The sequence below is a fragment of the Talpa occidentalis genome, unplaced genomic scaffold, assembly GCF_014898055.3.
Source record: "Talpa occidentalis isolate TD23 unplaced genomic scaffold, MPIMG_talOcc4v2.1 talOcc4.7, whole genome shotgun sequence".
Lineage (NCBI taxonomy): Eukaryota > Metazoa > Chordata > Mammalia > Eulipotyphla > Talpidae > Talpa > Talpa occidentalis.
Genome location: NW_023605083.1, coordinates 112,663,884 through 112,808,062, shown reverse-complemented (window position 1 = coordinate 112,808,062; position 144,179 = coordinate 112,663,884). Strand labels below are relative to the sequence as shown.

General features: G+C 37.2%; 1 long non-coding RNA gene across 3 annotated transcripts; it reads right to left on the bottom strand.

The window, feature by feature from the left end:
* Positions 1–26,186: 26,186 nt before the first annotated feature.
* Positions 26,187–110,952, bottom strand: LOC119232048 (uncharacterized). Of its 3 annotated transcripts, none has more exons than XR_008549463.1 (5): positions 110,907–110,952; positions 36,345–36,488; positions 34,069–34,275; positions 28,586–28,812; positions 26,187–26,309 (listed from the first exon to the last, which is right to left on the bottom strand). It is a non-coding gene; the product is annotated as an uncharacterized LOC119232048 (long non-coding RNA). The 3 variants fall into 3 exon arrangements; XR_008549462.1 differs by lacking the exon at positions 110,907–110,952 and adding an exon at positions 38,090–38,126; XR_005121995.2 differs by lacking the exon at positions 110,907–110,952 and adding an exon at positions 38,090–38,126 and having other exon boundaries at positions 28,586–28,741.
* Positions 110,953–144,179: the final 33,227 nt, after the last annotated feature.

Sequence of the window (144,179 nt, the reverse complement as noted above, 5' to 3'; positions counted from 1 at the left end):
TGCTTCAGATTATAAATTTTAGGTTGCTCATAAGTGTCATAGTTTCTGCCATAATTTTTCATATTTCAATGTTTGGGTCTATGTAATCAACTATATCCCAAATCACTGTATCCATTATCCTTCCCATAAATAATTTCAGAGATCTGTTTGTCTTTTTCAAAGGGGTGAATAACTGGGAGTGGTAAGCACAGCAAGTTTGAGATTAAAATCATTAAGAGGAAGAATTTTGGTTTACATCAATCACTTTCTAAAATTGATGCAAAAAAAAATTGATAGTATTTTCCCGAGGCTGTTGTCTGTTGTATGTAACATAAAGGAAGGGAAACAAAAAACAATCTTTTATACTGAAATAATGTTTCTAAAAGAAGCAAGTAATTTAATGGATTAAGAAAATCATATTGTGTGAAAACAAATGGTTTTCCAGCTGAATGCTTTATATTTTAATTGTTTGCTTTTGAATCATTAAATACATGCTGATTGACCATAACCATCAAATTAACAAAACAGTTGCAAATGTTTAGACTTATCTTTTAGCCTACTTAAATGCATACCTACTGGAGAACTGGAAGAACTTTTCACATCCTGTCAAGAAAAAAATAAATCTAACTTGGAGGATTATTGGATACTTGACTGAGACAAAGTTATTGCTATAGACCAGTAGTCAGGTTATCATGTAGACAGTGTCAGGTATGTAGAAAGCATGGCCAAAATTGTAGAATGCATTTATTTGGCCAACCTCAGTTACAGTCTGCTGCTAAGGCTTCCACTACAGATGTAAGAAAAAAGTTTCCTCACACTTTCTGTCTGTCTGAGGGTGCTAGCCTAAATTCAATAGGAGAATATAGAGAAAACCATGGTAACACATGGAAAATATGGAGAGTGAAATTTGCACTCAGAAATAGCCTTGTAAACAGCAAAGAGTCAGTTTTACTCCCCAAAAGATTTTAAATTTGAGTTAAAGAAACTATAGCCAAAAGAAAATCATAATGTTGTGTCAGTCCTCATTGCTGTCACAGAGCTCAGTTGCAGTGCTTACAGATGTGAGGGAGCTGCTGTCAGAGCGCCATTTCTTCTGTTGAATTCTTGACTTTCTCATTATGTGAAAGATGTGGATGGATTAGACAGACCATTTTGATGTAAGTTAATTTTTCACTAAATTTGAGGCATGGAAAAACATTGTGCTGTTGCCTTAAATTCTACTAGAATGTTTAAGAAAAACATTATGTAAAATGTAAAAACTCCATTTTCATACATTGCACTGTATCTCACAGTAATATGAGGACTTTGGCTAGTTTGGGTTTCCCCAAAATCAGACCCTCAGTGAAGCACTTTTTTTTATACAAAATATATAGTAAGGATGCAATCTCAAGGAAGCTGAAGTTGAGCATGGGTACAATATCAGAGGAAAGAAAGTAGCTTTAATCTCTTTTGCACAGAAATTTTAGAGGATAATTTATACCTCACCATTCTACTGACCTGAGAAAAGGGAGCTGAGCTTCCAAATGCCCACTGCATCTAGATGTTTGTGAGGCATCTCCTGGGAGACAGGTAACCCTGTCTCCTTCCATTTGTAGGCAAAATACCCATATGTTTCAGTAGCACAAGACAGTCCTATGCTTGCTGTGGGAAGCAAAGGCACACCGAGGCTGAGAGAGGGGAGGTGGGCAGGGATATATTAAATCAGTATTAAAAGAAGAAAAAGTGATACAAAGGCATGTGAACAACACACAAACATGGGATGGCCTGGTTTTATTATCTCATTTTCACAGTTGAGGAAACTGAGGTAGGAAAAGAAATGTGATTTATATACAGTCATACACAGATCAAGGTGTACAAACTCATTATATAAGAATCTGGTGGTAAATCCTGCTGTTTGTGCTGTTTCCCTTCCCCACCATGAAATCATATTACATGATAGTATTATTTGTTTTTATAGCTAACATGTAACCATAAAATGAAATATGGACTGATATTTTATAACACTCTACCCATTGCTGATTACTTTGAATATTTTATTGTTTTCTTCTGGTATGCAGTTTCATACCTAATTAAGCCAGAGGTCACAAACACAGGGTCTAACGGATAATGCAAATCAATGATTCTGGACAAATAAGAGAGAAAATAAAGACCCGTGTCTTCAGGAGCATTGTGGACTGTCTAAAGGTGGCCATTTCTCAGATCCAGATTATTTTTGCCATAAAATAATAACCAGTGTTGTCAGACCTTCCATTTATTTCCAAGCTCAGCCAGAATTCAGGATATCTCATGGAATCTAATGTTTGAATATTAGCAGCCAACTCTTCTTGCCTCAGGAGTCAATTTTGTATAAATCACAAAAACCTGTTCCTGTTGCAGGTGAGCTGCCACAGGTGTATGCCAGCAGGGATGGTACATCTGAAAATATGTGCATCTCTTAAGGTTATTCGGATTTACACAATTTTGAACCATGACACTGGCAAAACCAAAATATAAGCTGCTGAGTAACGATCTGGAATTTAGGATCCCTATATTAATCTAATATTTCCATAAACTACAAATAAGGTATTTTTTGTTTGTTTTTTGTTTTGTTTTGTTTTGTTTGAGTCTGGGAGCGAAACACAATGAAAATATAAAGAGAACTCAAAATCCCTTAACACTGCTAAACTTTGCACAGCATCCACTCTGATTAAAGCAGCGACTCAACCTCATGATACCCAATGTCCACTTTCATGACTTGGTCCAAACTATACACCAACACATACATGCTAGTAAATCCAAATAAAACCCTAACCACAACATAAAGGAGAGAAGAGAAAGCTAATATACAATTAACTCATGTTATTTCTATGTCTAAATGCCTGGGCATAAATTATATTGGAGGGGCCTCCCTGGTGGCCTGGAGGTTAAGTCTCAGCGCTATCACTGCTGTGGCCTAAGTTTGATCCCCAGCCACGGAGTTAACCTAAATATGATGCAGCAGACCTCTCCTGCCTTGCCTGCTGTAGTTTATTTCAGTCAATCTGCCTGATCTGCTCCCTACTCTGTCTATGGTGAAATCTCTCACCCTCTCTGCACCTCTGGCCTACACCCCAGTTCTATGCAAAAAAAAAAAAAAACAAAAAACAAAAAACACTATATTAGAAGTTTTGACTAGGTAGTTGAGGCTTCCTCTTACTTATAAAATGACCATTTATATGTAAGAAGTGATATATTGGTGATCTGAACTTAAAAAATACATTTTTCTCATGAAAATATTTTATAAAATAACAATTCTTAGTATAATTTGCCAAAAATGTAAAGTACATTCCTCCTTTATTTTCATACTTGTTAAATGTCTAAGAAATGAAATAGACATAAAAAGTCAGCAAAAATGTCTGGATTTATTTTTAAAGACAAGTTAGGTTTTGGGCACAGATAGTTAACTGAAATATTTTAATCTACATGGGCTACCAATGGGGCAATCAGAAATCATTCATAGCATGAGAACAGTCTTCATTATTTTTACTACCTCTTGCATTGAAGAGGGGTCTAGACTCCCTAGTCTACTATGATGACCTCTAATCTTCCAGAGAGAATAAAATAAGCAGTGCTTCCTTTTGATACCAACATTCTAAAGTCATCATGAAGATGAGTCAGGTGATTAAACTAACAAAAAATGTTAAATGAAGCAGATAATATAGATCTCACTTCTTTTAAATGATAGCCAGAGTGTACCTAGGAAAGAGCAGATATTTGAAATGGGCATCAGCCAAGGCTGGTCAGCCATAAGCAAAGAGCAAAATAATAATTTGTTATCCATAAAGTGCTCTATCAGTCATCTCAAGCTTACAAAGCAGTAAATGAAACAAACTTTGTGGTCATAGAGAGCAGGCATAATGGTTGGGATAAAAAGTTAAGATCAGTCATGTCAATGCTTTCTCCTATTCATTTCTTTCTTAGCTCTGTCATGTGCCAGAGATCACCAAATATTCTCTTTAAGCTGTGATGATGTAATGGTACAGGTAGATTTTAGAGAAATAATTCTTTGATTTTTAAAGATAAGGCAGTGGGTCTCCCCGGTGGCACAGCAGTTGAGCACTGGGTTGCGAAGCTGCCCACAGCCTCTGCAGCACCGGTTCGATCCCCGGTCCCCGGCAAGGGTCCCACATGGTGTATAGACCTCTCCTGCCGCCCGCTGCTCCCTTCAGCAATGTACTTCATCAGTCTGCCTGCTCTGCTCTCCCCACTGGCTCTGGTGAATTCTCTAACCCTCCTGTGCTTCTGACTGTACCCAGTGCTTGTATAAATAAATAAATATTTTAAAAAAAAAATAAAGATAAGGCAGTGATTCACCAGCCAGTGAAGAGATAGTCAGCGATAATTACATACCATCAATTTGTGTGTGGACACAGGACTGGAAATCCAAAAGGAACTCAGATTTTTTAAATAATTTATAGATCACAGGCTCTAACAAGTGTTTTAAGATCAATGGTAAATAGATATCTATTTAAGTTACGTTTTTCTAAAAGAATTTTGAACAAATAGCAATATATATATTATATATATATATATATGATGCAACATTGATAGGATCTGGAAAATTTAAAGTGAATCTGATAAAATACTGATAGGATTAAAATATTGATAAAATATTTTAATTAAAATATTGATAGAATTATTTTCATCAAAAGTCAATAAAAATAGGGCCTCCCCGGTGGCGCAGTGGTTGAGCGCTGGGTTGCGAACCTGCCCGCAGCCTCTGTAGTGCCGGTTCGATCCCTGGCTGCTCCCCAGCCACCCAAGGAGGGTCCCACATGGCGCGCAGATCTCTCCTGCCGCCCGCCGCTCCCCTCAGCAGTGTACTTCGGTCCTTCTGCCTGCTCTGCTCCCCGCTCTGGCTCTGGTGAATTCTCTCACCCTCCCGCGCTTCTGACTGTACCCAGTGCTTGTATAAATAAATAAATTAAATAAATCTTAAAAAAAAATGTCAATAAAAATACATGAAAGCTTTGAAGAAGGAAAAACTGTAGTCCTACTATAGGAAAAGACATGAAAGTATTCAAAAATCTAACATTATTGGATCAAAACCCAACATTATTGGATCAAGAAAACTATTAATAGCTAAAGGAGAGAGGAACTATCTAACCTAATTGTTTGACTAATAGAATTCAATAGTCACAGAACTTCAAAAATATGAATTTGAGCAAATGAATTGTAACCATTTGAAATGAGATTGGACTCCTCCTATCAAGAATTTACTGACGAAACAATTAGTTTTCCAATGAATCCAGCAATAGGATTTTCATTTTATTTTTCACTCCTCACAATATACTTCTTTGACAAGTTGGTAGGCTGGTGTTTCTTAGGAATTAAATGGCAAGTGGAAAAGTGCAGATTCTAATTCCTATTCAACCCCTCACACTTGCAAGTCATTTAATAATTCTAGTCACCACAGTGGATTTAATTATTTTAACCATCTTCAGCATATAACATTTTATATCATTTTCATAAAGATTACACAAGCAAAGCATCTGTAAACCTATTTGCTCTAATCCATCAGAAGACTATTGTCGTCCTTTTAAAAAAAACGTTACTTAAGGGTTTTTTGGGCTAAATTTTATATATAATGTCTAAGAACTAACAGTTAGGTATATAAAATTCTTAGTCCGTTTCTAGCAAGCTTTCCCCTAAAGTAAGTAGAGGTTCCCTTTATCATTGAAGTGACTTTCACTAAATTTGTCGAATGTGACTGGTACTTTACTGAACACTGGGAAAATATATTCAAGTTCATAAAGGAGCTTTAAGTTTTAGTAAATACTACATCATTGTATATGTACAAAAGGGAGAAAGCAAGGCTTTTTGTAGGTTAAATGCCATGAAAAAATATGTAAATGTGTATTAAGCGATATATTCTATTGAAGGGATTCTAGAAGGCTTTTTGGAAGATCTTAATCTTGGGGAATGGATATTTAGTCAGACAGAGTTTGTAGAAAATGGGAATGGAGAGAAATTATTACCTGATAGATGATATTCCTGGCAAAAGGAATAACTTTAGAAAAGGTGATATTTTTGTAAATAGCATAAATTTACAAATTTCCTTGAAGATGATATATGAAGGGAGATAACATGAGAGACTGATAAGATAGGTTGATAAAAATCAGTGGCAATAAGAAATGTGTGGAAACTTAAATGTGTGAGTGACACTAAGAATTTTATGAGTTTAACACTACTCTAAAACAATGTATTTGTTAAGGACTATGAGATCCTAATGGGGAAGAAGATAGGCATTTTGTGATAAGGTTGAAAAATGCAAAGTAATTTAATGATACATGCCTTTTTTATTCCCATTATGGAGGGTAACATCAGGGAAATATGAAAGTATGCAAGGTTGTAATTTAAATTTCAAACACTATGACTATGAGCTTTAAAGTTTACAAATCCTAGATGCCCTTCTTAATATACAAAACAGGAAAATAACACTGTCTTTCTCTAAAATCTCTAGCAATCTTCTTGGCCTCCATGGGCAGCCAAAAGCCTCCATCTATGTGTCTCATGCAAAAGATATATGATTTTCACATTTGTTTATCCAATTTTCCATGAGCTTAATCTGAATAGCTATCTAATTTATTCTCTGAGGGTAGAGTAAAACAGCTTGTCTCTTTTCAGAAAATATGTGGACTGAATTATTTATTTCTAACTTCTTAAGAAGCTTATAAAATGCAAGATGAAAGGTCAGGATTAATTAAGAAAAATGGTGTGAATTCCAACAGAAGAAAAGTATGTTAATTGGCAAAAAACTGCTATAACCATTACCCTATTGATATTCAGGAAAACTCAACTGTACTGAAAAAAGAATGCCTTAGTTTTAACAAGTTTTGTGTTGTGATAATGTTGATTTTAGTGTTGAAGTGCATGCAATTTGTGAATAATATTTCTCAAGAGTGTTTTCATTGACAGTTGTATTTCCTTTCATTATCAAAGGCAATGGAAAACCACTCAAGATGTTGGCAATGGACCATTAAGGCCAATAGACTAGGTTGTAAGGACAATGGAATGATTAGGAAAGTTGTAGCCTATACTTCATAACTCCCATGGTCTCTAAATAATGCAACTTTAATGATTATACCTTTTATGCTAATGAGAATTCAGCATAGCTTCCCATCCATTTAGAAGTAAGCATTTGTGCTGACTGTTGTTCATTGGGTTAATGCATGGTAAAGATAGAGTGCTGATCTGAGAATCAGAAAATATGGGCTCTGTCTCTTGATTTTAGTCTCCTTTCTCTTGTACATGTACAGAGGGCATTTTGACTTGGATGCATTACATCACTGTATCAAATAAGATTCCCCAAATGAATCTCCTATTCCCTTCTCAGCTGAATTTTATCTCTGATTTCCCAACCATTTATTTAATTTAATATATATATATATATATGAGACAGATATTGCCTCGATTTTGGAGTTATAAATACAAACAAGTAAGTAAACCGTCCTCAGGGGATCTTTGGAACCAAATAGAGGGAGACACACAAAATAGACTCAATATGATACAACTTTGTCTCTTGCATGCCAGGATAGAAATATATGACTCTTCTTGTCCTCCAACCCTTATATCCAATCTGTTTCTAAATTTTGTTAATTCTCCCTTCAAATATTATTCTCCTTCAAAGGAATGAACCTAAGTTCTAAGAGAGCATGAATGGTGCTTTAACATAGTGGATATTCAAAAAAATATTTAATAAACTTGCTGAATGCCTGGAATAATAATTAGAACACTGTAGGGTAATGAATAAATATTTGTGAAATAAATGAATTCTAAAATTTCAGTCAGCTCTGATGAAAATAAGTTACCACCTTTTGCTTGAACTACTGTAGAACACCCTTTAATCCCAATCTCTCCCCCTTTCAGCATCCAAGAATAAAATCACCAACAGCATTGCCTCTACCTCTAGCAAACCAAGACTAATACAGGGGTAGACGGCTTTATGATTTATAGTGTTTCTATATCTATTCAACTCTGTTACTACAAACGTAGCTATAACCATATGCAAAACAAAGAAGCAAGTTACCCTATGTTCTAATAAAACTATAAAAATAGGCAATAGGTCTAAATTGACTGTAGTTTGCTAACCTCTGATTTAATAGGTATCTGAAGTTCACAAAGCATTTCCATAAATGTAATTTTATTAGGCTCATATGACAACATTATAGTGGTTTTAGCTATTTGTTCAACAAATAGTAATTTCTTATGTTTAAGGAGTTGAATTATTTATTAGGAATAGAAGAGAAATAATACACAATTCCTGTTCTAGTAAAGATCTCATAGTTAAAACTGAAGACAAGCCTACACACTGAGATACGTACTAAGATACACAGAGAATCTTAGGAGACAGAGAGTAGGTGCTAATTATCTTGTTCTTATTTTGTGCTTGAGTACTCGTCAATAAACAGATCAATGAGTTTATTAGAATTATGTGATCAAATACATTAAACTTCAAATTCTGCTTCTCAAAAGGAATAAAATACCAATTTATAATCTCAGTTGTATTTCTGGTGCCGTATAATTCTTTCAACCTTGTAGTTTGTCGAAAAGCCTGCCCCCACCCAGTTTTACTTCAATCCCAGTGGGGTAAAACACCCACGTCTAATCCTTTGGCAGGAAGCATTCACCTTGCCCATGAAGAGCCAATTTAGCACCAAAAGTGTAGATTTTGTACCTATTTTTATTCCAATACCATATTGTTTTAATTACTATGGTTTATAATATAGTTTAAAATGAGGTAACATGATGACTTCCCCCGCCCCCAAAATTGCTTAAGCTATTCAGGGCCTTTTATGCTTGCATATAAACTTTAGCATCTTTTGTTCTATTTGTTTTGAAGAATTGAAGAATATTACTGGCATTTTAATGGAGATTTATTGTATTAATCCTATATATCACTTTTGGTAAAAAAGTCATTTTGACTATGATAATTCTCCTTAACAATGAACATGGATTATCTTTACATTTCTTTATCTTGTTCTATATCTTATAAAAGTGTCTTAAAGTTTTCGTTGTATAAGTCCTTAATCTCCTTAGTTAATTCCTGATATTGGCTCCTTTTGATGCAGTTGTAAATGAAATTATTTTCTTGATTTTTCTTCTCTCATTATTTGTATATTAAAATGCAACAGATTTGTACATGTTAATTCTCTAGCCAGCCACTGTATTTGTTGGTTGTTTCTAAGAGTTCTGGTAAGTCTTCAAGGCTTTCTATATATATATCAGATTGTCTGCAAGGAATAGTTCCACTTCTTTTTTCCAATCTGAAATCCTTACATTTCCTGTTGTCTGACTGCTCTAGTCTACTACTAGATGACATGGAAATTAGAATAGGAATGAATCCTTACCTTCATTTTAAAAGGGAAGCTTTCATTTTTCACCATTAAGTCCAATATCGGTTATAGATTTTTGATATATGGCCTTTGTTTTCTAACAAATAGTTATGACTTATTGCCTACCCCTGGTAATCAACACATACTTATAAATCATATTAATTTCATAGTATTTCAGCAGTAATGATCCTGTATGAGGAATATATATTACCTAGATATTATTCAATACCAAATACAAATTATTAGATGTTCAATCTAAAATAATAGAATTACTTTGATTATGGTACTGTTTTTAGCTGTGATATATGCTTCAGTGGAAAGAAAAAGCTCTGTATGAACTCATGTTAGATTGAACTCTAAGAAAGAAGCAGAACAAGATGTACAATTGAATCCAGTTATATACAGTGTACACATACACACGCACACACACACGGAAACACAAAATTGCCTGGAACTACATGGTTTTCACAAATGGTATTGGTTAACTAAAGTGTAAATTGTAAAGATGATATGGGAAAAAAAAGGAAATTTGAAGAGGTATACCAGCTCATAGAGAGCTTTATTAACATGCTAGAAAGTTTTAATTTTATCCTTTAGGCAAGACACATTGAAAAATTAATTCACTGCAATCATTTAAAATTGGGAGACTTCACACAAATGTCTGGCTTCTCTTGAAATATCAGACCATCTGGCTACACTGGCCCACATTCTGTATGTAATATGACAGTTGGCTGGAGCTGAGTAATTACTGCCCTCTCTAGGCGGAACCCGTGCTTTCGAGGTGACCGAAGTCAGCTTTCTGCTCATTTCATTAAATTCTTTACCCGCTGGCCTCTGTAGGCATTTGCTACTCTGATTTGTTAAATGCAAAATGTTTAAGTAAGGGAATTTATGATTAATATGCAGTTTAGAAAAATTACTGGAGGTAATATAGTAAATGGTCAAGAATGGAGCAGAAGGCTAGATAGTGATGCCATCAAAACAATAATGCCTAATGCCTTTAAGGAAGAAATGACATTGGGGGTGGAGAAAAATTGGTTAGACTTAAAAAAAATGAAAAAGGATTGACAATAATTGGGAAATAACTGGATAAGGGCTATGAAGGGAAGTAATAATAAATGCATCTATCACTTGCAGTATTTCAGCTTTGGTTTCCAAGAATAAGAAACCAAAATATATCAAGAATAATGGAGGAAAGGGATGTTTGTGCAAGTTTAGGTGTGAATGTGTTTAAAGTCAAGATTCCATCAGGTTTTCAGGTGAATGTTCCTTGGGTAGTTGAATGTCTTGGTAGAAGACTTGAGTCATTCATTTATTCGTGGTGTGACTAAATGATTAAATAGGAATGAAATGTGTTATTCTACTGTAGAATGTTACACTTAAAGGTAATCTATACCTTTCCAAAATAATTGAATAAATTGAGATAGAATGTTATAAGCAGAGCTGTTGGTACTTGTAGGGCAAGGGGAAGTATAAATTAAAGTGACCTGCAGACAGAGAGATTCAATAAAAGAGACTGTGCCCAAGTAAACTGCAAGCATCCACTGCTGGTATACAATTTTCCTAATGAGGAATTAAGTATATGCTATAATATTCTTTTCCATAGTTTCATAGAACATGAAATATGGTTTCCTAGTAAATATGAAAGAACCATGCAATTACACCATTTATCAAAATTGACTATTTTAAAACTCCTATATTTCCAAATTTATATTTATAGATTTAATGTCCCCACTAAATAAAATAATAATCATGTCACCTGGAAGTTTATGATTAACAGCAGAATAGTCGGACTGTTGGTCACAGTTTTTTGGCCTCTGATTATTAATCAGATCAAATATATTGTATTGTGCCACTGATCCAAAAATAATCTAAGAATTGCACGTTAGAGCTGCATTAATTCTACCATCATTACAGAGTGTAGACTACTGAAGACACAGATGACAGAATTTTAGAACCTAGAGTAGCCACAGAGGGTATACAGAACCTAGAGACCTTAAATTTATAGTTCCTCTAATGTGTACATATCAGAAATAGTTCTAGAAAGTGTATCTCCTGTCTTCAAGTAGCTGGTTATGTAATAGAAAATCATATTGTTGTTGAAATTCATAGCTATATCACTGGTCGATTCTTTAACTATATGATTAACAACTCCTCTGTTAACAATTGTGTTTTCCACCAAACAAGGTTTCCTTTATAATACTCTGACAATAATCTCTGATCATTTGATTATACTATACACGTATTTCAATTCTAAGGTCACATTTGTTTCCCATTTTTTGTCTTCTTTGATATATTAATGTTTTAATTAAGCCAGTATGCAAAAATGAAAGAATACATTTTTCCCAGTGATAGTTAGCCAGATACTAGAGAGTCTTTAAATAGCATAGATATAAGTAATGACTAAAATAGACACATAGTAGTACCCAAAATCCCCAATTTGGTCACTTGCAATCAGTATCTGAAACTAGTTCCATAGAATAGTATAAACAAACATTATCTAACAGTCTGGCCTGTATCTGATACTGTTGTGGTTATTGATCACCCAGATTACACAAACTAATCCATTTTTAAAGAGGGGATAGTAAGGTACTCAGGAAATTTAATCAGAGAGAATAAACTGTTGAAGACACTAGTAAGCCCAGGATACTGTAGTCACTAGGGTTTAAAAGTCCAAATTACGAAATTAAAAATGTGTTGAAATACAGGACTACCCAGATGCTTTCTATGCATTAAGAGACTCCAATTTTTAATGACTTGTAGAAAGTCCAACCAACACTCAACTACAAATTTAGTTACTGTCCAGCCTCCTTTTGTCTCCTATATGTGTTCTCCCACATCCCTTTGACAAGAGCCCCGATCTGTCTAAAGTAGAAAGTTAGGGGTTTCAGTGAAAACAAATTAGATAGGGAAGACACTCCCAAGGCACCTTGAGACCTAGACTCAGAATTAGCACAACATTGATTTTACATTCTGTAGGCCAACCAAGTCACAAATCCAATCCAGATTCAAGAGGAGAGAAAGAGATTCTACTCTCTGGGTAAAGCTATAAAGACACATTGCAAAGAGTGAATGTAGGGAGATCATCAACTCACACAATCCATAAAATAGACCTATACTGTTAGAGAATCTTGACTAACATTCTATTAGAAGGAATAAAAAATAGCCAACAAAGTCAAATGTCAACAGCTGGGCAGAAATGTAATGGAAACAGTACCTTTAATCATAAAATAGAGTTCTGCATAATTAATAACAATTTGCATGACTATGACTTGCAGGTATTGATGCTTGCATCCTGGTGAAGGTGGATCATTTTTAAAGGCATTGGGTTCAGGCAAATAATTATCTTGCAATACGTTTTTATTCCAGAAATTTCAGTCATTTTCACTTGGGGGTGATTCTGTTCCCCCTGCCAAGGCATGTTTGGCAGTGTCTGGGAACATTTGTATTTGCTACAACTGCGCAAGAATTGCTACTGGGATCAGTGTGTAGGAGCCTAGGGATGCTGCTCATGGTCCACAGTGCTCAAAACAGCTGCCTCCACAGAAGAAAAAAGCCTCTAATATCAGTAGTGCCAAGGTTGAAAAATCTTGTGCTGGACTGATCTTTCAACATGGAGGAATATTTTTAGTGCAGAGTGTTTCAGATTTTTCATGAAGATACAAAGATAGGAATTAAAGACATATATAGTCATGGTGAAAGTTTATGTATGAGCCTGAACTTAGCCAACATAAATTCAATAGCATAACTGTAAACTTAAAGGGAGGCAAATAGGAAGGGTTTCTGAGGAGCAAATTAGCATCAAGTCCACAAACTTTACTCTTCAAAACTTCTTGGAAATAAACTCAGATCTTCACTTAAGAAAATTAGAAAATTGGGTGATTGAATGGATATAGTAAGATAAACCAACAGCTGCAAAGGAATGTTATGAAAATACACTGAGATATTTGGTTAAAAGACAAAAATAACACTCAGTCATTCAGTAGCTCCTCAGAATAATACGTAGATGTGACATCATGTAAACTATTAATACATGATTTTCTCATACAGATGATTTATCTCTTTGAGTGTTATTTTAAAATTTGATCATTTTGTTTGAAGACATTCTGAAATATTTTTATGCTCTTGGGTGCTTTCTTTTTTTTCTTTTTTTCTTTTTTTAAAGATTTATTTATTTATACAAGCACTGGGAACAATTAGAAGCGCAGGACAGTGAGAGAATTCACCAGAGCCAGAACGGGGAACAGAACAGGCAGACTGACAAAATACACTGCTGAGGGGAGCAGCGGGCACAGCAGGAGAGGTCTGCGCGCCATGTGGGACCCTCACTGGTGGCCGGGGATCAAACTAGCACTGCAGAGGCTGTGGGCAGCTTCGTAGCCCAGCGCTCAACCACTGTGCCACCAGGAGGCCCTTTTGGGTGCTTTCTTAAATGAAATGTAGGGAAATAATTTAACTTCCTTTATATAGAAAAAAATATATCTGAATATGCACACATTCACAATTGCATATATATTGCACCTACATATATGACAAGGGTAGACTCTACTGGCCTGTATGTGTAACAAGGTTATTTAGTTAGTAATCATATGAATTCTCAGTACAGACATGTAATTTTGCTGGTGAAAATCTTTCAAAACACATATTCACATTGGAGCCACCAAAACCCCCAAATAGCCAGAGCTCTCCTGAAAAAAAAAAAAAAAAAAAAAGAAAAAGAAGGGAATGGAGGCATCACACTCCCAGATTTCAAAATATACTACAAAGCCATAATAATCAAAACTGCATGGTATTGGAACAAGAACAGACACATGGACCAATGGAACCAAACAGAAAATCCACTTTGGAAGACCTTAATTCACTTACACATTTGTCATAAATGTTCTAATATCTAATTGTTATAATTAGACGGCTGATTTGCTCAAAAATTTCTATGAGTAGCTTAGAGATGACAGTTCCTAACTTCAGTCCTTGAATATGGGCACTTGTTTTCCTTGGTAACTTTTAAGTAACATGTGAAAGAGAAGATTTAAACATATGTGCACATAAGGCCAGTTAGTCTTTGGTGGCAGTAAATGATGCAATTGAATAATCTTTATTAATGCCAATATTACTCAGCTTCTTCTCAATAATACTCTAATTACTGAAATTTGTTCAGAGAGGTTACTTCCAATTGTCCTGAATAGCACATTAGATCCCCTTCTAATCACTTTTTCTAGATATTCAAAAAAAGAGATTAATTATTCAGCAAATACAGACTGAATATACTTGAGCCAGGCAAGACACACATTTGAGTCTCACACTGAAAGAAAATACCAAACATCCTCTAAAGTATCTTTGCAAAATATGCAGAAGCAGGGAAAAAATGGAACACCCCCATAGCTCTCTCTCGAGCCCTTAAATTCATCTCAGCTGCACAGATATATGGGAGTGTGTACACACAAAAAGTTTCCACAGATCAGGACTTCTAGAGATTTCCCACGAACAAGAGACTCCTTATGCAGTTGCCTGCCAAGAACTCAAGCTCAGCACGTCAGGCTGTAATGATGAAGCTGTTCATTAGCTAGCAGGTGGCTAAGCTAATTGATTTGGGAAGCAGCGTGCTCTAGTCTGAGCAAAAGATCAAGCTTTGGAGTCAGACAGCTCTTCATGTGTAGCTAGCCTAAATACTAAATAAACTTATTTTACATCTTTGAACCTCATTTTTATCATCTTCAGACATCAGCTTAAGACTTGCTCCTTCTCAAAGTTATGAGTCAGTCTCTTCATGAGTCATTTTCATTTTTCCTATTCCATATTTGCTGTTATTGTTACAAAGGTTTGCTGACGCTCAGTGGTGAACTATCTCTTCAAAACTGTTTAGTGAAGTCACTCATAAAGAAAGTGGGCCATCATTAGTGAGCTCGTCTCATAAGCTTGACTATGGGCCTCAAGCCAGAGGAAACTGCAGTTGAGTGCAGAGCACCTCTGGTAGATTACTTGGGTAGATCTCCCCACAGGAAGAAGCACATAGTAGATTCCTGTCACCCTTTGGGAAAATCTGGATGATGACATTAGGCATTTTCCAGATTTGGGAGTCCTGATGGCCTAAGGAGATACCACTCAGATCAACGTATATTTTTGAAGATGTTGATCTAGTCTGGAGCTAGTAGAGTCTGTCCTCTAAAAGTTCACAGACGGACACATGCATACCAATAAATCCAGCACAACAGGGATCCCACTGGAACACCAAGGAGGGCAAGGGCCAGCCTGTATTAGCAAGACTCTTCTGGTAGATCAAGATGCAAGGAAGACCATAAAGAGATCAAACAGAGAAAACAGAAGGGCATCTCAGCAATGCACATAAGCAAAACAAAGTTCTTCCCAATGTCCAAATTTAGGTTGTAAATTTTTCAGAAGAAATTCACACAATAAATTTAGGAGTATTAGTAGATTAAATGATAATGCAGAGGAATTGTTCTATATTATTTCAGTTTCTTCCCCTCTCTCCTTCTCTTCCTGGAAATCTTACCCTTTACCCCTTCCTTCCCCTGGATACCCACCCCCTCATCTTTAGGTCTTGGGTTAAATGGCCAAATGGTCAAGTGGCCTTCTTAGAAGCATTTCCTGACCACTCAAGCCTGAAGCCCGAGCTGTGTGTTTTTATAACAGCATCTATTTCCCCCTCAGTGTTTATTGCAGTATGTTGTAATTGCCTCTACTTTTCTCATCATCCTCTTGCTTGTTATGTTCCATATAGACAGGACCTCTATCTTGCTTATCCTCACATTTTCTATACTTACCATACATAGTATCTAGTCAGTAAATATGCCAAGTGTTTATTGAACAATGCTATTTGATAAATCTGTGAATAGATGCATGGATGTGAAGTTGTAGGGATATGGTGTACACTTAAGTACCACCACTCCTCCCTCCACACTCACACATCTTTATTCCTTATATTTTTAGTATCTCTGGTGTTTCTGGAATATACTTAATGTACCAAATAGGAAATTGAGGTAGGCATAAAACAGGGACCACGAAACAGAAGCAATTACTGGCACTTTGAACTTGAAAAATTCCTGGTTACAAGGAACAAAACAAATGTCCATTTACTGAAACTGTAAGATCACTGTACTAGTAAAATGATTAAACTGGTGCAAAATTGGGGCTTTATACATTTTCTAATTGAGCTTTGTATGGCTCATAGAGCTGAAGTGGGGTTTTAAGAATCCTGATTACATCAGTTCGAATGACGAATCCAGATGTAGAGACTTGAGTATAGGAAATGTCTTCTTCTTTCCAGCACCACAGCATCATTGAACTTAAAACTACATTCACTGGAGAGACAATTACATTCTTCCTATTTTCCATTTCATTGCTTTTGTCTTGTCAGAAGATGTGGGTCTTGTCCTCATAAGCTCTACTACCTGAAGTATCTGGGGGAGAAATACCCATCTTGTAATACTGTAAAATTAGGGTGCCTTGTTAAATAAGTGTATCTTTTCATGGAAACTAAGAAACACCTTGGTTACCAGGCAACTGCCCATTTCTCATTAGCAACAAGGGTCATAGCACATGTCGTCAGCGGAGGACTTATCAACACACTGCTCTTGACAAGGATGAGGAAAAACTTGCAAGTGACAGTGGTAAAAGGTTGGCAATAAGGATAGGTGAGGGGAGCCAGAGGAAGGATAGGGAATAGTCCATCTGGCAGATGAGTGGAAGGATTGGTGGGGAATCCTCCCTCACTCTCACTGAAGACCTGTAAACTGTTTTGTGAACACACCTTAGAGCTCTGTGCTTCACTTGGCAGCAATGTCTGCTGCCAGTGGACGAGCAACAAACCACCAGGACAGCCATAAGGAATGTTCCCGTTAGCCTTAAATATGTGATTGGCACTGCTGACAAGTTTGCTGAGTAGTGGAGACCTCTGTGTAACTCTTACATTTGTCTAGGTGCTATGTTCTGTGTAGTTTATTATTAGAATACTGGTGGTGGGGGAGATATCAGAAGTTCCTCAGCTCAGAGGTAATGTTCTCTGCCTAAGGCTCTGCAGAGACTGTGTGAGTAGGTGCCAAAGAACTAATGGGCGAGCCTTACAAAATACAATAGGTCTCTAAAGTGGTAGGGAGGTCCTAGCAGATAGTGGGCACTATTTTGACGTGGATTTAATGTTTTTTCTACATTTCACCAAAAGAAGGGCAAGAATTCCCTATAAATGAGACAGCATGGGCATGGCAAAAGCAACTAGTTTGTGGGTCTCCTCCCTCTATGTTCTGATTCCAGTGATGATCATAGGGAATAACTGTCAACTCTCAGTTCCAGTTGCCCCATTTGTCAAGATAATGCCAAATTTCACTATCATTTAAGCCAGTTCAAGAGATACAGTAGATGTTCAACTTAACTGGAAGGGATCTAGTGAAAAACAGCTGGATAATAAAACTGACATTATTAATAATAAAAATAGAACATTTATTATATTCATTATTCTCAGGCACTATGATATACTTTAAGTATGTGATTTTATTTCTTCTTCATACAGCAATAAGGGGAGGGCTCCTCTGTTTTCCTTCTTGCTACACAACACTTACTGCCCTCTGCTCATTATGTGTGTGTGTGTGTGCTTTCCCTACATTAAACAGTACTCTGACACCAGCTGGGTGTCCTGCAATTTAAATCAAATCTGACACTGCCTACCTTGGGTTAGTATCAGACCCTATGGGAAAGATGTCAATCCCCCCAGCCTGCGCCCACTTCAGATACCAAGAGCAAATTCAGATTCTCACTTGTGTTTCTGATTGACCAGATGTTCCCACCACTCCCTTCTCGAGTATGATCATTTGCTAGAGAAGATCAGAGGATTCAGGAAATGATCTACTTACCAGATTTCCATTTTGTTACAAAGGCTACAACTCTGTCAGATGGAAGAGAGGCTTAGGGCAAGTAGAAGGAAAGGAACACATACCTCCATGCCTTCCCCAGCCATGCCACCCTCCCAGCACCCAGCTCACCAAACGCTCTCCAAACCCTGTACCTTGGGGAGTTTTTGGAGGTTTCACTGGATATGATTGATTAAATCATTAACTCTTAGTAACTAACATCTACTTCTTCTACCTACAAATCAGGGGTGGGTTCAAAGTTCTAACTTCCTAATGAAATGATGCTTTCCCTGAAAACCGTCAAGGGTTTTAGGAATTGTGTGTCAGGAACTCCAATATACATTTCTTCTAAGTCACAGTGTTACAACAGCCCTTAAGAGGTCTGTTAGTACTTGCTTGCAATATAAAGAAACAGAGAGGGTAATTACTCCTCCAAGGTCTGCATGTTAGTGAGTGGAAAAGATTTGAACCCAGATAATCTGACAGCAGAACTGACATATTTAACTGCCCTTTCGGAAGTATATAATTTTTCTTTTCAAACCCTCTTCCCACTTCAATTTTTTAAATTCATTTTTTAAATAAATACAATCACTTTTTTTGTCATAGAGTACTTGATTTTCTCTTGGCTGACAGAGTAATTATATAGTTTAAAAAATTACCTTGAAATAATAAGTTTACAGACAGTACGAAGACAATTCAGAGTTCCCATATTCCATTCACCAGTTTCCTTAATAACATCATATGTAATCATAGTACATTTGTCAGAACCAATAAATTAATGTGGTAGAGTAATATTAACTATGTACATACTTTTAAAAATATTCTTTGATCTGCCAACAGAGGAGAATTCAAGCAATTGCACTGATGCCAAAATAAGAACTTAGGAATATCTACATGGAAATTTGTCTCTGAATTGCAAATGTAGATCACTTTAGGAGCAGTACCTCACATTGATGAAATCTATGCTGATTGTCTTTAAATGTGGATTATTAATGATGAAAGTGTGGTATATTTTTGTGGCTCTTACAAGCATTCTTCTAGATGTATTCCTTGGACTTCATCAATTTGAGAATTGATTTGTGGATATACAGCTTTAAGTATATTGAACAATGATTCTATCAAACTTGTCACTTGAAAAATAGGTATGAACTGTGTATTATCTCTGTGACCCATCACCCAAAAGGAAGATAGCTCTCCAAGACATTCTGCACAATCTCCTTACTTTATAGGATTGTTGCACATATCAAATGTGATGTTTTAGGCAAATGCACTATGTCTGATTTTTTGGTAATTGCTCAGAAAATTGTTTAAATCTGCATTTAAAATGTCTAAGAGGAAAAGCTGCTGATCATATTAGAGTGCTTTACTTTTTAAAGTATATTCTAAGGACTAACCACCTCAGGGACACATGGGAGAGTATTCAAGTTGAAGAACCTCAGGCCTGCAGCAGATTTACTGCTGAATCAGAATCTGCATTTTAAGAAAATTCTCATTTGACTGTACACAAGGTTTGAGAAGCATTGATATAAATTACCTCTCACTTTCCACATGTGCTTTTATCTTTATTAACATGCTACCTTCACCCCAGCATATACCCCATCCCCTAGTTTCATAACTTCTGTAGACCATCCATGTTCAGCTGCACTGATAGGGTTAACTGCACTTTGGTCTCTAGTTGGAATTTGCCCATTGCAGAGGCCAGCAAGAAGTAAGAGGGCAGGCCTCCCTGATGGCACAGCGGTTGAGTGCTGGGTTGCAAAGCTGCCCACAGCCTCTGCAGTGCTGGTTCAATCCCCGGCTGCTCCCCGCCGCAGGGCGAGGGTCCCACATGGTGCACAGACCTCTCCTGCCTCTCTGCTCCCCGCTCTGGCTCTGGTGAATTCTCTCACCCTCCCGTGCTTCTGATTGTACCCAGTGCTTGTATAAATAAATAAATAAATAAATAAAAATAAATCTCTAGGAAAAAAAAAAAAAAAGAAGAGGGCAAGGAAGATAGTTCAAGATCTGCCCCCACATCTTCTTCCTACTCCAGCTAGAGCAGGGGTCTTGACAGTAGCTGCATCCTCAGACAACACTTTTCTCAGACAGACATAGCTCTGATGGGCTCAAATACATGACTTCTATCCTCTGAATCTTCCCATCCTGAATTACGACTGGTCCCATTCTTGATAGTGGCTGAGAGATTTCTTAACCCTTTTGCTCTACCTCTAGCTAACTCTGGATGTAGTTACTTCATTGATTTTTTTTTTTTTTGGTCATTTCTTTTGAGTGTGTGCTTCACATTTGCGTCCATATTCATATATATTCAGAACTGTTAACTTTGGACTCTTTAAACTTTGCTCTGGAAAAATTTCCTAAATTTTCTATTCTTTTAGATGAGCAAACTATATAAACAAATTTTCCATTGCCTTGAATTGTCAAGTAGAAATATGTACATAATTTTTTTTCAGAAAGCACACTGTCTTGGCAATAGCATGTCTAAGATTCCAGTTATCTCAATGGAAGGGAAAACTTAAAATTTCCTTCTCTTCTTTTGTATTATACAATAATTTTGTATAGAAAGCAGAAGACTCTTGTATCAAAAGCTTTAAAAGAGCTCATTCTAGAAACTTACTCTAAGGAAATAAAAATCTGCTCCCATATGAAAGGAAATTTTGCAACATTCTAAAAATAACTCAGTGTAGAAGGCCTTGTAAAAGGAAATAATCAGTGGATCTATACAGTGAAATATTAAGCAGTCATTAAAAATTTTCCCCAATCCTATTTAATACAGATGAAATTTGTATACATGCATACATACATGTATACATACATACATACACACACATACACTGGTAGATAGACAAAAGATCTCTTCCTCATCCCCCATGCTAGGGTGTGCATACATGTTGGGAGGATAGAAAAATAGATCCAGAAATAAACACAAAATGGATAATCATTTAGATACTCTTAGTAGTGTTTTAACTTTATATATGTGTGTGTATAGATAGTATATTTTATATTTTGATTTATAACATAATTAACAAAATCTGAACTCCAAAAATAGGAATTCCTCTTTTAAATATATAACACTAACAGCCCACATACTAATAGCCACCATGCTACCTGGAAGATAAAGTTCTAAATTGCACTTAGTTGGGCCATGTGAAATTGGGCACACAGAAAAATTTTGCATTGGAGAAATGGTATAAATGAAAAACTTGCAAATGGAAACAATATCATTTGTCCCCAAATTACCTCTCTATTTCATGTGATGACTAGACTTTTTGTGCATCTTTTGCTTGCTTCATGATCCAGCTGTTTTGCTCAAGGTTGATGCAGTATTCAGGTCAGATATGCATCAAATGGTCTGTTTTGTAGATTTCATGTTTTATTTATGGTTATTGTTTTAGATGTTATTTCCCCAATCTTCTGCTGAATCCCTGCCAGAATGACTCTTTAAAATAACAAAAATGGTGTGAACAATGGCAGTTGTTGCTAGAATATTTTCCTTGGTATAACTGACACTGCTGACAGGAAGTGAGAATTTTGGTTTGGCCTGAAGGCTTAATGTAAATAAAAATCTAAATGACTCAGTATTTTTTATTACTAAGTTCTGCTGGTAGTAGGATTCTCTATCATTTTAACCCCCACTGCATAGGAAATAACTAACATAGGTGCCAACCTGTGCCAGAAATTCAATTAACTAAATATGAAGGTGACCCTTTTGTCCAGTGGGTGCCAAGGCTAAAAGTTAAAAAAAAAAATCATTGTTTTTCTGGGTGAATGTGTGAGATAACCTTGACTGCCAACAAGTCCTTTCTGATTTTGTAATTTTTTGCAATTTTGCAGTGATAAATGTAATGACACATTTGCGTAAGACATTAGAGTTTCTAAAAGTCATTTTATGTATCTTATTTCTCAGAACAATCTATAGCACTTTAGGTAACATTATCTCCATTTTATATTTATTTATTTATTTTAAAGATTTATGTATACAAGTGCTGGCCAGATGTGCGGGAGGGTCAGAGGATTCACCAGAGACAGAGCAGGGAGCAGAACAGGCAGACTGAGGAAACACACTGCTGAGGGGAGCAGCGGGTGAGACAGGAGAGGTCTGCTTCGCTATGTGGGATTCTCACCTGCCGGCCAGGATTGAACCCACGCTGCAGAGGCTGTAGATTGCTTCACAGTGCGTTGTTCAACCACCTGCACCACCAGGGAGGCCTTCCATTTTATATTTAAGGAAACATTAAATTTAGTTGAAGGGCTTACCTAAAGTTCCTAGAAACCAGTGGAGATGGTATTCAAACTGTAGCCTTAACTCTTTAGGTCATGGACTAAAATTTTACTACTGCATGTTGCTATTTAGGTTAACATTTTGTAAATCCCTTTGGTTCACACCACTGTACAGTTACTAATTACTGAATCAGTAAGTGACAGTTTTCTTAGGTCACTACAAATTGAGATGCTGGTCAGTTCAAAGAGAAGAGAAAGAAGCTAAGAGAATATGAAAAGTTACTAAACCACCTTGAAATTTTATGATAGCAAAACTGTTTTTGGAACTTCAAAGAATTTAGATTTTGCTATATTTTATGCTCATTTATCACAAATGTGTTTTTGAAAAAATTCTCAAAGATAATAGTAACTTTATTAGGAAGATTACAGTTTTCCTGGTTTTATTTTTTTGTACAGTAGACATGGGTAATCATCTCCTAATCTGCGTCTTGTAAGTTAAAGTTTTTTTTAGAGCAAGGGTTCTTGAAATCTGAGGTTTACATTTCCTAAAGTTAAGAAGAAACTTGTTGGAACATGAGTGACTGAACTTGAGAGGCACGTTTTTGCTTATTGGTGTTCTACTCCATCTGAGCTATGCTGAAAGGTTATCAAAGAAATAGCAATTGATTCATGCCAAAGCTGAGGACTGTGCTGGTTTAATGTCAAATTGAAGAGGTATGATACTATGGGAGATAATATTTTTCCCTTTTTTTTTTTAACTTCTCAGACTTAAATAGAAAAAAGGAACAAACAAAACTTGTGGGTTTTACACTCTTCCAATCCCACCTCTTATCCAGTCTTGATCACAGAAAATAGGACCAGCCAACATTTTAGATCACACTCTCTTCCAGACACTTGCCTTATTATACCACTCTGCTTACCATCACATCATGCCCAGCCCTTTCTCTTCACTGCCTATGTCACTAAGAAAAGAGTGGGATTTTCTGTCAAAACTCCTGCAACTTCACCTCATCCCCCTCCCTAACTTAATGGCATTTCCCTATCTGCTTACTACTTTGTGCCAGAAAATAGAGTCACCTTGCTAAAATTATTTCTAGTCTGTACTAGTAATCCTGTCCAGATCCAGATCCTTTCAAGAACTGTTCTGTCAATTTCACCATTACATTCAACCATTTCACTCCCTCTTATATTTTAACCAAAGAAAACACAGGCCTCTTCCATATTAAGTCAGCATTATCTTTTCAATCTCTCTCTCTCTCTCTCTCTCTCTCTCTCTCTCTCTCTCTCTCTCTCTCTCTCTCTCACTCACACACACACACACACAAACAGAACTAGCTACACAGCTAAGGTATGTGCCTGTGGATGTATGAGCTTTATTTTCTCCTCACCCTTTTATACTTCACCCTAGGTGTGGCTCACAACCTCTTAGCTCCCCACCCTGTTCCTTTAAAACTGTTTCCTTAGGATCCCTTATGTTTTAATATGCTTTAAACTTTATTGAAGCATAAATGATAACACATAATGTTAAACTTACTTAATACATACTTCTTGGTGAGTTTGGTCATATGCATATACCCACGATTTCATCAGCACAATCTGAACACATCCAGGGAATTACTGCCCAATAGCAATAAAGTTTCACTTTTGCAAGATGAAAAGGAGCTGGAGCTCTTCTGTGCAACACAGTGCGCACAGTTAGCAATATGCTATTGGGCATTTTATGTTAAAAGGATATTTCATGCTAAGCGTTCTTGCTACCAAAGAAATAAGCCCATAAGAGAACACATACACATTTTTTATTCCATAGCTTGTTAAAATTGAGTAGATACATTTTCCTTTGGAAATTTACTTTTGTGATCATAAAATCAAGTAATACAAGCTAATTATGGACTATACATGCATACAGAGTATATAGGATATATATATATATGTGTATATATATATATAATATTTTCATTTTCAGTAGTTTGCTTATCTGTTATTTTCCACTACCCCCAGTTTTAATTATATTTGCTAACATCATCCTATTTTATTTTGAAAGAATCAGACTTTAGCTTTTTTTTTCATTTTACTTTTTATTTTGTCTCTTCCATTGAATAACTTGATGCCTTCCTCCTAGTTCCATTAGAGTTGTTCTTTTGTACTTTAAAGCCTGAATTCACTTATAATTGAAATTTAAGAATATGGATTTTCAGGAGGAGAGCTTTAGGGAATATATATTTTTTGTTCAGCATAATTCTACATGACATATTCAAAATATACTAAAATTGTATTTTATTAGGGTTTAGAATTTATTTCAGAGAATATTTTTCCTCTTTTCAACTGATAGGAAATATCAAACAGACTGAAACGAAACTATTTCTTTTTAAAATGATATTCTGATCAGAGAATGTAGTTAAAATAAAATGTCTTCCCTTTTTTTAAGAAGCTAAGTTTTCCCTTCACTTATTACAGTGGTACATAATGAATTTTATAGTTAGTATATCATTCAAATATCTTATACATTAAAAATTTTATCTGTTTGCTAGTTATGGAACAATAGAGGGATGTTTAACGCTCCCGTAACAATTACTTCTGTCAAAATTTTGACAAGGTCACAATGCATATGTTGTTATACTATTAGATGCCTAATTATACTTTCTTTGAACTGACTTGATTTTATATATGTAAAGATGTTCTTTTTTCTTATCCAATGTCAATTTTACCAGTCTTTTTGCTCCATCTCTTTATTGTAAGTATTAATTTTTAATTTCTCTGGATCATACTTTATTGATGCCAATCACTGTTAGTCCCTGAATAGGGTCTTTAAAGAGTCATTGATAACTTTGATGAAGTCTTAATGTTTTCTGTACTACTACTGGACATGCTATTGCTTTTCTGTTTTTTATCTGGACTACCATTTGGGCAATGAATATTTCCACCCTAGTCACAGGTAATAGCTGAAGGAATAATACATAGATGACTTATTCCCCAACATAATTGTGAACAACCTTATAGTATAAATATAGATTTTTGGACCCTCCTTTCTTTCTGACAATAATCAGCAGAAACTGGTTCCTTTTAAAGATGGAGCATGCTCCCTCATCTGGTTTCAGGAGCTTGTTATCTGTACGGTCTCTGGAGTAGTTTTTAATTGCAGTACCTTTGAATCATAGCATAAATTTCAGGTGTTCATTGATAAGAATGACATGAGTATGTACTACAATATACTACAATAAGGTCATTGCTAAGAGTCCAGATCTATCCTTGACACCATTGTCTCTTCTCCCCACTTTCCCCACTTCCCTTCCCTTTTGGTAACCACTAGTTGGTTTTCTAGTCCTGATGTTTATTTTTGTGTTATTAGAGGCTCTGTCTTCAACCTTTGTTTGTAAGCTTGGTGCAGACATGATCAAAATCTCTTAGCAACAATCTGTCTATCATGCCTTTTTTTGTAATTCCTGTTTTTGCATCAGAGAGAAGCACAGAAACCAAAAGAGAACAAGCTCTTAGGTCGGAGAATAAAGTCCTGTTTACTGGGTCCTGTGCTGCTGACTGGACCAATAAGATGCCTGTAGGGTGGACTAGACTGACGTATTTACATGCAAAAACACTAGATTTCCTGTTCAAGTATCTTGGGTTTCCAAGGCTTTTGACCTTGTCTGTCTTGCTGAATTTGTTTTAATGCCTTTATCTAATTTCCTAAAAACCTGTTTTGTCCTCTATATGTTGACCTACTTCTCTTCCCTACCTATCAACAAACACTTTACGAACCTTAAACTTGACTGTGACCAACCTGATTCATGTTCTCTGCAAGAGTGATGTGTGTCCCAATTTTCCTTTTAAAACTTGACTCTGTCCTACCTTCTGCTTCTGAGTTGGTGAGACACTGACTCACAAAGGGGAGAATGGCTGGTCTCTGTGCATGAAGAAGAAAGCATTACTGTCATTCAGTAAATGTGTTCTACTTCCTATTGAAGTTCCCCAATAGAAAGCAAACCATCCAAAAGAAAACCTATAACAAAACAATTACCTGGAAAGTGAGTATATTCTTTCTCATGCATTTAGAGGGAGTTCTCAGGAAAAGAATCATTGCTAAAGCAAGATGCCTGAAATTTTCAGACCCAGGGTGTTTGAACGATATAATAGGAATTCAAGCAGAGCTGCTAGATACAGTGTTATTCCTAGCAACTTTATCATAGATTCTCATGTTTGTGTGGCTCATTTTATAAAGCTGTCTTGTTGGAATTTATTCTACCAAGTAGTCACTTTCTTTTCCAATGTATTATTCCAGGTATCTAACCTCATATCCCTATCTTCATCTTTTTTTTTTTTTTTACCTTGTCATCATTCAACCATTCTTTATCTTTCCCATGTGACATTTTTATTGCTCTCTTTAAGTCTGTTGTTTAGCTTGAACTAGACTTAGGACTACCACATTATTTTTTAAAACTGAAGGTGCCATCAGAAATAGCCCCACTTCCTCATGCTTACCTTCTTACCCAAGCTCTTCTCATTTTGCCATTATAGTGAAATAAACATTTCACTACAACAATACAATTTATATAGTATTCCTAGTAATTTACAGTTTGAGGGGATGGGCATGCTTGAAAATAAGCTATAGTATAGGCTAATTATTTATGCCTATACATGTTATAATATAGGTGGCACATGTATCATATGGAAATCGGTATCTTTGTGTATTTCATTAATTGAAGGAAGCTAATGTTTTGATTTCAGTGGTGCATTGTGCCTTTGGAACATGTTTCCCTTGAGCCTTTTCTTAGTGCTGTTTCACCTGACCTCTCTTGACTGGCTGCTGCTTCTGTAGGTGAACTACCTGAAGGCTGCATTTCTTGTTGGAAGATCAGTCTTTGGTAAACATTATTAAGTAGAAATGGCAATGGGATATTAGCACCTAATTGGTAATTTTCCAGAAGAACTAAAAGATCATAGAAAGAGGGCCTCCCCTGCTGGCACAGTGGTTGAGCGTTGGGCTGAGAAGCTGCCCACAGCCTCTGCAGTGCTGGTTCGTTTCCTGGCCACCAGCGAGGGTCCCGCACGGCGCACAGACCTCTCCTGCTGCCCGCTGCTCCCCTCAGCAGTATATTTCATCAGTCTGCCTGTTCTGTTCCCCACTCTGGTGAATTCTCTCACCCTCCCGCACTTCTCACTATACCCAGTGCTTGTATGAATAAATAAATCTTTAAAAAAAAAATCATAAAAAGAGGCAAGACATTTTTGAGACATATGGAAACATTTGAGAGCAAATACTTGTAATAGTAGACAGTGGATTTCCATGCTTCCTTGACTATTAACCTGGTGGCTTGTGTTATTGAATGAATTATGGTTTGCTTAGTCAGTTAATGCTTCACAAGAATAATGAACATTTGATCTGAAAGAGTGGCCTAACTTAACAGATAGGAAATTTTTATTTTAGACATCTGATTGAACATCTGTTGGTGTTTAATTGCATTCATGTCTTTCTAATGATGCTGTGGGCTCCCTTTGGAATTATCTTACAAAATGCTGAATACAGCCATGTGTTAACAAAGGTGCTCTGCTCTCTCAATGGAAGGCCCTGCTCAGAGATGTGATCCAAAATTGACTAAGATCTGCTCTCTGAGTCATGAGCAAATGTAGGGAGATATGGATAGTGCTCTTTGATTACAGCTGTAGTGTCTTAGTGTGGCAACACTACCTAGACCATGGTGATTGCTCTTCATTCTAACTCTTTGAACTGAGTTGCAAGTCTGAAATCTTTCCACTGTAAAACACATCCTCTCAGAAATAAGCCCAGTGGACAGCTAAACATACAGCTTAAGAGCATGAGCACTAAAGTCAGACTGTAAGCAGTTCAGCCTTGGCTTTGCAACTAATCAAATGACATTGGACACAGAATTTGGTCCCTTGAGTCTTCTACTTCTAGGATAAGTACAATTGTATACTTTTTCTGTTTACTCTGTGGAGTTACATGTATGTAAGGCCTTAAGAATAGAGGTTGAGACAGCATATATTCAAGATTTAATTATGATGTATATTGTCTCAAAACTGTCTTTAGTCTTAACACACGCATTTCAACTATTCAAAGTCCTTTCACACTCATAATCATTTGACATATACTACAAGTCATTTTCCATCAAAAAGGTTACATTAGCAAGCTTCATATTCAGTGGGCAAGACTACACCACTTACTTCCATCCAAAGCAAGCACAATGAATATCTTTCACACCGAAAGTTGTGCTGTGGCAAATTTGTTATTTATATAGTCCTGCCAGGAAACATCTCAAAGAAGCCTCTGCTGTCATTAATTGCAGGGTAACTTGATCAGGAATGTATTCCTCACAGTACCTGTCAGGAAGAACCATCATAGTCTGTGTTGTTGCCATTCTCACTGTTGTGAATTAGCTGAGTTGATAAACCTCGAGTTAAGAATCAGACAAGGAAACATTTTGAGGCTTCATGAAATATTGAGTCTCTCTATACTTAAGGGTTGACTCATTCATTGCTCAAGAGCAGGGCAGAAAGAAAAAAAAAAGCTATGCAGTGATCAAATCCTAATACTTGAAAGGGATATCGGGTCATGCCCTTTGCTTATTACACTTTGTTAACTTTTCTAGTCCTGTATTTATTTTGCAGTCCTTATTTATTACACTTTAGTATGTTCTGAATTGCTTTGCAAGAGAAAAAAAAAATACACCCAGGAATGATAACTAACTGGAGGCAATTTAAGTAGCTGGTGTGCTCTGGTATCTGTCAGCTAAAAAATGCTAATAGCATGCTATTCACTTAGAGTTTACTTGTAAGATTAATGGTATGAGATAGCGTACTTTATATCCTTATTCCGTTTATCAGCATGAGATAAGAGGGGAAACGGTTTTGAAAATATAGACATTTTATTGTTAATTTTACTGAGAATATATTTTTCCAAAGGTACTTCTACGATGTTAGCATGGTTCTGACACATTCTTAAGTTTTAAAACTTCAAAATATATATTGATCACAAGCTTAGGAGGCAGAAAGGCAGGGCATTCAAAATAGGTTACCAGAAGCTCTGTTGATCAAGAGGGAAGTAGCATACATGCTTTTTTGTCTGAAATGCAGGCCATGATCCCAGGCCATACTTTTGATAATTTAGACAAGTTAGAGGAAAGAAATATTCAGAATAATTTTTTTATGACCGAAATTAAAATTAGTTCCAAATAGTTCTCAGGCCACCTATAAAAACCTACTGTATATTCTTGTATTTTGATGTTAGCAACATTAGTTTTCTTTCATTTAATATGACATTACCCATTTCTTGAAAAAAAAAAATTTACTGAATTTTTAGATAAGTTAAATCTAAGCCCACTTTGGCATCAATATACCAACAAAGACTTCTTTCTAAAAATTAATATTTAATAGTTTCATTAATACAAATGGCATTTCCAATAAGTCCTTTAATTACATTGTTTCTATAAAAATAAATGAAGGAGTCCTCAAAATTAATGAGTCCTCAGTTGAAACCTAAAGTTTGATAAATATATTTTTGAGGGAATTGTTATAAATACAGGACTAGAAAATTCAAGCAAAGGGCTATGGCAGTGGTATTTGAATTAGTCAATAACTTTGAGAAGATCTTGTACTAAAGTGGATGTAAGGGGAAGCAGACAGTAATGCAAATAAATCTCTTTATGAATATTTTGCAATAATATAAAGATGTTCTGGGCAAAAAGTTGAAATATGTGCTAAATTTAGTATCCTTCTTACTGGGCTGGTGCACATATAACCTTAACTGTACCCTGCTGCTCTTCCTTTCATGGACCTTACATTTAATTATTTAGCTTGTCAATCCATCTGAAACAAAGCCAGCTCTTTTTAAGTTCATTTCTTCCTACCCTGACTACCATCCATCCATGTTACATAGGTCTTACCACATCACTATAGGAAACAGTGTGTTTATATTAGCAAAGGTTGGAATTGCTAAGAATACCCACCAACTCAGTTGGCAAAGTATATGAGAAATTACTTCATCAGCAGCTGACCATGGAGAAGCAGGGCAAGGCGTAAGGAAACTCAGGCCAGGCTGATATTGACAAGTCCCAGCTGGACAGGGTGTGTGTGTGTGTTCTGTGCATTTTATGGGTCTGTATTGGATGTACTAGGCTCTGAGACAGTGGGGATATAAGGTATAGAGTGTTGTGTCCACAGAAGACAATGAAAGGAAAGGACCAGTATGTGAACAATTACACAGATTGGAAAAACTATAATTGGTGTAAGTACAGGGACTACAGGAGCATATAAGAAGGACACCTAACAGTTTCTGATAGGAGAGAAAGGTATTGCTGAAGATGACGATGCCTAAGCTGAGTACTAAAGGATAAGGGAAAAGTGAACCACTGACAGGAAAGCAGTTCTACAGTGTGAAGATTTTTTTTTTAAGATTTATTTATTTATGCATACAGGAGCTGGGGTACAGGCCAGAGATGTGGGGGGTGAGAGGATTCACCAGAGACAGAGTGGGGAACAGAACAGGCAGATTGACTGAAGTACACTGCTGAGGGGAGGAGCAGGTGATACAGGAGAGGTCTGCTGCACCATGTGGGTATCTCCCTGGCTGGCCAGGGATTGAACTCATGCTACAGAGACTGAGAATTGCTTCAGAGTGTGGTGCTAACCCCTTGCACCACCAGGGAGGCCCGACAGTGTGAAGGTCTTTCCAACCATAAGAGATAAATGCACTGAGAATGGCTGTTAGTATCAGTTGGGTTGGAGAGCTGGATGCCAGAGGGCTCAGGATGTGAAACTTTTCTTGTCTTTACTGGGATTAGTTTAAGGACTTGGTATGGGAGCAGGTGGAGCTATTCCAGGAAAGGTCAGTGAAACAAGTGAAAGCAAAGATGGGGAGGCGGGCAAAGAATACTGAAAAAGAAAAACGATTCCCTATTTCCTCCAAGTTGATCCTAAAAATTTGTTTCCTGCTAAGGATTATCATACTTAAATAAAAAAATACTTTGTTGAAAGTATGATGGCCATGAAGAAAATTAGGGAAATTAACTTTAGGAGGTAAGCAGGAAAGAAGGAAATTGAGGCACTATTTTCATTCAACAAAAGTATTGTTAATCATGTGCTATGCGATTAGAGCCATCTGAGTGTTTCAGATACCGTACAAGGCTGGAAACTAAAATAGTTTAAGAACACACAGGAACATGAGTCCAGCAAGGTTGGGGATAAAGGGATGTCTGTGAAATGATCCTATAAAGCACTCTCGTAATTGTCAAATGTGAATCGTGCTAGAAGAGAGAAGTAGCAGAAATTTAAATTTGCACATCAGGAAAGCCTTCACTGAAGGGATGACATAAACTTAGATATAAAGGATGCATAGTTCTCCAGGTGAGAAAGATGTGAGTTTGCTCACATCAAATGTGAAAGAAGCCCTTGTACTAGAATGCTATAAAGGAGGAGGGTGGGTTGGAACATAGTAAAGCAGAGTGTGGAAAAAATAAAACTGAACTAAGGTGGAAGCAAAGACATGTAGAATTATTGCAGAGATTTGGTATTATAATCTAAGTGCAACAAGAAGCTGGTGAGGGACTTGAAGTGAAACATACTAGTCCACTTTAAAGGCTACATGGAGAATGGGTAGAGAGTAGGAAGCAAGAATAGAAGTAAAAAGATCAGGACAAAGGTTCTCTCATAATCTGGACACATTAATCAGTTATGTTATAGTTTGTCTGCCTGCTATGCTTTCCCACTTCTTTGGGGACATGTCACCTCCACACATCCTAGATGACATTATTAGTTTTGATGCCCAAAGGTAGTTAGTGAGAGCATGTCCTCTAGTAATGTGCTAGGCTCCCAAACGGACAATAACTCAAGCAGAATTGATCAGCACGTGATTGTATATGTGGGGTTCACATACACATGGCAGAAAAAAGTTCTTTTCCATTGCAGTAACTATGCTAGTGCTATATAAGCAGAGTGCTCCTGGAGGCCATTTAAAAAAATACAGTCAACTCAGTAGGACTATCCCCATTCCTGGCCAGGACTAGCATGAGTGAGCAAGGCACTCACACCAGAGCCAAGATTGAAGACAGGGTAGGTATTACTCATTTTTCCTCCCATTGAGCTCACATGTTGTTGATACCCTGCTTAAATTTGGTTTAATGTGTACCTGTTTTGCATTAATTTTTTAATGTGACATGAAAATATTATTGGCCTTTCTTACTGAGTGGTTTGAAACTCCCTGAAATCCTGCATCCTAGATAAGTGTCTCACTCAGTTCACATTAGTTCAACATGCCCCGCTCATGTTGGATCTGTTTGGCACTACTACCCTATTCCTGTGCTGCATATGTCCTTGTGAACAGCAGAGCCCACCTTTCATTACACATCTAAAAATGCCAACTATGTCCACAGTGGATATGGTTGATTGGTTAAATTCACATCTATTCCAACAGACTTGCATATTGTCTTCTACTTTAGAAGCCAGAAAACTATAACTATATTCCCCAGGTTACCCTAAAACTACTGAGCAGGCAGGTAATCTAGGTTCTACTGATCTTACAGCTTCATCTAGGACTTGGATGCTTAGGAAGTGAAGGCAGGTACATAGCCATGAGAGAGCTTCCTCAGCTTGACTGTAGAAGCATAAACAATCTCATATTGCTTAACAACTGGGATACATACTGAGAAATGTGTCACTTGGTGGTTTGGCTGTGTGAACCTCATAGAGGGAACTCCCACCAACTGAGATGGTTTAACCTTCTACATACCTGGGCTACATGGTAGATACAGTCTATTGCCTGTGGACTACAAACCCACATGGCTTGCTACTGCACTGTGTCCTGAGGCAGTTGCAACACAATTGTGTTGCAGTTTGTGTAAGTAGACAGATCTAGACAGAAAAGGTACAGTGACAATATGGTACAAAAGATACAAATGGACACTGGTACGGCACTTACCATGCAGGGGACTTGTAGGATTGGAAGTGAATATGCATGAATTGAAGGCCCAGGATATCACTGTACACCGGGTATTACTGTACTGCAGACTTTGAAACCCTGAACTGTACACTTTGCAATGGTGGTTCTAGAGTTTCAGTTAAAATGACCTATTATTTCTTTTGTAAAGTTGAAAATTAGTTAATATTTCTCTTTTGTGGCTCCCTTACTCGATAGCAATTTTTCTCATTCCACCCATTAGGTGCCTATCAATCAGTAAAATATTTCCTGAGTGCTTATTAACTAGACATTGCCATATCTGGAGTAAAGAATAAATAATTCTTAAGAAAATCAGCATTTGGCTCAAGGATAAACATGAGGAAACATCTGTAGTGCCCTGCTCCCACTCCTAGCTCTACCCTTTCCCAAACATGTTACTTACTTCTCTGAGTCTCAGACTCCTCATCTGTAAGCTAGAATAAAACCTTTCTCACTGGTGGATCTGATGATTAAAATATATATATAAGACCTCTGTATTCAGTACTAACCTTACTGTACCATTTTTACTTTATACACTTAAATTGTTTCCTTCTATGACTTTTGTGATAGCTAAAAACATGAATGCATTACATTACTATAATTTCCTCCTTTTAATCCTTATTAAATAAGTTGTTTTCTCTATACAATTTTTTAATTTTTAAAATTTTTGTAAAAAGAAAACTCACAGTTGAGAGATTACTGTCATCCATCTCCTTACCTCATCCCCTTGGAGGGTCTTCAGGAGCTATAACCTGCAAGGGTCTGTCATCTCCTATGGCAACCATACCTTCTTTCGGGATCTTTCCTGAGGAATCTGCTGTCTGCTGCTCTTTTCAGAAATATGTTCATGGTGCTTTGTTTGGTTTCCTTTTTTTTTTTTCTGTCATAGATTTTCTAGTAAGCAGATTATGTGCCATGAACATGCCTATTAATGAAAACATTTTAGTGTTAGGGTCCATGCTTTTGAAAATTTTAAAAAGCATGCTGGAGTTTTCAAAAACTAAACCTTTCCCTGTGAATTTTCCCTACAATTTCCTTTCCGGTTATCTTTTCTTCAGCTATGTGTTCTTATTCTAGTTTACACTCAGTTAATTTTTTGGGAACTGCCTCTAGGAGCTTATTCTTCTTCATCAACACCCAGGTTACAGTTACTTGCTGTCTCAAGGACAGTCTTGTATTTTTGCTTGTTTGTTTTTGGTGGAGAAGAACTGGTGTGTAGGCCAAAGGTGTGCGGAGTATAAGGATTCACCAAAGAGAGAGTGAGAAGCAGAACAGGTAGATTTACTGAAATACACTGTTGAGGGGAGTAGCAGGCGAGACAGGAGGGGTCTGCTGCACCGTGTGGGTCAGCTTCCTGGCCAGGAATCAAACTCATGCCATAGTGGCTGGTGATAGCTTGATAGTACTAAAACTTTAACACCCGCTCCACCAGGGAGGCCCCAAGCAGTGTGTTGTCATTGCTGTGCTTGACAGCCTTGGGACTCCAACTCTCCAGGTCACAGATGGTTTTAATTTGTAGCCTGCAATAGTGTCAAAGAGCAAGATCACTATCCTCTCTGCAAGAACCTTGAAACCAAGCACTGAATTGGCCTTGTTAGGGATGAAATCCTTTTAAACACCCATTTTCAGAATATGGAAATTGCATCCATATCAAAGGTTTGCTCTAGCAGGTGATTTTCCTCCACAACCAGCTTATCTAGAATATCCAAAAACTTCAGTTGCCTCCCATCACCCCTTAAGGCTCATCACTGCTTTCACATTATATAGTAAATAATGAATTGTGGACATTTCAGCCCACCTGGGCAGTCAGATCCAGCCTTTTCTTTAAACATCACAAACGTTTTACTCTGATGGTGACCACCATGGTGCTGAGAGCTAGTGTTGTATTTGGTCTTTATCCAGATCATCAGAAGTTTCTGCATATCTGATGTGGGCCTATCTCAAATTTCCAATGAAGCAGATGCTTTAACAGCTTTTCCTCTTAGTTCTTGTTTTTCAAGATTGTAGCCATGGTGGGCTGGGACTTATCTGCTCAGTGGACAATAACCATCTGTCAACTTTCTAATTTGGGAGTCCTTCTGTAGGGGCAGGGTTGGCACAGAGCAGGTTTTCTGATTCAAGCAGACTACAATCGGTGAGTCCTGGAGCCCTCAGTGGCTTTCTCAGGCTTTTATTGAGCAAATGGTACATGTAGTGTGGCAACCAGGTACACAACAGGCAGGGGTGCTGGGGGGGCAAGGAGGCCTCTCAGCCCCCGGAAGTCTTCACTCTGGGCTTCTCTGGCGTTCTTTCTCCCCTTCTCTCTCCTGTCTCTGCTTTTCCTCTCTTGGTGACGATCTCAATACTCCTCCCATGGCCCACAGAAGTAAACAAGTCAACTTATGACAATGTAACAACTGCAGGTGCCCCATCAGGCAGGGCAATCCTAATGGTTGGAGGGCAGAAAAGCCTGAAAACCATTTACCCTACACCTTCATTTTTGTTTCCAGCCCAATCACCCCTTGTGGTCTCTCACTGGCCACACAAGTAGTGGATTTTGTGTGCTCAGGGGCCATGATGAACAACAGAGCAAGAGACTAAAGCATGAATAAGAGGAAATGATGCTGTCAAGGGTCTCGGTAAACATGAGATGGGCAAGGCTGCCACCAGCATGAAACACTGTAATGACAAGAGGCAGCAGGTGGCCTCCTGCTGGCCAAAATGCCCTTATGTGATGCATGCCCACATGTGAGGATGTTAGGCACACCCTGAACTAGAGCATGCTGAGTCCACTCATGAGGGAGGGAAGGGCTAAGCATCGTCAGGAATAGCCTGTTTCACTAGAAACATCTCACTATGCAATAACACACTGATTTTCTTTTCTGACCTTGCTGCTCTCACATCTGGTTGTTTTGACCTTCTGAAGATTCTGAGAGTTACTTAATATTATTTAGGTGTTTTTTTTTTTTTTTTTTTTTTTGCTTAAACAAGCTGAAAGGGCTCTACTGTACTTACAGAGAGCTCAGTCCACAATGTTGTTGTTTTAGTAACACTTGCAGCAAAGGCACAGCCACACAAATTAGATCCAATGTATGTTTTGCACTTAGAATAAAGAACTAGCCGCAGGAAAAAAAGGGAGGGACTATGTAACATGTTTGCCTGGGAAGAAAAGAGCAGAAACAATATCAAGTTGGGGAAAGCAGTAGTGGCAGAAACACAGACTCTGAGCAGGTGATTTCACTCACTCATGTCCAGACTTCTGATTCTGGGAACATTCAAGACAATGATTTGTGCTGTTTTAAGCCCCTACATTTGTGATAATTTGTAACACAGCAATGGAAAATTTAAAAATGCTTCAGTATTTAATTGACCATGTTTTTTAGTTTTGTCTTAGCAGTACACAAAATAGTGTAGTACTAGAGAAATGATAGTTTTGTGGATTCAAGAAAATGTTGGTTACAGTGATTTAAATTTCTGCATTTTGTTCAGAAGTTCAGTTTTTCAAATTCAACATTGAAAAGCTGAAGCCTTGGGGCAGCCAGTTGGGGTGACAAGGAAGGAAAACTTGAAAAAAATGAGTATTTCAGGGTATTATTTAGGCTAAAAAACGACATCTAAACCAAGGATAAAATACTGGGTAAGTGGGGGAAGAGGTAATGAATAGAAAGAATATCTGAGAATGTAGGTAATTATATTTTCAGTCTATTCTCATCTATAAAATGGAATTTATTTTCTTATTGCACTATAGTAATAACAATATAAAATAACAAGTACATTAATATGTGATGTAATCCAGTGTCCAAAAAATGGTGACTATATTCTGTCATCAAACCCAGTTAAAGCCATGTATGTATGTTCTTGTATTCCAGTGGAGTACACAGTAAATATCTCTCCAGCAAATGAATTCTCCACTTAAGTCTAAGCTGAGTATGGTCCTGTTTTGAGAGACACCTCTGTGAACAGCATGGGGGTATCAAGTCCATGAGTGAGACCATATTTTGAGGACCAGGGTAGCTGGTCCTCAAATTTAGGGTTCCAAATTTAAAATATAGGTTCCTAAATTAAAATATAAGAATAATCTGTGTATTCAATGTCCTTTTATTTGAACAGTTATCCAAAAGTATGTGTTTAAGGCTGTGGTTTACAGGCCAGTATATAAGAATGTTTCACTGGGAAAGACCTTTTTCTCACCAAAAAAGGAAGAAGTTTCAGTAAGTGACTATCCCATCGATGAAAATAAACAAGTCATTTCCTTAAAACCAAGATACTCTAAATGTGAACCCTTTAATTCAAGAAAGCACAGGTTCAACAGAAGCATCATACTGATTGTAAAGTGAGCGACTGATTTCATGGCAGTTCAGTATTCAGAGTGGTGGACATTATCCTTCCTGGGCCCCTCGCTTACATCATAAGCATGTCAGATTTCCCATGGAGGCACAGTTACCTCTGTTGGGTGCAGGTGAATAGACTAGAGCTGTCTACCTTCTACATGTAATATATTTATTTGCAATCAGATTCAGTGTTGGATCCCCCCACTTTGCACAGATAAAAGCATGAATATGTCTGATCTGATTCATAGCAATGCTCACTGCCCACACTAAAGGGCGTGATTGTTCAAAAACTAAGCAATGTAATTAGTTGTTTGAAAATGCATTCTCAAAAACATCTGAAAGATTGAAAAGAATTAGAGAAATGTAGCACTTGTGCCACTGCTGCTTTCCCTTTGCCAAGGCTTGGGTGAGGTTTACGGCCCTACCTACCTCTCCATTCCCCTGCTGTTGAGATCCAACCTGCCTACCATTACTTATGAAGGCGCGTGGGCCTCTCTGGTATCCTGGTGAGATCAGCAGTGGAACCTTTGTTGAGCGATGGGTATCTCTCTAATTGTAGATTGAAGAGAAGAGACAATAGGGGACATCTTATTGCTGTGATACTAATGCCACCCTGAAAATTACTGTGTTTTGGCCTATAAGAGTTAAAATAATAGTGTTAATTAAACCCATATAAAAATAAGAAAAAATATAACCAGTTATCTGAGACTAAGAAGAATGTACAAATCATACCTCCAAAAATTGAGTTTCTTCCAGTAAATTTGTAAATATTCATGAAATTCAATGCTTAAAAAAGATTTTTAAAGTTGTTGAGATATTTCACTTGGGCAATTGAAAAAACCTTTATGAAGTCAAGTCTTTACATTCTCCACACACTCAAGCTATGTCTGTATGCATTTTAAGACCACATGCTTCAAATCTCTTTCCAGAAGTGATAGAGGAGGTCATATTTCTCCATGTATCATTCATCTTGTATTTCAACCACATACCCGTAAGCATTGTAGAGAAATCTAATCTCATGGTATGTTTTGTATGGACAGGGTTAACCAACTGGAACAGGTGCTTAGAAAAACCTCTGTGAAGGCCAATCTAAAATACAGATATAGCTAATGCTATATATAAATCTGTTAAATAAGCTAATTAAAATGTCATTTTTGTACAGGAATTTATGTTCACTATATATATGTATATTACATACACACACACATCTAACAGTTGGCTAGCCCACATGCTCATTTACTTCTGGGGTTTATCATAAAGCTAGTGGAATTCTGACCATTACAAGCAAAGATTTTAAGACTTTCAATGTATCCCATTTAATTTATAATAATCTAACTTTTTCAGAACTCCAAAATCCTTGTACTGAAGAGTACCAACATTCCATTGCCTCCAAATGAACCGTTGTAAGTAAAGTACAAAGGAGAAGCTTATAAGAAAGTTGATATTGAAAGTATTTAATAATCAAGATGGTTTGTATATTCAACACTTAGAATAAAGTCAGTAATGCATACTATACATGCTGTCCTAGAAAAGTTTTGAAATTTAACTTTGATGAATATTTTACTAATGATAATAGTACTAAAACATTTATAGGACATCAACTTATAATATTAGATGTAAACTACTAGTTAAACCAATTCCATTCTTAGCAACCATTTTATAAACAGGAGAAATAAGAATCAGTAAATAAATATACATCATCATCACATAGCTAGCTGATAGACGTTTTGGATTCAAATTCTGCAATTCAGATTAGAAGTTAAGGCTCTTTTCCCTTACACCATATTTATTATGTAGGACTGTTAGGCCTGTATACCAAGAAAAGCATTTTAGTAACTGAAAAACTGCTAATTTTCAATATTTGAAAAAGCACTTTAAAACTCGATTAATTATATTGCCTAGTTTTTGAACAAGCAAGACCTTTGGTGTGGAAAGTGATCATTTATGTGAATCAGATCAGACACACTCATGCTGTTATCTGTGCTAACGAGGATCTAACACTGCTTCTGATTTCAAATAAATACATTACATGTAGAAGGCAGACAGCTGCAGTGCTTCCACCTGCACCCCAACAGAAGGTAACTGTTTCAAGACTCCGGGGCACTATTTGACTCCAAACAAGGGGTATGGGGCAGAGGGTGTTCATTGCTCTAATAAGGAGATTCTGCTGAAAAATAAGTTGTTCACTTTACAATCATGTATGGAGCTATTTCTGTTGCTATCCACTTATCAGAAATTTCTTCCTCTTTCAGCAAGAAAAATATGTCCTTCCCAAGTAAATATTTCAGTATGTTGGCCTTATTCAGTCTATAAAACACAAGCCTTACCAAAAAAAAAAAAAAAAAACCCACACACTTTTGGTAATCCTCTAAGTAAATTAATTACTCCTAAATTTTAATTTTGGAACCCACTAGGAGCTACCCTGGTCATCAAAAGGTCTTCTCACTCATGGACTTGATACCCCCGATGCCCTGCATGGAGGTGTCCCTCAAATCAGGACAACACTTCAGCCTAGACCTAAGTGGCAAATTCATTTGCTGGAGAGATCTTTACTGCACAAGACACTGGATTTAGACACTTGAATACAATAACATATGTACGTAGCTTCAATTACCAAGAGCTTCACAGTCTATGAAGAAGACCAGTGCAAAAATGCAATACAGTGTGTGATCTTGCTGTGTCAGATGCAGTGTTGGTAGGGAGGAAATCCTAACCAATGCTCCTGGGCATGTTTACAATGTCCAGCTCGACTTTTAGGGAAGTAACAAAAACAGATTTAAGATTTTAAGGAGAGGGCCTCCCCGGTGGCGCAGTGGTTGAGCACTGGGTTGCGAAGCTGCCCGTAGCCTCTGCAGCGTCGGTTCGATCCCTGGCTGCTCCCCGGCCACGGAGGAGGGTCCCACATGGCGCGTAGACCTCTCCTGCCGCCCACTGCTCCCTCAGCAGTGTACTTCGGTCCTTCTGCCTGCTCTGCTCCCTGCTCTGGCTCTGGTGAATTCTCTCACCCTCCCGCGCTTCTGACTGTACCCAGTGCTTATATAAATAAATAAATAAACAAATCTTAAAAAAAAAAAAGATTTTAAGGAGAAATACATATTCACTACGAGACACTTAGAATTCAAAGCTGAGGACATTTTATATGATAAGAAGGGGCAAAATATAAAATTGAGGATCTGTAAGTGCTTACATCTTCTCAGCTTTGTGTTTCCCATAGTAAATTAAAAAGATACGGGGTCTGGTAGTCAGCTGAGGCCACTGCAAACTGGAATCCATTTCTATTTGACCTGAAAGGTTTACCTATGTTTTAAAAAGTGTTCTTTTAATTAAAAGCAATAAATCTCCCTTGCTTAAGTGACATTTTCATAAAGGAGGAAAAAAAATCAACCTACATTATGTGAAGAAAAGTTATATAGCAGTGCATCTCAAGAATTCAGGAAGTCAGTTAATAGATGAATTGTAATGTTCTGATGAGATAATGAGAATACAAAACAAACAGAGGGACAGAATGGAATGGCATAAGCAATATTTAAAAAAAATGATTGATCAGAAGTGGAGATGAGAAGAAAAGGATATAGATCTCCACTCTCACGCCTTAACTGATGGTGTATATATCCACCAGCATGTTTTACAAAGGTCCAAATCTAAGTTATATTACAGAAATGTTCAGTCTGGCAAGATGTTTTAAACCAAATCAACAAACATTTGATTTAATATTGTGATTCTGAATCAGATATTTGGCATCAGAAAAATGTATTTTGTGCTAGAAATTGGCAAGCTGGCAATTTCTGCAGTGCCTACAATTGAACTATCCAGTTTATAGACCATGAAACATTCGGTTTAGCCGCAGAGCCAAAATACTTAGTCGATGCCACTTTATAACACAGAATATTGCATGAATAATTATAATTAAGCAATTAGTTCTGTCGCTCATGGCATAGAGTCAGAAGCACAAAGCCTCAAAGTAGATAATCATGTTGCTACATGTAATAAGATGAATTTAAGCCATAGGTAAACACAGGACTGAAATAATCACAAATATCCTGATATAATTAACACTGTATAGGGATTTATAAAAATATTTGAACCAAATCACTCCTTCAAGGTGGAAACTACTCTTACATTTAGACACCATCCACTTAATAGGTGTTCAGTTACCACAGGTTAAGAGCTAGATCCTATGCTAGTAAATTCTGGATACAATTATAAAAACTATCATCTCTGTGTTTATAGTTTATTTTTTTTAAAGATTTATTTATTTATACAAGCACTGGGTACAGTCAGAAGCGCAGGCGGGTGAGAGAATTCACCAGAGCCAGTGCGGGAGCAGAGCAGGCAGAAGGACTGAAGTACACTGCTGAGGGGAGCAGCGGGTGGCAGGAGAGGTCTGCACACCATGTGGGACCCTCGCCTGGCAGCCGGGGAGCAGCCGGGAATCGAACCGGTGCTGCAGAGGCTGCGGGCAGCTTCACAACCCAGCACTCAACCACTGTGCCACCAGGGAGGCCCATGTGTTTAAAGGAGGAAACGAATACTTCAGTAATCACAAAGGTCTATAATTGCAAAATGTAAAACCTATGAAGAAAGATGTGGTAGACAGAAAGAAAAGTGCATCCTCCCCCAACAACATCCTCCCCACAGATGAGACCCTAGAACCTGTGAACATGTCACTTCACAAGGCAAAAGGGACTCTGCAGATGTGATTAACTTCAGGATCTCAGGGTGGTTACATCCATATAGGAGTGACAGGAGGAGATGTGAGGAGAGGCAGAGGGTCAACATCAACAACAGACTTGAAATCCTACACTGCAGGCTTTGAGAGGGAGGAAGGAGCCATGAACTAAGTGAGGGATGCAGGCAACTTCAAAAGGCAGAAAGGTAAAGAAAGAGACTTTCCCCAAGGACCTTCAGAGATAGGCCAGCCTGCTGACATATTGTGCCATGGTGAAATCTGTCTTGAATTTCTGACCTCCCAAATGGTACCATTAAAAAAAAAAAAAAAAGTGTTTTTAGTCACAACAAATTGTTTTAGCGGCAATAGGAGATGAATGCAAAAGGTTTCAAAAGACTATGCAGAGACTGAAGTGATCTGCTCTGGAACCACCCTTTAAACCGTAATTTTGAAACTAATACAATCAGGTTGTCTCTTTAAAAGACTTCTATTTTTTTTTTTTAACATTTTTGAATAAAGAACCGAATCCATATCCTGAACATGTTAACAAGACCTCGCTGATCCACCTTGTGTGTATTTCTCCACTGTCCTAGGATGCAGCTTTCCCTTGATCTCACCATCCCAGCTCATGCTGTGCTTTTTTTTCCACTTCACTGAAAGCAGTTTTTCCTCCTATTCCAGTCTCTTGAGACAGATTCTGGGAAGTTTCTTCCTTCAGCCACTGCCTTTCTTCCTGTTTATTCCAACTTATCATTCAGGCTTGTGATCTATTGCTACTTCTCTAATTCTGTAAATAGTATGTGACTAGATTGGGGGAGGGTGGATTTTGGCTTACTGAATATTAAGGAAGGATAGGAACGAGAAAGGAGTAGCCACCACAAGGAAGGATAGGCAATACTGTGACTTTCCTGAAAATCTAGAAAGTCATGAGATGGAGAAAGGTGTCTTAAAAGAAGATGGTATGTCTCTAGACTTTTTCCTCCTTTTTTCATTCCCATCTGCTATACTTTAAATTTGGGATGCCACAAATTTTACTCCCAAGCCCTTTTATAATATCACTTAAAAGTTTTCCTTATTAGTTGATCTTTTTCATAATTAAAATGGGTGTGTTGGGGGATATAGAGGCTTGGTAGGAACTAGCTACCAAACTCAGTAGTCTTTAAGTTTGGGCCTTCAACGACCACATGGAAGGAGGGAAACGTGTACTCTTGAAAGGTAAGACACTACAGTGGAAGTGAGACTCCTAATGGAGTCCAGGCAAGTACAAATCTCAGTCAAGGTGACAAAAATATTCCTGAGATAGAACTGGATCCATCAAAAGTGAGAAATAAGCATTTTTTGAAAGAATTAAAGTAAAAAATGGAAACATATCTTACGTATATGAAAACTATAGGCAAGATTTTTATATACATCATATATATAAATCCATATCCATATATATACACACACACATTGATTAAAGGATTAAGGAAACTAACAAAAATGGATTGAAGGACAAAACATTCTAGAAATTCTGTCTTTATGAATTAACTTCTTTCACTATAAATTATCATTATGCATTATCATTCTTTACCTCTGATGATGTGCCTTGTTGTGAGGGCTACCTTGAATTTGTATGGAATGTCTTTCAAACTTCTGTATCTTCATAATCAAGGTATGTAGCTCTTATAAACATTATATAACTGAGACTCACATTTTTATAAAGATTGTCAGTATCTGCCTTTTAATCAGTGTTTAATTGACAATCACTGCAAAGATAGATGTGTTTGTCTTTTATCTATTTTCTGTATGTCCCATCTAATTTTGGTTTCCTTATTCCTCCACTCCTGCCTTCTACTAAGTGAGTTTTTTTTAACTTTGCTCTATATTTGAGATCAACACTTTTCACCTATTCACGGTGACAGGGTTTTCAGAACTACATTAACTAGGCTCATAATAGAACGAATTTCATATGCACAAATTGGATTGGAGAAACTCTGTGGGCCACCAAAGGGACCCCAAAGTGCATGGAAAACTGGAGGGGGTTAGAAAAGCTTCAGCTATTGAACAAGGTTTTTGATGATTATCTACAAAATCTTTGTGACAAAATAGATTGACTCTAAAAAAGCTTATCTTTAATGTCGCCAAAGGACTTACTCTTTCTTTGCTTGCAGGATTTGATTAAACAATTTTAGATAATACTCAGGAGTAGATTCTGAAACAAATGTGAATATAGATCTTGCCTCAATTTTTCTGCAACAGGCTAAGCCAGATAAAAGATTTCATATGCAAGTTAAACTGAAATGAAAAAAAAAAAAAAAACTTTTCTGTTAAAGCTCCCCTTGCTCACACACCTTTTTTTTTTTTTTTGAGTCTTGCAACAAAAATAGAATAAGACCTAGAATTAACTGATATCCTTAAAAATTACACAGCAAAATACTACCACCCCAGTCATTAAGGATCATAAAAGGAAGTCACTTCTCAAAGACAGCAGCATATACATAAACAAAAATATCAGGTAAAAATATAACTTTCTAATTTTAACTAAGGAAGTAAACTAGGTGATCCATAGAGGTAATAAAAGAATCAAATACTCAATTTTCTCTTCAATTTTTCAATGCAAGAAAAATATCTATTAGAAATCAAACTTGCGAAATTTTGATTGACAGAGATAAACATTGTTATTCATGTGCTTTAAAGTCAACAAAAACCTTGGTGATAGATATCTCTAATGGCCTTCAAAATTCACTCTTGTTTATCTTCTTTCCTTGGTGACAGCACAGATGCTAATTTCATAGAGAGGGGTATACTTTATGCAGATTTCCAGATACAATGTTCTGATAACCTCTTTCTGAAATCCTTCTCAGTAAAGTCATAGATAATTTGGACACTGGATTGTATTGGACATACAGATTGTCAGCAACTAGAAGATCTTCACAAGAATAGGAACCTGTGCATTGAAATGTCCCTGATACTGGTAGAATCATTGAGGCTAAGACTATAAAGACCCATCCAAATCTCTAACCAAGTTTTCCTAATGTTCTCTAAAACCAGATCTACAGAAGGTAAATTAAAAGGTAAATTACACCTAGGATAGCTTTTAGAATACCTTCATAGAATACCAAGAAACCCAACAGGTAAGGAGATAGCCTTTTATTTTCAGAATCACAGGGCCATATATAAAATAGTTATCCTCAATTCCCTTGTGGTACCAACAACAAATGCAGACTTGTAATTGTGAAACATGAGACTACATAGAGTCTAAGATATTCTGCTTTCTTTATTGCCCCTTTAGATCAAGATGATTCATACCTCTTTACCTTTTCCTGGTAAAGTCAACAATATACCTGAGCTTTTGTGTTTCATGATTTATTGAGTCACCTTCTTACTTTTCTAAGTTCTTTACTACAGCCTTATGACTAGATATTTTTACTGTACTGGTTTGTTGGAAAAGTCATGACCTATTTTTTCTATGGTTTCCATGCAAAAATGTATCACGACTTTTCCAACAAGCCAGTATTTTTATTTAACATAAGGACACCTAGTAAAGATGACTTGAACTCAAAGATCAGTTCTTTCAATTTACATTACTTTAGGTCAAAAAGGGCAAACATTTCCCAAAATGAGTTATGATCATTTCTTAATGTATATATGTTAATTATAAGAAGTGTATTATTTGCTCTTGATAGTCTAAAAACTTTTAACATCATGGATTTTTGTTATTAATTTTGGAAAACAAAACTACTGATTTATGTTTATTCTGTCTTTTCCCATCCCTACTCAAGGATTTGCAATTATGTTTATGATAGTTTGGTATTGTCCCACACTTTCTCATGTGCTATGCCTATGCCACTTCTTCTCATTATTTTGTTTGAATTTGTATAATTTCACTTATTCAGGAATATAAGGGAACCAAATAAAACATCAATATAAAAAAATAACAGTACAGAACACAAAAAAGCAAAAATAGACAATTATAAACCAAAGACATACTGCAGGGGAGAAGGAGGAAGGAGGAATACAGGGAACTGAGGTGATGGTACACAGGTGCATTGGTGAAGGAAATTCTATGGGGACTACACCTGAGGGGTTGGGGGGAAGAAAATATTGTTTAAAAATGAACAATGATGTAAATTTTTTTAAAAAATTAAAATAAAAAAAATCCATGATGTTAAAAAAACACAGAGGGATAATTACTATTCAATTACTTTCCCCCCAAAAAGCTAACACACATAGATGCATCATATTATCACATTCTAACTGCTTAAACAAAGAACAAACTTCTGAAGGAGGTCAAATGAAAAAGTACAGAAGAAAAGAGGTAAGAATTATAACACTTCTCTTCAGAAACCATCTATTTTAAATGCCCAAAGAAAAATCTGTCACCCAAGAATTCTACATCTAATGAAAGTATCTTGTTTACAAGGAGAAATAAACTGTCTGAGACAATGAGATAATGCATTGCCAACACACCTACTCTCTGGGAAATATTAAATGTGGTCCATTAGCAAAAAAAGAATATGATCCCAAATAGAAATTTGTATCTATAAAAAGGAATGGAAGGCATTCAAAATGCATGCAATTTTCTTTAAATAATTTCTCAAATTCAACCAATTCCATCTTTTCACAAGCCCACTATTCTGCAGATCCTAGACCTTGATTTAAGATATTCTGTACTATTTTTCATTTTTCAAAGAGGTTATGCCTCTCCCAGAAGCATCCTTCCCTGATGGCCTACTTCAGAGACATCTTTAGGACTATGCCAAAATATCCCTATTCCTTATTACAATAGGAATAATAAAGTTAGTATTCTTTTAAGTTTATAATGATCTTCTTGTTTAGAATTTAAAATCAACCAAACCCTAAAAATTTTAGCATAAAATTCAGGAGAATATAAGTGCAATGTTGGGAAAAGTGGGGTATCTTAAATAAGACATAGGAAGCACATACCATGGAAAAGACCAGTACATTTGACTGTATTAATTTAAAGACATCGTAAACAGGGGCCTCCTTGGTGGCACAGGCAGTTGAGCTCAGTGCTGTGAAGCTGTCCGCAGCCTCTGCAGCACGGGTTCCATCCCGGCCGGCCAGGGAGATAGCCACATGGTGCAGCAGACCTCTCCTGCAGCAGTGTATTTCATCAGTCTTCCTGTTCTGTTCCCCGTTCTGACTCTGGTGAATCCTGTCACCCTCCCACACTTCTGGCCTGTACCCTGGTTCTCGTATGCATGAATAAATCTTTTGAAAAGAAATCATAAACATAGTAGAAAGACAAGTCTGAGTAGTAAACTTAGTCAATACATATGATTGAAAGAGAATTAATGCACAGGATATAAAAATCCTCCCACAAATTAGTAAGTAAAAGGTAAATAAGTCGATAAAATAAATTGCTATAACACAAAAATATTCACAGGAGAAAACCCAAATGGAAAATGAATTTATGAAAATATGTTCAACCTCACTAGTAATCAGGGAAATATAAATTAATTCAAAAGTGAGATCTAATTCAGAGCTATTTGGTTTGCAAACTAAATAAGCGGCCGTGTTTTTGAAGATACAAAGCTATGAATACATTCCTAGTGTATTCAACCACATTGGCAGATCATTTGGCCATCTCTAGTGAAGTGAGAGTTGCACATACTATTCAACCTATGAATCCACATTTAGGTGTTACTTTATATGAACTTATTCATGCATAAGGAAACTTACATAATCACCTTACCACTTCTAACAATGAAAACGTGGATGCAACATAGTGGAACATGTTAAGAAACCCTAAATTAATTGCTATATGATGACAAAATAGAATCTGTTCAGCAATAAATGTCAATGCAAATCTGATCATTAATAACCTTAAATGTAATTTTGTAATTGAAAAGTTATATACAATGCAATAAACGTATGAATTAAACCATTGTATAGTAAGTTGGATTATATATATATATATTTTTTATAAGATCAACTAATTTAAAGCACATTCAAGGAATAACATGTATTGTTGTGGAGTTTGTTGTTGGTAGCCAGCTAACAATTCACTAGCTGACAGAATACCTTGACAATGTGTCAAGCACTGTTGTAAGCAATTTACATGTATGAACTTAATCTTTACAATAACCCTATATCACTATTTTCATTTTTACAAAGGAGGTAACTAAGGCTAGGAAAATGGTGTAACTATATAATAAAAAGAAAAGAAAGAACTGGACGGATATACCTCAACCTTATGATAAAGGTTACTGTGGGGAGGAAGGTAGGTAAGAATGAAATCTGTGGCGTCAAGAAGGACTTATTTTTGTCTATTTTTTAATAATATGTGATTACAGACTTGTAGTTACTATGGTAAAATGCTGATTTATATTTTGGAAATTCGTAGTTTTTTGTCCTTAATACATGAAATACCTCTACTTTTTTTATTTAAAAAAAAAAAAGGCAATACAGTCTATGGATTTCCCCCATCATTTCAGATCCTCTTTCTCTTCTCTCTTCCTTTGTATTAGAGTTAGAACTATTCTGATTATTTAATATCTGATTTTCTGGAACTGGTTTAACAGATATATATCTGGGGCCTTACATCCTTATCTTTGGGTTAAATCAAACTTTTCTCTATTGGGTAAGGAGAATTGAGTGTAATTAGCATGGTACTTCCACAAGTGAAACAAATGTCTAATTTCAATTTGTGCATGTGGTCCTTAATATTCATATTTATATGTATTCTGCACAAAACAATGACTGAGGGAACACACCCACCTCTAAAATATCTTTAAACCTTAATTTAATAGAAAGGGTCTATGTTATAGATAGAACAGATATTTTGTGTCTTTAATCAGTTTATACACCCGCTAGTCCAATTTTCCAAAAATTTTTAACTACTGCTCATAAATAGAAACACATTTATTACTATTACACATCTATCTATTATTTACTTATCTGATTGTCTTACTCTTACTACTATAGTTAACATTTTAGAGATAAGTTATATCCAATATAAATGTCCATTCAAACCAATGTTTTTGATTCAAATCACAACTTTAAGTAAAAATGAAAGATTATATAAGAATGGATAAAATCAGTTGAGATGAATATAAGGTACTGATTACTTCAAATCTGAGGTGTACGTAAGCATATAGAGCTATTTATAAAAGATATCCTTTCGATTCTTCCTCAGTGATAAATTGGAAAAAAAAAACACCTAGGTGTGATTTAAAAATAGCCTTTCTACACAGTATTTACCCAAAGGACACAGAAACATCAATTCCAAAGAACACCTGCACCCCTATGTTTATAGCAGCACTGTTTACAATAGCTAAGCTTTGGAAACAACCCAAATGCCCAAAAATAGATGACTGGATCAAGAAGATGTGGTGCATATATACCATGGAATATTACTCAGCATTCAAAAAAGATAAACACATGCAATTTGCAGCAACATGGATGGTGCTGGAAGGGATCATGCTCAGCGAAATAAGCCAAAAAGAAAAAGAAAAATACCGGATGGTCTCACTCATAGCAGGAATCTAGAAAACTTAAATAAGGGACCAGGAAAATGAATAACTATAAGAAAGTGAAAATCAAAATCAACAAAAAACTATGAACCAGAGACACTTTTAGGGGGGCGGGGGCGGGAGGGGAGGGATTGGGGTCAGAATGGGGGGGCTGCAATTGTATGGGGAATATAACAATAAAATTTATTATTTAAAAAAAAATAGCCTTTCTATATGAAAGACAGTATGTGCTAATTCCTGTGTCACCTTCACTCTGCATTGTTTGATTGTTTGAGTCCCAGCTTTCTGTATACATTGAGATGAAGCAGAGAGATTTTTTTTTCATGGAATTACTGTTTGTGCTTAAATAATGGAAGATTTTGCTTAATTTTTAAGTTAGTTTGAGGTTTTAATTGTTGGTGACAAATTCAGACAATAAGCTATAATCAAACATCTGCATTTTCACTTTTTTTAAATGCTTTTCTCCCCACTGTGATTACAGCAAAAACAGAGAAGTACTATTTCTAATTTCACTTCACCTATTATCAGAAAAGACTGGATATCATAATGACAAAAATGCAGCAAGAACTGAGGGGTTTCAACCTACATGGGAAGAGGAAAGTCTACCTAGAAACAGAAAGTCTGCCTCACTAAAGCTGAATCTAAGTATCATATCCTATTCCTGTAATACATTTCTTTTTATTTACATGTAATAAAAGGTATTTTTTGAAAAATTAGTTTTGTAATGTTACTTTTGCTTATAATACATCCACAGTAAAAAACAAAACAAAACAAAACACCAAAGGAATGGCCGAATCCTAAAACCAAAACCTCATTCCCTGGTAGACAGGTTTTTTCATAGATCGCTTTATGGGCCATTGAATGAATGCCCAGAGTGACATTAGTAAAGGGAATTTTTTTTGAAGATAATGCTGATCGCTGTTACCATATCCAAGGTCAAAAACAAAAGGAAAAACAACCTCCATCACTTCTTAGCTCAATATTTTATAACCTCTAAAACTGAGTAAATGTGGGATACTCAGTGCAATGCAGACTAATGTGGGAGACTATAAAGCTGACACAAGGCCTAAGTTAAGAACAGAGTTGGTTAAGGAGTACTGAGTACATTGAAAACAGGCTACTTGATTCACAGTTGAGGCATTTAAAGATTCACAGAGGAGATACAGGTATTGATTCTTTGGAACTCAGGTAAGAGAGTGAGCAATCATTTTTACTTTATAAAGTTATTAGAAAAATCAGAATAAAGTTATCAATATTAAGTATTAACACACATACTTGAATGAAATGGAATAACTTAGAATTGGAAAAATAATTATCTAATTACAAGTAGACTATATTCACACATCAAAACTAATTAAATATGCTTTTAAATGCTGAGTGATATTTTTAAGGTTTTATACTCACCTCTTTCTATACTTTTTTTAAAATTCTGATTAAGAGATGCTGCAGGTATACACACATACACATTTATCTGAACTTACGTAGATGAATAAATTGACCTGTAATGTTTTCAAATGGAATGTTTTCAAAGTTGAAAGGAAATCTAATTATGTCTGGTAGAATCATTCCCCAAGGAGTCAATGTACAGAAAAAGGCAGGGGCAAGTGGGAAAAGATGGCAGACCACATCTAGAACAGAGATGGAAAAGTAAGGATCAATGGCTCAGCAAAAAGAGCAAGAAACCATTGGAAAGGGAAGGACAGACTAAGAAACAGTAAGTCAAGGCAGAGCCAGTTCACTGAAAGGGCTACTGGCTCTTCCCCGAATGTCCCCCAGACTTTCCCACAAGCCTGGAAAGAACAAGGCATACTTCTCTGTGAGAGCATAGCCTACTCTACAATTGAACAAGGGATGCCCAGATAACCACAAACTGGGTTTGGCAGTGGAGAAAGCTGCATGGTCATCCCCAGTGTGATCTCTGGTCACCCAGGAGTATCTGTGACCACAGGAAGATACTTATCCCTCTCTCCTCCCTCCTGACCCACACAACCTCCAGTCTGCCCTTTCTGGGAGACTGTTAAAGGCCACATTAAACATGGTTGTCTTTGTGTCTTATTTAGGGCCACCATGGACCTTTACTGCTATCAGAGACTGGAGACACACACATTGCTCCCCTCATCTACTCATGACCTCTACTGTGCTCACAAAGAAACTGTAAGCATGGGTGCCTGTCTGACTGCATTGTTGTCATTGTAGCAAAAGCCTAGCACTGCCAGGCTTATCACACACATAGACTTTTCTGTAGGGGGATTTTAGGACATGGGCTTACCAGAGACTGGAGACATAGTCACAGTTCTCCCTCCCTCCCACAAACATCTGGGCTATGTTCACAAAGAATCGGCAAGAAAGAGATCCTCTCTAATACTAGAGTTAGGGGAAGAACATACATATCACCCTCACAAATTTTTCAGGGGGCATCTGGATGTATCCAGAGTGTAATGTCAGAAACTACAGTGAACCACAGAGAATAAAGCTGGTGAACAAAGGCATTTTCCTGGTTGCTAATAGCCAGGTGGAGTGTCAGAAATGGTAGCTGTCTTCCCCTTTGGCTGGCATGCTCTCTAAGGCTTCCCCTGAAGCTTATAATTTGCTGCTGGTGAGTATGGAATTCCAGGGGAAAATATTTATTGAAATGTGCAGATAAAAGCAAACACAAGGCAACTTGAGACCTTAAGGGAACATATCACAAAAGGAAGGGACAACTCTCCAAAACACAACCACAAAGATAGGGAAAATCTTATCCTATCAGAGAGTTCAAAAATACCCATGAAAAGGAAATACAAGGAAATATAAAAATATGGAAGAAAATGCAAGAAAATTTTATTTCTTGAGAAATAAAATTAATGAACATAAATTAGTCATGGAAACTATAAATGAGAAAGGGAACTGCAAGATACAAAATGATCAATAGAGCAAAAAAATTTACAAAAATCTATGGAAGCAGACATGAAATGAAGGTGACTGAATTAGTAACCTTGAATCATAATACACGGGACCCTGGTATAAGAGAAAAATGAAAAAGTAGTGAAACATTCCAACACCTATCCAACTCAATTAAGAAAAGCAATATAGCATCTCTCTGCCCACCTGTGACTATGTAGGTGCCTCCCTTTGCCTAATAAACCTGTCCTTTTAAAATGAAAAAAAAAATGGCAACATAAGAATAATATGTATCCTGGAAGGGGAAGAGAGGGAAAAAGGAATAGAGAATGTGTTTAAAGAAGTAATATAGGAAAACTTCTCCAACATGGGGTAGGAGATATACAAGTCCATGAAACTAAAAAGAACACCTGTTTGTCTAAATGCAATGAGACATACACCAAGACACACAGTCATGAAACTACCAAGAATTCAAAATAAAGAATACTGGGGGCAAAAGCAGATAACATATAAAGGAAATCTCCTAAGACTCCCCATAGGGTTTCCTTGGAGAAGTCTGGTGTCAAAGAGAGAATGGAACACCATACAAAATAATCAAATGAGGGCCTCCGCTGGTGGCACAGGTGGTTGAGCACCTCGCTATGAAGCTGTCAGCAGTCTCTGCAGCACCAGTTCCTTTCCGGCCGGCTGGCGAGGGCCCCACATGGTGCAGCAGACCTCTCCTGTCATGCCTCTGCTCCCCTCAGCAGTGTATTTCATCAGTCTGCCTGTTCTGTTCCCCGCTCTGTCTCTGGTGAATCCTCTCACCCTCCCCCGCATCTAGCCTGTACCCTGCTTCTTGTATAAAATAAATCTTTAAAAAAAAAATCAAATGAGAAAAATCACCAGTCAAGAATACTGTATCTTGCGAGACACTCCAGCAGATATTAAAGAGAAATAAATATTTTCACAAACAGAAACAGAGTTTGCCAACACCAAATATAATCTGTAAAATATTAGCAAACTGAATCTAACAATGCATTAAAATGATTATATGCTATGACCAAGTGGGAATTATACCAGGGACACAAGAAAGGTTCAACATCTGTAAAATAATCAACATTATTCAGTACATCATACAAAAAGATAAAAACCATATGATTGTATCAATAGGTGTTAGGAAAACATCTGATAAAATTCAACATCACTTTCTGATGAAAACCCATGAAAAACTAGGAATAAATGGAACAAATCTTTGCATATTAAAAGACATGTAAGTCAATAAAAGACTATTCTTTATTTCAGTGAAAAACTGAAAGCTTTTCCACTAATATCTGGTGCAAGACAAGAATGCCCACTGTCACTATTACTATGCAGCATAATATTGGAAGTGCTAACTAGAGCAGTTAGAGGAAAGAAAGATATAAAAAGGAATCTGCATTGGGAAAGAAGTAAAGCTATAATTATTTGCAGAAGAAATGATAATGTAAATAAAGAACCCTAAAGACTCCACTGGAAAACTAATTGAAACAATAAATCAGTTCAGCAAAGTGGCAGGATATAAAATCAATACACAAAGTCAATTGCTTTCATTTATGAAAGCAATGAGATAGAAGAGAAAGAAATTTTTTAAAAAGATCCCATTCACAATTATACCTCAAAAATTAAATGCCTCAGAGATAAGCCTAACAAAGTACCTATAGAAAGAAAATGATAGGACATTGTTAAAAGAACTAGAACATTAAAAAAAAAAAAAGACAGATATTCCCTGCTCATGAATTGGAAGAATCAACATCATTGAAATGGCCATCCTACCCAAAGCAATACACAGATTCAATGCAAACTCAGTAAGAATTTAAAATGGCATTCATGGGCCTCCCTGGTGGCGCAGTGGTTGAGTGCTGGGTTGAGAAGCTGCCTGCAGCCTCTGCAGCACCGGTTCGATCCCCAGCCGCCAGGCAAGGGTCCCACATGGCATGTAGACCTCTCCTGCCGCCCGCTGCTCCCCTCAACAGTGTACTTCGTCAGTCTGCCTGTTCTGTTCTCCGCTCCAGCTCTGGTGAATTCGCTCACCCTCCCACACTTCTGACTGTACCCAGTGCTTGTATAAATAAATAAATAAATTTTAAAATAAAATAAAATGGCATTCTTCAAAAGGAAACTTGCACTAGTAAGTTCATTGCAGCACTGTTTTACCTTAACCAGGATATGGAAACAGCCTAAGTGCCCCAAAACAGAGGAGTGGATTATAAAGAATACTACACAGCAATCAGAAAATATGAACTCATGTTGTTTGTAGCAACATGGATGGAGTTGGAAGAGATAAAGCTAAGTAGAATGAGTCAGAAGGAGAAAGAAAAATATCAGGATGTCACTAATAGGTGGAAGATAGAGAAACCCATCAGAGAAAGGCAATCTTAAAGCTATTGATTTGGTGGTAGGTGATTTGGTGATGCGTACCCTATGGTGGTGATACCTGATGGAGAGCATCCTAATATTGCCACAATTAAAAACAAGCTAAATAATAAAAGAACTAACCCTTGAAAGCTAATCATAAGACTGAGACATCTGTGGGGGAGGTATGATACAGTAGGGAGCGAACACAATGGAATGTGGGTCCTTTGGTGATGAGTGCACTGTGGTAACTTGACCTAAAGTGGGAAATCCTACACTTCCAAAATACTAACACTAATTTAAACCAATGGTACATCAATGAAAAATATAAATGAAAAGAGTAAGTGGCAGCAGCAGCAAACTATAGGCTTCAAACTATAATGCAAAGTTATAGTACACAAAACAGTATGGTACTGGAACAAAAACAGACACGAAGAGCAATGAGAGAGAACTCAGAGTTTATAAACAACCCCACACATTATTAACAGTTATAAATGACAACCGAGTCATCTGTATACACTGGGGAAAGGAGAGTCTCTTCAAAAAATGGTGGTAGAAAATTAGAAAGCCACATACAATGAATAAAACTAGATTACCACCTCACATCTTTTTAAAAAAATTCAAAATGGATTGAAGACATGCATCTAAAATCTCAAAATGTAAAATACATGGAAGACAAAATAGACAAAACACTGTACAACATTAGCTTCAGATTGGGAATTTGTATTGGGAATTTGTATCCAATGGCAAGAGAAGCAAAAGCAAATATAAACAAATGGGATTACATTAAACTAAAATGCTTCTGAACAGTGAAAGAAACTCAGTAAAACAAAAAGACACCCTACTGAATGAGAGAAAATATTTGCACATAACACATCTGACAAAGGTCCGATACCCAGAATAAATACAGAAAACTCAAGCAATTCAACAAGGAAATCAATTAACCCAATCAAAAAAGTGGGCAGAGAAGCTAAATAGACATATGAAAGCTAGAAGACATATAAATGGCCAATAGGCACATGAAAGAAAATGCTTGTTCATTTACCAGAGAAATGCAAATCAAAAACACAATGAGATATTGTCACACATCTGTGAGAATAGCCATAACCCAAACACTAGAAACAGCAAGTTTTGATGAGGGTATGGAGGAAAAGGTACCCTCATACATGGGTACCCACCTATGAAAGAGTGTGGGCTTCTCAAAATATTTAAAAATGGGCCTGCCATATAACCCAACAATTCCACTTCTGGGTATCTACCCACAGAATACAAAAACACTAATGTGAAGGGATATATGTAGTCCTATGTTCACTGCAGCCTTCTTTACAATAGCTAAGTTATGACAACTGTCTAAGCGCCCAAGGATAGAAGAATGAATCAGGAAAATGTGATGAATGGGTGTGTGTGCACGTGTGCTCACGCGCACACACACACACACACACACACACAGGCACAATGCAACATTCTTCAGCAATAAGAGAGGGTTAAGTCCTGCCATTTGTGACAACATGGATGGCAACTGAGAGAAGTGAAGTGAAATAAGTCAGGAGAATAACAAACACTGGATAGTCTCACTTATATGTGGAATATAGACAAGTACAACAAAGGACTAGTCAAAACCAAACCAACAATAAACTTGTAACATCTGACTGCAAAACTGAGGCAAACCAGAGGGAAGGAGGGAAGAGGCCCAATGGAGCATGGTGGGGGATTGTTGTTGGGGCACTGGTGGGAGACAGGGTTTAAAGGTATACATTTACAGAGGTTTGGACCTATAAACCCCCAGAGCAAATACAAAGATGCATACCTACTTTACTTCAATAACATACTTTGAAAATAATATTGTTGTTAATCATTGTTCTTGGATTGACATTTTATAACAACTAATTATATGACTATAATTGTTGAAATCTGTACTAAATGCTTGTATATTCCTTTAATTTTATTAAAATAAATCAATGAATATTAATAAAAATAATAAAGCATGTGCAGCAGAATCATAAGCACCTCCAATGACCTTGATGTCACATAGTGACTCTCAGAACAGGCTATCATACCCACAAAACACCGCTGGCATCACCTCCCAAGTGGGGATATTGGCAAGAAATTCATCAATCTTTTAAGGTATTCTCTCCTACCATTTTTTTAGCAGTTTTTTTCAAGTTTTTTTTTTTTTAATACTCTAACTGAATGAGTTCATAGCGTCTTAGTTTTTATCAGTAAAGAAAAAAACTCACTTTAAACTTCAATTTTCTTTTCTCACCAGAGATACTTTCTGTATCTCATTCATTCAACTTGTATGCACTGTGCTTCACTAGTGTAATGCACTAATTGAACAAGCCTTTGTTGCTTATTCTTCTGTATGTCAAGCCTATACTAACCCCTGAGAATGCAGAAAAGAAAGGTAGTGTCCACCTCTGGTTGTTCATGGTCTAGAGAAAAAGAACAGCAATTTTATAGAGTGTGTCATTACTTCTGTGAAACTGGTAAAAGAGGTTGGAGGAGAATCCAGAGAACTAGAATCTGATGCTTGACTGTGCTATCATCCAGGGAAGGTGGCCCATGAAGTGGACTCAACAGTGACATTAATCGACCTACTTTGCCATCCACTCAAACAGACTCTGCTTAAAGCCTAAGAGAACAGCAGACTGGCTCAGGAATTTTGTGTTGCATTCCAAAAGGGCTTAATATCTCTACACTGCTATGGTTAAATTTGCATTTAAAGGTTTAGAGCATCTGTCCACTTATTTCTCAATAATCCAATCACTTCAGGGAAAGGACCTTTCTTTCCTTTTTTAAGTCATACCTTACCTATTATATGACACCTGTATCAAATCAAACACAGAAGAAGCTTCAGAAATACATGAAACATAAGTTTGCAATTTAATAATAACACCATGGAAATGTTAGACTAGCAACCTAAAAGCTGTTTTATAAGAATAATAATTTTTCCTTATTCCATATCCTCTTACAGATTGAAGTAAAGGGGCCAAGGTGGAGGTCAAAAATGCCTGTGAGTGGGAGGCAGGTATGTTTGGAGTAGTGACCACTGAGGAGTGACTGACAAGCAGTAAGAAAGAGATAAATATGTATGTGAAGCATTTCAATTATTCATGTGTCTTAGGAGGCAGCCGGGGTCTAACCTAATGGCATCTTTTTTACTGTCTGTTACACTTGGAGGTGGTCTAGCAGGCTCAGAGAAAAGAGTCTTTTTCATGAAAACCACTTTGTGGCACAGAATGCTGGGAAAGAACAGGCTCCCAAACAGTTCATAGGAAGGAAGGAAAGGCTGTAAAATCCATGTTAGTCTGAATAAAGAATATTCGAGTGCATTTAAATCACTTATCTAAATTTATTATGATAAAGTTATGAATTATGTTCATTCCATATTCGCAATTAGATGGTACAACAGATGGTAAAGATTTACAGAAACATTAACATTCTGGAAGAGACAAGTTTAATACATATGTCGATGAGAGTCTCTGGGGCTGTGGCAACATGTTTACGTGCCAAATAAGATGGTAGTTCGGTTTGTAAGAAGGCATACCTGGAGAAGGGGATTTTTGCATTTCTGCTATCATATTCTGAATCTCGAATGCACAAAGGTTTCTATTGTGAGAACACAAGATAGTTTCAAAATGTGTTTGACTGAAGCTCACGCGTCATGCCAACAGTACATCTGCCAGGTATGATGTCTATGGCAAACCTGCAAAACATCTGTCTTTGAACAGTCCCTGAACTCAGCAGCATCCGGTCATCTGAGGCTTAGATTCACTTTGAAATACAAGTAATGAGAACTTATTCAAATTAGAGTCAGCCCCAGTTTCAACTTTCACAGCTTTTTCAGGTCACATAAACTGTACACCTAGGGAAGTCAAACTTGATTCTTTCATTCCAACTACAACAACAACAAAATGGATTCAGTGTTTCCTGTTTCAATAGCATAATAGTAAATGTTATGTTCTTTACACTGAGATAAGAAGTCTATTCAGTAAGTCTTGGATTAATATGGTAAGAATGTAGAATCTTCTTTAGAATAGCTTTAGTTTCACAAGTAAAATTCTCTTTTTGATTGAATTGTTCTCATTTGTACTGAAAGTCAGTCATTAGATTCTTAGAAATATATTTTAGCATGGTCATATTTCATTAAGCCAACCAAGCAAATAACAATTTAAAGAACATTAAATGGGTCTTATTCACAGTCATTTCAATGGTGTACATCAAATCCTAGAAATGTTGTATGAACAAGTTTATAAAACTATATAATAAGCCAGGACTGCAGGATACCTTTTAGAGGGAATTCAAGGATTTGAGTCAAAATTCTAACTCCTTACCTCCCTTCTTTAAATGGCTTGGGTAATGCCCAGGGCCACCAAGCTACCAATGGGTCTGAGAGCCATCTAGCTCTGCCTAAAAATCTCCCTCTAAACATCTCTGCTATGTTTTCTTAATATTCTGCCTTGCTTCCTTGTGGGCAGGCATCTCATACTTAGAATTATTTTGGTAATGGCATCAACACAGTTGAGCTACTGTGAAGCTGCTCAAAATCATTCCAATTTTGCCCCCATTTTTTTATTTAAATATTTTATTTTATATAATTCTTACATCTTTTTTCATCTTTGCACAATGTATGCATTTTCATTGTGGTTATATTCCCCATACAATTGCACTTCCCCCTTATTTTGACTCTAGTCCTTCCTTTCCCTGCCCCTCCCTGTAACCCCCCCCCCCGGCCCCGTAGTGTGTCTCTGGTTTATGTGACTATCCTGTCTTAACCTCAACCTTCTGGCTGACACAAATTTTTGAAACTTTATTTTTCCCTGCACTGATCTGACCACAGGCTCAGTACCATGGTACCAGTGGCTGAGCATATGGGTCTCTGATGTTTCCACTAATAGATTTTCCACCTGTGATTCTATGTGATTCTATCATTATTTGGTATATAACTATATTACTTTACGTAGCAGTGGACTGGGCCAATGAAGACAGGGTCTCCAGACACACTCTGACAGTGTAATTTTTGTCGGAAACCTGCCCCCACCCAATATCGGAATATTGTGTTGACTTCAGCAATAAACTAAAAACAATAAGACAAGCACAAGCTTGAAAGCAACTGGTTGCTTTAATATGGAAAATATTGTGAATGTTATTCTATAATATTGGTGTTTGAGTTTTATAAACTAGAGCATAGCAATAATGAGGAAGACAAAATGGGAATAGGAATTCATTTTGACAACAACTGAATATATATTTTCTATGATAAGGAGAGAGGAGAAGAAAACTAAAAATGTATACAGCAAAAAGAACTAAGTCCAAACCTAGTGATATTTTCAGGTTGTGGATGTTATGCAGAATAGTTTTGTAATAGGTAACTGACACATGTGTGTAAATGATTACATAAGAGAATCACTCAAATGATGCAAAGATATTTAAATCCATCAGCAATCAGAACACTTCAAATTCAATCAACAAGGATATGTCTTTTCTCATTCATCGAGTTGGAAATAATTTTAAGTTTGACAATTTGCAAAATTACCAGGAGAAATGACTGTAAGCGGGCCTCCCCGGTGGCGCAGCGGTTGAGCGCTGGGTTGCGAAGCTGCCCGCGGCCTCTGCGGCACCGGTTCGATCCCCGGCTGCTCCCCGGCCACCAGAGGAGGGTCCCACATGGCGCGCAGACCCCTCCTGCCGCCCGCTGCTCCCCTCAGCAGTGTACTTCAGTCCTTCTGCCTGCTCTGCTCCCTGCTCTGGCTCTGGTGAATTCTCTCACCCTCCCGCGCTTCTGATTGTACCCAGTGCTTGTATAAATAAATAAGTAAATAAATAAATAAACAAAAAAACAAAAGAGTTCTCCTTTTAAAAAAAAAAAAGAAATGACTGTAAGCATGGAACTGCAACTTGTATATCCTTCCTGGAGGGCAAGTATGAAGAATGTATCAAAATTTTCAATGTGCACTCCATTTATCACATCATCTCCAATTTTCTAATAAACTGAATTAAATGTACAGATAAAGATGTTCACTACCAAAAAACTATCTTTAATTAAACCAAATGAAAACAATACAAACACCCTTCAAAAATGGGAATAATAATTTATAGTATAATCCATATTATGGGATGCTATAGAGTGTTAAAATATTGAAAAATATTTGCATTGTACCATAAAGGACTTTACATAAGACTGCTATTAAATAACCCAAAGTACATGTGACAATGTGTGTGTATATATACTTAGAAAAAAAGACTTACTACATAGACCAACATGTTAACTTTGTTTATGACTTTGGAAGGGAAAAGAAAATCAAGGGAAGAAAAGTGTGGGGAAATGCTCATATTTTCCCAGGATTTAGATTTTTCTTGCAACTTTTTCATTAACAGTATATTTATGAATATATTCATAAATAAGCAGCAGTAAATAAGCAGCAATATCTTTTAAAAACTGTAACTTGTTTGTACTAGCTTTATTTTCAATAGTCAAAAACCAGAAATCACCCAAATGTTCATAAACATGTGAATGGATAAACTAATAGTTGTATATCCTAGGATATGAATATTTCTCAGCAAAAATAAAACCTCATATATCACTGCTTAATCTCAAAGTAATTAAGCATCATAAAAGTAGAAAAAAGTGTATAAACATTTTGATTCCAATCATAAATTCTAGAATATGCAGCTATCTACTATAAGGGAAAGGAATCCGTGATTACTTGGAAGGCTGTGGAAGGACAGAAAGAAATTAGAAAAGAACACAAGATAAATATGCAATGAAAAGGTTAGTATCACACCTGTGATGATGGGTTCATGGATTATGTTTGTGAAGACATTAGCAACTACACTTTACTTTTTTTAATTTAATTTTTTTTTAATTTTTGTATAGAAGAACTAGGGTGCAGGCCAGAGGTGCAGGGCACGAGCGGTATCACCAGAGAGAGTGGAGGGCTGAACAGGCAGATCTGCTGAAATGCACTGCTGAGAGGAGCAGCAGGCGAGACAGGAGAGGTCTGCTGTGCCATGTGGGTTAGCTCCTTGGCTGGAGATCATCAAACTCAGGCCATAGTGTGATATTGCTGAGACTTAACCCCTAAGTCACCAGGGAGGCCCCAGCTACTACACTTTAAATATGTACAGTCTGTTACAGCTACATCATACCTTAGTATAGCTTTTATAAATGGCTCAAAATAATACATCTATCTGTCTCACTCTTTTTGAAAAACAAGTTTGGCAACTCTATATTCACTCCACCATCTCCTACTCTGGTGGTGGTGGTAGAGGGGTGGGGTATCGATTTTGTCTCAGTGGCAGCAAATATTGAGGAGCAATGAAGGACTTTCCACTCTTATGCTGACTGGGAACCAAAAGTCATATCCCAGGACATGGGTTCCCTGTCATGTATCTTGAATTTTTTTTTAAAAAAAGGAAAACAAAGACCTAGGAGACCAATATGTGTATATCTAGTAGATTTTAAATTGTGGTCAACTGTTCAAAGGGGGGAAGAAGGCATAAAAGAAAAACATTGATAAATTTGATTATGCAGAACATTTTCCTTGTAAAAACAAGAGCAAATTAAAAATGAAATCAACAAGAAAATGTAAAAAGCATAGCATGGACATAGATTTAAAAACCTTCATACATAAACATCTTATAAAACAAGAGAAAAACATCAAAAAGTAGTAAAGAAGACTTCAACTGGAATCAATGAATAAAATGATGCTCAAATATTACAAGATGCCATTTTAATCTCTGAGGCTACAGTGAACAGACCTTTCCAGCTGGCATTGGTGGGACTGTAAATTGGCAGACGTTACTAGACAACAGTTGAAAAATGATTTAGAAGGATGATCTAAAGAAAATGCATAGAGACATAAATAGTGGTTAATTCTTGCTATTAGGATTAACAATAATTTACTTTTGTCACTTCTATTATATATATTAATTTATACATAATATACACTGCTATATATACTTCCTTTAATATATATTAAATGAAAGTAACAAAAGTAGATTATTCCTATAAAAATTATTAACAGCCTGACTGCCTTTACAGTAAAGGTTCCTGAAGCAGATGGTTGTGCATCCATCACATGGACTAAGTGGCCAGCATTTCTGATTACTGGGAGGGTTACTGGGACTGAAGGTGGAGGCAGAATACAGAACTGAGAACAGAGTACAATCGCAACAAACTACTAAATATTAGAAAAGGGACTGGAGGAAGAATGCTAGTTATTGTCTTCCAGCAGCAGAAATGCTAAGCAAATTTACGTTCTTTGCAAGTTTACGTTTCTTGCAAGTTCAAGAGTTACCAAAGTGAGTGTGTACTGTACTTGTAGCAGAAAAAAAAAAAAACAAAAAACGTTACTATGACGGTGATGAGCTATGTGATTTGGAGGAAGGACTGTTTTCAGTCTATAGACTATCTTATGTCTTATGATTGTTTCTTTTTTATATATAATTTACATATATATATTACATCATTGCTTATTTTTGTACGTTTGCTTTCTCCTCTCAGGTGTAGTCCCCATAGAGTTCCCACCAGCGATTCACCCGTGCATCACCATAGTCCCTCCCCTGTTTTGATCCCTCTCCCTCCCCAAATCAATGTCTCCAATGACAGAAATTTCCTTCTTTAACGTGCAAGACTTTCCAGGATTTTCCCCCTTTTAAACATGGTAATATCAAGGAACTATTCCTACTCTTTATCCTACATTTTTATTAATATCTTCCCCTGGCCTTTGAAAGGTAATTTCAAAAGCTCCAAGAAGTCAACCTCTCTATATGCAGTAAAGGTTTGTTCTTCTTAAATAACTTTAATCTTAATACTGTTGCTATTTTTTTAAAGGTACTCCCTTTCATATAAGCTGATTTGTTCTTCTCTCTGCCTCATGCTGCCTACTGAAATCCTACTTTAATTATACCACTGTTGAAACTTCAAAAGAAAGCCTCGGCACAATGGATTTATTCTTCTTCAGTTTAATTTTACTTTTTAAAAGAAATTTTCTTTCCCGACCATGTAAAGAAACCAAAATAGAGTTGAGTTTTATTGAACCTTGCCCTACAACAAAGCTTCAGTTCAAGCTTTTGGTGCCAGATTTGCTAGGAGGGCAGTCAGTCACCACAGCTTTTTAGATAATAAGGTACATATGCGATCATTCTCCAACTTTTATTCTATTCTTTGACTGAAGGCATTTCTATGAAAGGGGATATGTTTCTGTTCCCATGGAATATGCAATACTGCTCTAAAATTCCTTAAATTAAACTGAATGAAAAAGCTTAATTTTTCATAATTAATAAAAATCAGCCTGGGCAGATAATTCATTATGCACTGATAGCTAAAGTTCAGAAAATAAAGGATGCACAATCTTAAAATAGTTCTTATTAAGGACAAGAAAAACTGAGTTCTCGACCACAGAATAAATTTTGCATAACTTTTTCACTTAATTCACTAACTGCCCTGCTAGCATGTCTTGACTTCCCACTGCCCCTATGCCCTACAAAGCCAAGGATGGTTTCATGCTTACTTCCCTCGCTTCATCTATTACATCCTGCCTTTCTGTTGTCTAGTTTCTAGAGCATAGTCAGTCCCGCTTCAAGGTCTTTGAATTTGCAGTTCTCTATACCAAGAATGTTTTGTCCCCACTGTATATAAAGGACTCTTTGTCCTCTTTCAAGGACAAAAACATTCCACTTTAATATATTGCCCTTTCATTAATTTTTCATCTCTATACCCAGTTTATTTCTAAGTAACCATCACAATTTTTAATTACATATTTACTTATTGTTTTTTTTTTTTTAATGTCTATGTCCCTCTCTAGAAGTTAAGAACCAAGAAAGGAGGGACAGTGTTAGCATATCACCAGGCATGTAACAGAGGTTAGAATATAGTGAACAGTCAATAAACATTTATAAGTGAATAACCAAATAAAATACATACATACAACCTATACTGCTAATAATACTATACCACACTTCAAAAGCTCTTCTGTATGAGTCATGGCTTAAATTTTATACATTTTTTTCAACCTGTCTTGACTCTGAGTTGAAAATGCATAATAATTAATAAAAACAAAAAGTTCAGAGCCACAGAATATTAAGGTCAAAAGGTATTTAAAATGTCTTCTAATCTTTTACTTTTTCTAGAGCTCAGTAGAAGGTAAATCTACAATTTTTTGGGGGGAACAGAGGAACAAGGCCCTGCTAAGCAGCTTCATAAAAAATAAATTCAGGAGAGAAAGACAAGAAGCTGTCTTCCAGAAATGTGTCAGAGGCTAAAGGTGAGGTTAGAAGTTAAACAAAACAAGAGCTGAAAATTCCAGAGTCAGTTCTCACATGCTCTCCCTGATGTAGCCCTGCCTGCCTCTCTACCCACAGCTGCCCTTCTCCACTCACTCAGTGAATTCGTTCAGTGAACACAGGCATTTTATCCCAGTCATTTCAGGAATACAAACACTTTTTGCCTCAAGAAGTTGTTCGTATTTTCATGGTCTGGAATAACTTTCCTTTTATTTAGCTAGGCAACTAGCATAGCCCATAAACTTCATCTTAAAAATATCACTTTCATGTTCCTGAGCAAATAAATCAAGTGTCCCTGTTTTATTCTGTTGTACTACCCATAACTTTCTTTGATTGAATGCCTCAGCTGTGGCTTTGTTTCTGCCACCTTACTTGATTTATTTGTAGGACACATATTTGCATTATTTTCTTAACCATTTGTATTAATTTCTTAGTCTTCCATAACAAAGTACAAGAGATTAGCTGACTGAAAGAGTAGAACAGTGTTTCTGCAGTTATGGAGACTAGAAATCTGACATAAGGTGTTTGCAAGTTTTTTGTTTTTTAAGAAACCCCTTAAGGACTTTCTGTGGGCTTGTAGGCTTCTACCCGTGTCTGCACATGATCTGCCCTGTGTGTTTCTGCCCTCATCTGTTTTTTATGAAGACACTAGTCAAACTGGATTAGGGCCCACCAGTAAATACCTCATTTTAAATTAATTGTCTCCTTAAAGATACTACTTTCAAATGTAGTCACATCCTGAAGAACTGGGGGTTAGGACTTTTTGAGTGAGAGAGAGTTTAGTCCATAACACCAGTATGTGTTTCTCAGAACTTGGAATACCACAGATGCATTTACAAAGTGAGATGATATTTGTAAAAGAAATGAATAATTTAGTGTGTAATTCCTTTTTAATTAAAAAGAATGAGAAAAACTGCTTTTGGTGAAATCTAAAACAGCTTTTAAAAAGCTGTACCTCTAGCAAAAATACAGCAATTTTGACGTTTAAATATTAAAAAGCCACATCTTCTCTAAAAGATTCAGATAGGTTTCTTTTAAATGAACACCTCAAGAAGCGATAAACCAATAAATTTTTCAGTCAGAGGTGCAAAGGAGAAGTCTTGAGACTAAACTTTAAATGTGATTTCAAAGACTCAAATGTACAGTGTACATCCTTAGAACTACAGTGTGTATTCTTAGTTGTGTCAGACATGTGAAGAATCTGCAAGTTGCATCTTCCTTGTTATTGAAGTCATTGTTATTAAACCTGTGACAGATACATTTGGAGCTGGAGCTGGTTAGGTCAATAATCAGAGCATACCTTCATAGCTTTCTCCATGCTTTAAAATAATTATGGGAATAAACATAAATATTAATTCCTATTCAATATGCATGTCATCTGGAATCCCGAGGTGTGAATAGCAATATCCTGTAACGTGAACCAGAGTATTCATTAAGTGCTTTGGATAGTGTACTGAGATACATTAAAATTCAAGTTTCATTGGGCAGATGGGTACTCTGTATAATGCAAAGAAAAAAGTAACTGATTTGGAGCAAGAACTTATTAATCAACACGAAAGAAAATAAGACTAAGTAGTTAGATGGAGCCAAGGTTGTTTTGTATTTTTTTTCCTTTAAACAAGAAACCTAAGAGAAAGAGATTTCAAAAAGACCCATATTGAATGCCACAATTACTGAATTCCAACAATACATTATTTGTGTAGTTCACCTGTAAGTGCTCTGTTGTTGCTGTTTTGCTTTTCATTGCTATTCTGTTCTGCTTTTATGGTAGGGTGTTTGCATATTCTTATGAAACATAGGGAAAAAAATACTCTTTAGAAATACAATTACTGTGAATTACGGTGATAATGTAAACTAGTCTATTTCCTAAGGAAAACAGTATGGAGATTTCTCGAAAGATTAAAAATTGATCTACCATACAACCCAGTGTTTCCACTCCCAAGTATCTACACAAAGAACTCATTGGAAGGGAAAACTGCACTCCCCTGTTCACTGCAGCATTATTTACAATAGCCAAACTATGTAAAAAACCTAAAAAAGATAAATAGATCAAGATGTGGTATATATACAATGGAACATTATTCAGCAATCAAAATGGATTAAAGTCATACCATCTGCAGCAACATGGATGGAACCAGAAGGGCTAATGCTAAGTGAAATAAGTCAGAAGGAGAAAGACACAAGCCAGTTGTGTCACTTACATGTGGAATGTAGAGAAACCAGACAAAGGGTCTGATAAAAGCCAAACTCAAAAACTAGCCCTTGAAAGCAGACTACGGAATTGAGAGATTCAGAGGGGGAAAGGCCAGGAGGAGAAGCACAAGGCATGGAGGGAACACAGTGGACTTTGCTGATGGGCTGGGGGTGCTTTGGTTGTAGCGATGGAGGAAAGAATAGAAAACCTGAAAGAGACATCAAGAGACTAGAACCTGACTCACACAAGGAGCTGGGGATAGAAAGGATTAACATAGCCATTTACCCAACTATAGAAACTAAGATCCTTAGAAGCCAAGGCCTAGATCAGGAGCCATGAGACCCAGGCAGGTATCAGACTGCTGTAGGGAGTGTCAGGAGCACAGACCTGAAGGTGAAGATATGGAGACTGAGGGCCATTGTAGAAATCTGGCCCCTTTCAAATTCTACATCATTTATTCAAAGTCAACAACAAATAAACCACTCCATTAAGGGGTGAGCCCTTCCCCAAAAGGAGAAGTCTCTATCAGTGCTATCTCTACATTAACACAGGGCAGCAGTCCTTCTGCCCATCTATGACTATGCAGATGCTCCTTTCACCAACTATCTGTCCCTCTGCAGGGTAAAAGCCTTCCTGCCTGCCCATGACCTGTGTGTGTGCCGGGGCTTCTCTTCACTAACCTCCCTCCATGGAGCTAGCTCTCCTCAAGGCCGCCTGCCAACAACCATGCTGGTCTCTCTCTTAGCAAACCTGTCCCTTTTGGGGTAGCTTTTTTGGGGTCATTTATTTTTTTTTTAATTTTTAAAATTTATTTATATATATTTTAGATCATTGTTCATTTTTAAACAATGTTTGCTTTCTTTTTTCAGGTGTAGTCCCCATAGAATTTCTACCACCAATTCACCAGTGCACCATCACCACAGTCCCCTGTGGTCCTCCTTCTGATCCTTCTCCCCCTCCCTCCCCTGCAGGATGTCTCTGGTTTATGCCCAAGACTAGATGACTGGATCAAGAAGATGTGGCATATATACACAATAGAATACACAATGAATACTATTCAGCAATCAAAAAAGATAAACTAATGCCTTTTGCAGCAACATGGATGGAGCTAGAAGGAATTATGCTCAGTGAAATAAGTCAGAAGGAGAAAGAAAAACTTCAGATGGTTTCACTTACAGGAGGAATATAGGGGGCCCAAATTAGACATCAGGGGAAAAATAATAATACAAAACACAACAACAAAAATCAGACAGTTGTAAATTGGGGAAGCTATTTATGTTCATTTGTGTCTATGCAAGTGTTCTTTATTCTTCTGTCCCCTTTCCCTAATAACCTGCTCTTTTAAATATAGCTAACTTCTCTGTCTCATGGAGAAACTCGCTTGGGAATCTCAATGCATGCTGCTAAAAGAAGCTCTGGTGAAACCTTTCCCAGAGTGAACCCAAGGACGCCGCACTCCAAACCCACTGACTCCAAAAATGACATCAGTAAGAGCACAGAGTAACAACACTGGAAGGGAATTCTATACTTTCAAAATACAAACAACAATGTAAACCAATGTTACCTTAATAAAAAAAATGTATATCTGTGTATCTATGTGTATATATAGATATATCATATATTACACTTTATGTATTATTGATGTTCTATGAATTTTAACTCGTGCACATATATAATTATACTTTTAATAGGATAGAAAACAGTTCCTCCCAGACTCCTTATATTATCTCTTTACAGTCACGTCCTACCCTCAAACCCAACCCCTAGCACATGATATTCTTACTTACTAGTCTTGTTTAGAAACTTCAAAGCATGCAAAAGTATTATTAGCTATGGTCACTATGCTGTATATTACATCCCTATTTTGTAACTCAAAACTTGTACCTTTTGACTTATTTAACCCATTGTTTAAAAAGATTTATTTATACATACAAGAATTGAGGGGCCTCCCTGGTTGTGCATTGGTAGAGCGCTGGGTTGAGAAGATGCCCGCAGCCTCTGCAGCGCCGGTTCAATCTCCAGCTGCTCCCCGACCACCAGAGGAGGGTCCCACATGGCGCACAGACCTATCCTGCCACCTGCTGCTCCCCTCAGCAGTGTACTTTGGTCCTTCTGCCTGCTCTGCTCCCCGCTCTGGTGAATTCTTTCACCCTCCCGCGCCTCTGACTGTACCCAGTGCTTGTATTAATAAATAAATTAATTTAAAAAAAAAGAATTGGGGTACAGGCCAGAGGTGTGGGGGGTGACAGGGTTTACCAGAGACAGAGTGGGGAACAGAACAGGCAGACTGACTGCATTACACTGCTGAGGGGAGCAGCAGGCGAGACAGGAGAGGTCTGCTGCACCATGTGGGTTAGCTCCTTGGCTGGAGATCAAACTCAGGCCATAGTGTGATAGCACTGAGACTTAACCCTGATGTCACCAGGGAGGCCCTCTTTGACCTATTGTGTCTATCCACTTACCCCTGCCTCTGGCAACCATTGATCCATTCTCTGTACCTAAGAGCTTGTTTTTGTTTAGATTTTACATTTAACTAAGAGCATAAAGTATCATCTCTCTTTGTCTACTATTTCACTTTGCACAATGCCCTCAAGGTCCATCTATGTCATCACAAATGGCAAGATTCCCTTCATTATCATTGAATAATATTCCATTGTCACATATACCACGTTTTTTCCATTCACTCATTCACTTAGTTTGTACTTATCAGTTAGAGAATGCCTTTTGTCTTGCCCTCGGTCATAAAGATTTTCTATTTTTTTTTTCTCATTTCATATTACATTATACCATTAAAATTCATTTTTAGTTAACTTTTGTATAGAAATGATATTTAATTTTCTGTCTCTCCCTCCCTTCTCCCCTGCCTCCCTTTGTCTCTCCACTTTAAAAGGACAAGTTTATTAGGAGAATGAAAGAAAAGCAGAGGCACCTGCATAGTCACAGGGGGGCAGGATGGCTAATAGGTTTATTCTCTCACATATGTATGATCAAATGTTTCAAGAACTTTTTTTTATAAAGTCTATATGTGTCATCAATTTTAATTTGCACCTTTAATTTGTTAAAAAATAAGTTATTTGTGCAGATATATTTGTGAACTTTATTCTTCTCCATTAATCTATATCTCCATATTTTTGGCAATACCACAGGGCTTTCATTAGTTTAGTCCTTTACTATATGTCTCAAAATTGAATAGCATTACTCCTCCCACTTGATTCTTTTTCAAAATTATTGTATAACTGCTGCAATTTGCTTTCCTTTGCATAAAAATTTTAAAATCACCTAGTGAATATCTACAAAAACATCTGTTGGGATTTGGTTTAGTATTATGTTAAATTTCTGGATAAATTTGAAAAGAATTATCATTTTACTATATTGAATATTCAACTACATGAATATCACAGGCATCTCCATTTAGTTATTAGATTTCTTTCATAATATTTTAGTTTTTTGCATACAAATTCTGTTATTATGTGAGATATATACATAACAATTTCACAATGGTAATTGGTTCTCTTTTCTTTCAAATCTTGGTTTCTAATCATACATTTCTAGTATACAGAAATACAATTGACTTTTGTGTGATTTTTGTATTCTATGACCTTATTAAATATACTTATTATTTCTAGGAGGTATTTAAAACTATACTCCTTGGGAATTCCTATACATATGAGCATGTTAACTGTAATTAAACAGTTATATTTCTTCCTTTTTTTTAAAGATTTATTTATTTATTTATGTAAGAACTGGGGTACAGGCCAGATGTGTGGGAGGGTGAGAGGATTCACCAGAGACAGAGCAGGGAGCACAACAGGCAAACTGATGAAATACACTGCTGAGGGGAGCAGCAGGCGAGATGGGGAGGTCTGCCACGCCATGTGGGTATCTCCCTGGCCAGCTGTGATCGAACCCACACTGCAGAGGCTGTGGACAGTTTCACAGCACTGTGCTCAACTGTCTGCACCACCAGGGGAGGCCCTTTTTATTCCTTTCTAATTTGTGTGTCTTTTCTTTTCTTTTCTTTTCTTTGCCTCATTACACTGGTTAAGGGCACCATCTTATGTTAAAGAAGAATGGCAACCACATATATCCTTGCCTTCTTCTCATCCTTTCAGACACTTTTGATAAGTCTGCCAATTTTGATGTACCAAAAATTGTGCATGAGATACCAGTAACCACCTGTCCTGTTTTGACAGACAGGGTCTTTAGCTCTGTCTACAAACGGGATTATTGTAGTTGATATAATTTCCACCTCTTTCAGATGATACCCTGAGACCTATCCCAAACATTCCAGTCCTTTCTGGGACAGTAAAGAGAATCCTCAAGAATCCTCAAGTGACCAAAAGCCCAAGTGTGGTTATTGATTGGATACCTATCTTGAGGACAAGCATGCCCACATTAAAAGAGTCTTTTACCCTAGAATCAGTGCTTGTTTTAACTATAATTTGGGTTCATATTCTTTCATCAACTATCCTAAGATTCAGTGTTTCCTTTCAAATTCTCCAGGTTAGATATCACTTAATCCTTTTGCACCATCTAGTTGACCTAGAGATGATGTAAACAATAATATAATACCTAAGTAAACCACAAAAACATCTGCAATACTGGCACAAATGCATAGAATACAGACATGCATGTTTGTGTGTGTGTGTGTGTGTATAGTTATATACTTGTATTTGTATTAAACACGTGGTGCACATTATATAGTCTATGAGCAGACATAATTGTATACACTCCATTTAAAACCTAGAAACAATTAGTAACTTATTAGTCATAGGTCCCTCAATTGAAGTTCAAGAATAATAAGGATCCTTTAAATGAAAAGTGATATAATACTGACTCTCCACCCAAATCTCAGGATTCTGTTAAAAACTCCATAAACAACAGGTAGAAAGACTCTTTAAATCCTTAGAGAAAGTTTTGTATGAATATTTTTTTATATTTGCATACTCCATATGTATGCTAATAACAAAATTTCTCTGGAGATGATTTCCTGCCTAGGGCACTATATTTTAAAGGTGATATCAAGTTATGTTTATCTTGTGAGAAATAAAGCAATACCAATGTATCAAGAAGAATCACATGCAAGCTCATAAATAAAGTCACAAAAGAAAAAATGATGCATTATTTCAATAACACTTTACATTCTTATTGCACATTTCATCATAAAGATCAATAAAATGTTCCAGCTAATAATGAACGCAGGAATTACTCAACCTCTTGTTGTCTCAATTACTCAACCTCAGCAAATTGTCTCAAGAACGGAAGACAATAACTGTATTTACACCCACCCAGCCACACAGTTCAAGGATTTAGGATAGAAAGTCAAAATCTCAAGAAAAACTATGGTCTTTTCACACACCATGTCAATCAGAGCCTGAGTCAGAGGAAACCTGATGCAAGAAAGTAACCAAAATCCACACACTAGGTTTCTGCATCTTAACAAATGCATCCAGTTTTCACAAATGCAGAATTTATAAGAATCACTAATGCTGTAAAAAAAATTTTCAGCGGGGATAGTATCAAAAATGTCTCTGAATCACCGACAAAAATATAAATGAAAAAAATTAGGATCTTTTCCACAGTTAGCCTAACTTTGGTTGGGTGGAGGGGGTGGTCAGGGGGAGGATTCTATGAGTTCTATGAGTGGATGTCAGTCTTACCCAGTCTATCTATTGCAAAGCTTTCCATCTTCAGTGAAATAACAACCTCCTTCAGGCATGCTGTTGCTAGGTTACTATTAAATAGAATTACTGTAGTGTAATATATTCATAAAGGAAGAGTCAGGAGATAAGTAAGAAAATAATTATAATAACTTTGTCATGTTTATGCAACTTGATGCATTAATATATACCCACAGGCATTATTCTAGAGAAAATGGAGATAGATTTATTTTCCATTTTAAATATTCTTAGTGATTCATTGACTATCTCTCATATATTCCAAACACCTTGAAAGCATTTCAATTAAAGAAGATACTTAATTCACAAGTCTAGGTTCCTGGACTTTTCTTGATTAACATTGCAATTGATGGGTACAGATGATGCTATTTGACAGACATAAATTACAACTACTAAATTTGGAGGGAACCATGAGTTGCATATATTTTAGCCTATTATCAAAAGTATTTCAGTTTAGGGATTATTTTATTTCTTATCAAATTTTGTTTCTTACCATCAAATAATACTACTTCTACAAATGGCCAATGTAGATAATACTTTTAATGCCCTTGTTATACAAATCAACTACTATTTTTGTATTATAATCTCTCGGCATGAGGTAACCAAGCCAGAAACTTGTATATAAAGGCTGGCATGGATGTTTTAAAAGCTCCATTGTAAATTTGATGAGCAACCGATATTGAGACCTGCAGGTTTGCAGACCATCAAATAGCATGTTCTTCTTTTAGAAGGTGTTAAAGTAAAAGGGCAGAGGTACATATCATTTTAGAGTTATGCATTATTGTGCTAATATTAGAATACTGGCATCACAATATATAATTTACAATCAAGAGGAGAAAATTCAACTCAATTTATTTCTAGCACCAGGCCTCTCCAATCTTTCTCATTCAGACTCCAATATTATATTGCTTTTGATAAAATAAAGTAATAGAATGAGCAATCAACTCCATCTGTAATTTTTAAAAATAAAGTCAGAACCAAAAATTGCACTTTTCTAAAGTATGAATTTTGGATTTGGACATTTTTTTTTTTACAAGCGAAGGGTAAAAAATAAAAACCTGCCAGGAAATGGAATTTTTTTTCCACTTACCACTTTATGAAAGTGACTGTAAAATGTGCAAAATCACCATTGACATGCAGGCATTCCCTGAAAAACAGGTTTGAGGAGGATGGAGGATTAAATATGAGCTGAAATATGTGAATTATGCATGACCAAAAAATAATCCAAAGGTATATAAAATGCCCTCATTTAAAAAAAAATCTATTTTCCTATATTGATGGTTCAGAGTGTGCCAGCAAATGTTTGCAACTATTTTTTTTCTCTGCTTCACACACACAAAAAAATTTCCTCTTGGTGACTCCTCATAGGCACTCAGGCTAACTAGTAATAGTTATTGATAGCCTGCATTTTATGAAAACTCAGAAAAGTGGGAATCTAATAGGATTCTCAACATTTGAAAGAGAAACCATTTTGTATTTTTCCTTTTGCCTTCAAACTTTTATTCAGCAAAAAGACCATGCTTTTCCTCTCATCTCAGATGGGGGTGACCAGCTTCTGGCCCCTCTGCCTCTGCTCTCTACTGTCAGCCTCACATCAACCTGCTCTCTGGATTTGGAAAGGGGAAGGGTCAGCAGTAGGCCTCTGAAAGCTCCAACCTTCAGGCAATGGCTTCCAACTCTATAGCTAAGCCCTTGTCTTACTCCCTTGCTCTTACATGTTTTTTAGTGTTTCTAGAAATGTGACATGGAATCTTAGTAGAGATCAATTGAGAGGGGAACTTATGAAAAAAAGTATATTCTTGACTGGCTATAGTTGCTAACAGGGAGTCAGTCATCCATTTTAGATGACTGTGACCACTGAATTTCACTTATTTGAAAATGCATAGAAACATCTGGAAGGATGGTATGCTTTGCTGGTAACAGAGGTTATCTCTAGGAAAGGGAGAGGAATTGAGGTTAGTGATAAAATAAGTTTCACTTATCCTATAATATTTTAATTCTGTAAAATTTCTAATTTTAAATGTGCACTCATTTAATTTTACATGCACTTGTTAATGTGAACTTAGTGTATACTTAACATAGCATAGAAAGTTCTGGGGGATAAACATTTCCATTGCCGGAAAAGCTCCTGTAAAGGAGATCCTCTTCAAAAATAGGAATAGATTCAAAATGATTATAATTGACTTCAGTCAGAATTTTTTTTTTTCTATTGCCTTCTGACCAAAATGACCAGATACTGAGTTAGCAGATTTTATAATCTGGCTAATCAACTGAGGGAAGCAGAGAGTAGGAGGCTGAGGTGAGGGTGGGGAAGGAGGGTAGAAATATGCTGTGTGATCCTCAGCTATTCATTTCTATGCCCCAGTTAGACATCACTGAGATGACATGCCCTTTTGAAACACTTCTCAGAACAGTGCTCCAGAAGTCACTGTCCGTTCATCAGTACTGGCTATACTGCTGAGCCAGGGTTTCCTAGTACAGCAAACATTAAACCTCTGTACTGGATCTTCTGATCAGGAGGTGCTAAGGGAGCTTTCCAATAGTCACTTATCTAAGTTACAACAATGGAGAGTTTGATTTTGCAGAAATATTTTGGAATCTTAACCTGCACATGTTGAGAGAAAAACCTCCATCTCTGATGAGTAGGTGATGAACTGCATTGTGACGCCATGATAAATTTACAAATATTGAAGGTGCTGTAGGTCTGTGACATGTAACCTCAGTTGATTTGGGTTCTGGTTCAGGTCAGAGAACTTACTGGCCTTGTGACATTGGGCAATCACAGTGTTGCCTCAAGATTTATGTTTTATATTGACAAAATGGGGTCACCAACACGTTGGCTTTATTACTCACAGTCACTTCAATTCAAAAGCATCATTGGCTTGACCATATATTATCTGGGTCCAAGATGAACAATTTCACCTTTGGGTCCTCAGTGTCTTCATATTTAAATACTGAGATTGTGGACACTGGATCAGTGTCTGTCGATCTCTACCCTGAATCTGATTCCTCAGGGCCAAAGTAGGCTGGGGGTGGAGATGTGTCACACTGGGGTAAAGAGTGCAATAACATGCAAAAAAATCCCCTTTTGACTTCCCTGCTTCTACCTCAGCATCTTACTTCTGCACATTGGGTTTTCGTGTGAGATTCTTCTGTAGCCAAGTATATTTTAAAAACTAAGCCAGATGAACTCTGGGGTCACATCCAGCTCAAATGCTTTAATTCACAAGATTTTGGGCTCAAATAAGATAATAGGTGTCCGTTTTTGTTTTATAAAATGAAAGGCTATCAAGCTGAGTGGCCTTGGATGTCTTAAAGCATCAGTTTAAATTGTCTCAGCTTGTAAAGAGGACTCGCCTTCATTCCTTTTTATTGTCAGTCTTGGCTTGATTTCTCTTGCCCTTGTACCCTTATACTGTTCATAAAAGAACCCAGAGTTTCCCAGTCACACCCTTACACTAGGCTGTTCGCTCCTGACCAAATGTTGGTCTCAGCCAATTTTAGCAGAGGTAAAACATGTATTCATAGTAACTCTGTTTCCTCTGCATTCGTCTGGCAGGGCTGAGAAAATAACTGCATGTCTACACTAGGAATACGCATGTTCAGGGCAGATTTATCAGGAACCATCCTAACCTCTGAACAAAACTGAGTCTGGGGCCTCCCATGGTGGCGCAGCAGTTGAGCACTGGGTTGCAAAACAGCCCGCAGCCTCCACAGCGCAGGTTCAATCCCTGGCCGCCAGTGAGGGTCCCACATGGCGAGCAGACCTCTCCTGTCTTGCCCATTGCTCCCCTCAGGGATATACTTCGTCAGTCTGCCTGTTCTGCTCCCCGCTCTGGTGAATTCTCTCACCCTCCCGCACTTCTGACTATACCCAGTGCTTGTATTTAAAAAAAAAAAAAAATAAGTTAAAAAAAAAAATAACTGAGTCTGTGGCAGTCAGTCCTTCCTTGAATAATGAGCATGCAGTTTTGTTTGGAGTGAATTCTTCAGAATTCTGCTCAAACTGCCCTTCTCATGAGCACGAATCACTACCTTAGTACCTTCCCCTGAAGGTTTTAATGTGAAAGTGCCCAATTTTGAGTCTAGCCATTCCATACTGATAATGGTGAAGAAATCACTTTACACACATGAATTAGGAATGATTTGTGGAGACAGTGCAATGGGTATTTATGGTAACCTCTTATGTGATGGGCTTACAGGTTATACCGCTAGACAGTCATTTACCTCAATAAGCACAGAGACTTGACAAAACAGTTACTAAAAAAGCAATGCAGTAAATACAAAGATAAAAGATGTGGAATTATAGAGTATACAGCATTCTTAGCTAAATTTGGATTCTTTAAGTGGGTCTCATGAAAACGGTTTCTTTATGAAAACTAAATTAGAGATAGCTAAAGAAAGAAAGCTGCAAGGGGTTATCCCAACTGCAGGAACAGCATCAGCTATAAAGTAGGGAAAACAATAGTTAGTTACTACAAAATCATATGTGAATTCTATGCAGAATGACTGGGAACTTGGTTGAAGAATGTGTCTTGGAAGGAATTTATGCTAATGCTAAAGCATTTGGACTTTATTATGTAAGTTAAGAGAACACCCTTGAAGCATTTTCAGCTGAGAAGTGATCTACCTCCACAAATTCTACTTATTTTTACATATGTCTCAAAATGGTTTGTTTGGGTAAGCCTCCACTTCTAATTTGTTATTTACATTTGCACACCAAGAGTTTTTTTTTTTTCTTTTAATGGAAAAGTACATGTAAATTGTATGAGACCAGTACTATAAATGAAAGTACTCTGAAACCATTTTGCAAATACTGCCGTGGAATTTCAAAGCATCTAGGTTTACACTGAAACCCAGATTCCTAAATGTTAACCACTTTCTGAGTGTTTGCAATGATTTCATCACTGGCAAACACAGAGCTCATTTACTGAGGCTTATATTTTACTGACACTGGCTTAACAAGGCACTAGAGGCTTTAGTTTACATTTCTCCCTAAAATGCTGTTAGAATTATGTAGATTGCTTCCTTAAGCTGCCATTGCTCTGCCTAATTATTTTTTTTTCGTATTCATTTGAGTCTCTTTATTTATTTTCTTCAACATACTCCCTGCCTTCAATGTATTTTTAGGTTCCTGCATACATTTGTGACACTTCTTTCCTAACTAGATTCTAAGATGTGCCAAATGACTGCTACCTTTTAGGCAGTGCACTGGGAGTTTTGATCCTGTGTGCTTGCAGGTTAGAGTGGGTGATAAAAGTTTACCCTAGTTCTTCCTCCCTCAGCTCATTTTTCTGTTTTTTTGTTTTTTTTTATTCCTGTCTGCCACATTTCCACACAACTTATGTAATAATAGCTACCAGAGATTAAGTAGGTAATGTTATAACTTACATTGACTTACATAAACTATCTCATCTGACACTTGCAACAATCACATGAGACTGCTATTAATGTTATCTTTAATTTGCAGAGCAGAAAACTGTATTTACACAAATACATTTTCTCAGCTCAGACAGCTATTAAGTGGATGAACTAATATTCATTTCCAATTTGACTTTCAAACCTGCTGTGTTAACCCTGTGTTTGCTCTGCAATCCACACCTTCAGACACCCATTGATGCATTCACTAGATAATACTGGAGCGCCCACCAGGAGTGAGACCCTGTGTCAGAAACTACAAAGGATACAAAGAGGAGTAAAACCTGCATCCTGTTCTTAGGACTTAGTTCAGAATACCAGTAAGTATAACCCACCAAAATTGCACAATGTAGAACATATATTGTCTAAATTCTAAGAGATTTCCCAGCTGGATAAGGGTTCTGAGATGTGCAATTCAATTAATATGCAAAATTTAAAAAAAGCCAAATGAAACATTAAACATTCTTACATGCTGGCCAAATTGGCAAAAAATTTAAAGTCTGCTTCTACTAAGTGTAGAGGAGATAAAGAGCAAGTTAAGAAGTTTTGTTGAATGAATATGTCACAGTCTAGAAAAACTGAAGGTGTGCATAACCTTGGGTACCACAATTCCTCTCTAGGATATCTCTGAGGAATACTCTTACAAATCTGTGCCAGGGAAGACATAAATATGCTTGTAGAAGAATTGTTTGTAATAAGCCAAAATTAGACAATTTAATTGTCATCATTATTAGACCTGATCAATATAAAAAGTGTGGTATATCCATGCAATGGGTTACTACATAGTAATTTATTTTTTTTTTTTTTTTTTTTTAAGTTTTATTTATTTATTTTTTTTTTAATAATAAATTTTATTGTTGTATTCCCCATACAATTGCAGCCCCCCCATTCTGACCCCAATCCCTCCCCTCCCACCCCCACCCCCCTAAAAGTGTCTCTGGTTCATAGTTTTTTGTTGATTTTGATTTTCACTTTCTATAGTTATTCGTTTCCTGGTCCCTTATTTAAGTTTTCTAGATTCCTGCTATGAGTGAGACCATCCGGTATTTTTCTTTTTCTTTTTGGCTTATTTCGCTGAGCATGATCCCTTCCAGCGCCATCCATGTTGCTGCAAATTGCATGTGTTTATCTTTTTTGAATGCTGAGTAATATTCCATGGTATATATGCACCACATCTTCTTGATCCAGTCATCTATTTTTGGGCATTTGGGTTGTTTCCAAAGCTTAGCTATTGTAAACAGTGCTGCTATAAACATAGGGGTGCAGGTGTTCTTTGGAATTGATGTTTCTGTGTCCTTTGGGTAAATACCTAGGAGTGGAATTGCTGGATCATATGGAAGCTCTATGTTTAGTAGGTCCAGAAATCTCCACACAGCTTTCCACAGTGGTTGGACCAGTTTGCACTCCCACCAACAGTGTAGAAGAGTTCCTTTTTCTCCACACCCTCGCCAGCATTTGTTGTTGCTAGTTTTTTAATATGTGCCATTCTCACTGGTGTAAGATGGTATCTCATGGTAGTTTTGATTTGCATTTCCCTGATGGCAAGTGATGTTGAACATTTTTCATATGCCTGTTGGCCATTTGCATTTCCTCTTGAGAGAAGTTTCTTTTTAGCTCTTCTGCCCATTTTTTGACTGGATTATTTTCTTTGTTGTTGTTGAGTCTCATCAGCTCTTTGCAGATTTTTGTGATCAGTCCTTTATCATTAGTGTTGTGTGCAAAAATGTTCTCCCAGTTGGTGGGGTTTCTCTTTGTTTTTGTTATTGTCTCTTTGCTGTGCAGAAGCTCTTTAATTTGATGTAGTCCCAGCTGTTTATCTTTGCCTTCACTATCACTGCTTTGGGTGATGTGTTTGTAAAGATGTCTTTGATGTGCAAATCACGTAGTGTTTCGCCTATATTTCCTTCTATATATTTTATGGTTTCAGGTCTTATGTCTAGTTCTTTAATCCATTTGAGTTGATTTTGTGTATGGTGTGAGGTAGTGGTCAAGCTTCATTCTTTTGCATGTAGCGACCCAGTTTTCCCAGCACCATTTATTGAACAAACTTTCTTTGCTCCAATGCATATTCTTTGCTCCTTTGTCAAAGATTAGTTGACCATAAATCTGTGGGTTTATTTCTGGATTTTCTATTCGATTCCATTGGTCTGTATGTCTGTTCTTGTTCCAATACCATGCAGTTTTGATGATTATGGCTTTGTAGTAGAGTTTGAAGTCTGGGAGTGTAATGCCTCCATTCCCTTCTTTTTTTTTCAGGAGAGCTTTGGCTATTCGGGGTTTTTTGTGATTCCATATGAATTTCATCAATAATTGTTCTATTTCTTTGAAGAATGACATTGAAATTTTGATTGGAATAGCGTTGAATCTGTATATTGCTTTTGGAAGGATGGCCATTTAATAATGTTTATTCTTCCAATCCACGAGCAGGGGATGTCTCTCCATTTCTTTGTGTCTTCTTCTATTTCTTTTAACAGTGTTTTATAGTTTTCTTTGTATAGGTCCTTTACCTCTTTTGTTAGATTGATTCCCAAATATTTGATTTTTTTTGTTTCAATAACAAAAGGGATGGTTTTTTTGATTTCTTCTTCTTCAGATTTATTGTTTGTGTATAGGAAGGCTACTGACTTTTGCGTGTTGATTTTGTATCCTGCCACTTTACTGAACTGATTGATGAGTTGAATTAGCTTTCTGTGGAGTTTTTGGGGTTCTCTATGTATAATATCATATCGTCTGCAAATAGTGATAGTTTGACTTCTTCTTTTCCTATTTGGATTCCTTGGATGTCTTTCTCTTGTCTTATTGCCCTGGCTAGGACTTCCAGTATTATATTGAAAAGCAGTGGTGAGAGTGGACATCCTTGTCTTGTTCCAGATCTTAATGGAATTGCTTTCAGCTTTTCACCATTGAGAATGATACTGGCTGTTGGCTTGTCATAGATGGACTTTATGATGTTGAGGTATGTTCCTTGTATCCCAAGAATTTCAAGGGCTTTTATCATGAATGGGTGTTGCACTTTGTCGAAAGCTTTCTCAGCATCTATTGATATTATCATATGGTTTTTATATTTCTTTTTGTTGATGTGTTGGATAACGTTGATTGATTTTCGGATGTTAAACCATCCTTGTGCCCCTGGAATGAATCCTACTTGGTCGTGGTGAATTATATTATGGATACATTGTTGGATTCTGATGGCTAAAATTTTATTGAGGATTTTTGCATCAGTGTTCATTAGGGAGATTGGCCTGTAGTTTTCCTTTTTGTGTTGTCCTTGTTCGGTTTTGGTATTAGTGTAATGTTGGCTTCATAGAACGTGTTTGGTATTGTCCCTTCCTTCTCAATTTTTTGAAGAGTTTGTGAAGGATAGGCACTAATTCATCTCTGAATGTTTGGTAGAATTCATTTGTAAATCCATCAGTCCTGGGCTTTTGTTTTTGGGGAGGTTTTTAATTACCATTTCAATTTCGCTAATTGTAATTGGTCTGTTTAGGTGTTCTATTTCTTCTTTATCTAGCTTTGGGTGATTGTAGAGTTGTAGGAATTTGTCCATCTCCTCTAGATTGTTAAACTTGTTTCCATATAACTGTTCATAGTAGTTACTGATTATTCTTTTGATTTCTGCTGTGTCCGTTGTGATTTCTCCTCTTTCATTGATGATCCTGTTTATTTGTGCTTTCTCCCTTTTTCCTTTGTGAGCCTGGCTAGGGGTTTGTCTATTTTATTGATTTTTTCAAAGAACCAGCTCTTGTTTCATTGATCTTTTGGATTGTTTTTTCAGTTTCAATTTCATTATTTCTGCTTTGGTTTTTATTATTCTTTTCTTCTACTGGTTTTGGGGTTTTTTTGTTGTTCTTTTTCTAGATCTTTGAGCTTCAAGATTAGGTTGTTTCTTTGAGTTCTTTCTTGTTTCTTGATGTGAGCTTCTATTGCTATATATTTTCCTCTTATTACTGCTTTTGCTGCATCCCATACATTTAGGATATTGGTGTCCTCCTTGTCGTTCAATTCAAAAAATTTTTTAATTTCCTCTTTGATCTCCTCCTTAGTCCAGTGGTCTTCCAGTAGTGTGGTTTTTAATCTCCATGAGGTAGGAAAGTTCCTTGCCTTCTTTTTATGGTTTATTTCTAGTTTGATGCCTTCATGGTCAGAAAAGATGGTTGATATGATTTTAATCTTGGTGTATCTGTTGATGTTTGTCTTGTGCCCCAGTATGTGATCGATCCTGGAGAATGATCCGTGTGCGCTTGAGAAAAATGTGTACTCCGTTTTTTTGGGGTTTAGTGTTCTATAGATGTCTGTTAAGCCCAATTGCTCTAGGTCCTTATTTAGAGCTTTGGTTTCTTTACTTATTTTTTGTCTTGTTGATCTATCCATTGTTGATAGTGGTGTGTTGAAGTCTCCCACTACGTATGTGTTTTCTCTGATGTCTGTTTTCAGAGAGGACAACAGTTGTCTGATATATTTTGGTGCTCCTTCGTTTGGTGCATATATGTTAATGAGTGTTATTTCTTCTTGAAGTATTGTCCCCTTGATCATAATGTAGTGACCATTGGGGTCTCTTTTTATCTTTTTGAGTTTGAAATCTGTTTTATCTGATATAAGTATAGCTGTTCCTGCTTTCTTTTTTGGCCCATTTGCTTGTAGGATTGTTTTCCATCCTTTAACTTTGAGCCTATTTTTATCTTTTGTAGCTAAATGTGTTTCCTGTAGACAGCAAAAGGTTGGGTTTTGTTTCTTAATCCAGGCTGCAACTCTGTCTTTTTATTGAAGAGTTTAGTCCATTTACATTTAGAGTTAATATTGATATGTTAACATCTGTATTTGCCATTGTGTTTGTCTTTCCTTTGATTTTATTTATTTATTCTTTTAATAACTTTTTTTTTTTTTTTTGGCCTTCTTTCATTGTTATTCGTCCCTCTGAGGTTCTGGCTTTAGGACTCCTTGTAGTATTTTTTGGAGTGGGGGTTTAGTTGCAATGAAATTCCGGAGTTTCTGTTTGTCTGGGAAGGTCCATATTCTTTCTTCAAAGAGGAAGGAGAGCTTTGCGGGATAGAGTATTCTTGGTTGGCATCTGTTTTCTTGGAGTCTGTTGACTATGTCCCTCCACTCTCTCCTTGCCCGTAGTGTTTCTTCGGAGAAGTCTGATGTCAGCCTGATTGGCTTTCCTTTGAATGTTATCTGTTTCTTCCCTCTTGCCAGCTTCATTATTTTTTCCTTGTCCTGGATTCTTGGGAGCTTTACTATTATGTGTCTTGCTGTATTTTTTCTTTCGTCGTGGAAGTTTGGTGTTCTTCTTGCTTCTTGTATATCAATTTTCAGCTCCTTCTTCACATTTGGGAAGTTCTCTTCAATTATCTCTTTGAATATTTTCTCTGTTCCTACTTCTCTCTCCTCTCCTTCTGGTATTCCTATAACTCTTATATTTCCTTTCCTCATGGAGTCAGATAGTTCCCGAAGTCTTTCTTCATTCTTTTTCCTTCGTACTTCTCTTTCCTTTTCTGTTTTGGTTCTTTTTATTTCTGTGTCTTCAAGAGCACTTATTCGTTCTTCCATTTCATCAATTCTGCTTTCATTGCTTTTCCCAGAATTCTTTAGTTCTTCCACTAATTCTTTGATCTCCTGCATTTCTTTTACTTCCCTCTTTAGGGACTCAATTTCATTCTTCTGATCGTTGATTATTTTTCCCTTATCATTGTTTTCCTTTATGACTTCTGTCAGTTTTTTAATCACAGCAATTTTAAATTCTCTTTCTGGAAGGCTCAGAAGTTCTTCCAAGTTACTGTCGTTGCAATCTGGGGCCTGGTTTTCTTTTTGTGGTGTGGTTTTTCCCTGGGGAGTTGCTAGGTTGCGTGTGGTTCTTCTCCTCCCTACTGTCTGTTTTCTAATTTGCCGTATGCGTTGGGACACTGTGTAGTTGGGACTGGCCGGCATCTTGGGTGAGCTTCTCTGCTCCCCTCTGGTTCCTCCAGGAGTCATCTGTCAGTTTCAAGTAGTCTTTATTGGAGAAAGGTCCCTGTCCTAAAATGTCGATGTGGGGACACACTCCCCTGTGCGCCTGGTCTGCCCCGGCGGTGGGTTCCTGCTCCCCCACTGGGCTTGGACTGCAGGCCAGAGGGGGTCTGGCGTGGGCGAACTTCCCCCGCTCACCTCTGGCTCCTGAGGAAGCCTTCTGCAGGTAGTCTTTACTGAAGAAATGTCCCTGTTCTAAAATGGTGATGTGGGACACACTCCCTGCGCGTACGGTGTCAGGCACACTCTTCTGCGTGCCTGGTCTGCCCCGGCTGTGGGCGCTCGCTCCCCCTGTGGGCTCAGACTACTGGTCGGAAGGGGCCAGGCGTGGGCTAACTCCCTAGCTGGCCACTATCTCCTTCAGGAGCCTGTGCTGGCTACAAGTCGCTAGGTGGCGCCAGAGATCTCTCCTAGAGCCCTTGGGGAGCTGATTTTCCACCCCGTGGGACAGGGAGCAGAGCGGGGATGGTAGGGTACACCTCAACGGCTTTGGGGTGCTGTGTCTGCCTTGTGCCCCACCGTCGTGCGGAACCCACGCCCCTAATTTCGTGCCCCGGGTCTCAGTTCCAAAGCCCTCAGTTCCAGGACGCGGGCTGTAGCCCAGATCAGTGGCGCGGGAATGGCGCCTTTTGAATCCCGCTCCCCTGCCTGGGCGCCTGGTTCCTGCTCACTCCGGGAGGGCCTCCGCGCGTCTCCCCGCAAGCCTAGGTCGTCTCCCGGCAAGCCTAGGTAGTAGGCGCGGGACCTGGGCAGCTGCGATCCGATCCGCGCAATCCGCGCCGCTTTCCCCGCGCAATCCCGCTCCGCGTCTGTTTTTCTGGCGCGCTGCTTCCGCGCAGGCTTACCGGGCGGCGGGGGCTGTGTGCTGGGGCTGGCCTCCTCCTGGGCGGGGCTCTCTGCAATGGCACCCGGAGCTCACCTCCGCGGCGGATCCTGCGGGGGTTCTCCACAGCTCCCGTTCACAGGGTGTGGTGGCTGCAATAGTTCCTTTCCACTCACAGTCCCGCTTGCTGCGTCCTTTGTTCTTGTTGGCAGTTTTAGTTTGTCGTTTTCCTCCTCTCTGCCGGTCGGAGAGTGCCGCCTCTGTGGGCGGGGGAGGGGAGCAGGGTTCTGCGCTTCCCTGCCTTCTGGTCCTCTTTTATGGCCACTTTCTTCTTCGGGCAGTTTGCTGGAGTCGTCCGTTTATCTTCCGTGTCACAGTTCTCACTGGGACCTGCCGCTTTTCCTCCCTATTAATTTTTTTTTAATGGGAGATCTTACTCGCAGCGTCTCCTCGCCGCCATGTTGCTCCGCCCCCTCTACTACATAGTAATTTAAATGGCTGCACTATAACTACATGTTTTAACATTAGGGCAGCTCACAAACAATATTAAAGAAGCAGAAAAATATATACAAAATGAATTCAGTTATATACTATTTCCAAAGAGGCAAAATTAAACACTTTCAAGGACATAGATGGCAGAACTAGAAATGAAAGCAGAAAGAATGGTTCTCACCAAGGTCAGCCCTTTGATAGACGCTATTACAGAAACAGGGAGACACACATGGAGGGTTTACATGCAACAAATGATAATTCTACATAAGACAGGTGGTAGACACTAGTAATTTCCAATTCATCTTTATGCTTTCCAATTATCATTTAAATTATTTGCATGTAACAATTATTATTCTATATTCAAAGAATTATTTTAAAGACAGATCTAAGAAACACTTTGCAGTAAAAATGTTATTTCTGTAAATATCAGAAAGCAGGGGTTTTGGACTCATGAAGAAGAGTAGGAAGGATATCATAGACAAAAGTGACACAATTAACCTGACACAATTAATTGAGACTGTGGTTGTTATAAAATACAAGATGTATAATCACAATCACGGAAATGAAGTCCTGCAATAACTGAGATGTATGCTTGAAGGTTCTGTGGAGGAGTGACACATACACGGACATGATCTGTTGTGAACAATAGTTTGTGGTGGTGATTATGGGTAATCTGAGTCAAGAGACCAAAACCAACAAATCTTCCTGTTGTAGGAAAGTCTAAAAATATACCTGTGACAAAGTAATACTAAACAAAGACAGTAGTGGAAGAAATGATGGACATGAGTCCATTTGAAGATAAGTTTTAATATGTATTATTAATCTTAAAGTACATATTATGCTAGCATTCATTACACAAAAGCAGAGGCGGTAAAGTATCATGAGAACAAGCTATGCAAATATTTTGATATGGAATATGAATCACCTTCCTTTAGAGAAATGCCTTAATAAAGCCAACAGAAGAGAACAAAGGGTGTCCAGACTTAAAGTTTAGATATTGAAATGGTGGAAATTATACATTGCTCCAATAGGAACCGGACTCTTATATTCCCATGGTTGTACAAGATGCAGAACCAGAGGCATTGCAGAGCTCACAGATCTTAAATACTTTCAAGGGTCAGAGTAAAGGCTGTGGTAAGAACTGTAATTAACTGAAGAGAGTCATATCACATACAGGTACTCAGAATCAAATTTGGAAAATGAATAATGCACATATTCCTAATTAATTCAGGCTCCGGCCACCAGACTATTAGAACTCTTGTTGGCCAGTTGCCTTGGATGAAACAAGGGGAACTGTCTGCTCTTATATAACCAGAATAGCTGGTGTAAGTCTCAGTCTCCATCCTGACCATCATTCTTTCAATTACCTTACCACAGTACCCTCTTATTGATGTTATGTTGTCAACTAAAAGTGGGAGTGGGTTGTATCAGACAGAGTGATTTTTGTTGCTTATCCCTCAGTGAGGTGGTCTTTCTATCTTAAAGATATTAACAATTTACTCCAAAGGCACACAACTTGCAGGTGTGGATTTTTAAATATCATAAAATAAATGAGGTCATTGTATTCAGCACATTCTTGACATTTTAATGAAGCATATTAACAGAAATTATGTTCCAAAGTCATTACACTGAGCTATTATTCTCTGCTACACTAGAACATCACTGGATCTGAAGGGAAAACTCCTAATAAAATTATGCTATGGTAATATTATCAATAATGACATAATTATAATGACATTAATAACAATATGAGGGACTTCATTCTAAAATATCACTACATCGTTGAACAAGTTGAGTGTAAATAAGAAGCCATCATTTGTAGCTCATGAGTAATTCTCTGCTTTTCACGCTGTAATTTGCAGTAAAAATGACAATATTGAGACCCATACTTTACTTGACAAGAGGAAAGCAGCATTTTCCATATTATCCATCATTAAAATTGTCCATTCCAGGCCATTAGAATTTTCCATTCCCCAACACTTTGATAATACAGTGAAAATATTAAACTCTAAACTTTGACCCACTATAAATTAATGCTATCTTTAAATACTGCTATCCCTAATTATCCCATTGTCATCATCATCAAATAGATCTACTCAGTCAAGTGACTGCTTTTATTTCTAAGATAGTCTCTAGTAAAACATAAGGTTTTTTTGCTTTCCCACTTACCAGTTGAAGGACTTTGGTAATGGCACTTAAATCCTCTGAGGCTTACTTGAATGATTTATTACATGGAAAGTTCCTAGTAGAAGGATAACACAGGGAAAGACCTAAGATAGCAACTAAAGAAGATGAGTTGGCTTCATGGACAAATGAATTCACCTTTCCCAAGGTCATGAATTAATTTGATCAGGCTTAGAGCCAATCTTTCCAAAGTTCTGGAGTTGCTCAAGGATAATGATTTACATTAGCAAAATGTACAAGACTTGGAACATTAAAACAGTTTATAAAAATTGTATATTATAGAAGAGAAACAGTTCCCTAGATACAACACAACCTTACAGAGTCCCTGTCAGTAGTGTGAACAGCACTATTCATGCTGTTTAATTGGAGAGTTGCACTATAAGCAAAAATTGCCATGTTTTTTTTTTTTTTCCATCTCATTGATGTCACATACTATCCAGAAGCCTATTAGGATGCAATAATCACTAATACACACAGGTTCAAGCAGAAAAAACATTTCTCCTTTGATGGACGACAACTGGCTATCTGGAGACTAAATCAAAGTTTGTTGACTAATTTTCTGCAATTAATCAATCTTAACTCTCAAAGTGTCCCCAATAATATTCTCAGTAAAATGAATACATTGCCTCCTTTTAAATATATTGACAATTTAAAAATAGATGCAAGTAGAAAGGATGACCTCTTATGTATCTATTACCCACTACAAACCATTATTAAATATAGCTGATGGTATTCACCTATAACCCCCTCTACCCTGTTATCACTTTTTATAGCTGTAATAAACCGGTGCTAGCCCATCATTATCTCACTTTTACAGAGCAGCTGCTGTTTCCAAAGATTAAACAATATGGCAGAGGTCACACCTAGTGATTGCCAGACTCAGGAATCAAAACAGTTCTATGTATTCCAGAGACTCTTCTCTGGTCTGCTTTTGTGTGCCCCATGAAAGTTGGTGGAGTCTAGAGCCATATGGATTGCCAGATCAGTCACAGCACTGCCATGAAATATATGGCACACTTAAATTGTGTAATTTAAGGAAAGGTTAATAAAATGACTATTTACAAAGGATTAATCAAGTTCCAGGAGTTAGTAAAATCATGAGGGCATGTCACTAACCCTAGATCCAAATAGGCAAAGGGAATGAGTAGTTATAGGAACCCAGATTCAGAAATGGCTAGTGTACAGAGCTGCTTGACAGGAACCCTTTCATTCTAGGAGCACAGCTAATATAAATGAGTCTGCAAAGTGGCTAGCACTAGCTCACACTCTCTTCCTTTATTTCCTTGTTGCTGGCTGCCCAAATCCAATCAAATACCAGAGGTCAGGGCAGCCTGTCCTGCCTGTTGATATAGTTCTCAGGTGTCATCCTCCCAGGATACAGAATAGGGTGAAAATCGTGAACCTGGAGGAAACAGAAGATGGTATCTAGCATAATCATCTATCTATATGCAGGGAGGATATCATGGTGTTATTTTGATATAATGACCCTATTCTTATCAGAAATTTAGAAACCTTGGTGGAGAATAAAAATGATACTTATCTTCCATTAGAAAAATTTGCATTGCTTCTTACATTGGGAGAACAGAGAAAACATCAAGAATTTCTAATGATTACTAAATCAAAAATTCTAAGTTAGATTAAAAACATGTTTGCACACAATACTTAAAGGACTGTTTAAGAACTTAAAGAGCATGCAACACATTACATGTACTTAATATCTGCTGAGCACACTTTGATAACATAGCCCAACTGGGTTTGAACAGCCACACCTATGATATTTAGGGAAACAAGAATTAAAATCCCCATTACTTTCTGACTTCCTTGGTGAGCCAGTAGATGATGTTTATTATGTTAATCTCCCCCTTAGCTGCAATTCAGAATTCCTAGGGAATTCTAAGAACATGAAGGTGGTCAGATTCACCCCAGTCAGACCTCTCTGTTATAACCCCCAGAGAGAGGGCCTGGTTAATGCACTTGTTAAGGTTTCAAAGGTAATTAGCACTTATGAGCAGGGAAGGAAATTTTAATTTGTCTTGACTCTCTTGATAACGGATACAAGATACATTTATAAGCTGAAAGCTTGAAAGTAGAGTGAGGAAAGAGGAAAACCAAGAGAAGTCTGCTAGAATATGATCTCCTTGAGGGTAAAGATATATGTCTCTTTTGTTTATGACGTATTCTGAGCACCTAGAACAGTGACTGCCATATTCTATAGGTATTCAAAAATACTTGTTTTAGTAAATGATTTATGAATGAGAAAATGCATAAAAAGAATTTATCAAAGTGACCACCTAATCATGACATAATAAAAACTTAATCTCTCTGTTTCTATTCTCCCAGTTAATTGATTAGACATCTGTCTGCTTTTATTAGCAAATTCCCCAGTCTCTCCCTTTTGGCATTTCTCAGACTAATGACATATCCAAACACAAGGCAGGCAGAGAGAGGTAAATCTAGACTCCCATTATTCTCACAATTTTACTGTCATTTGGTAAGATAGCCCTACTCAAAGAAAAGATACTGCTTGTTCATTTTGTAATGTGCTTGCTGGTCCAAATTTGTGCAAAAAGATTCCTCCTAGATTGCATATTTGTATGTTTGTCAAAACCTAAAATACGCCAGGTTGGCCTGGTCTTAAGGAATGTTAATTCTTCCCTTAAATAAGCCCTTCTTGAAAGTTTAGGGCCCTGTGTGCCTTGAGGACACCAGTTCAGCTGCTCCTTCCCTGTCTTGCCACTTGCCTAAGAAGTTCTCAAGGAGGGTAATTTGGGTCTCTCTTTCATCTCTCATCTGTCCTTTTACAAAGATCTCTCTCCTCATATTTTTCAGAGACAAAAATAATTTGCAATCTCCACTGTTGGCCATTACCTAATAATTTGAATCTCTACCATATTGTAAATTCTTATTTATTGAATGCTGACAACACCCCAGACATGAGACATCCTAAGGCAGTGTTTAAGAATACATGTTCTGTCCTCACTATTTTGATAGGCTTTATTTATTTTTTGCTTAGTTATTATTTTAATTTAAAATTAACATTCATAAACTTGTGAAATTATTATTTTTGACTTTCCATATAAATTAGATGACCTAGAATATTTAGTCCACATTTGCATAACAGTTCGTTTCAGGACTGAGTGGATGATATCTCCTTCACATAGAGCATGAGCTCTCAGTTTTCTATTGTCCTGCCCAGCTGTTTTACTCATTTAAGTGAACTACCTGATTACTCATTTTTATTGAGGTAACTCTGGTTAACAATACTGATTGGCTTTCATTTGCACTCAGTGTCCAAAAAAAAAAAAATCCCTGGCCCACATATTGTACAGTTTATATGAAATTTCCACAATAAGCAAATCTATACAGATATAAAGTAGATTAATGGCTTCCCAGAGGGCAAGGCAAGATGGGTGCACTTGGTTAGGTATCTTAACCCATATCTTAGGAAATGAAAATGTTCTAACGCAGTTATGATTTTAGTGCTTTAAATTCACTAAGAGTTAGTGAATTGAAATGAATGCATTGTACAGTATATGAACTATTTCAACAAAGGTGTCAAAAAAAAAATAGATTCCTTGGTAAGTTAGCTTGGAAGCACTCATTACTAAATCATATTGGAATAATAGAAGTTCTGAGAAATCCTACAGTGAAATATGAACAATTAAAGTCTACTTAATTTGCACATTAGTAGATTTCTTATCTGTTGGTTTTGCCTTAGTGTATCCACTGAAATCCTTAACAGTTTTCCTAAACACCAGTTTGGAAAGTACACATATTTGACAAGAACTCATTTAATCTTCACAACAGTTCTTCATGAAAGTAGTTATTTCTATTTTAGCAGGTGAAATGACTGAGACTCTGAGAGGTTAATAAATGTGTCCAAGATATCACAAATGAAGATCAGGTGTGAACACAGGTCCTCACACATATCTGTGTGATTGAATGTTAAGCCGACATTAGAAATATGATACAATTCTCTATTTATTGATGTGGAGAGGGTGCTACAATAAACCTTGAGAAAAAAGCAGGCAATCATAATGCTTATACAGTATCCATTTTATAGAAATACTATATGTGTAAATATCTGCATTTAGTGTACATATATAATATACACTAACAATTGGTAGTTCTACGGGTTGATTTAAAAGACATTTTATTTTTAAAAGGTATTTTAAATTTCTGTGTACACTCTAATTTTCCAATAAACACTTGCATTAATTATAAATAGAAAATGAGGATAAATAATCCTCTCTTCTTATTTACCATAACTTTTTCCTATTTTCTATAAAGGCAAAAATGTTTTATGTGATAGAGATTTAGCTAGAAATCCCAAATGCTCTTTATCAGGAATATGGGAATTTTGAGTTTTCAACCAAGTCTCTCAGATTGACCCTGACTTTGAGATTTTTGTTTTTAACCTAAAAATTCTAAGTAACTACTTCTACCTCTACAGATATAATGATTTTTGTAACATTAGCTTTCTTTTCATAGCTGATAAGTTGCTGCATTTGTAAAAAGCACACAGAAAATTAGAGTCAGAAAGGCCATGAGAAACAAATGACTCTAGCTTCTTCATTTTCGAGGTGAGGCAAACGAAAGTGCAGAAGGGTTAAATCACTCATCCAAGCTCATGCAGCATGTTGGAGAGAATGAAGGGTATGCTTTACCCTCTCAGTTCCCAGCCCAGTCCTTCATGCTGAACAACATTGTCTTCAACAAAACTTGATTTGCTGCTGGGTCCCACAATAATTAAAAATACTCATACTTCCTCTTTGCATGTACAAAATCTGTCAGATGATACCCAGCAGGTAGCTCAAGATCAATGCTTTCAGAGTTGTAAGAGTGAATGTTTTTAGTTGTCCCTCTATAAACAACAGAACAAACATTCTCAACATTGGCTCTGTGGCTGAATGCACCATGCCCCTCTAAGGTCACACTGTGGCTGCCAAGGAGAGATTTCTGGGATCCTTCTCCCATCCTGGCCACTGTCGGGTAAGCTCTGGAGCTGGGTTGCATAGAACTCCTTGGTGTAAGAAGATATTCCCTGGGATATTCCTCCAGGTAATAAGGTGGTTGGTTTTGTCCTGTATCAAGGAAATGCAGGTAGCTCAGGAAAGCTGAAGAGTGTAATACCTAGGTGTTTGGGGATTTTACTTTTCATATTCTACCAGTCAAGTTTCAATTAAAGAAGAACCAGTAGATAGGTAGATTGATTGACTGATACGGGTGTTTTGTTTAAGCAATTTGATGTGTTAGAAATGATCTAATGTTCATAGATAAGCCTCGATGTTATTATTAACTGATCTGATAATTAAAATTAAATCATATTCTTCTCTTGTAGGACATAAACATATCACAGAACCTCTACTTTAAATAAGGTCTCATGAAACACGAAATACCAAACATCCTCCTCACTAAATAAGTAACAATCACTTCTTTACCAAGCACAGCTTTTCCCCTATTTTTGTGTTCTCTTCCTATGGATAAATTTATTAAAATATTCAATCACATAATTACCTCTGTTTTTCAGTAACACTGAACTTATCCCAAACCTCTGCCTGCTTAGAAGCAAAAGTTACCCCCCAAAAATTACTCAATCAAACCCCAAACCCTTTAATAGATCTTGCTAATATCCTCTTACTGAGATGCCCTAACTTACTTTCTCCACAGAGCACCATAGTGTATATTTTTCCTGACTACAATGAGTAGTAAACACAACCTCATAAGCTTTGGGTTTTTTTCTGTGGTCATTGATCAAATAACCTGTGGTCAGTGACCAAAGTATTCCATTGTGTGTGTGTGCGTGCGTGTGTGTGTGCGTGTGCGTGTGCGTGTGAGTGTGTGTGTGTGTGAGAGAGAGAGAGAGAGAGAGAGAGAGAGAGAGAGAGAGAGAGAGAGAGAGAGAGAGAGAGAGAGAGAGGCGGGCAGGCTGGCAGGCAGGCAGACGGACAATTTTTGCTACAGTGATAGAATCTTGCTCAATTGTGAAAGCTGGTTTACCAGTCTCTGTAATGCTATTATCTGCCCATCTGATGCTAGATCTTGAAGTGCATAAGGCAAGAAGTTGAAAAAGAAAGAGGGGTGGATGAGAGCAAGAATAAATTGGATCAGCATTCAGCTTAATCTAGATATAGGCAGCAACATATAGAAATAATCTTACATTTATATGCTCTGGCCAGTACATATACAAATGTCTTCTGTGATGGCCAAGAAGCTAAAACACCCTGTTATCAATGAGTGCATCTAGTGTCCAGATTATGGTTTCTACACCATTTTCTAACCCAGAGCTCCCTGGAGAAATGGTTGACTTTAGGACTTGGGTAGGAAATATACAATATGAACCCAAAGCATTTTACAGTTCCAGGAAGGAAGAAAATGCTAAAAAAAATTATGATGATGAAAATATGTCAGAAAGATACAGAAAACATCAGGAAGATGTCAGATTGCCCAAAACTGGCTGCTCAAATAAACTGTGTAAGTTCTAATACAAAGAATCACATATAGCTTGTCTGAATCACTATCCTTAGCAACTTACAGAGTGGCCACAGGAGGATCCAATAAATATTTTTTGAATAAGTGATTTGTGGGTGGAATTTTATAAAATAAACTTTAAAAACTACAATTATAGTAGTAACATGGTTTAATGGAAAGATCATGAGCTTCAAGGTGAACTGTACTACATGTCCTTGGACAACTTATTTGACAACTAGTACATCATGATGATTCATAGTTTTACACTTTTAGCCCCAACTACCTCGCTGAACTATAGTTCAACACATCCAGTTGCCTGTATGACATTTCCATTTGGACATTTAGACTTGACAGACTCAACATGTCCCAAATAAGCTCCAGGTGAGTTCCTCCCTATACCTCATTCACTATTCCAATTCATTAAATCCAACTTCATTCTTCTACTTGCTTATGCCAAATATGTCATGTTATCTTTAATCTCTCATTTTTTTCTCAGACACTGCAATTGACTCATCAGTGAATTTTGACATCTCCACTTTCAAAATATTTATAATTTGACTACATTCCACCACCCCTTTTGGCATCACTCCCATCTAAGTTGTCTGTTGTCTGTCTTAGTGAGCACTTTAGTAGAATCTTATTATCTCCCTGCTTCTGTCATCGCTAAAGCCTGCCCTCAAAGCAGTGGTCAAATGTATCTTCTTAAAAACAAGTTATAGCAATATTCCTTCTCAGAGGGAAGGCCAGAATCTTTCCTCTGAACCACAAAACATCCTTCCTCTGAACTATAAAATATAACCCTCTAAACTCTTCATCTACCTTTGTGCCCTTCTACTAATTTGTCCCTCCCTCACTTCAAACACGCTGACCTCCTTAGAGTTTAGTTTCATCTGCAACAAACTAGGGATAATGACAATAATATCTAGTCCGTGTTTTATTGAAGGTATTAAATGAGATAATAAAGAGTTTAACCCAGAGTTTGCTTCTGGCAAGCATTTAATAGAAGTGAATAGTAGTTACTATTTTTTTCTGAAGCTATCATCACCATCCTTATTGCTTACCAAGGAAACGATAATCAAAAATAGTACATTCAACTTGATCATTGACTTATTTAGCTATATAACTCAAGAGTACTTTCAACTGCTTCCTTAAGATTATCTTCCATGTTTAAAACATTTGCATAAATTTATTTTTTAAAAGTTTTGTTTCAGTACTGCTTTTGCTCTAGAAGAACTCTGAAAATACAATTTCAAAATTATTTTTAGCTTCCTATCCCCCCTCTCTGTGTGATTTCATTAAGCTTCCCACATTGAGAAACCGCATGTCAAAAATATACCTAAGTGTCCCCCTCAGTGTAAATTCTACATATCAAAATATCTTACATTTGTCCATCTCTCTCCATAGTATGTAAGGTCCAGGAATGAGAATTGGATTTTTTTTTTGTTTGTTTTTTCTTGATGTGGTTGTCATTTCTTTTTTTTTAAGATTTATTTATTTATTTATACAAGCACTGGGTACAGTCAGAAGCACAGAAGGGTGAGAGAATTCACCAGAGCAGGGAACAGAACAGTCAGACTGACAAAACACACTGCTGAGGGGAGTAGCGGGTGCGGCAGGAGAAGTCTATTGCACCAGGTGGGCCCCTAGTGGGTGGCCAGGGATCAAACCAGTGCTGCAGAGGCTGTGGGCAGCTTCACAGCCCAGGGCTCAAGCGCTGTGCCACCAAGGGAGGCCCGGTTGTCATTTCTTGAACAGTAAATATAGGCTAAGTCATTGAGGAAAATGGCTAATCGAAAATCCACAGAGTGGACCAGAAGGCCAAACACCAGGAAAGCCAATGATCCAGTTTGAATCTAAAAGTTTTCTGTTGTGGAACCAAAAAGAGTAGATGGTGAAGTTGATGCCTCAAGGCAGTGTGCTGGAGAATTCTCTCTTCCTCAATGGAGGGTAATTTTTTTGTTCTAGCCACGACTTCAACTGATTAGACGTGGCCTACCCACATTCTGAAGGCTATCTGCTTTATGTATTCAAAGCCCACTAATTGAAATGCTAGTCTCATCTAAACACATCCTCAGTAATGTTGGTCTAATATCTGAGTATCCCATGATCTAGACAAGTTGACACACAAATTAATACCTAATCTTTAATTATGTTCTTAGTCTTCATATTCAAGTCTTTGAAGAACACCCTTCATGTGTACAGAGGATAGTTGCCCTGGCTGAAATGTATTTTCTGAATCATTTCTTTTGGAAGATAGTCATAGCCTCCAATCTAATCATTACTTTAACCTTACTCATATTCATGATATCTGTCCCTCTCCAATGTTATATCTTTCCACACACATATATTATGATAGCATGCATTCTGATATTCCTTTTTTCATTTCATTATATGAAAGACTAAAGCCCAATCCTTTACATGAAATAATTACCCTTCCTTCAAGTTGGTTTTTGTTTCTTCTGTCACCGTTCCTCCTGGTTCTCTTCTCCTAGTGTCCCTTAGGCTAAAGTCCTAGCCTTCTACAGCCTGGTAATCTATGCCATTCATCCCTAATTGAAGCTATACTTTATCCAGTTACTGAGTTTTTAATTAATCCTTCAAGCCTTCCTTTAAGCAAACATCCCTACTTTAAGTTTTACTTCATTTATGTTTGTAAGATTTTAATTAGCTCTCCAAGGCTAGTTCTTTTGAACTTTCTCTTTGACTGCCACTTCCTGATGCCATTTTTCTTAGTTTCTTAGATGTCCTCTATTGTAAGATGCACTGTTGATCAATAACAACTTTTCTTTTTCATGTGGTGAAATTAAAAGCATTGAATTAAATGTATGTACATCCTTTTGTAAAATGAATTAACAGCCAAAATAATGTATTTATCCATATAATTACATAGCACTTTCATTTTCAACATCACAATAAAAGTTTGAATAAATAATCATCTTCTTAGCCAAAATCCAAAGAGTCTTCACATTCACTTCTGGCCAGACAATTAAACATAACATCATAGTAACAAGCTGCTATTGATAACATGTGCTCCTGTGAACTGGAAATATTTTATCTTCTGGTTTTCTTCCATATGCATTCTACTCATATCTGATTTTGGTATGCATGCAATATAACCTACAGCCAATAATTTTTGGACTTTTATTTCTTTTTCTATGCTCTGGAATTGTTTCATCATAAAAATCAACAGTTCCTTATAGGTTTGATTGAAATACAGCAATAAAACTGTGCAGGATAACATTTAGTAGGACTTTTCAATTTGTTTCTCTGGTTATTGATTTAATCAAATGTCTTCAGTAATTTTCTTCAATTATGGTTTCCTTAAATTGACAAGTTAATCTAGGTGTCTACATTTATTGGTATAATTGATGTATTTTTTTTTTTTGGTCTCATCACTGCACAAGAATTTCATTTTAATTTATAAGTTTTTTAATATTCTTGCCTGTATTATGTTTTTCTTATTTTTCTTTTAGGATTCCCTTCCTTCTTTGCTTTTTCATGTTCTGCCTTTATTTTACTGAATATTTAGCTTATTGATTTTAGTTTCTTTTTGCTTGATATGTCATGAGAATGCAATCTTTTTCTCACATAGACACTTCATCCACAGAATGGGATTGCTGAATCTAATGACTAAATCCAGACTAACACACATTCATGAGAATAACAAGAACATATATTAAAATAGTAATGAGATTATTTATTATTCCAACTGGCTGCACCTTAAGCAGATGACTATAATAACAAGGTCTCACTGATTCTTACAATCTGAGTAGGTTTTATCTGATAGCAAAACTCCAGTGTAGACAGAATGTATGTTACCTTAAAAAAAAGATCTTAAAAAATAATCAAAGCCCATCTGCATCTCCTTCCACTTCCAAAATGGCGCAATTACAAATAACAAGCATCATTCTTCACTCACAAAACTAGAGAACTCTAGACTACAAGATTGGAGAAAAGAGGAAGGTGTGGGAAATACAGCTACTACATCTTAAAGGAGTTTTCCTGCAGGGCCTCCCTGGTGGAACAAAGGGTTAAGATACAACCTATGAAGCGATCCATAGTCACTGTAGCATGAATTTGATCCCAGGCCAGGGAGTTACCCACATGGTGCAGCAGACCTCTCCTGACTCACCCGCTGCTCCCCTCAGCAGTGTATTTCAGTCAATCCACCTGTTCTGTTCCCCACTCTGGTAAATCCCATCACACCCCCACACTTCTGGCCTGTACTCTAGCTCTTGAATACATAAATAAATAAATCTTTTTTTTTTTCAAAGGAGTTTTCCTGCAGGAGAAACATGGGGTTTGCTCATGAAATATGTGAGAGAAAAATAAAAGCTGTCTGATGTCACTTACAGATGGAATCTATAAAAATACAATACTCATAGAAACAATGTAGAATGGAATCAGGGACCACAAGGGGAGGAGTAGGAAAAATGGGGAGAATTTGGTCAAAGCATAAAACTTTTAGTGGTAAGATGAATGAGTTCTGAGAATATGATGTATGCATGAAGACTGTGACAATGCTTATTGTTCTTGAAATTTTCTAAGAGTCCTCACAATAAACACACACAAGGCAGCTGTGTAAGGTGATGAATGTGCTTACTAATTCTTTTGTGGAAACCATTTCAGAACATACGTATGCATCAAACCATTATGCTGTATACCTTAAACTTACCCAATGTTATATGTATATTGCATCTTAATAAGATCAGAAAAAAAGATGTTACAAAAAAAAGGCACACGAACAAGAGAATGGCTGGAATTTCACCATTAGGGGCTACATTAGGAGGAAAGTTTACTAAAAAGATATCCCCTGAGTCTCTAAGTGCTTTCTCTTTTGAAGTTCAAGCAAAATAATCCTCATTATCTTTTCTTTCATACCTGGGTAAACCTCCATTAACCGATATGTGTCAGTATTGGCTCATCGGAGCTTAGTAAAATTTTCTTAAAGGCAAAAATATTGAGACTGAAATTTGAAATCCTAAAAACGTTTTATCTATGTGGTGAGGAAGAGAAGATTTAGGACGAGAAACAGGTAAAAAACAGATGCTTTCACCCACCATGAATTCAAATGCAACTGAGAGAAAAACTTTGAGACAGGCAGATGGAGATAAAAATCCATCAGCTTTATTCCCGTGAAGGCTAAACTGACATGAGGTAGATGTGTGGCTAGGAAACACTTCCCGATAGCCTCATGGGGTAGGCAACTTCTGCCATGGCTTCCAGCGATACCTGTATCCATTCACTCTACTCTTGGTGTTCACCTCCTGTTCACTCACTTCCTCTTGAGTGTGGGCTGGACACACAGTGACTTTCCTCTAAGGAACAAAACAGGACTAGACATAGTACAGGATGTCACCTCTGACACTGAGTTACAAAGAAGCTCCGACTTGCCTCTTGCTGTCACTCCTTCTCTGCCTCACCTGTTCAGCTTCCTTGCTCTAATGAAACAAGCTACCTTGTTGAGAGTTGTTCTGGAGGGAACACAGAAAGGGCCCAAAGGTGTTGGCTTCTAACCAACATCCAACATGAGTAAGCTGGGAAGAGACTCCTTCCCCAGTGGAACCTTGCAATGACCATACCCTAGCCAATACCTTCATTTCAGACCTTGAGAGATGGTGAAGCAGAGAATAAGCCAATCCTGCAATACTTCACCACAAAACTGAGAGATAACATATAAGCATTAAGTCAGTAAATCTGGGGGTAATTATTTAGGTATGAATAGATATCTAATAAAAACCAAGAGAAAGCACACCCCACCTGACAAGGAGTCTGAATGAGCAGAGAATCCCTATTACCAAGAACGACAGAGTAAGGACACAGAAAACAGAAGACACTAAGCTGAACACCCCGCCTTTATTTTCCAAATTCATCAAGTGGGATGAGTATTCCTTCTTGCTCTGGGGCGTGTTATGCAAGGAGCAGAACTGCCCAAATGTGACTTTATGTTGCTTAGATAACAAGTTACTAGAATGGAGGCACTCACTTTTTTCCCAACTAAAGGAGAAACCATCAAGCTTTCATTCCCGTAGGACTGGGACCATTCTTCTCATGGTCTAGGAAGCTGCCCTATTCTAAAGAGCTCAAGTTCCACATGCAAGGAGGTTGGTCCAGATAACACTATAAACAACTTAACCGATGGCAGACAGTTAGCCCATAGCCCATATGTTTCTCCACTAACAATGCCATTTCTCCAATTAGAAGATCCTTGTGTAGGATTGGGGTGCAGGAGAGGAGTCCCCTCTCGAGCAGAACCCATTCTAGACTTCATAAACTCCAGGTGAACATTTCTTTCCTTAGGATAATAGAGAACAGCATGGGACTCTGAGTTGTTGCCTTTGACTTATGAGATGTCCTTTCTCATAAGTAGTCTATTCCATAGTCTATGCTGTGTTCGGTTATGGCATCCATGCCAACCACCTGCATAACAGCTCCTCACTCTCAGCAACAAAAGAGGGGTGAGAGGTAGAAGACATATCAAAAGTGCTTCTTTACACTTCCCTCCATTGAGAGTAGAGGTGTGAGAAAAGTATCCCTTCCCAAACTTTTCACACACATGCACACGCACATAGAGGTCACACGTACTCATAACAATGAAAGATAATGCAATATGAAGAGATAGGCGAGATTTGATATCCAGGTAGGTCTGCAGGACGAGGTCAACTTCAGTGACAAGGTGTGGCAGAGTGCTCGAATGCAACAGCAACAGGATCACCTGTGGTCACCCAAGCCAGCATCAGTGGATCCTCCTGGACTTGCAGTAGCCCTAGCAGAGCCCCTAGGTGAGCCCAGATATTCTTCTCTTCCTTGACCTGTCGTATTTTACAGATGACAGTTTTGTAAACATAAGCACAGAGAACAAAACTCTGAATGAGTCCTAGTGTCTGCCACCAAGGCATCGAATTGCGTCTTACCTTCCTGCTGTATTTGTGGGGCTGCTCAAAATAAGTAGCAGGATGATTCATCATAGCCTCTGGAAGTTGTCTGACAGTACTCTATTCTGGTGTCACACTGAAGCTACTTATATCCTGTGTCACTTTCTGCAGTGACTCAGTTCCAAGCAAAGATTAATGCAGCAAGAGCATTTTGCACAAATACTAAATCACCCTTGCAACTGATTGCAACTCTAGAGCTGTCTAACCTGTGAGTTATTCATGTAGCTCTCCAACATTGCTTTCATAAACAGATATTGTTTCATTGGTTGCTAATCATTCTTGCCAAAGTTAGAGTAGGCTCAAGGCCAAGGGAATACTGAGCTTTTATACAAAGGAGCAGAAAGTTTGCAAAATGTACAAAGTGTCTACTCCACACCCGACTTTCCTTAGGGAGATGTTGAAAACACATTGAATATATATTTAAGAAGAGCTGAATTCAAAGTTGCCATATGTCAAATGTCATCTGAGCAGGCTGTTTTGGTTATTAACTCAACAAATTATTTAATTTTTCATTAATTCCTGTTTTTTTTTTTACCAGATTGGCAGTGTTTAGCAATGATATATTCCTGTGTCAGAAGAAATGACACTCACACGTAAATACCAGGAGGAGATTTGTCACAGAGACTCATCCCTACTTGGTTCTTTTATTACCTGCCCAAAAGATAATGTTTCTAGAAAAATTAATTTTAATTTGCAATGTTGCAAACCGTGCTTTGCAGTTCCTGAGTTTATTTTTCAACATTGCAATAGTCTTTCAGGTCTGTGATGATGCACAAACCTAAAATCCTTTTAGCTTAGGTACCCAAGGAAAGGAAGCATTGAACAGCAGAGTTCAACAGCCTAGCAGGACCGCATGCCTGTCTTGAGCCTTTCAGTGATGCTTATTTAGATGTGGGAAAACATTACCTAATGGTAATAGATAAAGAAGTCATTTCATTTGAAGCCCTCATTGCTCTCATTCCTGGACCAAGACAATTTTGAATTCCAGCTTCTTTATTAGATGCAATGCTCCCAAGAAAAATTTATATTTCAAGTGCTCAACCAATCTCTGAAATACAGTTGAGAGAAATCATCCCTGGAAATAGCAACCTAAAAACTGACTGCACAGCAGACACCCTTTCCTGCTTAGTTTTATAAAGTCAAGATGCTAAAGTTTTATTTTCAGGTTAGTTTTGCAAAGTCAAGATGCTAAAGCTTTATTTTCAGCCAGGTGTCTTTAGCCTCCCCTGCCTTCATATAATGTCTAAAGAGCCTTGGGGGTGAACTGCCAAATTTGGAAGTGGCCTAACTAGACAGATAAAGGAAGAGAGCTGCCTTGAGTAAACCCCAGGCAAAGAACTTCAGAGAAACATTTAGCTCCATGTGATGATGCTACTGACATCATGTCTTTTCCCTCAGATACTGCAGCCATGCTCATCAACTAGCATGGATTAAAGTCTTCCTCTCGAAGTGTGCTTTCACTGCTCGACATTCAATTTCTCCCAAAATTAAGTTCTTTTTCTTCTCTTCTCCATACTTACAAAGATTGGATTATGTGCCCCATGCATGTATCTTCCATGTCAAATGGGATGAGTAAGGACAGCGTGTGTGGATATTACAGAGTATACTTTTTCTTTTGGCTTCAATTTAGGCACCAAAGGACCAAGTAGCATTACAAGTGTCAAAGTTCAACTGGTAAAACAAAAATGCCCTTGCCAATGCAAAGGATTCAAACAGACTATAGGAACCAATGCCCAAGTAAGTCAACGGAAGTCATTTGAAAAAATTCCAGAAACATACCAGACATTGCCAAAGGTTTTTTGTGCAGCAACCTACTTGCTTGAATGTTTGTGTCCTCCCAAAATTCATGGGTTGAAATCCTAATTCCCAGGGTGATGGAATTAAGAGACTACCCTGTGGGAGGTAATTAGGTCACGAAGGTAGAGAGTCCTCATCATGGGACCTGTGGCCTTATACAAAGAGACAATACAGAGTTTGCCTGCACTCTCTGCTCTCTACCATGTGAGACTATAAGGAAAAGATCTGCAAGCACAGTGCCTTCGCCAGACAGACACTGGACCTACTGACTCCTGCACACTGATTTTAGACATCCCCATTCCCTAGATCTGTGAAAAATGCATGATTGTTGTTTGGTCCAGTTAGTGTAATTTGTTTTGGCAGCACAAAGTGAGACAAAATTGGGTTCCAAAGGTTTGTAGATCTCATTTAAAAGACATGATAAATATTTGACTTTAGGAAACAGATAAATGAGTCTATCGTGTTATATTGCACACTTTCATCATTTTAATCTTATTTAGCTAATACAGGAGGAGGAAATCAGTCCTCAATATCTCCTCAGACTAAGAGTAGGATGGCAGAGAATTGCCCTTGAAAATGGATAAGGCAAAATGATTTTTATGTGGAAACTCCACTTTTATACTAAACATGACCCACTGTTCCAAAATTATCCTCCATAACTACCAAGATGCTATTGTACTTACTGCATAAAGTCTTAATAGTCTGACAATGTAGAGCAGGACAGTCCAATGTAACTTTCTGCAATATTCTCTTATTCCTGATATAGGGATATGAATCATTTGTAATATAACTAGTGAAGCTGATGAAATGTTTTAAAATTGCATTTAAATTCAGGGAATTTAAATTTAAAAATCTACCTGCTTTGGACACACTGGGCAGTAGCAGATCTATAGTCTCATCATTGTCTACTTTACCTCAAATTATTCAAGCCAGTATTTCTCAGGACAGTTCTTCACCATTGTGCTGACTAGTGAACCTGATTAGGATGTGGGGTAGGGCCTCCCTAGTGGAGCAAGGGGTTAAGCAAAACACTATGAAGCTATCCCCAGCCTCTGCAGCAACATTTTAATCGCGCAAGTTCCATCGCAGGAGTTCAATCACACGAGTTCAATCCCCGGCTAGCCAGGGAGGTATCCCCATGGCATGGCAGACCTCTCCCATCTCGCCCATTGCTCCCCTCAGCAGTGTATTTCAGTCAATCTGCCTGTTCTGCTCCCCACTCTGTCTCTGGTGAATCCTCTCACCCTCTGAACCTCTAGCCTGTACCCCAGTTCTTGTATGCATAAGTAATTAAATCTTTCTTTAAAAAAAAAAGGATATGGGGTAATACGGATTTATTTTAACTTTGATTTTCATTTGAAAAATATTTACCTTACATGACACACACACACACACACACACACACACACCCCTTTCCATCTTCCCAACATGCTGATGAAAAACAAAAGACAACAAGTTCTAATGTTTAATGTTGAAAAAAAATCATAAACTTCAAAAGATGCCTGATGATATCTAAGTAGTAAGGGCTTTCACTCCTGCTGGACTAGCTATTATAGGCAGCACCAACCTCTTCAGCAACCTTATCTTCCAAAATAGCTACAAATACCAGCAAATCATATAGGAAATTGAGTTTGTAAGAAAAGCAAGCAATGGAAGAAAATGTAAGAAACAAGGCTTTTGAAAAAAATATGTACGATTGTTCCTCATGGATGTAGCTGTGGAGAGACCTAAGACTAAGGGAACAGATTCCTAATATGTAAAAGATGATATTAGCCTCAACTCTTAAATCCATTGTGAAGATTAAATGAGCTATTATATGCACATAGCTTCAGAGACTTTAAATGTTAATTCCTTGTCTTTCTATTTTTAAAGCAAATATTTTGAAGCACCAGAAAATTAAAGTTATATATGCACCAGAAATAATCAGATATTTCTGTGAAATAAGGGTTCAATGTGACTTTGTAGATAGGTTCCATAAAATCAGGGTACCTCCAGGCCTGAGGCAGATGGTCATATTCTGAGAGACAGAAAGAAAAAAAACCCTCTTTTTCAGAAAATCCTGTTTGGTTGGTTTCCTCATTATGATTCGGCAAAATGCCACTTGCAGCAGATGGCTATGAATACAGGCAACCAAAGAGGCTGTGTTCGTACCCCAAGTCTTGGCATATGGCACCAGATTCTCTCACCAGACTGTCAAAACAGCTGCTGCACACTTTTCCCACCTGCAGTCACCAAACTCTGCCAAGAGCCTCCAGGCATCAAGCAGCAGCTGCTATCGGTCAGTCAGGGGTTCTCCTGGATGGGAAGCCACGCCTATCACTGTCCGAGCCCAAGGCCCTCTTTAAGACTCCCTAGACATAAAGGAAATATTTCAAGTACAGCTATCCTTTCATTAACATTGAAGAGACATCAAGAAGTGGTAGGAAAAAAGGGAATAGAGATGTATTCAAATGACAACTCCTAAACTTGTGGTTACTACATTTGGATACTTAGCTGGCCCCTCTCTCAGTGGAAATAAACGATACTTGGAAGGATGGTAGTGATGTTTTGAATAAAGAGGCAAAGGAGAGTGGTGGCGTGGTAGTCGTCATAACAACAGCAATGTCTGACATTTATGGACTGTTAATTATATATGAGTCGGAATCCAAATGCTTTACAAGTGTCACTCATTTCATCCTACCGCTACCCCCCAACCATATCTATTTTGTAAAACAGATGAGGAAACTGAGGCAGAATGGACTTAACCTGCTTTTTGGAGATTGCAGAGCTAGAAAGGAGTGGAGTGGGTCTTAAAACCCAGGAGTCTGGCTCCAGAGAGTGCATATGTAACCATTACTGTAGTTAAGGAAAAGGCAACTATTTGTTATGGGGAAAAAAGATTCACAGGAAATTGAGTATGTTAATGAAGTCTCCATTGGTGAAGAGCAAGTGACAGCTATAAGGTTTGTGAATGATTTCAAAGCGGCACTTCTTGCTTAGGTGGGGAAATTTGCTTAGGGAAGGATAATTCAAAGTCACTCCTTTTATGGAAACCCAGAAATAGCATTACAAAAGTTAAAATCATTACAGGCATATTACCAAAAAAAGGCAGTGTAATATCAGCAACTGGGCAAATCCTGCACAAACTGCTTTTTTATTTTAATTGATGGAAGAATAAATTTAGTCAATAGGGCTTATTTTCTGAAATTTATGTTTGATATTAATCCTGGTGAATATTTATAGGCAGTTTCACATACGGTACATTAAACACAGACTGACCTGATCAAAGGGATTTTATTATCTGGCAAAAATTAACCACTTGTTGAAATCAAATTAGCCTCACCTGTGCATTTGAAATCTTTTCACCAGGTAGATTTGTTTGTTCTGCTATCAAGGGCTATAGAACTAAGATGAGGTATATGAATTGAGAACTATAACAAAGTTAAAAAGAGATTCATTTAGATATATTTTAAAAACTTACAGTCTTCACTGCGCTTACTTGGGGCATTTAGAGCTTGCAACATGATCCTTTATGTTATAAAAACCAAGTGCAAGAATGTATATTTTGGTTCAACATAAAACCTATGTTGAAAAAGAATGGAAAAATCTGGAGCCAGATTGAGAGAAAAACACAACTAGGAAAAGAACTACTAACAGGTAAAGAAAAGAGAAGTTGAAAGAAAGGTAAGAAATATGTGCCAGCAAAGCCTCTGCCCCCCTAAATTACGTTCACTCTCAGTTTAACTCTGCTCAATTCTTCCTCCCTATACCACTGTTCAGAAGGCATATCCAGGAGGAGACTGCGGACATTAATGGGGTCGCCTTTATATGATTTCGTTCTTTTAGAAGTCTCAGTCCTGCCTTACTTCTTCTCTGTATGTGCAGAGACTTCACCATGTTGTTACAAGCTGTTTATGTTGAAAGGTGTGGAAGGCTGAATAAGAGTCTCAAAGATGGCCATGTCCTCAGCCCTGGAATCTTAGAATATACTACTGATGTAGCAAAAGGAAATTTGCTGTACTATTCAAGTGAGCCCAATGTAATCCCAGGGTATGGATGAAAGAGAAAACAGAAGTTAGGGTCAGAGAGATGGTGTTGTGACAACATAAGCAGAGGCTGAAGTGTGCTGGGCAGGAGCTCAGGGAGTGGTTGCCACTAGCAGTTGAAGGTGGCAAGGGGACAGGTTCTCCTCTACAGTCTCCAAAAGAGGAGGTTGATCCATTTTGTACATCTTTTTTAAAAAAAAAATATTTATTTATATATGCATATAAGAACTGGGGTACAGGCCAGAGATGCGGGGGGTGAGAGGACTCACCAGAGACAGAGTGGGGAACGGAAAAGGCAGACCAACTGAAATACACTGCTGAGGGGAGCAGCGGGCAAGACATGTGGGTTTCCCTCTGGCTGGTCGGGGATCGAACTTGTGCTGCAGAGGCTGTGGATTGCTTCATAGTGCTGTGCTTAACCCCTTGTGCCACCAGGGAGGCCCTATTTTGTACTTCTGACCCCCAGGAACTGCAAACTAATAATTTTTTGTTGCTTAAGTCATTAATTTATTCAAAAGTCATAGGAAAAAAAATAGATTGTAGTAGGTCAAGTCTAGTATCACTACGGGATGTAGAAATCTCTGCCTATAGAGTTCTCAACTATTTTTTCTTCCCAAATCTTGGGAAACTTAGTATGGACAAATAACTGCCACAGTATCCCAAATGGGAGAGTACAAGGTATGAACTATTGGCTGTGTGTGTGTGCACGTGTATACACACAAAGAACCATTAACAGATAAAGGGAATAGTTGAAAAATAGACAAGAAACACAAGGAAGAACGAGGCTTTAGCGTGTGTGTGTGTGTGTGTGTGTGTGTGTGTGTATAAAACAGTAGAACTATAAGAAATAAAAAGTTTATTGTTACCAAAGGTTAGAAGTGGAAAAAATATGTAAAGCTTGATTGCAGTGTTTGTTACAGGACTCTTATGTATTTATTAAAACACATAGAACTGTATACCAAAGAGGGTGAATTTCATTGTATATTTACACCTCAATAAAACCAACTAAAAACAGAGCCTCCCTGGTGGCGCAAGGAGTAAGCACAGCACTATGAAGCTATCAGCTGCCACTGCAGCACAAGTTCAATCCCTGGCCAGGGAGCTACTCACATGGCACAGCAGACCTCTCCTGTCTTGCCCGCTGCTCCCCTTAGCAGTGTATTTCAGTACAACAGCCTGTTCTGCTCCCCACTCTGTCTCTGGTGAATCCTCTCACCCCCACACCTCTGGCCTGTACCCTAGTTCTTGTATGCATAAATAAACAAATCTTTAAAAAACAACTAAAAACAAAAAGAAATCTGTATTTGAACAACAGAGATATGCAAGGCAGACATGGCCCTTGTTGACCTACAGTACAAATATTACTGGGGAAAGCCGACAAATAGACAAGTACATGCATAAATACCTAATTTCATCTGGCTGACTGATAGAATTTCATTTGGTTGAGTCATTTGTACTAATGACTGAAGAAATAGGGCAGACTACCACAGTGTGCTTCCCTCATTCATGTAATGACAAACAATACATAATACTACTTAGTATTTAGCAGTATATTGAGTTAAATGAGCTAAGGCTGCTCTTAGTCAAAGGGAACTGGGAGAAACTTGGAGACAGGAGAACACAGGCCCCCTAAGCATCCTGAGGTAAAGAGGTCAGTACTTGGCAGCTCTTACAATTCATGACATACAAACTGGGAAGTCTGGGGTAAAGGAATGGACTGGGAGATAGCTTCTATTTTAGACAGGGTAGCTGGATGAAACAGCCTATAACATTTGAATAGAGACCTCAATGAAGGGAGCCTTGGAAAAACTGGGGGATAATTGTTCCAAAGAAAGAGAAAGCACAAAGGAAGTTGTTCCTGAGAAAATAATGATTTTGGTAAGTTAAGGAAGGAGCAGGACTATGGGCCAGAGAGGTGTGAGCAATGGGAAACATGACAGGGGTTAGGAGGTGAGGTCAGAGAGGTGTTCAGAAGTCAGGCCATTTAGACCTTGCAGTCAACAGTGAGATATTTTGACTTTATTTATGGTTAATAGGAAGCCAAGAGAGTGGTTTTAAAAAACTAATGTGTCCTTGGGTCAAGACTGTTCAAGGAGTTAGAAGTAAAAACAAAGCAATTGGTTAGGTGACTAGAACATGAGTCCAAGTGAAAAACAAGAAGATACATCCTAGGGAGTTTCTGATGTAAAATAGTGAAGTCTTTAACACGAGCAGCTACTATTTCAAGGACTCATACTGGGTTCATTACAGCTGAAGCTTTGAATTTGGTAGAGAAGATGTCAGAGGTTAGAGTCTGGTGGCTCCTTCTAGTATTCTTCACATGGGAAGGAAGCTAGCACTACTGAACACAGAAAGAGAAGAGCAAGATAACCATTTTCAGACTATAGCCAACGATCTCAGCCCAAGTAACGTCAGTGTTCATGTGCACTAAATTACATGAGCCAAATCCTCTCCTACATTCTAAAAAGACATGCTTTTCAGAGACAAAGATACCAAGAGAGCAGAAGTACTGGCAAAGTTATTAGCAGCAGTTATCTACCAAGCATCCCCTGCCAGGCAGAGGTAATAATGAAAAGCATTGACAGAAATGGAAGCAGCCTAGGGGCTGAGAGCAGATCAGCTCTTTGTCAGTGTCCCAATCGAGACAGAAGCAGAGGCTAAGAGAAAAGCTCTTAATCCAAGGCCCTAAGGATACAGGCAAAGGCCCAGGTCTGTTATAATTTCAAAGAGTGAATGAGGTAGAAAGCATTGCATTAAAAGGTTATGGCTAGCAATATTTTGTAATTTGTGGTCTGTCAACTGAAAATCATGCAATGAAATCTTCTTACATTTAAATTTGGGTTGAAAAAGGTTGGACTGCCAGAGAACCTCCACCATGTCAAGGTATGCATCTGATTTGTCATCCTTGGTCTGACTTTTCTATGTTAATCAAGGAATTGAACTGATGAATCAAAAAAACATGCTCTGTTGGGGCCTCCCCGGTGGCAGAGTGGTTGAGCACTGGGTTGTGAAGCTGCCTGCAGCCTCTGCAGCACCGGTTCAATCCCTGGCCGCCGGGTGAATGTCCCACATGGCGCGCAGACCTCTCCTGATGCCCGCTGCTCCCCTCAGCAGTGTATCTCGTCAGTCTGCCTGCTCTGCTCTCCCTTCTGGCTCTGGTGAATTCTCTCACCCTCCCGTGCTTCTGACTGCACCCAGTGCTTGTATAAATAAATAAATAAATCTTTATAAAATAAATAAATAAATAACATGCTCTGGGTCTATACCTCTAGCTTGGTGGTCATTAACCATTGTAGGCTATTTAATAAATTTAATATAATTTAAAATACTGAAGGTTATGTTCCTCAGTCTGCTAGTCATATTTCAAGTATACATGTGGTTAGTGGCTGATGCATCAATGCCAAACTAACACACTACTGGGTAGTACTGCTCTAAGAACTCAATGACCAGGTAACTTATGGATGCAAATGAAGAGACAGCACACAAGGTTTCCATCCTGGGAGGCAGGATCTCAGTGTGCCATATCACCTTACCAAACAACCAGGCTATCAGCTGCGGTGTCATCATCCAAGACCTTCTAGTTCCATTGTTTCCAGCACAATCCTAGTACCATGGAGTGGAGTGTGACAAAGGTTCCAGAACAGTGCCCATTGGAGTCACCTTTCCTTCCCTTACCCTTTTTGATAATTGTGATTTTTTATTTGTATTTCTTTTTAAATTTTTAATAAGTATTAATGTGCTCTTTTGGTGGTAACACAAAGTCAGAAGGGAGTCATGATGTATTTTTCTGAAATAGGGAAGGAAGAAGAAGTGGCAGCAAGAATTTAGTCTACCGCAGAGACTGTAGGGAGACCAAAAGGACAAGGAGTCTTATGTGGTTTCTCACCATTATCCTATCACCAATGAAGAGGAATAGACAACACTACAGCCTCCATTAACAGTAGGGCAACCAGCAGAAGCTTCTGATAAGCAGAGGCAAGTGAGCCAGTACTAATGGATCCAACATTACGGTCCCCCATTCCAATACATTGGGAAGCCCGTTTGAAAGAAAAAGGGCAGAAGGAAGACGCAGGAGCTCTCAAGTTGCATGTGGCCATATCAGCCATTGCAGGTCATTTCGTGGTCATCCACAGGTCCTTTGAGCTTGCTTATCTGAGGTTCATGCATGTTCTGAAAATTATGGCTCATCTCCGCCCCTACTTGGAGATTTTAATATTATAATGACGTTGGTGTGAGTTTGGGTGAGGAGCTTTAACCCTGGGCATGCGCCATCTCCTTGACACACTGGTAGGCAGCTGACACCTATTAAGAGTGGTTGGAATCTGGTTATCTAGACAGACTGAAGTGCATGGTTACTAATACAATTTGCCTTTGCATAAATCAAACTAGGGTGCAGTAGTGGGGGGCTGGGGCCAGTGGCAAGGTTAATAGGTAACCATGGGTGCAGAGCCCCAGGTTGTTGGCATATACTTATGCAGCTATAGACAGTAGCTGAGGGCCGGCCATGTGGTATAGGCCTGTGACAGTGAACATGACTAGCATCCAGTATGGGAGCAACTGAGTGCCTTGACTGTTGACAAGCACTCATGTGGCTGCAGAGGCCTGGCACAGGCATGTACAATGTGGTGGAAGCTAAAGACAGGAGCTGGGGCTGGTGGCAGGCAGGTACACTACTATGGGGATAGCTGTAGGTGTGCTGGGCAGTGAAGGTCAATGACAGGAACTGAGGTAGACCCTGGGTGGCTGAGCAGCTATTGGCATTCATTTTATGTTCTGATTGATTTCTGTATATCATCTTGCATTTTTTTTTCCTTCTACTGAACTCAGTTTTTTAACCTTCTTTGAGAAAGAATTCAAGAAAAAGGCAGAGGATCATGCATCCAGACAAGATGCATGGACTTAGACTTAAGTCTAAAGACTTAGACTTATTAGACTTAGACTTGAGCACAGGGGAGACAGCATGGAAAAAGAAAACTTCTAGGCTGGCTCTTGAAAGGGCTTTAAGGTAGAGTTTTTAAGGGGTGGGAATCATTGGGGAGGGGAGTGCAGAGGGGAAGAGTAAGCTGACCCTAAAGAAAATCAAGTAAGAGATGAAGATGAAAAATACTTGGGAAATAATATTAGAGATATGAGATGTACACCCCTCCCCTATATATAACCTACTTAGTGACTTAATCTACTTCCAATCTATGGATTAAAAGACTCACAGCTTAAAACACAAAATTAACTAATACACATCACCTAAATAGGACACATTAAATTAACTATTATCTGTCAGGCTTAGAAGTTCAAAGGATTACCACAAAACCTTTTTTTGATTCAACTCTGGCTGAATCAGTCAGTTTCTCCTGTGAGACAGATGCTTAAAATAGGAAGACCTGATGTTTCTCAACAATCGCTGGGAGATGACACGTTACTACTTTAATTAGTGAGGTCAGAACAGGCAAACATGATTTTTTTCCTGAGACTATCTTATTTTTCTTTCCTTTTGAATTATTCCACCCCCATATTAAGTAATTTCTTATCAATTTTTGAACTCATTTATTTGGCTGTTTTTACTTTGGACACAACCAAAGGCAGTATGTTTATAGGGCTTTCCTAACACATTTATTGCTCATCTCTATAGAAAAGAAAAATTAGTTCAATGAGCTTTATATTTCACAAAAACTTATTAATTCAAACTATTGCTTTTAAAATTTTGAGAAATATTATAAAAATAGTTTAAAATAAGGGATGTGACATTGCAGATGTAGTAATTTATTCAAGTTTCATCAACCAAAAATTGATTTATTTATGTCAGGGCTGTAAGGTTTTGTCCACTGTATACTTAGAAGCTGCACTGGGGTCAAGCTTATCATTTAAGTCAATTTCCAGAAGAGGCTTTCTTTTTGCAACAGCTTTCTTAATTTAGGAAAGCACTACCCTCAGATTCAATGTCTAGTCCAATTAGACAGGCATGCCGTGAATATGATACTAATGTGAATCAATGAAAGAAAAGTAAAAGACTAAAAGAACTTAATTGATCACATCAAAGTCCAAGTATCTTTGCTATAAAGTCAATTGACAGTGAAGGAAAAATCCAATCTCATGTTTCACTTAAAAGTTGACTATATTAAAGTCATGATGAACTTAATGAGTTACTAAGTAAAACTGTCAACAGATTGGTTATGGAAAATTTAGCATTTGTAAAGCAATACTATGGGACAAATATTATTTTGGAACAGGAAATGGTGCCTCAAAAGCATTTTCACAGTGACCTTCAGATCTTGTACATTTATAGAAGATTAGGTGCATTTATAGAAATTACTTTGAACTGGCTTCCCTAATTACAGCCTCTTTTCCTTTATCTTCTGCATTCTGCAATTACTAATGAACATACAAAAAATATTTGCTGAGCAAATGTTTTTTGCTGTTGCTGAATTTTAAGGAAATACTTAGTCAACTTGGTGTTATATTACATTAGAATACTGTCTTGAATAAATGAAAGGTCAAATTACAGTGTGTGTCTTTTCTTACTAGATGTTAACTGTCTTACCAGAAATGAAGTTGCAGATTGACTACCTTTATTACTCAGATAATTGAGAATTTCTAATTTGGGGTGGTCTTATTTCATTAGTCCAGATTTTCCTCATGTTTGTAGCACTGGTCTCAACAGGTTCAAGAGTTTCATCTTCAAATTCACCAGTGTTATGGGGCAGTATTACGGCTTAACATAACAAATTGCCCTTCAAGAATTAGCAAAATATTACCAGATCTGTGCATCCAAAAGAAAAATCACTTTAAAGAAGAAAAAATGAAAAATCCTTTGTTCAAAACCTCTTTGGGATTTATACTGACTTGTTTTTGATGTTTACATTTCGAGATTAGGCAGAATACTATGCTGTAGTGTTCTAAATGGAATACGGAATATTTGGCTACATGTCATTACTGACCTTACTGTGACTGAATTAGGAGAGTCAGTCATGGTTTGATGCCATGTGTGTCCCACTTGCTTTCCTTGTCAGCAAGTAATAAGTGGCCACACCATTCAACCCTCCCCCAAACCCTGAGTCAGTGTCTCATTAACTCATATAAAACTTGCCTCTTCACAGAGGACAGAATCTCTTGTGTTCCTATTGCATCTCAAAATGATAATTAGAAGTATGAGGTTCCTCCGGACCATTCAGATACTACAACAAAATTCAAACTTAGATGGCGAAATGGAATAGTGTAGATATTATCTAAAGAGACTTTATTATTTCATTTGATGTGAACTGAATGGAAAATTTTTTAAATAAAAAAACAAAACAACAAAAATTTGACTGATCTCGATCTCTGGATGTTTTCAAAATCTAGAAACTTCTGTCTCAATCTGATGAAAATATAAGTAAAACTGAGAGCTACCCCTCAGACTCTGGCTAATTTTAACAAAATTCTCACATAATTGTGTACATGGAGGCGTCATCCACAGACAATTTATACTACATAGTCTAAGCCTGGATATCTCTCAAAGTTAGAAATTTCACCTTTTTTTGGGGGGGGTTCGAAGATTCCTATAATGATGATGGACTTGATCCCTAGACAACATTGAATACATTCTCCTTATAGAGAAAATGTGCTGAATTCCATGTGGTGGTGACAATGGAGAAATAGACATGCTTATAGTCTACATAAGATATAGAAAAGGGCTTAACAGAAAGACAACTATTAAACTGAATTGTATCTGGCTTAAAGATCAATAGTTATTTGCATTACTTGTCTAGGGACACAGACTTCAATTAATTCTAAATGTATACAAATCTTTCTCCTAATACCTCATATATTAAGTCATGTCAACCTACAGCATACTTCAAAATTTCATACTCTAATCATAGGCTTCTTTTCAGCAACAAAAACTTGACTGAGGCAACAGCATAAACACACATGTATCTCACACACATACTCAAGAAAGCATTTAATAGGTCACTTGCAAGACTGGAGATCAAGAAGACCATAATCTCAAAACTATGAACATTTCTACTATGAAGGATTTTTTTTTAATTACCTTATGAATGTATCTCCTATGCTTGAGAAACTGAATTATACACTTCTTCATGTTATAGATTTATATTATAGTAGGCATATCAAAGGAATGAGAAACCTTGTAATGAAGAAATCTATTTTACTCTGAAGAGAAATACAGTGTGATAGTTTAAAAGACCGTAAATGCTAGAACTAAAATGACTTGGAAACTGATGGGGTTTTTGAATAATTCTGTGAAACTGAGATAGTTACTTGGCTTCTCTGTGTCCATTTCCTTAAATAAAAATTATAATACCTACTTCACATTATTCTTATGAGAATTTAAATATATATGAAAACACAGTATATAACACATTATAGAACATGTCAGCTGCCTTTTCTCAAATTCAACTCACCACCTGAGTACAATTGTATGAATACACCTCTCAGGAGCCCAAAAAAGCATGATCTTGTCCAAGATCATTTCTAAAAAAGGAAAATATCATCCACAACAACTGCATCTCATTTACAGGGGCTCACAGGGAGTAAGTGACAGGTGTTCCTAACAGTCAGGTCTCCACCTCGGCCGAGTCCCGTGTGTGCAAGGTCACATACCACTCTTTGACCAGCTGACTTCTAGACAGAGCAGCATTCTGCTTATGTATTTTCCTGTGCCCTATCAGCAGCCAATTAATGTTGATGATTTTATCTTCCCTTAAATTTCAAAATTCAACATTTTCAAGGTATATGAGCAACATTTTAAAGTTTCTCAAAGGATTCACAATCTTCCCTGTGACTCTCATGAAAAATTGATAGTATTGCTTAGCAATAGAGGGAAAAAAAACAGGTTGTGTGTATTCCTGAAAAGTTTCTAGCCTTTATGCTGTAAATATATTTGGAGGAAAAAGAAATCTAAGTTTTCTCTGAAGAAATTAAAAAAAAAAATAGAGGGGCCACTGAAGTCAAAGTTTCAGTTTTTTTAAAAATGTTCAAAGTCTACCTGCTTTCTTTTCTTTCTGATATAGTAACTGCTTCCAGTGTACCTGAGAACCAGACTTCAAATAAAGCTGCAGCTTTGAATAGAAACAAAGGGTGTTGTTGCCCTGGCAACAGAAACCCTATAAAGTCTCCTCACAGCATTTCCATCTCCAGTAATTCCTTACTCATTCTGTAGGTTTGCACCTAGATAGTCTGGGGAATGGACCTCTCCCCTTGGACACTTTCAATAAAATAATTAATTGAAATTATCATTAGATTAGGCAGGTTCACCTGGGAAATAGTGGCATACCTTAGATGTCTATGGTGAATGTGAAAAATGTAGATTTGTGCAAATGAATTACATTTGGCCATATGGCCTACTCTAGGTAAACATCTGTTCCTTCCATTTTGTTAATGGAAACTGAGTTTGGGAAAGCCTCACACTTTAGTCTGTAAAGAATGAAATCTGTGAAACTGGAAAACCCACCATATGTCTTTTACACTTAAACATCCCTTTTTGACTTTCGTTCTTGAACTTGCTCACTTAGGGCATACTATAGCAAAGAAAAAAACAAAACAAAACAAAATAGAAGTCATCTGTAGTAGCAGTAAAATGAAGAATGAGTACAAGTTCTCCTCCTTTCTACTATTCAGGATCTTGCATTTTGACTTAAATGTGAAAGGAAATGCTTCCTCTGCTCTCCCCACTCCATCCTAGGCAAGTGACTGGAGTGAATTCAGTCTTTGTTTCATTTATTTGTCAAAGTACAATGAAGTGGATCTGCCTCCCATATTTGCTGTGCTAGAGTTTCAAAATGATACAAAGCAGGATCACTGTCTTTGAGGAGTTCACAGGCTCAGGAGGAAATGAGGTAAGCCTTAAACATGAAGAACATAAAAAATTCAAGGGTAAAATTACCCTTACAGATAGTCATTTATGAATAGTTCAAATTTAATATGCTGGAAATCCAGAGAGATTCACCCCTCTCTTTAGCCACCACATCAATGTCATCCTTCCAATTCAGTTTGTAAACAATATTCTAATTGATTTTTTCTTCTCTTATATTCCTTTTTCTACCATCTCTAGCCTTTTCCCCTAATTTTCATTAACTCAGCAAATGTCTGTGTCCCTACTATGTACCAGACACTACGGTAGGTTCTTAGGAAAATATATATAAAGGGTTTTATACTCTACTCGGCAAAATAGACATTAAAATATTAATCATCACAAACAAGTATATGATTACACAATTAGTTTACTCAAAACTACTGCAGAAGAAACTTTCAAAAAGTAAATATGATCATAGCAACTCCTTGTTTGAACAACTACTCTAACTCCACCATTACCAATAAGATTAGCTCAATTTCCATCACTGTCTTCCTATACCTTAGTCTCAGTCACACTAAATTAATAGCATTTATGAATTGAATCCTTTCCATGACTGTGCTTTGGAAATCTCATTCCCTCTATCTGGAAAGTTTAATACCATTGGAAATGGTATGAGTTATTAATACCACTGGAAAGCATTTATTTTTCCTTTATTTTCATACCAAACAGTAGCTGCCATTCCTAACTGCTAAAACACCACTTTAATTTCACAGTGAAATATGTGAATTTCTTTTTCAAACTCTAACGATGCTTTCTGAGCAAGTTCTACAGGATAGCTTCAACAAGTGCTCGAATAGTTTGCAAACTTAACTCACTCTTAAACTATGAGGTCTACGAGCATAATGAACATAATTTTCATCTCTAAATAGGATCTTGATAAAAATCAATAACTGAATAAATGAGTGAAGGAAAAGTTTGATTAGAATTCAATATATGTGAATAGAACTCTAGAGAAGGGTGTGATCTGTCACAAAGTCGTTAATGTGTGGTGGTGCTTGTGTCCAAATAGTATCCTGTGATATTGAGCAAAAAAGAATGTAAATGAATAGACATAAAACTCCTATTCTCATTTCTGCTCCCTTCCAAACATCATTGATATCCCATAGGTATAAATTAAAGCTCAGCCTATGGTCCAAGGAGGAAAGAAAGTCTTTACTCTTCCAGGCCACCAGGAAGTCTTTTTCCTCAAATGAAAGTTGTATTATGGAATTATTTGTTAGTATGAATTAAAAATTCAAAGGTAAAATAAATTCATGAACATTTAGTACTCATAGAGCATAGTTAATAATTTAATTCAGTTTTAATGGAAATTATAAGGTTTACTACACTATCATCCAAAACTTGGGTAGAAAAGAAATGTAATTTATGAGGATTTTAGTAAGGGAGGGAGCAAATCTCACTATGAGTTATGTCAGTCTCCTTTTGGAAGGTGAGAGACAGTACTAGGACAAGAGAACACAGGTAGGAAATATGAATTAGGGTAAAGTTGACTATGTAGAACCTACAGATTTGAAAGATATTTCTCAAACACTTAGTCTTTGCCATGAAATCACTAGTACAAACTGATCCTAAAAGTCTAAAAGCCCTCCACTCTTCTCCACCTGCCCAAACACTTGAGGCATGCTAAAAAAAGTTTTCACATGTCTCCCACAATTAGGCAAGTAGATCTAAGACAACCGAAAGATCACCCCTTTCATATTTAATTATTTATTTATTTGTTTTTAAAGATTTATTTATTTATTTATACAAGCACTGGGTACAGTCAGAAGCGCAGGAGGGTGAGAGAATTCACCAGAGCCAGAGCAGGGAGCAGAACAGGCAGAAGGACCGAAGTACACTGCTGAGGGGAGCAGCGGGTGGCAGGAGAGGTCTGCGTGCCATGTAGGACCCTTGCCCAGCGGCTGGGGATTGAACCGGCGCTGCAGAGGCTGCTGGTAGCTTCGCAATCCAGCACTCAACTGCTGCGCCACCAGGGAGGCCCACCCCTTTCATTTTTAAATGAAAACTTTCTCCTCCCCTTTAATGCTCAGCCAGTCCTTGCTTAGTGTATTAACTTCCTAAGGTTGCTGTAACAGATTACAAATGTAAACACATTTTAAATCCATAACATTTTAAAAAACGTGGCAACATTTAGGTTGAGAGAAGCAATGGTCACTAGCTATCAGTGGAGAGAGAAATCTCAAGATCCTTAAAATAGGGACCAATTTTCAAATATAAAGGATGACACTTTTGAAATGGCCTATTTTTTTTCCTGTTAATTATTTTAATGTACTGTGAGAGCCAGTCATCTAATTGGATAAAGTCAAGCAAATGAAATGTCAAGTATTTGAAGTTATTTTTGTTAAAAATCAGTATATAGAGACCCGGATACCTTGAAAACATAATCAGCATTCAGAATAATTTCACATTATATCTGGTTTGTGTTTCATAGAAATGAAGCACTGTATTTATGTTTCAATTAAAAAAAATACACTGACATGTATGTATCCTCTATTCATTGCCATATTATAAAAACTGCCTTTCTGTTACAAGTGCTTGGTTAGATCCACCTGCCCTAACAGAAATGCTGTCAATCAAGAAGACGAATAGAAACCTTAAGCCCCTTGCCTCCCCACAATATCATTGCTATTTCTTTAAATATGTGCTTTTAAAAAAAAAAAAAAAAGATTTATTTATTTATTTATGCAAGCACTGGGTACAGTCAGAAGCTCAGAAGGGTGAGAGAATTCACCAGAGTCAGAGCGGAGAACAGAGCAGGCAGACTGACAAAGTACACTGCTGAGGGAAGCAGCGGGCGGCAGGAGAGGTCTGCGTGCCATGTGGGACCCTCACCCAGCGGCTGGTGATCGAACCAGCGCTGCAGAGACCGCCGGCAGCTTCGCCGCCCAGTGCTCAACCGCTGCACCACCAGGGAGGCCCTCATTTCTATTTCTATACAATTTTTTTTAACAAGTTGGAGGTCTTAAACAATTCAACTGGGAAATGTGTGGTGGTGCTTGTGTCCAAATAGTATCCATGAAGTGCCTCTCATCAGTCAATGCCTCCATTTAAGTGTGTATCACATGGTGTTAAAGGTATCTCTTTCAGGCTTTACCTCACCTACCTGATGCAACAAGACTTAAGTGCAACAGTAAGACTGAGACGAGAGAAGGAAGATGAAGGCAAACAAAAAATGTTGCCAAGGAAACTTTATTGTGGTATTATTTCTCATTTAGAGTAATTTTCAATGATGCCTTTATTATGCTGACCTTTGCTAAAGAAACTGTCAGCAATGTAGCTAAGTATTTTACTAAGGTGAGTTTAGAATATCTCCATTTGGTATGATTTGATTGGTTATTTTGTGCTCTAAGATTGCTGTTGCCTTTAATTTATATGGAAAAAATACGTTAGCATTCTCAGACCCAAAAATAACCTATCATATCATATCAAATAGGAATACTCTACTTGTGGTATGTGGGAGAACCCACATAGGCAATGATGTGGATGCTAAGTGACTGCAGGCAGGACTCCAAAGCTTAGTAGAATGAAAAAGTAGAATAAGGGATTGGCACAGGCCAACAAAATAAGAGATGCCTATTCCAAAGAGGACACAAGTGGTATAGATAAAATATGCAGGCAAGTTCTGCGTTCAAACTACAGCAGCTAACAAGAGATGGATAAGGCAGTAATAACAGTGAAAACTGGGAAGCTTCTAATTTATCTATTCGGGAATTACTTTCCCTTGAGCAAAACAAATGCTAAAAGAAACTCCTGCTCCTTTGAGAACCTTTTAGTGTCTTCATGTGTATTGCTGACCGTGACCTCCAGATCCTAAACTCGCCACCACTACTTCATAGAAATCCCTAGCAAGCATTATACCATTAACTGAGCATAAGGCACAAAAGCTTTGTGGGTATTCCCAAAACTGGTTTTATTCACCATTTCTTCCACTCTGATGGCAGAAATTTCACCATCGCAAATTCCTTGATAATAAACAAACATACTCTTTTAGTCCATCTATAATGAAGGTGCTTATCTAATTTAACCATTTTTTTCCTCTGAGCCTGACCCTACATTGTCTCCAAGCCAACAAAAAGTTTCTTAGCTTTCCTATTCAATTGCATGACCCTGAAAATGGTTGCTAGTAAAACGCTATTCTAATTTATTGAGAGATCATTTCACTCCTCCTTTAGGGTCATTTTCAACCATGCCTTTATTATGCTGACCTTTGCTAAAGAAATTGTCAGGGATTTAGCTAAATATTTTAAAAGTGGTGAATCTAGAATAGAATATTCTGGAGAATTGCTGCTTTTTTGAGGCCTGGAGCTATTTCAAATTCCTCTTTCTCTAAGTTACAAGACCCAAGGAAAGAGGCAGATTGAAATTACAGTCAAGTTCCAGAGTATAGTTTCCTTTCATTTAAGAACAGGATTCTAGCAGAAACATAAGTGGTTTTCAAAGACACCATACTGAATTTTGCAAATGATCACCCCAGTAAATTCTAGTACGTGATGACATTTTTACTAAGTATTTGACAGTCTGCCTACAGTTTAATAGTTAGACATTGGTAGCATGAAATGTACTTTGTTAAAAATACTGTTAGTCAAGACAATGACAGATCATGATACATTTTAAGCTATCGAGGTAAGCAAGAAAAGAATGTTTGGTTTAAACAGTTTTTCCTGGGAGTAGATTAGCTATATAACAAGAAGTTGGAAATGGCTATAAGTTCTACCCAGTTTTTGAATCAGTTTTACAGAAATTTTAAATGTTCATGTTTCCACTCCTCCACTTTTTTTCCAATCTGATTTTGATGAGACTGGAAAGATGGAATACCAAAATCTTGAGAGGAAATATATTGCTTTTTCATATTGTACCTGGACCAATGAATCTGAAAACTCTGGGGTACCTGTGAAATAGTTGGGTGATCTTGCAGGTAGATTAAAAAATATCTATCAGCAGACAAATATTCTTCCATAATGTTAACAGTTTCAAAACCAAATTGAGGATGATGCAGGGACTATTAGTAGCCAAGAAATACTGAAAGTCATTACTGAAGCTTGGATTCACACTTTTCTCATTTTGTCATCAAACCTATTTTTTCTTCATGCCTCTTCATCAACTTACCTCATGATTCACAAGAATCACCCTATTAATTCCTTATTTTTACCCTTGGCAAAAAAAAAAAAAAAAAAAAAAAGGCTACAGTGTTACTGTTTTTTTTTTAACACTAATATTCTAAAATGCCAATAAACACATTTTAGGTCATTATAATATAAACTGCTACAGCAATTGCAAGTCAGTGCATCAAACAGTCCTTTTTGCCTTCGTGCATTATGTTTGGCTAATAGATAGCATAGTCGTATACAGTTCTTCTTGGTCATGACACATTATTTCAACACTTAGTGTAATGGGATGATTCTATTTAATTTGAAAAAATAACGGTTTTCTAGCAGACATTTTAACAATTTATTTTTAAGGTTCATTAGCAGTTAAAATGCATAAAAATAAAATATGTGTTTATGAAAAGCCAATCGACTTTGAGTCCAAAATACAGTGTTATAATAATGTTGGAAACAGTTTATCTTTGTACATTAAACTTTTCCTATTTCCAATCATCTTATCTTTTAATTAATACAGCTCTGCTGGTCATGTGAATTCACAGGACTTTTGGCCATGAGGAAATCTCAAAAACTGCAAATAAAACATTTCCCCATTAGCATGAGCAGTACCTATAGAAAGAGACATGGGTTGTGTTCAAATTTGATAGTTTTATTCACTTTATTAAGTATGTCAAATGGCATTCTAGCTAAGCTCTTACAGATACATATACTGGTTGCAATAGATAGACACTGCATATGATTTAGAAGTAATGGTTCATGCCTCTTTAGATGTATGCTGTCAACCACACCCACCACCAAGGAACCCACAGTGCTTAGTAGACGCATATAGGACACTGCACCACCCCCCAAAAACCTTAGTACATATTCCTTTCAAGTGCTCGTGAAACATTCTCCAGGATAGACCACAAGCTGGGTCACAAGTGTCAGTAAATTCATGAAAATTGAAATTATGACAAGTATCTTCTCTGATCACATGACCAGCAGAGCTGTGTTAATTGAAAGATTAGGTGATTAGAAATAGGAAAAGCTTAATGTACGTGCAAGAAATCAATCACAGAAAGCCAGCAGGGAGCCTCCCCTGGTGGCACAGCAGTTGAATGCTGGGCTGCGAAGCTGCCCGCAGCCTCTGCAGTGCCAGTTAGATCCCTGGCCACCAGCGAGGGTCCCACATGGCACAACAGACCTCTCCTGCCGCGCCTGCTGCTCCCCTCAGCAGTGTACTTCGTCAGTCTGCCTGTTCTGTTCTCCACTCTGGCTCTGGTGAATCCTCTCACCCTCCCGCACTTTTGACTGTACCCAGTGCTTGTATAAATAAATAGATAAATCTAAAAAAAAAAAAAAAAAGCCAGCAGGAAAAAACTAATACATGGAGAATGAACAACAGCACACTACTAAAAATCACTGGATAACAGAGGAAATCAAAGAAGAAATTTAAAAATACCTACACACAGAAGTAAATGAAGGATAAATCAAAAAGACAGATCAAATAATCAATGAAACCTACAGCAAGTGCTTTGCAGAAAACCAATAAAAGAGATAAACCTCAGCTAGACTAAAGGAAAAACAGGGTAAAGAGAAAAAGGCAGAAAAAAATCTAATAAGTAGAATCATAAATGAAAGAGAAGTTAGAACAAAAATTTTAGAAATACAGAGGATCATAAAATATTACTATGAATATCTGTATGCCAGAAAACCGAATAGTCTAGATGAACTGTACAAATTCTTAGAAACCTATAACTCTCTAAGATTGAACAGGAATAGGATAACTGAATAGATCAATTACAAGCAATGAAATTTATCAAAAGAGTCTAAAAAAGAAAAGACAGGGCCCAGGTGGTTTTATCAGTGACTTTTACCAAATCTTCAAATATGAACTACTACCTATCTGTCTTAAACTCTTCCAAAATGTTGAGAAAGAGGAAATGCTTCCAAACACATTCTATAAGGCAAACATTACTCTGATGCCAAAACCTGACAAAGACATCACAAATAAAGAATGTAACAGACTAATATCTCTGATGAACATAGATGCAAAAGTCTTTAACAGAATCTTAGCAAACTAATTCAACAATGTATCAAAAATATCATACAAATGGGATTTCTTCCATGGACACAGAATGATACAACATCTGAAAATCAATTAATGTAATTCATATCAACAACAGGAAAGATAGGGCCTCCCCGGTGGTGCAACGGATTGAGCACAATGCTGTGAAGCTGTACACAGCCTCTGCCACATGAGTTCGATTCCCAGACGGCCAGAGAGATACTCACATGGCGCGGCAGACCTCTCCTGTCTCACCTGCTGCTCCCCTCAGCAGTGTTTTCTGTCAGTCTGCCTGTTTGCTCCCCACTCTGACTCTGGTGATTTCTCTCATCCTCCTGTGCCTCAGGCCTGTACCCCAGTTCTTGTATAACTATATAAAATCTTAAAAAAAAAAAAACAGGAAAGATAAAAATCATATGATTATATCAAAAGATGTAGAGAAAGCTTTTGATAAGGTTCAACATCATTTTATGATGAAAACCCTTAAAAAGGGAATAAATGTATTAAAGGCTAGATATGATAGACCCACAGTCAACAGAATACTCAACTGTGAAAGACTAAAAGCTTTTCCTCTAAGATCTGACATATGATACAGATATCCATTTCCACCATTATTATTCAGCATGTTATTGGAAGTCTTACTAGAGCAATTATACAAGAGAAAGATATGAAGGAATTCCAAATTGGAGAAGATGTAAACCTATCGCTATGTGCAGATGACATGAGTATACACATAGAAAACCTTAAAGATTCCACTAAAAATCTAGTGAAATAATAAATCAATGCAATAAAGTGACAGGATACAAAAATCAACATACAAAAATCAGTTTCATTTCTGTATGTAAACAGTAAGCTAGAAAAGCAAGAAATTAAGAAAATTATCCCCTTCCCTACCTCAACCAAAGAATTAAATACTTTTGGGTAAACTTAACAAAGGAAAGGACCTGTACAATAAAAAAAGCTGTGAATTAGATGGTCAGTAATACTATCCCTGCTCGTTTGTAGCTGACATTTGGAAAGGCTAAAGTCACTAAACCCATTTAAGAATTTTTATTCAAGTGGAAGATGCCAGGACTAATTTCTGTTCCTATTTCCCACTGAGCATTTCTATGATAATAAAAAAAATTATAATTTTAATAACTTTAAAATGTTAACATTATTATAATTATGATTATGATTTTATTTTATTACAATGTGTTCCTTGTATGAATATAATTTGCGAGTAATATTTTTCTGTGATACCTAGAGAAGGACACTTAACAAGCTTTGGATTTCAGCTTCTTTATCTGATAAAAAGGGCTGAGATTAGACAAACTGGTGCGATCATTTCCCTTCAGGCACCACCGATATTCAACTCTAATCTACAATTCCACATTTGGTGCTCAAGCACCCCTTGGGGTCTCTTTCCTTACAAAGATTATACTGATACATAAATTACAAAGAATACACACAAGTGACTATAAAGTCTGAGAATAGTTTACCTCCCTGCAAGAAACAATATGTGAGAAGAAACTGCTCTTTTTCTACTTAAACTTTTGGAGGGTGCTCTGTTTAGCGATGATCACAAGAAGGTCTAAAGACAAAAACCAACTCTAAATATGATGACACAAAAAGAAAGAATGAACATGAGCACATCATTCAGTCTCAATTATTAACTCTGGCACCAACTACCTCTGGACTTCTTGATATGGGAGATAATTCATTCATCAGCATTTAAATTACTTATCATCAGTTTTTCTGAACTTATAGTGAAAAAAATCACTACTGCTAAAGTATGTCTTAAAAATAATAAAGGATTATTTTACGGAAAATCTGAGTTTGTGTAAACTGAGTTTGTATGCCTACTACATTTACTTTGTTCTAGGTCAGATACGTACAGAAGCTTTTATGACTCATTTTCCTTAAAAGTGTATAATATAAAATTGCTTTCTACAATTATCTCTTAATGTTCAAAAATGGCTTTTCTTTCTTTTCTTCTTTCACCTCTGCTTCCAACTGTAATGACAGTGGCAGGTATGGCTTTCATGAAGAAAGGGACACCTCAAAAATATCTTTCAAAATTACTACTACACTATTAAATATTAAAAGAAGAGGAGGAGGAAAAGAAAAAAGGGAGGAAAGGAGAAATAAAAAAGAGACTAAATTAGCAATTAACTAATGCTTATTATGTAGTCACTGCTAAATATTCCACCAGGACTGCATTGTCTGTGTTTTCCACTGTAATCTTTTCCCTGTCCAAGTTAGATGTGGTCCTGCAATTGAAAAGCTTGCAAACATTCCTTTGCAATATGGCAAACAAAGATTTCTTCTTTACATTCTGTACAGTGAATGTTTGTAAATTAATTGGGCCATCTATCAGCCTGAGCTAAGTGAAATTATACTTTTTAAAAAAAAAATCTAAGCTTATGGATAAAGACAGAATGCTAATTAAAGTTATTTATTTATGGGAAAACATTCCAAAAGATCCAAATAGCAGCAAATCAATTGAATTAATACTTTATATTTCTTTAATATTTAGCACTGAAACTTCAATAACCAAAATTAGTTCCATTATTTTAGCTTCTGTTGAAGTGGACTAATTTACTTGGGTGTGACAAATATTTATCTGAATGTCATTTGTAAATCTGAGTTCTTAATTATTCTTTAAAACTGAGTATAAATTCATCTGAATGTGTAAGAGATAAAGTTAGAGAAATATGACTGTGACAAAAAGTTCTCATTATGGAAGATATGTGGCTTTTTATGATAATCAATAGGATAATAGCAAGGGTAAAATGAAAATTCATGAATTATGTCTGATAACTCTCAGATGACTCTATTAGGTTACATTTCTTTGCTTAGAAAGTATGATTTCAAACTCCCTCAAGTCAGGAAACATATCCTATGTTAATTCTTAATCCCTCACATTACCTAACATATGCCTTGAAACATGTGGACAAAATATATGTGTTTATGAGCTAAACTGGATCCAACTGAATTAGTATTTATAGTATTCCATATTATTAATTAGCTTGCAAGAATTCTGAGGCAAATTTATAACAGAAGATATAGTACCAGTTAAATTACAAGTGGAAGTGGGCTCAGAAAGGAACAGAAAAATGCATGTGTGTGTGTGTGTGTGTGTGTATAATTTTTAATCTTCTATAGGTAGCTAGAATCCATGCCTTCACTGTCTTTTCTTTCCCCTTTATCTATCACTATCATCTAAATCAACAGTTATTAAGGAGGGATTCTTACTGAAATCACTGGGGAAGGATTTTCACACGCTGTGAGAACTGGGCAGCACAGCTTTATATAACTTAGTTATATAACTTAGGTATGCACATACCTAGTAAAACACTGATTCCAGTTGTCAGAATTCTGTTCTCTGACTCAGGTCATTAATAATAGGGCAATGCATTTGTAAGTGGATTTTTATTACAACACATAGCTCCACATGTACCGTCTCATTTGCTGCTCCAAGTACCTGCTCTGCTTGCCTATCTAATAGCTAGTATCCCTCATCCCTCCTCTCTTCATAATAGAACCCCAATTTATTTTAATATGATCAAAGAAAGTGGGCATTTTATAGTCCCTGGAAGTGAAAGATGATGACTCCACCCATCCAGTTATAGTCCTTCTCCCCTTCTCTAGTGAATGTGCTATGAACCTGGTGATTGGAAGGAGGGAAAATATCCTGGAGACTTCTACAGAACAAACATTTTTTTTTCCTCCCCAATTAATACAACTCAGGAAACATGGCATGATCATTCTTGCCTTTGGCTCCTGTTATATAAATCAAAAGGGTCGATGTTGTGATTGCCAACTTGAAACAATAAAGGCAAAAGCCAAGTTGACCAGGCACCTCCACACACACCCCTTCACCATCTATGCGTCCAGGAGCCATCTGCTACCACAGTGATTGTTATGTGACAACAAGTGTCCACAGTTCTAAAGTCAAGATGAGTTGGATATTCTAATTTAAGAAGCCCCAAATTGCTACCCATATACTGAACATACTCATGAATTCTTAAAAACAAAAACAAAAACCACTAATCTAAAATATATTGATTCCAGTTATCTATTTAAATCTGGCCCTATTCAATTTGATTTAAATATCTTGGACTGAAAATAAAGGGCAGAGTGGTCTTTATTTTGTTACTAATGATGTACCAGGGCCTCCCTGGTGACACAAGGGGTTAAGACGCAATCCATGAAGCTTGCCGCAGCCACTGCAGCACGAGTTCAATCCCCGGCCAGGGAGCTACCCACATGGTGGAGCAGACCTCTCCTGACTTGCCCGCTGCTCCCCTCAGCAGTGTATTTCAGTCTATCTGTTCTGTTCCCCATTCTGTCTCTGGGGAATCGTCTCACCACCCCCTACCCCACAACTCTGGCCTGTACACCAGTTCTTGTATGTATAAATAAATAAATCTTTAAAAAAAATGATGTACCATTATTTTACATCCTTGTTTGCTTTTCGTAATATAGGGTTTCTCCCCTCAGGTCTGGTCACTACAGTTTCCCACCACAAAAGCACCCACAGTCATTCACCACAGGCCATTGTCTTTTATGTTTCTTAACTGTGGTTATTACTTTACCATTCCTGAAGATTCATTTAGTGTTAGAATAGTGGGAAGAAGAAATCAGGTAGTTTTAGTTAAAGTATCTTTGCTGAATCTATAAGAGATATTTCCACTCTTGCTATTTTTAAAACCAGAATGAAAAACTCCCTTGCCTTAGCTGACACCTGCCAACCATGAAAATGCTAAATTTCGATTGTTGTGTAGTTTTTGTCATAATTTGACTTAAGTAGCTGTTTTTAATCTTATTAAAACCTTCATATCATGCAAACTACTGAGGAAGCTTTGTGGCTATGAAGAGGTGCTAAATTGCTTGACTCTGTGAACTGCTGAGTGTTGTGGGTGGGGAACAGGAGAAAAACGGTAAAAGCACACACAGTTCTGAATTGCATTAACCAAAGTGCCATGCCATGTGCTAGTTGCAGAGTAGGAAAGTTTGCAGGAAGTCTTAAGTGCCCTCTTGTCTCAAAGGAACTTTTGGAAAATCAAGCTAGTTTTTAATAAGATCCAATCTTATTACTGTGTCATCCTTTGATTAACTGTGTCATCATTTCATTAACAGCATAATGCTTTGCCCACCCTGTAGGATAAAGAAGTATTTGCTATCATAGTACAGAAACCTGAATTTTTTATATGACTTGTCCTATCATTAATAACCATGTCACTGTGTTAACCTATACCAAATGAAACACTCAGTAGGGAGGGAAGGTTTTGGTTTCAGCTCTGTAAGAGTTTTATTTTCTCAGAAATTTTCTTTCTAGAATAACCCAACACAAGTGTTCGAATGTATATTACCTCTAATGGAGATTGTTTTCATGAAGAAGTAATATTTCCAAAAAGGCTGGATGGGCAACCTGATAAATGACACCAGGAGCTATAATATACCTAGTCAGCGATATAACTTAATAACCCACGTCCAAATTTATAGATTGTCTTCCCAGAGTCTGATAAGAAAGGATAAGGTCTCTTTCTTGGTGGAAAAGGAGTAGCTTCCACCTCTGTATAGCCCTCAGTCAGCCAGTAATGATAGGATACAGTGAGTGGCACGGGTTTATGAAGAGAATTAAACTTGGGCATAAAGCAATTCATAATGGTTTAAGTGAAAGTCTACAATATCCTTAAGAATTTTCTCACTCACCTTCTCACATTTATCCCTCCCAGATTCAACTGCTCATTAAAGAAACAGGACTGGCTCGGTTACTAAGAGACTGTGCCATTCTAAGTATCAGGGGTAAAGTAAGGTATACAATCTTCCTTGGTCCCCACTGTGAGAGCTGACAACCTAACAGAAGAGTTATAAAACACCAAACTGAAGTTGTGGTAGGTATTTTAAAAGCAGTGAGGCTATTCTAAGAACATTTTACAATGTGAGTCTGGGAAGGCTTCCTGGAAGAAGTGAATTAGGCAGTACCTAGAAAGTAAAGGAAGAGATTCCTAGAGTAATTATTTTGGTGATGTATTTCCTAGCTCCCCTCCCACTGTTTTTAACTACTGAATGTGCATATCCTCAAGTACACGTAGGCAAAAGAGTTAGTAACCAAGAGGATCATAATATCCCCTGTAGATTGACTAATATTTACACAGGTTTCTTTCTGGCCCTTGACCTCCATTTCTTAGAGCATTTCTTCCCTTTTAATCTGTAGATCTCTCAGTTACCTAATGGTTTTCCTACCTAGCAATGCCTTTGAAGTCATTCCCATAAAATTTATTTTAGAGAGGGGTCTCAGTCTCTTAGTCTTTTGGGGGATGGAATGAGTCTAAGGTCTAACAACACCAATTAGCAAACCCAGATGGCCTAATTATATTGACCACCCTCCCCCCTAAATTTCTTCCAGTACTATTCCACTAGTTTAGCTTAAATACTCTCCTACCCTTTGTCTCAGTTCAAGCGTGGCTTGCAAATAGTACTGTGTTTGAAATCACAACACCAAGATTCAAAACCTGTGACCTCCGAAAAAACACTGTGACATATTTCTGATTCTCAGTTTATTCAACTGTAAAAGAGGCATTTACATCCTACCATGTGATGTCATCAGGAGCATTCAATAAAATCATGTTCTAAAACCATTTTGCGACAATTATGTGCTTTGGAAATGGCAGTCTGATCCTGCCTTCCATGCCTCCTACAGAGGCAGAGGGCATATGTTGAGGTTGTGGTCTCTGAAATCAGAGAGAACCTCAGTAAACATCACAATCACTCTTTGCCTCAGTTTATCTAATAGTAAAATGGAGACAACAGAACCTCAGAGGGTTGTGTGGAATTAAAGGAATTAACTGAGTGCTTGCAATAGTCTCTGACAGATAATTAGTCCTGGTGAAAAGACAGCTATCATTATTAGGATATGTGTTAAATGTGCACAGATGTAATTAGGTCTGTCTTGTATTTAAAAGTCTCTAGTGGCTTCCCAGTGTTCTTGGTATAAAACCCAAAGCCTCAACATAGCCGTTTTCCCTAATATCATATAATCCAGTCCAAATGATGTGTTTTACAACTTCATTCGGGTGTAATTAATCTATAATAAACCATGCATATTTAAAGCATATAATTTAATGTTTTCAAAATATTTATACATTCATATAGCCAAATGATATTCTTTCATGTATTCTATTATTAAGAGTCAAATTCCTTGAGCCTCCCATTTTGATTTTGCATCATCCCCGACTTTTTCCCTCTTGCTTTTACCCATCCCACTCCTGGAATTTTCACCAGTCCATCTGACTTACCCTTCAGGCCAGCTGACATGTCAACTCTTCAGAGAAACTAACACTCAAACTTAGCTATCTGGTCACATAACTACGCTAATGTTTTATTCATATTATTTTTGAGAGTAGTGAATTCATCACTTAATATTACATGACTGTTTCATTCTCTCTCACTGGTCAGAAGCTACATGGTAAGTATTGTATTCCCAGAACTAAGCATGTAATCCTTTGGCACCTGGAAACACAGCTTTCTTAAGCCTGACATTTGCCATTTAATGTTGTATATGATATTTTTGTCATGCAAATCCTTTGAATTTTTATGAAATTAAGTGTATCAGCCTTACCTTTAGAGACACAGCCATCTCTGTAGACCAGGTTCTTCCAAGTGTACCTGCTCAGAGCTTCCTCCAGAAAGCACTGTTCCCCAGGTTCCAAGCTGAAATACAATTGGGAAAAGTCTCTGCTCAGTGCTCCTTACTGCATTGGTCAACTGGCCATGGTTGCCCAGGACTGAACAGTTTCCTGCTACATGGGGCTTACAGTGTTAAAATAAGGATAGCATTGAGTAAACTAGTACTACACTCCACAAAGCAGGCAAGGACTCCTGCTGTTAACACTCAGCAGACTCATTTCTAGAAGAGAAAGATTGGCTGGAGTTGGGAACAGAGAAACCTCCAAGACACAATCCGATCAGACAAGTATATTCCCTGAAGTATATGCATAAACCACTTAACCCAACACATAGCTTACATTCAAAAATATTTACTGAATGAGAAGAGGAATGCTATTTTTAAACCGGTTAAGTTGTTGCTGCCACAAGACCACAGTGACTTAGTGACATTCCCACTCAACATTTCTACCACATACTGCCTTGTAATTCAGAAAATAATGGACAGGGGATATTATTTTTCCTGCTGGAAATACTCATTTTTTTAAGATTTATCTATTTATGCATACAAGAACTGGGGTATAGGCCAGATGTGTGTGGGGTGAGAGGCTTCACCAGAGACAGAGTTGGGAACAGAACAGGCAGATCCACCAAAATACACTGCTGAGGGGAGCAGTGGGTGAGCCAGGAGAGGTCTGCTGTGCCATGTGGGCAGCTCCCTGGCCAGGGATCAAACTGGTGCTACAATGGCTGCGGACAGCCTCATAGGTTGTATCCCAACCCTTTGGGAGGCCCTGGAAATACTCATTTGTGAAGAGATTTAATTAACAGCAAATAATCTATCAAACTTTTTTTTTTAAGAAAAGGTGCCTTTTATTTTTTTTATTTTTTTTTTTTTAAGATTTATTTATTTATTCATACAAGCACTGGGTACAGTCAGAAGCGCGGGAGGGTGCGAGGATTCACCAGAGCGGGGAACAGAACAGACAGACTGATGAAACACACTGCTGAGGGGAGCAGAGGCATGACAGGAGAGGTCTGCTGCGCCATGTGGGACTCTCGCCCAGCGGCTGGGGATTGAACCGGCGCTGCAGAGGCTGCGGGCAGCTTCGCAACCCAGTGCTCAACTGCTGTGCCACGGGGGAGGCCCATCTATCAAACATTTTTTAAAAATATTTAAAGCATTCTGTCTTTGAAGAATAATCTCCTGAGCCTCCCTCCCTTCTCCCATTCCTGATAAACCATTTTAGTTCTGTAAGTTTGACTATTTTATATGCCTCATATAAGTGGACTCATACAAATTTGCCCTTCTGCAATTGATTTATTTCATTTCACATAATATCCCTAAGTCCATCTACATTGTTCAGAGTAAAAAAGTTATAGTTATACAAGAAGAACACATTCTAAATATCTGCTATACAACATAGTGCCTATAGTTAACAAATGGGGTTGCATCATGGAACAAACCTCTAATAAGTGGATATTGAACAACACTCTAGTGAAAAACTGTTGGGTTAATGAGGGAATCAAAGAAGAAATTTAAAAAAACCTGGAGACAAACACAAATGGAGACATGACCTACCAGAACCTATGGAAGACAGCAAAAGCTCTACTAGGAGGGAAGTACAGAGCAATAGAGGTCCTCACCAAGAAACAAGAAATATCCCAAATAAATAATTTAACAATACACCATAAGGGACCTATGAAACCAAAGCCTAAGGAAGGAAATAAAAATTTGGATATAAAAGAAATTTAAGTCAAAAAGATAAAACCAAACTCTTGACCTTTGGGGAAAAAATATCAACAAAATAAACAAACTAGGAAAAAGGGAACAAACACTAATAAATAGAAAAAGAAGTTAGACAACTGAAAAAAATAGAGGATCTTAAGGCACCACTATGAATGTCTTCATGCCAACAAATTGGAGAATGTGAAACAAATGGACAAATTCTGAGATGCATATAACTTTACAAGGCTGAATCAGAAAGAAATGGAAAGTCTGAAAAGACCAATTACAGGCAATGGAATTGAAATAGTAATCAAGTCTCCATAAAACACAAAGTCCAGGACCAAATTGTTACACTAGTGAGTTCTTCAAACCTTTAAAAAGGTACAAATACCCAATATCCTTCTCAGACTCTTTCCAAGATTGAGGAAGAAGGAATGCTCCCAGTAACATTTTATGAGGCAAACATTACTCTGTCACCAAAAGCAGTAAAAAAAAAAAAAAAAAAAGAAAGAAAGAAAAATATAAACCCATATTACTGATGAACAAAGTTGCAAAAAAATCCTCAACAATTTTAGCAAACCAAACTCACCATTACATTGAAAGGATCGAATATTATAACCAGTGGGATTTTGTCTGGAAATGCAAGGATAATTCAACATATGCAAATCAATGCAATTCACCACATCAACAAAAGGAACAACAAAAATCACAGAATCAGATCAATAGATGCAGAGAAGCCACTGGACATGATTTAGCATCCACTTATTAAAGTCTTAGTAAAATGAAGTATGTTTCTTCCATCCCCAATGTAATAAAAGCTATAATATGACAAACCAACATTTAATATCATACTCAATGGTAAGAAACTGAAAGCTTTTCCTGTAAGATCTGGTACACAAGGTCCACTCTCACCACTACTATTCAAATTATAGAAACATGACTGTAGAATTATGGCTACAATATTGGGAGAGAAGTTAGGGGTGAGCCAAAATAGAGGTGAGGGGGTCTAATAGTCTGTGATAAAGGATTTTGGGTGCTTTGGTTGTGGGTATGGTGGTTTAATAACATACATTTGAGGAGGTATGAACTTACTCCCCTGAATCATAGACAATATTGTAAATCATTGTTACTGCAATTTAAAAAAATGTATTACTAAAAAATGCCAACCATCCAAAAAAATGTTTTGTGCACTTCAAAACTAGAGTTTGATCTCATTTTAAGTGTTCATACCACACACACACACACACACACACATACACACTTTCCCTCTCTACAAACATAAGACATATTCTCAATTATTTTACTATTTCCAACCCAAGCAGTGTATTCTGTACCTATGTATTCCTAGATTCATACTCTGGTCTCTTACCTATACCCCAATGGAAATCTTGCTTTTCTCAATAAAATGATAAACTAAATCAATGAGATTAAAATACCATTTTGTTGTGGTGGTGGTGATGGCGAGAAAATTCAAGCTCTACTCCAACAGCAATATTTAAATGTACAATAGGGGACTGTAATCTATAGTAACCATGCTGTACCACAGACCTCTGGGACTTTCCCACGAATGAATGTTCTTTTGTCTTAACACATGATAAAATATGTAGTAATCAGAATAAATCCATCTACTCAGTGGATTTGTGATTTTCCTTATAAAATGAGGAGGCAAGCTGAGCTAATTAGATATGGTCAATCATATTTTTCTAAGATTTACCCAGAGATCATTTGTGATGTGAATTAATTCATCTCTGGGTTTGCTATTTGCTTAACTTTGACCCTTTCAGTTAATTAAATGTAAATATGCATGTCATCTAATTAATGAAACCATTTCTCTTATGAATACAGATATTCCTTTAAATTTTAGATCAATGTTTTGGTAGGTAAGCATTCAGGATATTTAATGTTTCAGGGAATATTTTTTATTCCTGGTATTGGTACATGAAATATTTTAAACAATGTGCATTTGGCATTAAATTTATTAGAATGGCAGTTGCTTAACTTTTGTTTAAATTAATTCATAAGAATTTCATTTTTTATACTCTGAGTGCCTTGGCAGTGTTGAGATATAACACTCTTTGTATCCAGATTGGAATAGTTACAGACTGAAAAATTTAATGCAGTTCTGATTTTGTCAATGTTATATCACTAGAGTCTCTTAAAAGTTGCAATAATACAAGGCATGTGAAAAGCAAAGGGATATAAGTGCTTGAACAATGATACTGAGCACAACAGTTTGCTGAAGTAGTGGTAAATCAAATGTACTGTAGGTGGTAAATCAAATGTACTATAAATCAAATGTATAAAGCTATACACACAAATACTCACACATATACATAAATATATAAAGGAAAGGCATTTGGATGGAATCGCATAGAGCCACTTCCCTACCTAAGCTGTGTATATAAATGAAGATACATCCTGTGTCTTCAGTGAACAGCCTGCCCCTGAGCAGGAAAGATGATGTAGAATTGTTTTTGGAAAACTGTGCATGGTCAGCTTCATGCAGTAAGAGCCAAAGCAGAGCCACTGCATCAGGGACACAGTCAAAATCAGTTCAAAGTAATAGTAAACCTGAAATCACAGAGCACAAATGCCATCCCAGAGTATAGAATTTTACCTGAAATGTTTTCCAACTTCTTATTTATTATCTTTGACTAAATATTTTTTCATGTGTGTGGCTATAACCTTATATGAAGAAAAGCTTAGGTACAAGTCACATAACATGCAAGTCCTTCTTTAGCAATAGATTGGGATATAGAGTAAGGAGAGCTAATATAAGGAGCAATTCCAACATTTTTAGACCTTTGCTTATAGTTTTAACATACATTTTCTTCATGTTCTAGTAAAAACAGTTTTAAGTCTATTTACTGACTTTTCGTTAGGGAGGACATATAATTGAAATGGAAAATGAATCCATCTTGGAAAAACAGCAAATTAGTAGAAATTAGATTTCAGTAAAATTAAATCCAATAGACTTATCTGGAGTATTATGTTGTTTTCAAGTGAAATGAGATGTTTTCTTGTTTATGTTGAAAAGATGTTAACTATAATTGACAATTCAGTTGAACATTCTTCCATTCACATGGTGTTTTGAATATAAAATGTAGTTATGGAGGGAAAAATTTCAGGAAATAGTTAAGTATGATTATTAATACTCATTTTAAATGAATTACATTGTACAAAAGGTAATACCCAGTTTTTATCCATGAAGTCATTAAAACTATGAGTGCCTAGGTGGGTGAAACCTGAAGGAAAGTTACCCAAAAAAGCTTGTGGTAACATAACTAGGAGAGAGCACTGGATTCATCTAGGTTTCAAAGTCAAGATTGCAGCTAGAAAGAACAGCAGGTGTTAAATAGATTAGTACCAAATATTACATGGCAGGACATACCTCTTGATCAATGATCTTGGAAAGTCATTTATGTGGGTAAGATAGCATTTGGGGATAATTGGGGATAAGATAACAATTGTGAATCTTTAGTGCCTAGGTCTTTTGCTAGCTTTTTAGATGATATGTAAGAAAAATGTCATGCACTAATTATTGAATATCTTCTATATACCAGGCACAGTGAAAAATAATGGGATTACAATGAAAATCAAAATATATATGACCTCTGCCCTTCAGAGTTTATAGTTTAGTGTGGGGATACCAAGGAAAGGAATTGACATTATATGCGCTCAGTGAAACTACAGAAAATACCCAAATTTAGAAATGGAGGAAACTGGCCAGCAATTCTACGGATAGTTCTTGAAACTATTGATATTGCCAATGTCTAAAGTAAAGTCTAATGTGTTTACCATTTCTTTGTCTCAGTTTCTGTTGTGTAACATGTCACCTGCAGATTTAGGTGAAACCACCACCATTTATTTCCTCACAATTCTATGGGGCAACTCTGGTCTTAAGCATCTTGACTTACTCTGCTGTCAACTGTCAGCAGGCAGCCTGTCTGGGGATAGATATTTTGGGGTGGCCTTATTCCTGCACCTAACCTACAGCTAGATTTGTTGGAGCACCTAGAATGACTAGCCTCATTTTCCAAAAAGCTTGAAATTATTCAGATAGTGATCTAAGGGTCCCCAACAGTAAGAGAGGGCAAAGTCAAATTTCCAAGAGCTCTTTAAGTCTCTGTTTATATCTAATTAGATTATGTCCCACTGGCCACAGAAAGCCAGAAGGTCATGTCCAGATTCAAAAGGTAGATATAGAGACACTCTCAGTATGCTATAAAATATTCTCTATTACACTGTTAAAAGAGGAGATGACTTTGCTCTCAGGATACTGTTTTCCTTATAGGATGAAATTTAAATTGCTAACATTGACTTAAAATGTTCTTCTCCACTTAGTGCCACTTGACCACTTGATCTTGCTCTGTATACCAATCCCTGATATTAAAACATTAGTCAGTTATACAAAGTGCACTTTAAATACACTGTCAACAAGATTTTCTCATCCTTCAAGGTTTAGTATGAGCTCTACTTTATGTTCAGATTTTCCTTATTACTCTGAAAAAGAATGACTTTGTGGCTCCAGTCCAAATTGCTTATGTCCAAATTGTTTAAGGGTGTTGCTTGCATTTGATTTTCCTAAACTCAGAACAGTAACTATCCACTGTAGCACATATTGTTGCTCTTAATCTGACACTCATTAGGATTTTATTAATGAGTTTTGGATGTTTAGTTTTTCTCCGAAACTGAAAACAAATCCCTGAAGGATCAAAGCTATTTCTTCCATGCTTTATCCCTCAGCAGGTTGTCCTTAATTCATGTCAAATTGAAGCATTCTTCCATGAAAAATTGTGTATCACTTTTCGTGATTTTATTTGTAAAAATATGCAAAATGAAATACTCATTAACTTGTTTATCTCAAAAGAATTTACCATTTTCCATAATATTGAGTTTCAACTAAGGAACCCAAGACAACCACATTATTATGCAGCTTAAAATAGCAGAAAATGAAAATTGGTAAGACAGGAGAGTTGGCCAGATATTGAAAGATAAGGAATCAGTAGCCATTAAGACACTCAATACACACTCTTAGTGGATAGGTTTTTTTTTTTTTTTTCTTGGAGAAATCTTTGCTGCACTCACTTATGACATTTGCTGAGAATCTAGGACAGAGCAGATGCTACATAATCACCAAAGCAGATGTTTATCTTCTGAAGCAATATAAAAAGTCCAGCAATAGCCCACTGCAGGGAAGTAGGAACTTCTCCCCATGTGAGTGTCAATTTAACCCTTTATGGAATACTGGCAAATGGATATTAGTAAGATTCTAGAAAGTCATGGAATGAGGAAAATTAACCTATTATCATTGCATATTTAAAAACATTTAAATCTTTGAAAAATTGCTTTGCTTTACATCTGCATATTAGGCATGGAGTAGATATAATCTTAATATCTTCTTTATTTTGATATAATCTTTATCTCCATTTGAGTAATGAATCCTGAGCTGGAACAAAAGTGACCTACCTAATCCAGACTCTTCCACATAATTAGGTATGTGACCCTAAACCTTTATTGTCTGTTCTATAAAATTGAGATATATCTATCCTTGCTATTTCAATAGTCATGAGGACAAAATCAAATGACATATATGAATATAGCTAAAAATACAGTAGGGGAAATTACATTATTTTAGTATTATAATACATAAGTACTATTTAACCCCCCAACACTTATATTTGTCACAATTAATTAGCCAATATTGGCACATTAGTAATAAGTCCATATGTTACATTAAGGTTAACCTATTTTATAGGTTTTGCCAAATATGTAAATCCATGTATTAGGCATTACAGAATCATAAAAAATAAAACCCTTTGAAGTCCCCAGTGTCCCATCTATCTATTTTTCCCTCTATCCTAACCCCTGGCAAATAGCTTATTTTTTTTTCATTTCTGAATAAAGTTCCATTGAATGGATGTACTACAGATGTCTATCCACTTACCTACCAAGGGATGTTTAGGGTGCTTCTAGTTTTGGAGACTATGAATAGAGCTGCTATAAATATTTCTGTGCAGATTTTTGGATGCATTTTTTTTCTTGTAAGTTATTATAATTTTTGAACTATCCATCTTGTGTCCAGTGTTTGAAACAGCACAATCCTTCATTCACTCTACCTCCAAGGTGGTCTTTCTAAAATGCAAACCACTCACTGTAATCATTGTGCTGAAAACCTTCAGAATATATTCAGTTATGTTTAAACACTTTACAAGATCTAACTGAATTTTTATTATCAAATCTCAGAAGGCGTCTCCTAGTTAAATCATACCACTGTGCCACATTTACCCTCTGCCTTCCACCTGCTTTCCCAGGATGTGGCTCTGGTGTCTGCTGCCCCTGCATCGAGCATGCTGTTGCATATCTTGTCAGTCTCCTATTCAAATATCTCTCTGATGCCTTTGTCAAGTCCCTGAATAAACGCTCTCTGCTCCTCCCCATAGCTCCTCCAGCACTGTGATTGTGTCCACGTCAGCACCTTGCTGGTGCTGTGCTGTGTTATGGATGCGTTCTGCATGTCTCTGGGTAATCGACATAGGTTGGAAAGTAACTTGTGAGGTTGTGGGAGGAGACTGGATGCATCAACAGTACAGGCTTCGGGTTCCAGCATTGCCCCTCACTTGCCTTTTTTTTAAATTTATTTTTTATTATTTTAATTTTATATATCTTTTACATCATTTTTCATTTTTGCACAATGTATGCATTTTCATCTTGGTTATAGTCCCCATACAATTCCCACCCCCCTTGTTTTGATCCTACATCCTCCTCCCTTCCCTGTAGTGTGTCGCTAGTTTATAGTTGCTTGTTGATTTTGATTTTTACTTTATTGTAATTAGTCTTTTTTCCTAGTCACTTATTTAGGTTTTCTATATTCCTAGTATGAGTGAGACTATCTGGTATTTTTCTTCTTCTTTCTGGCTTATTTCACTGAGCATGATCCCTTCCAGCTCTATCCACTCCTAGGAATTTACCCAAAAGACACAGATACATCAATTCAAAAGGGCACCTGCATGCCTATGTTTACAGCAGCACTATTTACAATAGCTAAGCTATGGAAACAACCCAAATGCCCAAAAATAGATGACTGGATCAAAAAGATGTGGAACATATACACAATGGAATATTACTCAGCCATTAAAAAAGATGAACTCATGCAATTCACTTGTCTGTTTTTAGAGCTCTTATAAGTGAACCAATGCCTCGGAAATAATTTCTATGAGATAGTACAGTACTATCTCCTCTTCACAGCTACTGCACATATTAAATAGTATCTTCAGATTTTTATAAACTGTACAGTGCTAAATAGGTGAAATATTTCCAATCACTTTTCAAATATAAAATCTTCAAGTTATTATGAATAGTGAACTCACTCAATTTAATACAAAAAATATAGATAAATTATACTCATGAACTCTTCACAAATAGAGCAGACTTTGGAGGTAATTTTAGCTAATTCTTTAACTTTATAGATGAAGAAACTGCTTGTAATAGGTTAAATGAGCTGCCTAAAGTCAAACGGCAATGACACATTTGAATCAGAAGGAGAATTCAACAGGGCCAGAGGGTTACAGTCCAGGAAGATTTGTGGCTGTATAATGGGAAAGATTTGAGAGTCATTAGAACTTAAAATATATTTTTTAATTTTTACGACTTTTTACAACTTTAAAAAGCAAACTGACTTTTCAGAGATAATTCAGCCCCAAGAAAAATTCAATTTTGGGGGCCTCCCCTGGTGGCACAGGTGGTTGAGCGCTGCGCTGTGAGGCTGTCCGCAACCTCTGCAGTGCTGGTTTGATCCTGGCCGGCTGGCGAGGGTCCCACATGGCACGGCAGACCTCTCCTGTCTTGCCCGCTGCTCCCCTCAGCATTGTATTTCGTCAGTCTGCCTGTTCTGTTCCCTGCTCTGTCTCTGGTGAATCCTCTTACCCTCCCACGCATCTGGCCTGTACCCCGGTTCTTGTATAAATAAATCAATCAATCTTTAAAAAAAATTCAATTTCATGATTTTACTAAATGGCCATGGACATGCTTGAACTTGTACTCCTATCCAATAAAATGGATAGACTACAGTGGTTGGGGATAATATATTATTAAAAAGATACATGTTATAACCTGATTATTTATTATAAATTCAGGAACATAGAAGAGCCCAAACCTTCACATTAAACAGTCTCCCCACATGGTAGAGGGAGAAGTGAGCTCACTCCCTAAGGCCTAAGGCAAATGGAGGAGAACTCTCACACAGTTCTATGGCCAGTTCCCCTGAGAATTTCCAAAATCAAGCAATTTGCCAAAAAGAAGATAAATAACCTTCACAAAATCCGTATCTGATCTACAATAAAAATTTCTACTCCTCTAATTAAAGTAACACTGATCTTTTTTTTTTTTCTTTTATACTCATTTCCTTGCCTAATTGTTATGCCAGGAGAGATCCCTCCCCTCCCAGGAATGAATGACTTTACAAGTCACCTTCTATTATCTGTTGCTGAGCTGCTTTAACCCAACTACTTCTAATTACAGAGTTCCCCAGAACTATCAAAGATGATCCTTTCATCGTATATACTTTATTGACTTCTCGATTATTTTTGGAAGTTCCACCCCTCCCAAATTATTTGTCCACTTAATAAACACATTGTGTATCCATTAAAAATCAACATGTGCTAAGGACTAGACAGAGAGAAAACTAGATACAGTCTTTGACCCCTGGAAGATAACAGTAGAGCAGACAGATGAGAAAGTAAATGTACAACCTATAACAGATTTTGGTTAAGTATATGAGCAATCAGGGATTGTGGTAAAGATACCAGGAGGACATATTCTAGATGGGCACCGAAGGGAACTTTTCCATCAAAACCTGTAAGAGGATCTTTCCAGAGGGAACAACAGATGCAAAATCCCTACAAAGTCATACACAGTTGGCATATTCTTGAAAGTGACAGCAACATGGTTTGTAAAGAAAAAGCACATGGGAAAAGATGAGAAGTGCACCAGGTAAGATGGGAATGTCACTGAGAGATGGGATTGCTCAGGCCATCATGATGAGCTGGTGAGGAAGCCACTATAGGGATTTCAAGGGCAGAGGAAGTGTGTGACAAGCTGAGTCAAGTTTTAAAAATATTCCTATGGCTTTTCTTAGAGTATTTTTTTTTTATTTTTTTTACAAAATAGATGACTGGATCAAGAAGATGTGGTATATATACACAATGGAATATTATTCAGCAATCAAAAAGATAAACTCATGCCATTTGCAGCAACATGGATGGAGCTAGAAGAAATTATGCTCAGCGAAATAAGCCAGAAGGAATAAAAATATGTCGCATGGTTTCACTTATAGCAGGAATTCAGGGGAACCAAATATTCCTATGGCTGTTTAACAGAGTGGACTTTAGAGGGAACATTAAGCAGCAAGACCAGCTAGAAGGCTGGTCTTACTCAAGAATTAGAAGTCACAAAGGGCAGGAAATGGAATGAAGTTAGAGCTATTCTAGTGTTGAACTGTTAGGACTTCTTAACAGAGTAAATGTAAGGAACAAGAAAAAAAATCAAGCGTAAGTTAATTACAATGTTCTCCTTGATCTTTTTTTACTGGTGTTTTAAAGTTGTTTTACTCTCTGTCCTTTAGTTTCAACTTTAAAATATAGACTACCTACCTCATGAAGTTAGTGATTTAATCTGAATAAATATAGAAAAGGAATTTAGACTAGTACTTGGTATATAGTATGCACTATATAAGTACTGGCTGCTGTTATTGTGATAAATGTATTATTATTTTAATCAGATCAAACCTTGTTTTTTCAAATATGTATTTTATGACATCCTGTCTACCGTTCCCTTCCCTGTGTTTTAGCACTGTGATGAAATTATTCTTTCCCACAAATCTTTTTTCTGACATCTCATTTTTGGTATTTTCTTCCTGGAAGAATAAACTTGCATCTAGTATTGGAAAGCATTTGTAATTTTTCTATTAATAATAAACATTGTTCTTCATTCCTCCATCCCCAACCAACCATGAAGGAAGCAATGAATCAAGGAATCACCATTCCTAGTAATTACATGGAATTTTTTAAAGATTTACTTATGCATACAAGAGCTGGGGTACAGGCCAGAGGAATGGGTGGTGAGAGGAGTCACCAGACACAGAGTGGGGAACAGAACAGGTAGACTGACTGAAACACACTGAGGGGAGCAGCGGGCGAGCAGGAGAGGTTTTCTGCACCGGGGTTGCTCCCTGGCCAGCTGGGGATCGAACCCAAGCTGCAGAGGTTGTGGATAGCTTCATAGGTTGCATCCCATCCCCTTGTGCCACCAAGGAGGCCCTAATTACATGGAACTTTTGCCCTTAAAACCATTCCTTCTCACTTGAATGTGGACTAATCTAACAGGAGTAGGTTTGTGTTGGACATGAAGTTGTAGACAAGAAACTTTCTA